Below are 144,179 nucleotides of genomic sequence, written 5' to 3'. Positions count from 1 at the left end.
CGCCCTAGTTAAAAAAGAGTGGGATCTGTTTTTCTCTTTCTTACTTCTAAAGGTGGTAAGATTCTATACTGGCTACAAAGAGGATTGCAAAATAATTCAGTTTCTTTTCCCTTGAGAAATTGCTAGATGTTCTATTCACCAAAGTATTTCATTCTGCCTATTTCTTGAAGATCTACTGGCCTCCTCATTGCTGCTCAAGTCTGCATTTTATTTCAAGACATTTTTCTATGTAATTATTCTTTATGGAGGATACATTTCAGTTGACCCAAATTCTTGCACCATGCCCTGGAGACACAAGAGTCAGGGGACTGGAACTGGATCTGACCTGAAGTTTTTCTGCCTAAGGGTGAGTTTGCTCAGTCCTGTAAGGTGCTTTGCAAGCTCCAAGGGAGGGAAACAATAAATAGTCCTGCTTAGCTGTTATGACTATGAACCACAACAATGACCAGTATGGCATGATATCTCTAAAGGTGCCACAGTGCGTCTTACATCTTGGCCTTAGCAGCAGCTGTTAATGGGACTTAGAGTAGACATGAGAACCTACATAATGCTTGGAAGTTGCCTCTGATGACTTGTTAGATCTTAAATCGTAGAGGAGAACATACTAATGCCACTAAACCATCATAATTCCTAATTGCACTCCAAGTACTTCTCCTTAGACCTACAGTGGAGTGTAGCTGTCACTGCTCATCAAAGGCGCTTCTTTCTGCAGCACAGAGAACATTCCAGAAAACTAAAACTTACAAAGTGCACAGAACTATTGTCTTGTGGTGCTTTGACCCAAAAGATACACTACAGCACAATTATTGCAGTATCTCCAGAGAGGGGGCATATTGATTATGAGAGCCAGAGGCCCAGGAAGTCTGATGTGAGGTTGTGCCTTCTGGAAAGTGAAGGGAAGCCACACCCATGATGCCCCAACAACATGGCTGCCTGAACAAGGACTGATCAATGACAGTGGCACAAGATCCCCTGCAGGGGGCAGTCTGCTGGGTAAGCATCCAAGTGTAGGCACCTGAGAACTGCTGAGAGAGGGAGAATTAGTGTTTCCAGGAGGAGAGCGCTCACTGTTCATGGAGTAACAAGTGGTCAGTCCTCAAACGTACACACAGTCAACAGTGAACAGAATCGGCCATTCATGTTTATACAGTTATGCATATATTTTCATATATGTATATTTATGTGCTCTGTGTGTGTGTGTACCAATAATAATTACAGAAGTATACACTATGTATTCGAATTGGAATCTTGGGGGACATGAGAGAAGTTGCAATGAGGAGATAGAGGGGAAAATGACATATATTTTAATTCAATAATTTTTTCAGAGAAAAATTACACTCTTGCCAATTGTGACAATAATGGTGAAACTAAGTTATTTTAGGCAGTAAAGATAACACATGATCTCATCAATATGTTAAATGTAATGAATTGAAACTTATGAAAGACAGAGATATGTTAAACGTAAAGAATCACAGCTAACAGAAGTTGGAGATATAATGGTATTTTCCATTGACCAGTGACCTCAGGAAGCCAAAACTTGGGGAATTTCTTGTTGTGGAAAATTTTACATAGTTTAACTATGTAGAAATGTTTTGCATTTGTTTATGTTGTGGAATATTAGTTTAACTGTGTAAAGATGTTCTGCATTTGTTTATCTTGCCTGCCTAAAGCCCCTGATTCATCCAATAAAATGGCCAATAACTAGCCAGGAGGTACAGGTGGGTCTTCAGTGCAAAGAAAGCAAGAAGAGGAATCTGGGAGACAAAGACAGAGGGAGATGTCAAGGGCCAGCTGGACAGACATGAGGAAGCAGGAAAGCAGGACATACAGAATGAAAGAAAAGTAAAAGCAACAAGGCAAAACTGATGACTAGAAACAGGAAAATGAAGTTATAAGAGTGAGTGGGACAAGCATAAGCTAAAGGCCAAGCTTTCCTAATTAATAAGAAGTCTCTGTGTCATTACTTGGGAGCTGGTTTGTGTCCCAAAGAAAAACGCCAGCTTCACTTCCTGAAGAATGAATGCTCTGGGCCAGTGTGATAGGAGGGAGAAGCCCCCGGTACTGTTGTCCCAAGCGCTGGGTGTCTGTAAGCATTATGTACGGTACATTTCAGAAATCCGGAAGATAGTGTTTGAGGAGCTGACCATACCATAACTAGGAAGAGGATCCAAAGGTTAACCATGAAGTTATTACAAAATACCTCATTACTATATAAAATATTTACTGATATTTCCTGTATTGATAAGAAGGAAAAATAATGTATGACTACTCCCATAGATCATTCAGGGACTTTGTAGCAGGAATTTTAAATGGTCTTATTCGTAAAATCAAACCCAGAGCCAAGTATTGGGGTGAACGCTGCAAGATCAGAGAGACAGAACAAGCCACAGCTACCTCACCTGGCCAACTTCTTAGCTGATCTGGTTTTTTCAGACTGGAAGCCCCTGTGTCCTTATATCTGAATGGCTCTCAGCTGAACTGTGCTGCTCAAAACCTAAAAGCTTAACAAGCCAAATGCTTAACCAGCCAAGTGCTTAACAAGGTCAAATGCTTCTAGGTTCTGGTCCTCATGCCTTATATACCTTTTCTGATTTCTACCATCACTCCCTGGGATTAAAGGCTTGCTTTCTGGGATTAAAGGTGTGAGTCACCATGCTTGTCTGTATCCTTGAACAGATGGATTTCTGCCTCTGGAATGCTAGGATTAAGGACATGTGCTACCACTGCCTATCCTAAGTATCTAGTGGCTTTTCTGTTCCCTGACCCCAGATAAGTTTATTAGGGTTCACAATATTTTGGGGAACATAATACCACCACAGGACTTTACTCAATAAAATATGCAAAATATTAATTCTCAAGTTAGGAACATTTGAAATACAAAAATAGCATGAGCAATTGTACTTCTCAGCTTCAGCACACTGATGCACAGGTGTCATATGTGCAAAACATGCTTTAGGAATACCGCAAACACCTCAATCAACACCTGTCAGAAAAAACGGAAAGGAAAATGGGAAAAAGTTCAAGTGATGTGTATTTTATGCTAAATTCTCAACAGAGTTGTTAGTCCTGTACTTGCCTGTTTTCTCACATGATCAGATACCTAAATGACATTCAGTCTGTGAGTTCCTCCCCTGCCTGCTCCTTCTCATGTCCCGTGTCACCATCATTTGCATCATTAGTGAATCTGTAGAAATCCTGAAACCCAGATGACGGCCCGAGCTGCTGCATCAGACTCTGTATTTTCATCTCACTTCACATTCATCATTGTGGATAACTGTTGAAGAAACTCCTTCTCCCTTACCATAACTTTCTTCTGTATGTGTATATATGTATGGTGTATAGTAGCATATGGTACTGAATCCATGTTCTGTGGATGCATTTATTTCTACATTCCATCTGTCTTAAATGGGTTATGTCCAACTTAGCTTATATGATCTCTGACCTTGTGTTTCCCTGAAGATGGGTGCAGTGTGAGATCATGTGACCACTTGAAACATGTCTGAGGACTATTACTCACCTATGTAAGAAACATTTCCAGCTCTCTCATCCTGGGAAAAACTTAGATTTGTGTCCACAGGCACATGATGCTTGTGTTAGGGTTTCTGTTGCTGTGATCAAGATGATGAAAGACATCTTGGAGAAGAAGGGGTTTATTTTACACTACAACTTCAAGTAACTGTCCATCACTGAGGGAAGTCAGCACAGGCATCTGAGGCAAGAACTGGAGCAGAGGCCACAGAAGAACACTGCTTACTGACTTGCCTAGCCTGCTTTCCTATACCACATAGAAAAGCATGCCCAGGGTGGGCACCACCCATAATGGGCTGTGCTATCTCATGTCAATCACTAATTAAGAAAATACCGTCTAGGATTAGCTACAGGAAGTCTCAGGTAGGCATTTTCTCTATTGTTTTTCTGTTCTCAAATGACCTTAGCTAGTGTCAAGTTGACAGGAGAACTCTCCAGCCCAATGCATCTTGGTATTTATATTATTAGTGGCTTTAATTAATTAAAAGTGTGATATCATTCATTGATCTTTATTTCAGGAAATGCTGTCCTTCTGGGATGTGGCCATTGAGTTCTCTGCAGAAGAGAGGGAATGCCTGGAGCCTGCTCAGTGGAATTTGTACAGGGATGTGATGTTGGAGAATTACAGCAACCTTGATTTCCTGGGTGAGGATCTCATCCACAGTGAATACTTTTTTCACCATCAACATGTGGCTTCCTCACTTTGTATGGTATCTCATGGGAGCATTTCAACAGCCATTTTCATATCCTTCATTTTTAGAAAAATTAGGGAGATTGCTGTATTAAAAATAATTTGGGGGCTGGTGAGATTGCTCAGTTGTAAAGTGTAGCATGAATTGTTGGAAGGTCTTGTTAATAAAAACAAACCTGGAGCCAGGTATTAGGGTGAACGCTGAAAGATTCAGAGAAACAGAACCAGCCACAGCTAGCCTCACCTTGCCATTCCTCAGCTGATCTCGTTTCCTCAGACTGAAACCTCTGAGCCCTCATCCAGATGGATCTCAGCTGAACTGCTGCTAAAAGCTAAAGGCTTAAAGAGGCTCTAGTTCCTGGTCCTCGTGCCTTATATACCTTTCTGCTTCCTGCCATCACTTTCTCCGATTAAAGGCATGTGTCAACATGCCTGACTGTTTCCAGTGTGGCTTTTGAACTCAGAGATCCACAGATAAGTTTTTTAGGGTGCACAATATTTTGAGGAACAAAATATTACCATAGTAAAGGGCACTGAATACTTCTCTAGAGGACTTGGATTCATTTCCCAGCACCAATATGCAGCTCACAGCTATTTGTAATCCCAATACCTGACACGTTCATGCCGTGTGATATTTTTTTGTGTTCTCACATATAAAGCTTGCTTTAGTCAGAGGACAGAGCTAGCCACTATCTGGCCATAGAGGTTTGGAGGACTGTAGAGAGAAGTACAAAAAGTGATAAGGAGCTGAGACAGGATCTCAGCCCTTTTGAATATAGGAATGGAAGAGGTAGAAAGTGCATGGTGGCTGCTTCCCAACTTCTCTGATCTTTCAGGTTCTTTTCCTGATATCTGACCTCCAATTTTTTATTCATAAAATTAATTAGATTAAAACTTCATCCTCACACAGACAAACATGCAGACAAAATACCAATGCATATGAAAAATAAAAATAAATTATTAAAAAAAGAATCATTTCACTGTTGTTCTTTTTTTTTGTTTAACTTTTCTATGTTGGATGTGTATTTCCCTCACTCTAGTGGGACTGTAAGAAATTCAGTGGCATGAGACTTGGAGTACACTTATGAATTAAAGTGTTTCATAATTCAGTTTTAATGTTCTTTTCCCTTTAAATGAAACTCAGAATCTAGATGTTATAAATTCTAGATTTTGTGTGGTGTAGTGATCCTGTCAGAAAACATTTAAGGAATGTATTGTCTTCAATCATTTACTACATCATCTCTTTCCTTATAAGTCATGTACTGGAAGGCACATGACAATTCCAAGTAAAAGAACAAAAAAAACAACTTCTCCCTGTTTCCTACAAACAGGTCTTGCTGTGTCTAAGCCACACCTAGTGACATTTTTGGAACAAAGACAAGAGCCTTCATATGTGAAGAGACAAGGAGCAGACAACACGCATCTAGGTATGTAGGAATGAGGGGTTTGGGTCCAAATATTTAACAGAAAGACAGGGTTTCACATGTGCCTTGATATATGATACTATGGGAAACATTCTCTAGGTCTCTCCTTCATGTTTTTCTTGTCAAAGAAAAATCTCTCATTTCTTTATGATGGTTAACCCTCTTAAGCTTTGTATTTCCCCAACAGAGAGCTGTTCGTCTATTTACAGCGACTTCCAAGGGTGTTGTTGTTGTTGTTTTTGAGTCTCCATTAAAGTGTAAGGTGCAGGGAACAAGAACTGCGTGCTGGCCACACTGGGAGCCATTTATTCGCAGAGGTTGAGAGTAGACTCATGCCAAAAAGATCGCTACACCAAAGTGAGCATGATTGTGTTTATTAAGCCAAACCCACAATTCCATCACTGAGAGGCAGGCAGAGACAGAAACAGCAACACTTTCAGTTCTACTGATTAGAACAATTTGGGGGAGGGGAGCAGTTGGATAAAACTCATACAAACCAGAGCCACTTTGTGCAGTCCATTCCACACTGATCTTAGGGAAGAGTCAAAGCATTAACATGTTGTATAAAGAGGTTGAAGTAGGCCATAAGTACACTAATTTAACAGAGGCTGTTTGGTATTTTCATCACTTTTACCACCAGTTGGTTTAGCAGGGTCTGACCATTCAACCTAGGAACAGTAGGACAGGATGAGCTAAAAGGCCTTACATTTTTGACTCAAGGGTGCCCAATAAACTAGTTTGGATACAGTGATTGTGTGTCTCTCTTTCATGACAGTTAGTAGATTTAGGGTTCAGTGTGCTCTAAGGCTCCATAGGATTTGGGGTTTGTTTTCTTTTTTCAAGTTAATATATTTATCATATATTAGGTATATCTGGTATTTGGATATATTCTAAGTCTCAGCTTGTTAGAGAAATTATAAACATTTATGTATATACCTGATATTCCCAGATACATAAGTGATAGTAAAATGTTTTGTTGGAGCTGCAGTCAGAGAAGCCCCTGTGGCTAGTCATATAGGAAGCATTCTTGGCTAACAATATCGTGACTCTAATGGTAGGAAGAGATCTTGTGGTCTCTTCTTCTCAAGGTCTCTTGCTGATTCTCAAATTTCCTCTAAGTGTGTACTTTCATTGGCTTCCACATTTGTAATGGGATCTGGACTATGGAGTGTAGGAGGTAGTTTTCATAGGACCATTATCAGCTCTGTCCCACAAACCACTCCCAAATAACCACTCGGAGACTTAATATTAATTTTTTTTTTTCTGAATGCCGTTTATTGAAAGAGGGAGGAGGTCTTAAATACAGGCTTATAGCACAATGGGAGAACCCCAGAGGGCAGAAGTTTGCTACCAATGTTTTACAATCTTGCATCTAAGCTGTTAATGCCCATTATGCAGGATAGATGGACAAGGAACTTCCCTTAAGCATTCAGGAGGGTGGAACCAGGCAGGGAATTAGCACAGGGAGACTCTCAAGGTCAAGGTCAGCAAGCAAGGCAACAGTTACCCAAAATGGGGGCCAGGACCCCACAGGTCCCCCTTTTACTAGAAAATGAGCTTCTGACTTAGGTTGCCTGGGACGTCAGCAGGTTACCTTACCCATCATGGAGATGCCTGCCCAGGCTACACAGGCGCTCTGTCTTAGGTTGGTGAGTGCCCCCCCCCCCCGAATTACCTGTCTCTGAATACTCATTATCATACAGGCTCAATTGTGTGTGAGCTGCAGAGTTAACTGCTGACAAAGATCTCAAAGTGGCGCTGGGCTTGCAATTTGTGTGTTTGACACAGAAAAGACCAACAGAAGTCCTAACCCACCCATAGCCAGTAGGCTAAAGGCAACTGAGCCATTCCCTTCCTTAACGAGCCTTATTGCAAATTGGAGTCCTTGTAAGATGGTATCCCCAAAGCAAATGGATCTTGAGTTTATAAATGTATAATTTTCAAAGCCAATCAAAATGTATATAACTATTGAATTAAATTTATCATACCCAATAGAATGAAAGATTAACTAACTGTGGTAGCTACTTTTGCTGCCAGGGTCTCCACTGTGCCTGCTGTAGTAAGCAATTATGAAATGGTAATCCCAGAAACAGTAGCAGCAGTGGCCGCCACTACTATAACAGCAACAATGGCAGCAGTGATGTCAAATTCTCTTCTGGAGCATGTGGGCATTCATTGGCATGGATACAACTCCAGGAACACAAACCTCCAAGGCCCATTTTTTTTTATCCCAGCACGACTTAAGCTGGTAGCTCTACAAAAGAACAACTAAGAACCATAAAGAAAAAACAGGCAGCTCACAGCATAACTAATGGTCTCATAATGGCTATATTCAGGCTCATAAATTTTAAGGTATCTTCAAAGGCGGCTAAATGAATTCCAGGAGGCCAATAAATGTTCCACAGAGTCACTCCTGAAAAGTAGGTACTACACCAGCTTGAAGAGGATTGTGAAAATGAAAAGGCTTACCTGGCATGCAACTGTTAACAAATGGAGGTCAGTGACCTTCAGGGTTATCCTTATTCTCTAAGGTATCTGGGTGATACATTCTCAAACATACTCGAAAAAGCAGTTACCATACATTACCATACATTACGCATGGCTACAGTTCTTAGGCTTACGTTAATGCTTGCCAAGGCTGGCCATATTGGGCTCTCAATCCCCATTGGCATCAGAAGGGGAGAGTTTTTCACAAAGGCCCATGCAGAGGCCATGTTGGGCTTCAGCAGCAGCCACAGGGCACACACAGAACTCAGGAATCCAAAGAGGGAACCTCATTGTCCTGAGGAAAGACATAAACAGAGCCCTGGGCCCACACCAACACCAGATTGGGTCTCCTCCAAGTGCCAGCAGAAAGATCCTTCCATCACTCCAGAGGGTGATTTGCAACAGGAGCCCTCCAGTGCTTATCTGCAGCAGATACTCCAGCAGAATCCACTGATAAAAAATTTAAAATATATAAAACAAGGGAAAGAATAGAATGTGGAGAGGAATAATGAGTCCATAGTTCCCCCCCTTTTATATTAATGCTCAGCTTGATAGCTTAGGCTTATTAATAACTAGCTCTTACATGTTGTATTAACCCATATGTCTTATTTACACTCTGTCACTTTGCAGTACCTTTTCTCTCTGTGGTATGTTTATTTCTTTCTCCTTTCCATCCTGGTGATTCCTTTGCTTCTGCCCTTCTTCTTCCCAATATTCTCTCTGCCCCAAAAATTCTTCCTAGACTTGGGTCAATCAGCTTTTTATTAACAACAAAAGCAATGCATCCTCACAGTGTGCAGAAAGATTATTTTACATTGTTTCCTCCTTTTTGTCTATTGAAAAGGAATGTTTTAATTTTAACAAAGTAAAACTATGTATAACAAAAAAAATTGCTGTGAAGCAGGTTATTCTGAAAGGCTGTCCTATCATTTCTTGGCACAGTTTGGCAGTTCTGTCTTTTGTGTCCTGCTTGTCCATTTTTGACAGCACACGGTCAGCAGTTGAGGCAAGGGCACTTTCTTTCCCAGTGTCTAACATTTGCCACAAGGAAAGGAAACTCCATATGGAGATTCTCCAATGCCCATCATCTTCTCTGAAGTAGATTGGTGCTGCCAGGATCACACATAGCTCATTATTATTTAAAAAAAAAAGGGGGGGAACCTATGTTATTAACACATCTTAAATACCACATTCTGTAGATGTATGAAGCATGTGAAGATGACCTGTCTATCTAAAATATATCTCTCTTTGACCTTGAAAACATACCTAACCTGACTACAAGTTTTTTTGCTACTGGTGACTAACTAATAACCTTCTATTTCTTTATTATCCTAAATAGTTTATAATAATAACTTTCAAGGACTAGCAATTTTCATTATGTTGTTAAATGAGTTGCATAGGTAGAATACCTTTCACAGGAGTAGAATTGTATGTACAGTATGTTCTAATAAAAATAACCTCAAATTTATATCAATATACAAAAATCCAAACAAATCTAAAGTATTTAAAGCTGGTAGATGCGTTTTTTGTTGAAAAGTAGATTCAACAATCTACCTCTTTATCCTATCCTATCATATCTATACCCCCTTTTTCTTTTCAGAGTAGATTCAATAATCTATATTTTTATCCTATCATATCTGTCCTCCCTTTTTTCAGAGTAGATTCAGTAATCTACACTTTTATTCTATTATATCTATATTCCCCTTTTTTATTTTCAAAACAAGATCCCTGAATCAAACCTCCTTTGCTCAACTCTTTTCCTAATCATTACCAATAACAACTTGTAACCAACCACCCTAAATGATGACAAACATCCACAATCCCTTGAATGACCAAAAACTACACACATCACCTCTTGGGAATATTGGTGTTTTTTTCTTAAATTTACTTCCTGCTGTCTGTGGGCAATGGAATCTTTAGGGTACCCTGAAAAAAATTGGGATAATTATCAAGTTCTTGGAGAGGTAGTTTTATTATTTGTTGTCCAGTTTCTGTGTAATAGGAAAATGCAGCACTTATCTCAATTCCTGACTAGATTAATCTGTGAGGCTGGATCATTTCAGCTAGTCATATTTAAATTTTCCTGACCAGGTTGTAGTCTAAAGCTGATCTTTAGATGGTGTTTGTCAGCTTAGTGTCATTACCATAGTCTGGGTGGAATCATCATTGTGGGTTCCAATCATCATTTTGGAAACTTTGGAAATCACTGTTAGAAAAGTTTATCCTTCACTATAAATAACTTAAACATTTTAAATGTCATATACAGTAGATCTCAAAGAGGTTAAAGGATCAATATTTGTTATGTACATCCAGAGTACAAAAACTTAATTCTCTAGTTATCTGAGAGAAATTCAAACTAAAAATCATGTACAAGAAGCTAGATGAAGCCTGTTTCTAGAATTAGATAATACTCTATATGATCATGACAAAAGTTTAATATATATATATATTTTTTTATCTTATAAATTTTGTGATAATAACAAAGTATTAAAGATTTATAATAAAACCAAATGATTAGAGATTAGTGGCTATAAAATAGTTCCCAAATTTGGTTTTTCTTTTGTCCCATATCAGGTGGCTCTTCTGATATGATACAGAAATTTTGGATTTTCTTTATCAAGCATGCTTGGGTTTACAGAAGGACAGAGTCATACTCCAACTCCAAACTCAGCTTTAGTTTTCCATTGAACAGGGAATACAAAATGACTATTTGCATTATCTGTCTGTGGAGAAAAGGAGAAACAAACATTTGGGAAGATTTGTGAAGATTTATTAAATTTTATTCTGTTGGAGATGTGAATACTAATATGCTCATTTACTCTCTTTCTTGGGACTTTTTTTTCTGGATATTTGTCCTTTTTCTTCACATGTCTCATTTGTCCAGTGCTCTTCAGATTCCTTAACTGGGTGTCTTCATTTTCCTGGAAAAGACAAAACCAAAATCCTTCCCCCAAGGCTAACTTCAGGGAGATTCCTTTTTTGAAAGTTATATCTGATCAAATGAAAAGCATTTGATAGTCTTAAAGTTAATTTAGATGGAACAGCCATGCTATTTGATGAACTATCATCTCTTTTAATTAAGAGGTTTCTCTTGTTCAAATCTAATCTTTTTCAATTTTGATGTTATCCATAGCTTTTCTACTCCTGATGAAACAAAAGCAAAACCTCTTCCTCAACGTAACACATATCCTGGTTTCCATTCTGAGGACAACAAATCGTTAAAATATGCAGGCTGTTTTAATTCATTAGTTTTAATAGTACGTAATCAATCTCTCCTAATTTGTACCTCTTGGGGTCGAATTTATTGTAGACATATTTTGTATCCTAAATAATAGAATCTCGCTTTTGAATTTTTTTCAGGAGCAATTTGTAGTTCTCAACAAAGCACAATTTTCTTTCTTTCTTCAAACATTCTTTCTAAAGTATTTACATTTGAATCAGCCAGTAAAATGTCATTCATATAATGGTAAACTATAGATTGATGAAATTGCTTATGTATCATTTTCAATGGCTGTTGTACAAAATATTGGTATGGGATGTTGCTATTTAACAGTCGCTGTGGAAGAAGCTTCCATTGATATCTCTTAAGAGGCTGAAAATTATAAGTAGGAAAGATGAAGGAAAAATATTTCTCTATCCTTTTTTAAAGGTGTAGTGAAGAAACAATCTTTTAAGTTAATATCTATAAGAGGTCCTCCTGTAGTTAACAGAGAAGACAAAGGAATTCAAGGCTTTAGAGAGCCAGTTGGCTGAATCATCTTATTAACAGCTCTTAGATCTCTTGCCATTCTCCATTTTCCAGATTTATTTATTTATTTATTTATTTATTTATTTATTTATTTATTTATTGTTTTTTTGAGGCAGAGTTTCTCTGTGTAGCTTTTGGAGTTTGTCCTGGAGCTCACTCTGTAGACCAGGCTGGCCTTGAACTCAATAGATTTATTTTTAATAACAGATATAAGAGAATTCCAATTCTTGCCTGGTTGATTCTTCAGTATGCTGATCATTTAGCTGCTTCTATACCAGTTGTTCTAAGGTCTGTAATTTCTCTGATGTTAAAGGCCATTCCTCAATCCATATAGGTTTGTTTACTATCCATTTTAAAGGTAGGGCTTTTGTTGCCTTTGAAAGATCAGCAGCTGTTGTGCCCTAATCTTGTACAACCTGAATGGTCAATGACTATACTCTATGATACCTTTTTATATTATTCCAAGAACTATATGATAGTTTTGGTTTGTTTCTGAGATTTGAGGGATGTTAATCTGAGTATACCATTGATGTCACAAATCAAATCCCCATAAATTCATTGCTATATTAGTCACATATGGCTTTAATATTCCTCTCTGTATTTCTGGCCATATACATTGGACTCATTTTGCACTCTTACTTGAGATAATGTTCTGTTCCCTAAAGGCTGAACATGTATCTCCTGAATAGGCTAATTTGGATGCCAAGATTCTGGTGCAATTATTGTTACATCTACACCTGTGTCTACAAGACCTTCAGTGACAATGTCATTTATTCACATTTTTAACTTTGGCCTCTGTTCATTTATAGAAGTTTGCCAAAATATTTGCTTTACTGTTTCTCTGAAATTTTTTGTTTTGTCTTCTAAAGGTGTTATATCATCCAGAGCAATATGATTTTTTTTTTTTTTTTTTTTTTTTTTTACAGCAGGCATTAAGTTCTTTCATTGCTCTGGGAATGAGTTTTCCCCACGGTCACAGGAAATGACTGAACCAAATTTGATACAGGGGCCTGTGAGAGGCCACCCCCCAGGGCATTTCTGGAAGACAAAAGGTTAAGTTGTCTGTCCCTTATTGATCTACATTCCTTGGTTGAATGTCATCCTTTGCTACACCTTGTACATACTCCAGAAGGGAGGGGCATTCTGTTTGGATTATTCTTAGCAATACTGTGTGCACAATCCTTTGTTAGGTGACCTTGTTTACCACAATTGAAACACCTAACATTTGATTTTTCTTCAAACTTCTGGAAACCATGTCTCCTATCCAGGCATCATTGTGGTTTTGAGATTCAATATTGACTGTATCTCAAATCCATTCCTCTGTAGGTGCTGATCTTGCCTTTAGTGGCCTAATTACTCTTCTGTATTGTGAATTAACATTTTCAAAAGGTAGAGATTCAATTATTATTAGTTTGGCTTCTGAATTTAGTATCATTCTATTTATTGCCAAAATCAATGTTTGTTAAAAAAAAATCATTGAAGGTTTCTTTTGGGCCCTGTATAACTGTAGTAAATAAGTCAATTTTCTTTCCTACTTCTTCAATTCTGTCCCAAGCATTCAGGGCTGCTGTGTGACATAAAGACAGGGTGTGTTGTTCATCATATAGAGATTGCCTTTTTACATTAGCATAATCTCCCTCTCCAAGAATGTGGTCTTGGTAGATTTCCATACCTCTAGCCCTACTTCATTGTTTAGTGTTCTTAGCCTCATCTTTCTACCAGGTCCTCCACTTGAGGACCAGCCTTCAAGACTGCTAGAACCCAGTCTTTCTAGACTTGAGGGATAACTCTATTACAAGTTGACCATGAGTTTAACATCTGCTTTACAAAAGGTGAATGCATGCCATATGAGACTATCACTTCTTTGAATGTCCTTAAATCTAACATTTGCACAGGAATACAGTCAGCTCTTACACAGTCTTGAGGATATCTGTCATTTGGCAGTTCCTGTAAGGTCACTGGATAAATTAAGGTTGACTGTTTGAAAACCTTAGGCTGTTCCTCTGTAACCTTATAATGCAATGCTGAGATTGGTTCTCCTTTAAGTTCCTCTGTCTGGATTTGAATATCTCTATGATCTGTTTTAATAGTTTTGTAAGACTTGTCACTTAACACTCATATTAACCAACATCTTTAGTGATAAAACAAAATGATCAGATAATATTTATAATTGACATTATGTAAACCCCATCTACCTTAATTATCCTTTCATTTAATTGTTCCATTTTCAAACTATCCAGTGTATTACCATATAGAGACCTTACTCCCTCTATTGTTATAGTATTTTCTATCTTTTAATGTGGGACAAAACTCTCTTTTAACTAATTTCCCCTTTTAAAAAATCCCAATCATCTCACCAAATCTGCTAACGATGATGTTGAAGATCTGATGCTGACTGCTCTGCATAGAACAGTAGAAGCCCAACCAGTGGTTAAGTCAGCTATGTAGTGTGGCACCTGAACTAGTAGCCCATCCAGGGAAAGCCCACATCTACCAGGAGAGGGAAGAAGCCAAAGAGCCAGCCATATTCATGGAGGAACATGCAAAAGCAGCTAACTACTTTGATTTTTGGAATCCAAAAGCCTGTGGAGTTTGTTGCCGATAGGCTGCAAGAGAAAAACCCCAGACTCCCTCAGAGGGCCTGGGGAAAAGAAAGGAAAATCGAGCCAACAGGGGCGTGACTCTGGCCATGTGCAGTCCTGTGCCGGGTATGCCAGCCTTATTTTATTGAAACATCTTAAATGCCATATCCTGTTGAACTATGAAGTGTTTGAACACTATCTATCTATCTATCTATCTATCTATCTATCTATCTATCTATCTATCATCTATCTATCTATCTATCCATCCATCTATCATCTATCTACCCATCCATCTATCTATCTACCCATCTATCTATCTATCTATCTATCTATCTATCTATCTATCTACCTACCCATCCATCTATCTATCTATCTACCCATCCATCTATCATCTATCTATCTATCCATCCATCTATCATCTATCTATCTATCTACCTATCTATCTATCTATCTATCTAAATTCATCTGTTTATGACCTTGAAGACATATCTAACATAAGTTTGATTATTATAGATGACTAACTACTAACCTGTATTTTTAATTACACATTACATTTTTTTTTTTTTTTGGTTTTTCGAGACAGGGTTTCTCTGTGTAGCTTTCCGCCTTTCCTGGAACTCGCTTTGGAGACCAGGCTGGCCTTGAACTCACAGAGATCCGCCTGCCTCTGCCTCCCGAGTGCTGGGATTAAAGGCGTGCGCCACCACCGCCTGGCACACATTACATTTTTAAATGAGCTGTGTAAACACAATACACCAAACAAGATTAGTAATATGCATATAGTATAGCAAAATAAACTTCAAATTTGTATCAATAAACCAAAATGCATGCCAATGTAAAATATATCGAAATTAGTGGTTGTCTTTTGGCTTAAAGTAGATTCAATAATCTACCCTTTTATCTCATCATTTCTATATCATATCCCCCTTTTTCCTTTAGAAAGAAATCTTTGACTTTAACTCTTTTGTTTTCCATTAAAAAAACAAATCTAATAAAAACATGTAACCAATCCCCATTAAATGATAATAAACATCTGTAATCCATATTTTGGGAATGTGGATGTTGTTCTTTGGACTACTTCCTGTTGTCTGTGGGTGCTGGTATCTTTGGAGAAGCCTTGAGAAAACCAGGATAATTGTTAGGTCTTGGCTGGAGTAGTCTGTGATATTGGATCATCTCAGTCAGCAGCCTTGAAACGTTTTGGCTGTAGAATTCTAAGGAAAGTGCAACAGAGGTGCACTGAGATGTTCCATCATCTGGCTATACATTTTTATTGTTGTCTGTTCTTCTTGCTCTGAAAAATACGTAAACTTTTAAAGATAATATAGATATCTGTATTAATACAAATATAGACTGTATGTTGTACTCAAGTTAGCCAAAGTTGATTTTTTTATGTTTAAGCATGTAAAATATACATTATGTATTTTGTAGTTTTTATAGGTTTATATTCTTTATGTTTGTAGCCGGTATTTTCAGGGTTTCTTCCTGGGTCAAACCTGATCCACATCAAGATGGAATGAATCCACAGCCTCTCATGTCCTGTGGAAATAAAAGCATAACCTATCTCCGAAAGTATCGTATTTTTGGATTTCTTTTTTAAAGTCATGATATTTTTTAAATATACAGGTTGGTTTAATCCAGCAGTTTTCATCCTCCAATGTGTCTTAGCAAGTGTTGTTCCTTCATTAGCAATCAGAAATCCAAAGATAAGACAATAACATACAGAATCCAGACACTCTGTGTATTTCCCACCTTTATGTGACTTTTTTGTATTATTTTACTCCCTCTTTAAGGACTTTTATTTTATTATTTTAAAAGTATGTATATATTTTTTTAGACTGTCTATACCCTCTTTGTTTTTCTCCCAATCCTATGCACACTTTTAAACATAGTGTATTACATTTAGAGATTTTTTTCCCCCAAATCTGAATCTGTCTTTCCTGAGCATCTGTAACCTTTTCTGTATGCATGAGCAAAACCCCAATCCCACCACACAGTGTGCTTGCAGAGCTCATATTGGTGGCTCTAATCTGTAGGCAGCTGCCAGGAGATGCATCTCTGTATTGCAGCCCACATGAAAGATAAAAGACTAGAAAGCCCTGTTTGGCTCAGTTTTTGCCTACTTAGAACATTTTTAAGGTTGCTTAGGTCTTATGTGGGTGTTGGTGTACCAGATTCAAATGCCATTTGTAGATGGAATTCTCCTGTCCCAAAAGGTACTCTGAAATAACCAAAATGGACACTTAATATTAATTATAAATGCTCAGCCAATACCTTAGGCTCATTTTTAGGTAGCTCTTACATTTTAAGTGAACCCATATTTCTTATCAACCTTGTGCCACCTGACACTACATTCTTTCAACACAGTACATTAATCTTGTTTTCTGTGCATTTGCTGGCAACTCCTTTCACTCCACCATTCTTAACATTCTCTCTGTCTAGAAAATCTTGCCTTTCATTGACCAATAAAATTTTCATTAGCACTGAGAGTAATACATATTCATATTGTACAAAAAGATTGTTACACATTAGTGGAGCTTGTCTCAGATGTCTCTGGAAGATAATTCATAATGACTGCTCTTGGTGAACTTTCACAGTCCACCTCACCTCCTCAGGCCATATTGCTTTCTTTACCTGATATAGTGGGTTCACACATCCCACAAGCCAGTTAGTTTAATTTAGTTCCCATAGTTCACCCTGCTGTACTGACTAGCTTTGTGGCAGAACCTCTGTCATATATTATCTACCACTTTGCTGAGGACTCCTTACACAGTCAGGCATTGACATCTCAGTTCTGGGATTAGCTTTGGTAAGAGGAGCAAATTCAAAGCCAGGGGACAAGACATACCAGTTGGGTGGTAAGCATAGGTATAAGGATCCCCTTGATATTCTCAACTATCAGAGGTAGGTAGATCTCTAAGTTTTAGGCCAGCCTGGTCCAGATAGACAGAGAGGTCTACACAGAGAAGCCTTGTCTTGAAAAAGCGAAAACAAACAAAAAAAGAAATCAGTCATTTTGTCATCTATTCACTGACAAATATGTTGTCTCTAGTAAGTGTTGTGTAATGCACAGGTGAATTTGAAGGGTTTTTTTTTAATCAGGACTTGATCTGTTTCAGATTTATATTTTCTTGTCATCCAAATAAAACATAAAATATTGTCCTGAATTTATGAGCTATAAATTCAGTATTTTTGTGGACCATCTACTTCTTGTGCAGCATATCTTTTGTACCTTTCAAAATAAAACTCTATGCAAATAATAATTTTGTATTTAGATGATACAAATTCGCACAGTCACAATTAACTTTCTCCTTTCCTGGCTTGGTTCATTTATAATTTCATGGGTTTCCAGCCATAGAACATATCTAATGGTTAATGGATTTATTTCTATTAGTAAAATTCCTTACAACTTACTTAGCTTTTAAATTTTGAATAATATGCCAAATGTCTATGTTCTATTTTGTTGTGCCCTTATTCTAATAGAAGTATAGATTATTTCTACCTCCAATATTTTATCATTTATGCATACTGCCTATAGGTTTTGAAGTGTACTGTAGTTTCTCACTGATGCTTCAATATATTTAAGTAAATGTTTCCTTTAAAAAGACAAACATTAAGTATGAAGAATATTTCCTAGCCTCTGATGATATCTTAACTTTTGCTCAACAGGAATAACCACCAATGATTATAACATTTACACAAAGACCATTGATTGTAAGTCACTGCATATTCAACGCCAGAGAATTCATAAAAGGGAGAAACTCTACAAGTGTGAAGAATGTGGTAAAGGTCTTAGTTCTCATAAAGCACTTTCCATACACAAGAGACTTCATACTGGAGAAAAACCCTATATGTGTATAGAATGTCATAAGACATTTAATACTCCTGAATCTCTTTTTATACACCAGAAAAATCATACTGATGAAAAGTCCTACAAGTGTGAGGAATGTGGCAAATCATTTTACTATCCTTCAATGCTGAAGCAACATCAAAGAATTCATTCTGGAGAGAAGCCCTACAAGTGTGAAGAATGTGGCAAATCCTTTTATACTTCTTCAGTGCTGAAACAACATCACAGGATTCATAGTGGAGAGAAACCATACAAGTGTATAGAATGTGGCAAAGTTTTTTATGAACCATCAATTCTTCAGGTACATAAGCGAATTCATACTGCAGAGAAACTCTACAAGTGTGAAGAGTGTGGCAAGTGTTTTTATTTATCTTCATACCTTAGACGACATCAAATAATCCATTCTGAAGATAATCCCTATACATGTGTACAATGTGGCAAACGGTTTCTCTATTCTAGGAGTCTTCAGGAACATCAAACAATTCATACTGGAGAGAAACTATACAAATGTGAGGAATGTCACAAAGGCTTCCGGTATCACTCAGGATTTATGAAACACAAGAGAATTCATTCTAGAGAGAAACCCTAAAAGTGTGAAGAGTGTAATGATGTTTTCCTTATCTTTAACCCTTAGACGTTATAAAAAAAATCATTCTGAAGACAATCCCTAAAAGTATGGGGAATGTGCCAAAGAATTTGCTAATTTTTATATCCTTACTCAACACATGATATAGTTCATACAGGAGAGAAATCCTTCAAATGTCTTAAATTTTTACTTCTTCAACCCTTAAAACACATCAAATGGTTCATTCTGACTACAAATTCTATGAGTGTGTGAAGTGTGGTAAAATCTTTGCTGATAATTCAGGTCTTATCCATCTCTAATGAATCCATAGTGGAGAATATTAAGTTAATTATGTTGGAATGTCCACATGAACAACTAACTTCCAAGAGCACAAATGCTAAGAATGTCATCAGAGAAGACTAGAGACTTCTCTTTGCTGTAACCCCCAACAGTGTGTTCAAGCAGTGTGTTTGAAACTTGCCTTGATTAATGAGTCTCTTTCTTCTGTAACTATAAATGTTTCCTGAAACCTATACCATGTCCTAACTTTGTCCATTGGGTTCCTGGAGTCTGAGATCTGGGCTGTGGCATAGTTACTCTTGTTTTTCCCAGTGGAGTCATCCAAGCTCCTGTAATATCTCCCCTTGGTGTGTAAGAAGCTCTGTCTCTGAGCTAGCAGGTTTTCACCCAGCATCTGGCTCCAGAATTCTTATTGATAAAATAAAAGGAGAGAGAGTTAGTTAAAACTACAGGAAGGCTCTTCCGGTCTTGGGCCTCAGCAGCAAGGTAGCAGCTGCAGAGACACAGTCATCAGCTGAGGCAGAGATGGCATCAGGTGCAGCTGCTGTGCATCAGATAAAAAACAACAGTGCCCATAGAGCAGTAATGACAGGAAAGTTATGAGAGGAACCAATTATTTTCTGATTGGATTTGAAGCTCATTCCACAAACAGGAACCGATATGATGTTAATTTCATGATATACTTTTGCCTGGCTAGGTGATAAGATCTAGTGAGATTTTAAAGCCTTTATTCTAATAAGTACATAATGACTAAATTAACCTAAGTTGTCATCTTTATATGCACAGAGTCAGGTACTTCTCAACACCCACCAGAAAATATTAATTTTGTGGTAGATGGAGAATAAAAGCAGACACAAATTGGTCAAAGTGTAGAGAAATTTAGCCTGTGGAGGACCTTAATCTAAAAGTTATACCTGTGTCACACATTGTAGATGAGGTCCCTTACACACATCTAAAGTCAAAAGTCATTGATTCCTAAGGGAAAAGCAGTAGAAAGAATGTCAGAGCCTGATATGAGATGATATGAACTGAGATGTCTGCAGTTCTTGTATAATATCAGAGGGACTGGTCTTAACATACATCCCGGGGGCTCAGGAGAGAGAACTACAAACGGCAAGGACTGTTTTCGGGAAACAGAATCTCAGCACACCGAGCTCTATAGTCCACTTGCTTTAATACCTCTGGCATAACATCCTATTTACACAGTTTCAGTTCGGTTCTCGTGCCTAGCTCCTTTCTTGCCTGATTTTTTTCTATATTTATCTACTGCTCCCTCTAAGTTCTATCTTAATTCTGCCTCATCTAGGTCTTCTCATCTCATTCTTACCCGGGTAGGACTTCCCCATCTGACTCTTCCTTATCTTCCATGTTGTCCACATGTACTCTCTGGTCAAAATCCTCCTTATTCCTCTCCTTTCTCCATCTCTCTGTTCTCCACAAGTCTTTCAGGAGTCCAGTTATAAACCCAAGCAGTAGCAAACCCCTGGTCAAACAAGGTCACCAGGCTTGAATTCTATGGGGTTATAAAGGTAAGTAAGAATTTTCCTCAGGCAGTGACCACCAGGCTTCCAGAGTCAAATGGAGGGGTGATAAGAATCATATAGAGGGGCAGTAATTGTTAATTATCATTTACAGCCCAAAATGGAAGTAGCTAATGGGGAAATGAATTAACTAAAAGCTAAATTCGGGTAATATCTAAGAAGAGGGATCTTATATAGTCTTAAATGTGATTGGTAGAAAATGTTAAGAATCTATAAGTTGCTAGGTCAATGGGAGAAAATAAAACTGCCTTCTTTTCTCCTGTGGCTCCTATCTGTCCAAGCTATCTGCTATTTTTCTGCATGGTGGGGACATGTGTGCTCGATCACTAGGCAACCTGTGTACAGCTAGATACCTCTGGTGATAGTTAAAGGGAGATCTGGAACTAGAGGTAAGATTTGGGAAAGGAGGATGTTAAGCTTAATTGGCACATCTGCCAGACCTTCTCAAATGGGTGGTCTGGATGCTTAAGTCTGTTCTTAGAGAGTACAGAGGTATCTCTGATAAGGTACTTTCCTCCATCTGGGGATGGACCTGGCCAGATGCTGCCAATGACAATAAATACAGGGAGGCTTGAACTGGGGTTCTGGCTGTGCATAGCGGTCAGCGCAGAAAGTTATCTAAATATTCCTTTAGTAGAGGGGAAATGGTGCCCAATAAATGATGGAAAAGCTACAATAGCACACAAGAAACTCATAGCAGAAAACGGCTGATAATCAAAAGCCAAATATCACCAAGGCTCCTTGAGCCTCAGCTTGACCTATGGAAGGCCCTTGGCTTCTTCCAGGTATTAGCTTTGTCATAATCAGCTGAAATCCTACTTTGTATATTTTTGCGGCTTGCAGCATGCAGTGAGACAGTAGAAATACTGAAACATTTCTAGAACAGTGAAACATTGCTAGAAATGTCAGTACCATTGCATGCATGAACATGCTGTGTCTATTACTACATGAACAACAATTATACAGGCTAAGCCCCATCATACAATAAGCATGGTTGCATAAGAGCTTCAATATGTTTCTTGCCTTATAGAGGAGATACTGGCAATTGATGGCTCCTGAGGGAGACAGTCAATCTGAGAGGCTTCCAGGTTCCAGTCAACCGTCCTACACCCCTAAACTTAGAGGGAGCACTAAGTGGAATGAAGAAATAACAAAGAAAAAGTCCACCAAGCTGGGACAGTAAAGTGTTTTTAAGGGTAAGGAGCAATAGGTGAAGGAACGTGGGGATTTAAATAAACATTTAACATACATGTATTAAATTCTCCCCAAATAAATATCATTTTAAACCTTGTTGGTTTTTAAACCTTGTTGGTTTTGGATATTTGACTTCTTTTGGAAACTTGACTTGTTTTAGCAGTGATTACAGCACACGAGTGTGGCCGTCATAAAGTTTCCAGAGGGTCAGCATCCTACTGGGAAGGCGTCGTGAGATCAAGTGAGTGGACGCGTAGAAGGGATCAGATGTGAGGACTAAGGAGCCCTGCATCAGTGTAACCTCAGGGAAGAGACAGGGATGGCTTTGCAGAGATGAGATTCAGCCAGACTCACCTTGTATCTTCCACTTGGCTTTGCCATGAGAACAACAGAGCAACGATGAACAGTGACCTCACCACCTTCCCTTACCTCCCTCCTACATCCATAGTGATCACAGCTGTTTTTGTTCCTGGTTATCCATCATTTTGAAAGTTAGGGAAGGATTGTAACAGTCATATGATCTAGGTGGGTAGGAAGTTACAAGACATCACATATCTTCTATCATTGACTTTTGTTAATATCAGTTTGTTAACCTGTAAAAGGCATATACATTATAGAAAACACAGAAAAATGAATAAGCCTCTAGATTACATAACAAAGGGAGTCTATGCTTCCAGCTTTAATTTCCATCATAGTTAATAACACAGAAAGGCTGGAGTGTGGAAAGGTTCTATTTTTTTAAAAAAAGTCTAAGAATTGGTTAGCAATACACTTTGAACCAAGGTCCTGTTTCCTATATGTTTTGAACCAATGTTTTCTTCTTGCTTGAAGTCTCTGTAGACCTAGTTATTAATTTCCTCAGAACACAGGAGGAGATTTCCTCATGAATGGAAATGTCCTTAATGGATATACAATTGTTCTAGAAGAGTATGATTCTTTAAGCTACAGTCCGTGGAGAAAGTTTTTCAGGGGACCAGTTTATATGAGAACTATGGCAGACACACACTCTCAGGAGTAATAGTTCAGCATAGATTCCCAAGCTCAGGAGTAAATAATATAGCAAAGGCTCACACTGTCAAGAGTAGATAGTATAGCAGAGACAGACACACTCAGGATAAATAATATAGCAAAGGCTCACACTGTCAAGAGTAGATTGTATAGCAGAGACAGACACACTCAGGAGTAAACAGTGCAGCAGAAACATATGCTCTCAGCAGTTAATAGTACAGCAGAGACACCATCCTCAGGAGTAAATAATATAGCAGAAATATGTACTCAGGATTAAGTAGTATAGCAGAGACTCATAATCTCAGCTGCCATTTCTCAATTCTCTCTTTAATTTTAAACATATTTTAAAAGTAAAAAAGTTCATATGTGAAAATTAATAATACCTGAAAACTACAGTGTTCTCAAATATTGTTTTAACTTGGTGCATTTAAAAGTGCATTTCATTTGTTTATGCTGTGGAATATTACTTTAACTGTGTAAAGTTGTATTACATTTGTTTCTGCTGCCTTCGTTAATGATATAAAGATATGTTGAATTTGCTTCACCTTGTCTGCCTAAGGCACCTGATTGGTTCAATAAAAAGCTGAATAGCCAGTTGCTAGAGAGGGATAGACAGAGCTTGCAGGCAGAAAGAAAAAATAGAAAGAGAAATCGAAGATGGAGGAAAAGGAGAAGAGAAGGCAGAGAGGGCCACAGCAGGGCCAGAAGCCAGGCAGCTTCCAGACAGCCATGGAGACAGCAGGGAAGCAAGATATACAGAGAAAAAAGAAGGGTAAAGAGCCCCGAGGCAAATGTAGATCAAAAAACAGGTTAAGTTATAAGAGCTAGCAAGAAACAAGCCTAAGCTAAGACCAAGCATTCATAACTAATAAGTCTCCATGTCATGATTTGGGAGCAGGTTGGTGTCCCAACAGAAAGCCTGTGAAATTACAGAGGTGATGAACTTCTTCTGTACAGTTAGAAAAGACATTCTGAACAGAATCTGAGGCATTCACATTGCATTTGACACTATCTGCACTGAATATATTTTATGCACTTATACACCATGAAAATTAAAGTCCATGACAGAGTTGGAACCTGACAATCCGTTATCATATGTCCTCTTTCACAACCCATGTTCATTACCTGCTTTAAATCCTTCCTCATCTTCAAATATTTAAACCTTATTCTCTTTTCTACTTTACGTAGTATACGCACATATACATTTCCTCACATATGCACATATATTACTGTTTATATTAACCATATGGGAGGGAAAATTCAATGTATTTCTTATATGATTAGATTACCTCAGCTGATATATATTCAATGTCCATCCATTTTTCTGTATATTTTGTGATTTTACTTTATTGATAATTAGCACCACGTCTCTGTGTGTATATATAATAAACATATACATTTATATTTACATACTTATTGTCCATTTTCTGTTCATGAGCACCTATGTTGATTCAGGTTCTTTACAATTGAGAATAAAGAAGCAATAAACATAGGGTACAAATATCTCTGTAGTAAGGTATGAGGTTCACTGAGCATAAGCCCAAGACTAAAATAGTGGGACAGTGCAGAAACAAGATCACTGGTTCCTGTGGTGTGAGGTCATAATGGATGTGAGGTGCTGACTTGTGAGGTTCCAGTTGTAACTGCAGCACCCAGAGTCTATGCTGTGGTGGTCTCAGAGGCTACTTTGGGTCTGTGGCTCTAACCACAGACTGCACTGCACCTGTCTCCAGCAGGCTCACAGGGTCCAAGAGGTAATCAAAGATTTGACTCCATGTGGTCACCTGGCTGCCTAGTGAGCAGCAGCCATATGAACCTGTACTGATTTCTGAGGGCACTGCAGTGAAATCCTGGTTGCTGGCTACATTCCTATGGCTGTGAGGGTAGGCACTGTTTTATAAATTTGGACACTGTACAATCTTGCTTCCACAGTAAACCTGAGGCCCCATGCATTTATGGATGAACTACATACTCCAAGCTGGGATAAATGATTGGATGCTTATCTGCTTTTAAAGACATGTTTATACCACAAGATAAACAGTGGCATTTTTCATACCATTTTCATTCTTATTCGATGACCCCGGTAACTTTAAATTTATAATCAATATGAAATCTGTTGTATTCATTAGAGAGATTAAGGTCAATATTGGCAATCCTGGTAATTTGAATCAACGAGAAATGTGCTCTGATCCAAGAGTACATCCATGGAAGTCTCTATCTTTTGGAAATGCAATTTCATTAGAAAGATGAGAGAGGCAGAAGCAGGTAGATGTCTGTGAGTTCAAGACTGGGCTACAGAGTGAGTTCCAGGAAAGGCGCAAAGCTACACAGAGAAACCCTGTCTCAAAACAAACAAACAAACAAACAAACAAACAAACAAACAAACAGATATTAGATTCAGGGTTCTTAAAAAAAAAGAAAAAAGGGGGGTATAGAAATGATAGGATAAAAGGGTAGATTATTGAATCTACTCTGAAAAGAAAAAAAGGAAGATATAGATATAGTAGGATAAAGGGGTAGATTATTGAATCTATTTCTATAAAGTAACTACTTTTTAAAAATATTTTTACATTGGTATGGATCTTTGTGAATTGATACAAATTTGAGATTATTTTTGTTAGAATATACTATACATACATTTCTACTCTTACTCAAGGTATTCTACCTATACAACTTATTGAACAATGTAATGCAAATTTCTAGTCCATGAAATTTATTATTACCTACTCATTTAGATATAAAGAAAAGCAAGTTAGTAGTCAGTACCATCAAACTTGTTGTCATATTAGGTATGTTTTCAAGGGCAAATTGAGATATATTTTAGATAGATCATCTTCAAACACTTCAGTGTGCTACAGAATATCATTTAAGATGTTTTAATAACATAGTTTTTTTTTTTATGACAATGAGACATGTATGGTCCCGGCAGCAACATTCTATTTCAGAGAGGATGATAGGCATTGAAGAAATTCCATATGGTGCTTGTATTCCTTGTGGCAAAGTTAGACATGGGGCAAGAAAGTATTCTTGCCTTGACTGCTGAGAGTGTGCTGTCCAAATTGGCCAAGCAAGACACAAAAGATAGCAACTGTCAGACTTTGCCAAGGCAAGGTAGGACAGCCCTTTAGAATATCCTGCTTCACAGGTAAATCTTTCAGATATGCTAGGCCTGTAGGCCAAAGAGATGGATTCCCCAACATTGCAGAGGAAACTTGGGTGACTATCCAGGCAACCAGCTATTTCTGTCATTTCTCACATTTTTTTGGAAGTCATTGGCTTGCACTTCCTTCTTACTCAGGGAACATTATTTCTTTCTCAGGTCTCTGATGAAATTGAAGACTCTATAGTTATAGTTAAAGTTTTCCATATTATTGGATTCAGAAAAGAAATTCACTAAAGAGGTGAAAAGTGTATTGGGCTGAGAGACATTAAAAGTTTTGGTAATGCAAATTAGGATAGGAGGTAAATTAGGTACAATCCTTTGGACTCAACAAGATAGGATAAATAATGGAGTATTTTCTCTGAATTTGTCAAATGTTAATGGACTAGATACTATTGATATAATTATTGTCTGTATATACTGTATATAGTTATTGTACTCATTGTATATAGTGTTTCTTATATTAGTTATAACCTTCTTTATTTTAGAAAAAAAGGGAGGAAATATGTGGTGGTATTGTGTTCCCCAAAATATTGTGCACCCTAATAAACTTATCTGGAGTCAGAGACAGAACAGCCACAATATTAAACATGAGGATAGGCAGTGGTAGCATACACCTTTAATCCTAGCATTCTAGAGGCAGAAATCCATGTGTTCAAGGATACAGCCAAGCATGGCGACTCACGCCTTTCATCCCAGAAAGTGAGCCTTTAATCCCAGGGAGTGGTGGTAGAAAGCAGAAAGGTATATAAGGCGTGAGGACCAGAAACTAGAAGCATTTGGCTGGTTAAGCATTTGGCCTGGTTAAGCATTTGGCTGTTTAAGCTTTCAGGCTTTGGAGCAGCACAGTTCAGCTGAGATCCATTCTGGATGAGGACTCAGAGGCATCCAGTCTGAGGAAACAAGATCAGCTGAGAAGTTGGCCAGGTGAGGTTAGCTGTGGCTTGTTCTGGTTCTCTGATCTTCCAGTTCACCCCAATACCTGGCTGAGGTTTGATTTTATTAATAAGAACTTTTAAGATTCCTACTACAGAAATGTGATGATATATTGTTTGTGCTGTAACTAATAAAGCTTGCCTGAAGATCAGAGGGTAGAGCTAGCCACTAGCTAATCATAGAAATCTGGAGGTCTGTACAGACAGGAATATGACTGGGTGGAGAGAGGAAGGGATAATGTAGGGCAGAGACAGGAGCTTGGCCCCTTTTCAGTCAGAGATTTCAGAGAGGTAAGAAGTCTCTGTTGGAAATCAGCTGGCTACAGTGTAAATATAGAGAATAATGAAAATGCCCTGAGCAAAGGGAAAGTGTTTCCGTCCTTAGAGAATGGATCCCCCTGCAGCCACGAAGGCTAGATTCATTCTTAGGTGCCTCTGAGTCTTCTTTCCATGGAACCACATGAACTCACACACCCCTGCCTTGACACTTCGAGACACACATCCATAGAAGTCTGTATCTAGTGGAAGTGCAATTTAATATGAAAGGTGAGAGATTTTAGGGGCTTTGTGCTCAAAACTACACATCTAAGGAAGTATCCCCAGGGCAGCACTCAGTGACAAATAGAACTGTGCTTTGGGATCTGGCACCATCCAAGATAGAAGCATAACTTGGCAGCATCTTCCCCATTTGACTGGTTTTGACAGCGTTTAAGATGCTCCATGTAGAGCAACTTGGAACTTTGTCACAAGGTTGAAAGGAACTGATTCACAATGAAACACGCAGATGACAGCTAATTTGTGTTGGAAACCCATCTTTTTTTTTTTTTTTTTTTTTTTTTTTTTGGTTTTTCGAGACAGGGTTTCTCTGTAGCTTTGCGCCTTTCCTGGAACTCACTTTGGAGACCAGGCTGGCCTCGAACTCACAGAGATCCGCCTGGCTCTGCCTCCCGAGTGCTGGGATTAAAGGCGTGCACCACCACCACCTGGCGGAAACCCATCTTATACTCATGACAATAACATGGCAAAGTCTAGACAAAGGCTATCTGTTCTTCAGAGCACAGAGATAGAAAGTTTGAGTTGACACAATTCTTTGGAGTCCACATAACTTCAATCAGGATCCTCAGATGCCATGTACATGATGTTGCGACACTTGGGATTTCCCACTGCATTTCTGTCTCACTTAGTCTCATCTTTACTTGCTAATGACTATTCCTCCCTTATGGAATGGCAGATGTCCAGTGTTACATGGCATGTTGAAGCCATAATCTTGTAAGAACTGTGGGATAAACAGTTGTTTAAATTACAAAGTCAAAAAACTTTGGGCTTTGACTATTAGAGTCTAAGGAAACAGAGAAATGGATTGCCTTTCCAAGTAAAAGATGAAAGTGAAACTCCCAGAGGCTATGGTGTATAGTAAAGTATTTAATTGTTAGATTCCAATAAGATTATTTGAAATATTTGTATTTTAGAAATAATGTCTGTGTCCTGATTTTGAGAAACTGAGGTAAATTCAAGGCAGAAGCCATGAATTTCAAGATACTGTCACATAGGAATCCTTTCAGCATCAGAGAAGAGGAAATTGAACACAGCAGATGAAACCTCTGCAGAGGGAATTCCAGCAATGGATAAGGGTGAGGTGTCGTTACACACCTGTGTTTGAGCCTGGAACTGAGTCCCTCCACCATGGGGAGGAGCAGGTTGTAAGCATGAGCTCACAGCACACCTGGAGCTGAATACACACCTGGAGTTGGGAATAAAACAAAGAACAAAAACCAGGGAACATAGTTAAAATTGTAGCAGAACCCTCCAAAAACTGAACTTTTTAACTTACATTAACAGTTGAGAGTTTCAGGGGACTAAGGACAGGTGACAAAGCCTGAGAGGGATCATGGAGTTCTTTATAAGGAATTGTCAGAGAGTTGAACTTTAACTTTCTTCAGTGATTATCTCTGTGTCCCTGAGGAATCTCCTACACTGTAGGGATTCCAATGTTCACAGGAAAACTGTTTTACAAGCTGTGGAGGCAGATCCATATCTGGAACCTTCAGAGTGTCAATACAGAGCAACATGGATTATTTATATAAAGGACTGCATATTAAGACAAAACAAATTGTGCTCAAACTGCTTTACCATGTATGTTTGATTCATTTACATTAACTTTTTTTTTTTTAGTTTTGGTTATTGGTGTTGTTCTTGTTTCTGGTTTTTTCTCTTTTGTTTTGTTTTGTTTTGTTTTGTTTTTTTTCTGTAGCTGGGAGATTTCCTGTGTCCCAGCCTGCCGGTGGCCAGGACAAATCTTTCTCACCTGCCAGTCCTGCAGCCGCTCGGACTCAAGTAAACACACAGAGGCTTATATTATTTACGAACTGCTTGGCCATTAGCCCAAGCTTATTACTGACTAGCTCTTACACTTAAATTAACCCATAATTCTTATTTGTGTTTAGCCACATGGCTTGGTATCTTTTCTCAGTTCTGCCTTCACATCTTGCTTTCTTTGTGTGGCTGGCGACTCCTGAATCAGTCTTTCTCTTCTCAGAATTCTCCTTGTCTGTTTATCCTGCCTATACTTCCTGCCTAGCTACTGGCCCATCAGCATTTTATTTATCAACTAATCAGAGCAACACATTCACAGCATACAGAGTGATATCCACAGCATTTTTCCTTTTTATTTATAGAGAAAGTCTCTAAATTATCCAATCCAGGTTTGGATTGGGTCCATTTGTAAGAAACCTCTAAGCACTTAGAAGCATATTTAGGCACACCAAGGTGTGGCAACATTCCCACTGGGCTACTCCTGGCCTGGCTCCAGAGAGTAGCACCTAACCCTAATCCATCTTCTGTTTAGCAGACACCTTTTGTTTCTCTTGTTGCCCTGTGTGAATCTTTTCTCAGCGTCTCCCAAAGATACAAAGGCCTATGGAAAACTTGTTCAGGAAATGGGGAAAACTGTGGTACCTGATGAATTGAGAAGTTTGTACTTGGCACTGTATTTTTGGAAGCTTCTTTCAGGTTGTTTTAAACATACGGAAATCAACTATCTAAAGTGTAAATATGGAGAAAAATAAAAATTCCCTGGGTGAAAGGAAAGGCCTTCAGTTCTTAGAGGCTGGGTCCCCCTGAAGCCAGGATAACGAATTCCCCCCAAGTACCTGCCTTGAGGGGATTTCTATCAGGGCCCAGAACAGATGCTACAATTGGCTAAGGATCCTAATCTGAGGGATATTCAATGAATCTAAGCCCACTGAGTTCTTTAGTCTATTCACGTCATTCTTCTAAGTCCATTCTATCTACACAGTTTCTTTTATGTTCTCTTACTTAGCTCCTCTCGGTCCCTCCTGCTCTCGGTCCCTCCTGCTGTTCTCTCATCATTCTACCTACTTCTTTCCATCTCCATCCTCATCTCTGATCTTTTCAATCAATTCCCTCTAGTGCTCTCAGAGAACCAGTGTATATATGCAGTAATTCTTTGGCAAAGCAATGCGAGGCTTGAAGTTTTCAGGGTTACAGAGAGAGGTGATAAGGATCCACACATAAATCAATAATTGTCACCTTCCAATTGCAACCCCCAAAGTGAGAGTGACTAAAGGGGAGTTCTCTGGTAGGGTCAACTAAAGCCTAAGATCAATTAGGGAATTTATGTGCTCAAACTATAGTCTAGAAATGGCTAGGTGGAATGTTAGGGGTCAATAAGTCACAAGAACGTAAACTGTCTTTAGTGCCACTTTCCCCCCTTATCCAGGCTGCAGCTGCTTTCTGATAGGAAGGGGGACATATGCTAGATGGCTAAGCAACCTATGTCAGAGCGTGTAGTATTCGGTTAGTAAAAGCACTTTTGCTCAGAGTAATTGCTGAGGAGAAAATCTAAGAATAGCACCTGGCTGAGGAGGAATTAAAACTTAATTTGCACAAGAAAGAAGCTTGGCACCTATCACCTGCCTGGCCTTGTAGGCAATCTCCTTGGGTCAGTGGGAAGTAAACTGCCTTAACTCAGTATCTAGCAAATGGCTAAATCATCCTCCCAGGAATGTGAGCAGTTAATCTCTTAAGTTAGGGTCTTGTGTAAATAACCCAGGGTGAAGGTAAGGGGTTGAGGATTTAATTGTTAGTGATTCTTTTCTCTATGAGTGAGTGAGATGAGCTAATGTTTATCTATGTGCAGTTTTGTCTTTGGAAAAAGGTATCTTTGCTGAAATACTTTTGTCTGGAGAATGGCCCTGGCCAGATATATGTTAATGAAAAATTGACACATCTGGGGGCAGTTATCTAATTACCCCAAATTGTAGATGAACAGTCTTATTAAATAAGAAACACAGAGCCAAATGCAGAGTTAAAAGAAGTCAGAGCAGTAGCTAGGAGCCGAGACTAAAAACCTCCTTCTTACCCTTCCTGCCGCTGCCGTTCTTCCCCTCAGCAAGAGACCTGCTTCCTGTGTGTCTGTCTTTTTATTGACTTTCTGTTCTGCCTTCTCATTGGTTGTAAACCCAACCACATGACCTCCTCATCACTGCCTGTCTATACAGACCTTCAGGTCTCTATGGTTGGTATTGAGATTAAAGGCGTGTGTCTCCATGCTGGCTGTATCCTTGAACACACAGAGATCTGCCTTCATGTGATCGGGATTAAAGGTGTGCGCCACCACTGCCTGGCTTCTGCTATGGCTTGTTATTAGCTCTGACCCCCAGGCAACTTTATTTATTAACATACAAATAAAATCACATTTCAGTACAAATAAAATATCACCATACCAAATGTATAGGGAAAGTTGTGCCCAAATTGAGATGCAATCGTGAGATTACATGTACATGTAACATGGAGATGCACGGTAAATGGGGAGAATCATAGCTGTTATTGCACAAGAAGTTTACAACAAGAGACAGCCAGTTCATTCAAAAGGCAGTAATTCCATAACGCCTTGTGTGATGGTTTCCTCTAACAGAACCCTTAGTTCCTATAGTTTGACCTTCTGAACTCTAGTTGTCATTGCTGTATACTCTCATGGATTTTTGCTATCAGCGGCTCTCAATACCAGGAAAGGCTACATTCATTCTTAAGGCACTTCTGAGTCTTCATTCAGTGGACATTTGTGAATCCACACACCAGAGCCTCAAACCAAGGGTGGTTTCAAAATCTGCCTTAAAGATACTTTTCATTTCCATGTTAGTGTATTATGCACGTTTTACTTACTTGTCTCAACTGCCAGCTTGCAAATAAAGACAGGGAGAGTTCCTTTTATTTTATTAACATTTTTTTCATTTATTTTAGATACCAATCACAGTTTACCCTCCCTCCTCTCCTCCCATCTCCCCACTCACACTCGCCTCTATCCCCCTCCCCATCCACTCCTCCTCTGTCTCCATTCAGAAAGGGGCAGGCTTCCCATGTGCTTGAACAAAGCATGACACATCAAGTTGAGGTAGGACCAAGCTCCTCCCCCTGCGTAAAGGATGGGCAAGGTAATCCAGCATGAGGAACAGGTTCAGGGAGACTTCTTAGTAATTATGAAAACTTGACCTTTAGTGTAGGCTTTTCCCCAACTAGCTTTTATAACTTAATTTAACCTGCTTTCATTAATTTCCATTCTGCCCCCATGGCTTTTCTTTAAATGTCTCCACCATTCTGTATGCCTGTCTTGGTCCTCAAGTAGCTGGCATCTCCTTGCAGCTGGATTCATCTCTTCTGCTCTATCCCATGAATCCTGCCTGTCCTCTCCTGCCTAGCTATTGGCTACTCAGCTCTATTAAACCAATCAGAAGGTGCCGTGCCAAACAGATCTTCACAGGGTACAAAAAGATTATCCCACACAGTGTTGCTTTATCATTTTACAGTACAACTGAGTCAACATGATTTTTTTTAATGCTGTAGTAAGAGTAAAATCAGAACCTATGGACCAGAAATGACCTGGAAGCCTAATGTTTCTGTCAAAGTCTTGACTCACATACACACATCTCCTGTTGTAGATCAGGTGGTGAACACCAGACTGACTCCCCATGGCTGTTTGAAACCAAAACAGTAGCCACACTGTTGTTAAGAAACCACGTTTTTACACACTCCTACTAAGTCTCCATACTTTACAAGAATAAGTTTCTGTTTCCTAAGCCTAATGACCCTCCAAAACATGTTTCAACCTATGCTGAACTTGTGGCCCCATGATGTCTGCCCATCGTTTGCCTTACAAAAATAACCTGTGATACGATTGCACTTTTGCCTTATGAACATGTTTTTCCAGATACCTTGATGATTCCCCTCCCACGTGATGTATTATTGAACTTCAACTTTTTTTATTTCATCCTTTCTAACGGCCAACTATCTCGACATCTGTTTTCTATTAACCTTAACTCTTCCCCTAGAATGGACCTCAAAAGGCAACGAGGGGCTGCTCTCTGAAATACCGACTTTGGGAGAGAAAGCCAACCGGCCAGTTCCTGGTGCTCCTGTAACATGAAGCTTGCTTTAATCAGACATTCGTGCAGTTGGTTTTTCTCAGGCCTAACAGCTGTCCACCGGACTCAATTTCTTCCTACCAACTCTTCTGCAGGCAGCCTAATTAATCCAGGAAGAGTAAACATCATCTCACTAGGAGTCCAGGAATTCCTTTGCTCAGACTTCTGGGAAATGTAGTCCATGCGACTGTGACATCACAGGGAGCCCTCCAGGAAATCCCCTTCTAGTGTTTAGTCCACACACATGAATCTTCCCCAAAGTTGGGCGAGTGTCCTGACCTGCTCTACATTCCTGTTGCGTCTCTGACATGGAGGTTGGTCCAGGGTGCAGCGCAGCCTCAGGCACTGTGCGGGGTGCGGGGATCCGTTTGGAGGGAGCAAGATCTGGGCTGAGTGGGAGGACCAAAAGAACTGCCTTGGTGCTGTACTGAACTGGCTGGGTCACCTGAGGTTGCAGGTCAGGGCTGGGGAGAGGGCGATGGGGACTGCATTCTGAGTGACAGTTTCTTTAGGACGGACGCGCGCAGCCCGAGTCCACCTTGGGCTTCCGGGACAGGAGAGCTGACTAGTAGCTCAGAGTAGACCTTAGTGCAAAGTCCAGGATTGCAAACTAATGATGGTCAGCTGACTGCCTGTTCCTGAGGTGGAGCTGGGAGCTCAGTGAGCAGCTTTGGTGGGGAAGCATGCTTCTCTAGATGAGTCATTCTCACATGGACGCTGTCAGATTTCTCAGTGTCTGTATGCAAACGGGGTCTGGTCCTTCCTGTACTCTGTAGCCGGCCTAGTGTAACGGTCTTGAGGTTATGATCGTGGTCATCTTATGTGCCAGTTAAAGAATTAAGAAAGGAAAAACCTAAGGCCCAACAGTTCACCTTTGGGAAATTCTGGAACACAGCAGACAGATCTACCAGAATCAGCTGCTATAGAAAAGCATTGACTAGGGTGAGCGAACACACATTCTGCAGACATATGGAGGCAAAGACCCAGTGCACAGCACAATGGGGACTAGGGAAGCTCAACCTTGCTTCACATTGAGGGCTGGGTTTTCTTAAATCTTTGAAAGATCCTCTATCTTTAATTTAGGCCCTAGTAATTGTAAGAAAGTGCTGATGTCTGATTGTCCCAAAATGGTTTTGTCAACATGTCTTCATCTGGCCTTGAAACTATTGAGTTTGTCTAACAGTAGGTCTCTAGGAACAGATGAAAAACTCATGGCCTTGGGTTCCAGCACCAGGCTTTTGTGTCAGGTCAGCAGGGTGAGGAAGAACTCACAGACTGTGTGTATTCATGTGATTTACAGTAAACAGACCTGTGATAGGAAAGAAACTCCAGTCTACTCTATTGCACATCCCTGTCATCCCTGCATTTGTGAAGGGGAGACAGGACCTCTGGTTCTCCCCTGCTTCAAAGCAAATTTCAAGGGTAGCCCACGATACCCAAGTCTGTGACAGAAAACACTTGAATGTATTTTATGGACATGATAAATACTTTCTATTGTTCATTTCATGTTTCTTACTTGTGCTTAACTTTTGTGGCCCATTAATGTGTAATTTTAACTTTTTCATTATCATGCTTTTGTTATAGGTATTACTTTTTTGTGATTACATACTTGTTTTCATTTACTCTGTGAGGAAGAATTTCTCTTTGCCTGGCTTGAATGTTCCTCCCTATATATAGTGAATATTCACTCTTTTTGGATATTAATCTCTGTTTGTCACTATCATGACCTGATGCTGATTTCTTCTGTTTTTATTTATTTCTTCCAGGTTGCTCCTTTCATATCTAATCCGAGACTCCATTATTTCTTCATTTCCATTCTGCAGTTCTTGACTGATGTGGCTGCTGTGGTTACATTCCTGGGTCTTTTTCTGCAGCTGCAGCTGCGATGCCTTCCCCTGTCCTTACACCAGAGGTTCCACTGTGTGCAGATGCTTCTTCCAGTGAGCCAGAACAAAACCACTTCCTCCCTGTCCTTCACATGGGCACTGCCATGTCCAACCAGTAAAACCAAGTGCTAATGCTGGTTCCTGCTCTTCACAGGTCCAGTCCAGTTCCCCTTGTTGAGCAGTCCTGTCTCTTTCCTCCCAGGCTTCTTTCATTGTGTTCTAATGTCAGTGTGAGGGAGGGAGTTCCTTGTGTTTACAATTCATGCATGAGCCTTGCTGTGTTAGACATGTTGTATCTGGAAAATTCTGGAGGGGAGGTGTGCTGGGTGATGACATTCAGTTTCTGCCCATCTATCTTTATGATTATGTCATAGGCCATGGAGAGACATTGCAGAAGATTTGAACAGGAATCAAATACATATGTAAGGAATAAACCTGAGCAGCACAGATATTCATCACATCATCAACTCTGGTTATATTTGTGTCTGTCCTAGTGTCCTCCAGAGTCACTATCAAATGCAGAAACATATTTTGAGTTGAAAGGTGTATGTGGTTCAATGACCAACTCTTTCAAAATCTGCATTCCATTGTTCTCTTCTTTGCAGCATCTGTGTGAATTTAAGTCTGATCTATGAGAGTGTATGTCCCAAATGCTTCTTGGACACACTCCACATACTGTTGCTTTAAGAAGACTAGAAACAACATATGGACTATAAAATCCAAAAGTATATCCAGACATCTAACGTACAGAGTAAGGAATGTGATACTTAATTTGAAACTAAAATGATAATTATATAAAGCAGATACTTTTTTATTTTTATTTTTTTATTGGTCTTTTCGAGACAGGGTTTCTTTGTGTAGCATTGAAGCCTGTTCTGGAAATCACTCTGTAGACCAGGGTGGCCTAGAACTCACAGAGATTCTACTGCTTCTACTTCCCAAGTGCTGGGATTAAAGGCCTGAGCCACCACTGCCCAGCCAAAGCCAATACTATATTTTGTCTCCTCTATTTTTTCACAGTTTAACCAACTTTCTGCATCATAAAATTGCATAACTTGGTGACTTGAAGCAAAAATTAGTGATTGTTTCGTGGGACAGTTGTGTGAGTGAAGCCCTGGAACAAAGATCCAGGCATTGCTTCTTCATGGTGTGTGTGCTGCGGATTGAAAGTAGTGTGTTATGTAATCAGTAGATCGGTGATTTTCAATGGAGGGTCACTGTGTTTTAGATTCTGACCAGATATCCAGTCTTCTCTTTGCATACCATTTTGACTTCCCACCAATATCCTGCTAGTCTTCAGTTTTGTGTGACTCTCTGTAAAGATATTTCTAAGGGACACCGTCAGAAGATTCAGGAGTTCTTATTACATCTATCCTGTCCATTTTGTTGTCCAAGGCTAGCCTCTAGAACCAGCCACCATTCAAGCGGAGTTCTCTATCTACTTCCTAATTATAGGAAGAATGTGTAACAATTTCTAATTAATGGCAATGTGCCCCTCAGACCAGACATAATTTGCATTTTTTTCTCCATTTAAAGTGAACTTTGCCAGTATCAAAGGCCCTTGACATGTTTGCTGTTAATTTTATTGGGTAAAATCTTTACTAAATGATATCCTGTTTACAGGCACACTGCCCTCCACCCAGAGCTTCTCACAGGAGATTGGCCCCAGGACAGCAGACACTTCCCCATGTAGAATGGTGCTATGCTGTGCTGGGCAATGTGGGGAGAGGTCCTTACCAGTTGATTCTGCTTTGGGGACTGCTCAAATTCTCTCAGGGGTTTATGTTTCCATCTTCATCTTCTCTGGGCTCTGGCCCTTCTCCAGTCTGGTCATTCAGGTCACAGTTCATCACCAAGGGAAGTCAAGGCAGGAACCTTTGGCAAGAACTGGAGCAGAGGCCACAGAAGAACACTGCTTACTGACTTGCCCAGCCTGCTTTCCTACACCATATAGAACTGCCTGCCCAGGACAAGTACCACCCATAATGGGCTGTGCTATCTCGTGTATCATTCACTAAGAAAATATACCCTAGGCTTGGCTACAGAGCAGTCCTAGGCAGGCATTTTCTCAATTATGCCTCTCTCTTCTCAAATGACCCTAACTAGTGTCACGATGACAGGAGAACTCTCCAGCCCAATGCATCTTGGTATTTATATTATTAGTGGCTTTAATTAATTAAAAGTGTGATATCATTCATTGATCTTTATTTCAGGAAATGCTGTCCTTCTGGGATGTGGCCATTGAGTTCTCTGCAGAAGAGAGGGACTGTCTGGAGCCTGCTCAGTGGAATTTGTACAGGGATGTGATGTTGGAGAATTACAGCCACCTTGTGTTCCTTGGTGAGGCTCTCATCCATAGTGAATTCTTATTCCACCATCAACTGTAGCTTCCTCACTTTGTATGGTATCTCATGGGAACATTTCAACAGCCATTTTCATATCCTTTGTTTTCAGAAAAATTAAGGAGATTGCTCTATTAAAAATCATTTCAGGACTGGTGAGATGGCTCAGTTGTTAAGTGCACTGAATGCTTCTCTAGAGGACCTGGATTCATTTCCCAGCACCCATATGCAGCTCACAACTGTCTGTGATCCCAAGACCTGTCGCCTCATGCTGTGTGATATTTTTTTATGTTCTGACAAATAAAGCCTGCTTTAGTCAGAGGGCAGAGCTACCCACTATCTGATCATAGAGGTTTGGAGGACTGTAGAGAGAGGGACAGGAAGTGGTAAGGTGGGGTGGAGACAGGATCTCATCCCTTTTGGATGGAGGAGTGGAAGAGGCAGCTAGTTAGTGATGGCTGCTCCCCTGCTTCTCCTATCTTTCAGGTTCTTTCCCTGATATCTGGCTCCTGATTTTTTTATTGATAAAGTTAATTAGATTAAAACTTCATCCTCACACAGACATACATGCAGACAAAACACCAATGCATATGAAAAATAAAAATAAATTGTCAATAATTAATCAGTTCCCTATTGTTCTCTTTTTGTGTTTAACCTTTCTATGTTGGAATTATGTTTCCTTCACTCTAGTGGGACTGTTAGAAATTCAGTGACATGACACATGGAGTACACTTATTAATTAAAGTGTTTCACAATTTAGTTTTAATGTTCTTTTCCCCTTTAAATGAAAATCAGAATGTGGAAGTTGTAAATTCCTTTGTGTAGTGTAGTGATCCTGTCAGAAAACATTTAAGGAACTGATTGTCTGCAATCATTTATTACATCATCTCTTTCCCTATAAGCATGTACTAGAAAGGACATGTCAATTCCAAGTAAAAGAACACATAAACAGCTGGGTGGTGGTGGTGCACGCCTTTAATCCCAGCACTAGGGAGGCAGAGGCAGGTGGATCTATGTGAGTTTGAGGCCAACCTAAGCTACAGAGTGAGTTCCAGGAAAGGTGCAAAGCTACACAGAGAAACCCTGTCTCAGGGAAGACAAAAAAAAAAAAAAAAAAGAACACATAAGCAATCTTCTCCCCTTTTCCTACAAACAGGTCTTACTGTGTCAAAGCCACACCTAGTGACGTTTTTGGAACAAAGACAAGAATCTTCATATGTGAAGAGACAAGCAGCAGCCAACGTGCATCCAGGTATGTAGGAATGAAGGATTTGGGGGCAGAGTTGAGGTCCAAATATTCAACAGAAAGGCAGGCTTTGCCATGTGCCTTGAAACATGATACTATGGTAATCATTCTTTAGGTCTCTCCTTCATGTCTTTGTTGTCAAATACATCTCTTAGTTGTTTATGTTGTTTGAGTCTCTTAAGCTTTGTATTTCCCCAACAGAGAGCTGTGCTTCTATTTGCAGTGACTTCCAAGGTTTTTGTTTGTTTGTTTGTTTTATTTTGTTTTGTTTTTGTTGTTGTTATTGTTGTTGTTGAGTCTCCATTATATTGTAAAACTCAGGGAAAGAGAACTCAGTGCTGGTCAGACTGAGTGCCATTTATTTGCAGACATTTTGTGAAAACTCATACCAAAAAGACTTCTACACCAAAGTAAGCATGATTGGGTTTATTAAGTCAAACCCACAATTCCATCACTGAGAGGCAGGCAGAGACAGAAACCTCAACACTTTCAGTTCTGTTGATTAGAACAATTTGGGGGAGGGAAGCAGTTGGATATAACTCATACAAAGGAGTCACTTTGGATAGTTCTTTCCAAAATGATCTTAGGGATGATACAAAACATTAACATGTTGTATAATGGGGTTATATTGGGCCATTAGGTACACTAATTTAACAGAGGTTGTTTGCTTTTTTGGGAAGAGGAGGACAGGATGAGCTACAGGGCCTTACACTGTTGATTCAGGGATGCCTAGCAAACCAGTTTTGGTATAGAGATTATGTGCCTCTCCTTCATGGCAGTTAGTAGTGTTAGGCTTTTCTTTTTTTTTTTTTTTTTTTGGTTTTTCGAGACGGGGTTTCTCTGTGTAGCTTTTGCGCCTCTCCTGGAACTCACTTGGTAGCCCAGGCTGGCCTCGAACTCACAGAGATCCGCCTGGCTCTGCCTCCCGAGTGCTGGGATTAAAGGCGTGCACCACCACCGCCCGGCAGTGTTAGGCTTTTCATTGTGTTGTGAGGCTGCATGCTTTTTTGAGGGTTTTTTTTTTTAAGTTAACATATTTGTCATATATTAGGTCTAACTCTTATTTGGATATATTCCAAGTCACAGCTTGTTTGAAAAATTATAATCTTTTATGTATAAACCTAATATTCCCAGATACATGAGAACTAGTAAAGTGTTTTGTTTCAGATCCAGTCAGGGTAGCCACTGTGGCTAGCCCTATAGGAAGCATTATAACTAACTTTAGCATAAGTCCAATGGTAGGAAGAGATCTGGTGGTCCCTTCTCCTCAGTGTCTCCTGCTGATTCTCAAACTTCTTTAAAGTGTACATTTTTATTGGCTTCCACATTGTAATGGTAGTAAGGCTAAGGAGTGTAGGTGATGTTTTTCATTGGGACCGTGATCAGCTCTATCCCACCAGCAATTCCCAAATAACCACTTGAAGAATTAATATTAATTATAAATGCTCAGCTGATAGTTCAGGCCTATTACTAACTAGCTCTTTTATTTTAAATTAACTCATACGTCTTATTAATACTCTGCCATATGGCTGTACCTTTTCTCCATATCACATGTTTATCTCCTTCTCCTCTGTATCCTGATGACTCCTCTGGCTCTGCCCTTTCTCTTCCCAACATTCTCTCTGCCCCTAAAATTCTGCAAGCAATACATCTTCACAGTGTGCAGAAGGATTATTCCACAGCTTTTCTCCCTTTTTGTCTAATTAAAAAGGAAGGTTTTAATTTTAACATAGTAAAACTATAACAAAAACAGTTGTCAAGTAAGCATTACAGTTGCAATAACGAGTTCATTTGTATTTGGCAAATTTAGAGAAAATATTTTATTATCTATCTTATCTTTGTGAGTCTAAAAACTTTTATATCTAATTTACCTTTTATCATAACTAAGGAAAACTTCAAGTCTAATTATTTAGTCTTTAACGCAATCAAAGACCCCAGAAGGGTGAAATGTTACCTAACAACAGGGACTTCTGGCTGCCTGGATAGTCAACCAAAGTTCTTCTGTAACACTGAGACATTCATCTTTGGTTTACAAGCCTAGAATATTCAGACAGACATTTTTGAGAAGCAGGGAGTTTTGAAGAACTGTTCTACCTTGTCTTGGCAAAGTTTGGTAGTCACTTTGTTTTGTATCCTGTTGGTCCAGTTTGGACAGTATACTGTTAGCAATTGAGGCAATAGCAGTTTCTTTGTCAATGGTTAGCTTTTGCCATAAAGAAAATAAACTCCATACAGATTTCTTTCAATGCCCATCATCTTCTTTGAAGTAAATTGGTGCTGCCAGGACCACACACATGCCATTGTTATTAAAAAAAGAAGAAGAATCTATGTTATTAAAACATCTTTAATGCCACATTCTATAGATCTATTAAGTGTTTGAACATGACTTGTGTATCTAAAATATATCTCTCGTTGAGCTTGAAAACATACCTAACCTACTACAAATTTGATTGTAATAGGTGACTAACTAATAACCTTGCATTTCTTTATTATCCTAAATAGTTTATAATAATAACTTTCAAGGACTAGTAATTTGCATTACATTGTTAAATTAGTTGCATAAGTACAATACCTTGAACAAGATTAGAAATGTATGTACAGTATGTTCTAGCAAATATAACCTCAAATTTGTATCAATATACAAAAATATGAACCAATGTCAGGTATTTAAAACTAGTAGTTGTTCTTTTTGTTTAAAAGTAGATTCAATAATCTACTTCTTTATCCTATCATATCTGTACCCCCTTTTTCTTTTCAGAGTAGATTGAGTAACCTACCCTTTTATCCTATCATATTTGTATCCATTTTTTCAGAGTAGATTCAATAATCTACCCTTTTATCCTATCATATCTATATCCCCATTTTTCTTTACAAAACAAGATCTCTGAATTGAATCTTCTTTGTTCAGCTTTTTTCTTGATCATTACCATAACAACTTGTAACCAACCACTCTAAATGGTGACAAATATACATAACACATTGAATGACCTAAAACTACCAACCCTACCTCTTGGGAATGTGGGTATCATGTTCTTAAATATACTTCCTGCTGTCTGAGGGTGATGGAATCTTTATGGTATGCTGAAAAAAGCTGGGATAATTATCAAGTCCTGATATCCAATGTCTCTTCGTAGCTGTTGTTCCTTTCTCCTTAGCATGTAGAAAATTCAAAGTTAATAAAGCATTATGCAATCTATTTCTGGGAATCTTTATTACCCCTTTATATTTATTTAGCATATCCTTTAGAGTTCAATTTCATATTTCTGAAACTGCTTGCCCTGTTGGTTTGTGTGGTGTTCCTGAATTATGCTTTGTATTGTAATAAGCAAAAAAGTATTTCATTTTACTAGAGACATATTCTAGAGCATTGTCAGTTTTAATTTGTACAGGTATACTCATGATGGCCATAACTTCTAACAAATCTGTGATTACAGAATCAGCCTTTTTGAAACTCAAAGCAGTTGCCCATTGAAATCCTGAATAGGTATCAATGGTATAGCATACATATTTTAATTTACTAAATTCTAGAAAATGAAATATCCATCTGCCAGATTTCATTACTTTGAGTACACTTTGGGTTCCTTCCAGCAGGCAGTGGAGTTTGGTTGTATTAAGAACAAGTAGGACATTTCCTTATAATTTCCTTGGCTTGTTGTCAAGTGACAGAAAAAAATCCCCTTTCAAAGCCTTGCTATTGACATAATGTTTTGTTTTTATTTTTATCAAATTCTGAGGCCTCCAGCACATTTCCTATCAATAGTTGCTCTGTTTCATCATTACCTTTTGCTAGAGGGCCTGGCAGACCCATATATGATTTGATGTGTGTTATATATAAGGGATGATTTCTATTCCTGATTATTTCCTGTAATTGTATAAGTTACAAAGTTAATTTGGAATCATCAGGAATAAATTCAGCAGTTTAAATGTGTAAAACAACTCTTTCTGCATACAAAGAGGCTATAACTATGTTAAAGGGTTCTGTAAAATCCATTAATATGATGAGAATAGCATATCATTCTGACTTTTGAACAGAATCATAAGGGATTTGGGATACTTAACTTAAATTTTATGATTTATAACATGCCTTTCCTGATTTGTTTGGATCAATATAAAATGTACTGCCTCCAGAAATTGATGTTCCCCGTACAATGTGAGGAAGAATTCAGTTAGTTTATTTTATAAATTTAATTCTCTTGCTTTTGGTATATTTGATGTTAATCTCCCCTCAAAAATTACTGAAAGCTCTTTGCCAGTCTTCATGTTCTGCCCCTAAAGAGAAAATTTCATTATTTGTAAAAGGTGATTTCCACTGGGTCTAATCCTGCTTATTGATGAAATCTTAATTTTCCTATTTTTGCTCTGTTTATGTGGTAAAATATCCATTCGAAGATAATATCTCCCCTCTGCATTAAAATTCATGTAGGAGAATGTGTAGAGGGTAAAATAAACAGAATGCAATCAAGCTCTGGATCCAAATGATCCACATGTGCATCCTGTAATTTTTTTTCCACCAAAGTCAATTCTCTCTCATCTTTAGCTGATAATTCTCTTGGACTATTTAAATTCTTGTCACCCTCTAAGGTTTTGAACAAATTACCTATTTTATATCCTACATTTTTTGTTCTCTCTGCTATAGCTGTTCCATCAACCCACCAGTATGGTTTTTTACAATAGACATTTGGTTATTTAATTGCTCTGGAAGGGGCTTCTTCTATGATGGCAGGAAAGGACTGACTTGAATTGCCATGGGGGCCTCTGGAAATCACCTCTCCTATCCAAGTATCATCATGGTCATGAGATTCAATATTAATTGTATCTCAGATCCGTTCCTCCAAGGGTGCTGATCTTGCCTTTAATGGCCTAATTATCATTTTGCATTGTACATTAGCATTTTCAAAAGCCAGACATTCAATTATTATCTATCTAGCATCTGAATTTGGTATCATTCTATTTATTGCTGAATATAGCCTTTGTAAAAAAAATCCATGAAGGTTTATTTAGGGGTCCGTATAACTTTAGTAAATGACTCAATTTTCTTTCCTACTTCTTCAATTCTGTCCCAAGCATTCAAGGGTGCCATGTGGCATAGAATTAGCATGTGGTCATCATATAAAGATTGTTTTTGTATATTAGCATAATCTCTTCTCTAAGAAGTTGATCTTGGGAAATTGCCATATCTCTAGCCCTGCATCATTGTTCTATAGTCTTATTCTCATCTTTCCACCAGGTTCTCCATTGTAACATAGACCAGCCTCTAGGACAGCTGTAACCAAATCTTTCCAGTCTTGAGGGATAATTCTATTACAAGTTGACCATGAGTTTAACATCTGGTTTACAAATGGAGAATGCATGCCATATAAGACTATAGCTTTTTTTTTGGGGGGGGGAGGTTTCGAGACAGGGTTTCTCTGTGTAGTTTTTGCACCTTTCCTAGAACTCACTTTGTAGACCAGTCTGGCCTTGAACTCACAGAGATCTGCCAGCCTCTGCCTCCCTAGTACTGGGATTAAAGGCATGCGCCACCACCGCCCGGCAGACTATAGCTTCTTTAAATCTCCTCAAATCTATCATTTCCACAGGAGCCCAGTTAGCTCATACACAGCCTTGAGCATTTGGCAGTTCCTGTAAGGTTACTGGATAGATTAAGGTGGGCTGTTTGAAAACTTTCAGCTGTTTCTTTGTAACCATATAATTCAATGCTGAGGTAGGTTCACCTTTAAATTCTTCTGTCTGGGTCTGAATTTCTCTATGATTTGTTTTAACAAGTTTTCTAAAACTTTTATCTTGGCACTGAAATTAACTAATGTTTTTAATGATAAAACAAAAATGACCAAACAAATAATGTTCATAATTGATGTTATGTAAATCCCAACAACATTAATTATCCTCTCATTTAATTGTTCCATTTTCAGACCACGTAATGTGTTATCAAACAGAGACCAAATTCCCTCCATTGTAAAAATGTTAAAAAATTCTCTTTTAACTAATTTCTCCCTTTAAGAAATCTTGACTCACAAAATTTGCTGACAATGATGACACAGAGGTGAGGCTTACTCATCTGCATAGAACTATAAAAGCCCAAGCAGGTTTCAAGACAGTTATTTAGTGTGGTATCAGCCCGAGATGGGAATCCAGAGAGAGCCCACAACCCACTAGGAGAAAAGAAGTGAAAGATCTACCCAACTGGATTCAGCTGGTTAGGGACTCTGGCCCACATGGAGTGGAGACTGGTTGTGTGCACCTCGGCTTGAGCAGGGCCTATAAAGTCACAGGCAAGTGGGTTTTTTCATGAATTACTATCACAAATGTTGGGGCACCAGATGTAACTTAACATTCATATTAACCAAGATTTTTAGTGATAAAACAATAATGATCAGATAATATTTAAAATTGACATTATGTAAATTTCATCTACCTTAATTATCCTCTCCTTTAATTGTTCCTTTTTCAAATTGTCTGGTATATTATCATGCAGAGACCTAACTCCCTCTATTCTAATAGTGTGTCCCATTTTTTAATGTGTGATAAGATTCTCTTTTAACTAATTTCCCTTTTTAAGACATCCCAATCGTCTCACCAAATCTGCTGCTGCTGATGGTAAAGATCTGATGTTGACTGCTCTGCATAGAACAATAGAAGCCCAATTGGTTTTCAAGGCAGCTACCTCACATGGCAGCCCCCCTAGTAGGGCACCCAGGGAAAACCCACAACCCACTGGGAGAGGGAAGAAGCCAAAGAGCCAGCCTTCTGCACAAAGGAACATGCAAAAGTGGTTAACTCCTGCAACTTTTGGAGACCCAAAGCCTGTGGAGTTTGCTGCCAAGACTCCCTCAGAAGGCTTGGGGAAAAGAAAGGAAAATCTAGCTGGTGGCATAGTGACTCTGGCCACATGCAGCTCCGGCCCTTGCCAGTGGCTGCAAAGCCACAAGCATGTGGCTTTTTCCTGAATTTGTGCTCCACAAGTTGGTTGCCAGATGTAGTGCAAATCCTAGTTGATCTTAATAATGAAATCCCGGAGTCATATATATACACACACACACACACACATATATATGTAAATGCTGAAAGATCAGAGAGATGAAGGAGCTAGCTCAGCCACTTCTTACTTCCTCACTCCTCTGCTGGAAAGGGACCAAGCATCTGTTTCTGCCTGCCTTATCACTTCCTCTCTCCACCCAGCCTTATCACTTCCTGTTTCCTCCTCACAAGTGCTAGGATTAAAGGTGTGTGGCACCAGGGCCTGGCCTCCATGGTTAACTAGTAGCTAGCTCTGCCCTCTGATCTCCAGGCAAGCTTCATTTGTTAGAGCACAAACAAAGTATCACCACAAGGGCAGTTTCTTTGTTCAAGTGGGTAGCTTTTGCCATAAAGAAAGCACACTCCATATGGAGATTCTTTAATGCCCATCATCTTCCTTGAAGTAAATGGGTGCTGCCAGAGGCAGACATGTTTTTCTGGCAAGAAAACCTTATGTATTAAAAAAATTTAAATGCCATATTCTGTAGTTCTTTGAAGTGTTTGATAGATCTGCTGACTCTGCTGACTGTACGTGTGGCAGAGCCTCTGTCATATGTTATCTACCACTTTGCTGAGGACTCCTTACACAATCAGACATGGACAGCTCAGCTCTGGGGTTAGCTTTGTTGAGAGGAGGAAATTCAAAGACAGGGACAGGGCATGGCCATTTGAACTAGCATGTAGTTCACGTAACAGTTGGGTGGCAGGTATAGGTATAAGGATCCCTTCGGTATCCTCCACTATCAGAGGTAGGTGGATCTCTAAGTTTGAGGCCAGCCTGGTCTAGATAGTGAGTTCTAGGACAGCAATGTTTATACAGAGAAACCTTGTTTTGAAAAAGCAAAAACAAACGAAAAAGGAGATAAGTAATTTTGTCATCTAGTCATTGACGAATATGTTGTCTCCGATAAAATTTGTGTAATGCACAGGTGATCCTGAAGATTTTTATCATGACTCAAAATGTTTCAGATATATATTTTCTTGTCATCCAAATAAAACATAACATATTGTCCTGAATTCAATATTTTTGTGTATCATCTACTTCTTGTGCAGCATATCTTTTGTACCTTCCAAAATAAAACTCTATATGAAGGATAATTATTTTGTATTTAGATGATGCAAATTCACCCAGTCACAATTATCTTTCTCCTTTTCTGGCTTACTTCCTTTATAATTTTATGGGTGTCTGGCCATAGACCATCTCTACTGGTTTATTTGTTAGTAAAATGCACTGACAACTTACTTAGCTATTGAACTTTGAATAATTTGCCATATATCTGGGTTCTATTTGGTTGTGCCTTTATTCTAGTAGATGTATAGATTATTTCTACCTAGAAGATTTTATCATTAATGCTTACTGCCTATAGGTTTTGAAGTGTACTGTAGTTTCTCACTGATGTTTCAATATGTATGAGTAAGTGTTTCCTTTTAAAAAGACAAACATTAAGTATAAAGAATATTTCCTAGCCTTTGTTTATATCTCAACTTTTACTCAACAGGAACAACACCCAATGATTATAACATGTACAACAAATCCATTGATTGTAACCCACTGCATATTCAACGCCAGAGAATTCATACAAGGGAGAAACTCTACAAGTGTGAAGAATGTGGAAAGGGCCTAAGTTCTCATAAAACACTTTCCATACACAAGAGACTTCATACTGGAGAAAAACCCTATATGTGTATAAAATGTCATAAAACTTTTAATACTCGCGCATCACTTTTTATACACCAGAAAAATCATACTGATGAAAAATCCTACAAGTGTGAGGAATGTGGCAAATTATTTTACTATCCTTCAATGCTGAAGCAACATCAAAGAATTCATTCTGGAGAGAAACCCTACAAGTGTGAAAAATGTGGCAAAGCTTTTTATGAGCTATCATTCCTTCAGGTGCATCAGCGAATTCATTCTGGAGAGAAACCCTACAAGTGTGAAGAATGTGGCAAAGCTTTTTATGAACCATCATTCCTTCAGGTACATCAGCAAATTCATACTGCAGAGAAATCCTACAAGTGTGAAGAGTGTGGCAAAAGGTTTTCTTACTTTGCACACCTTAAGCAGCATCAGACAGTCCACACTGGAGAGAAATCATACAAGTGTGAAGAGTGTGGTAAGTGTTTTTCCTTATCTTCATCCCTTAGACGACATCAAACAATTCACTGGGAAGACAATCCCTACAAGTGTGAAGAGTGTGGCAGATGCTTTTACTCATCTTTATCCCTTAGAGGACATAAAAAAATTCATTCTGAAGACAATCCTTATATGTGTGTAGAATGTGGCAAACGGTTTTCCTGTTCTAGGCATCTTCAGGAACATCGAACAGTTCATACTGGAGAGAAACCATACAAGTGTGAAGAGTGTGGTAAATGTTTTACCTTATCTTCATCCCTTAGACGACATCAAATAATTCACTGGGAAAACAACCCCTACAAGTGTGAAGAGTGTGGCAGATGTTTTTACTCATCTTTATCCCTTAGAGGACATAAAAAAATCCATTCTGAAGACAATCCTTATATGTGTGTACAATGTGGCAAACGATATTCCTCTTCTAGGGATCTTCAGGAACATCAAACACTTCATACTGGAGAGAAACTATACAAGTGTGAAGAGTGTGGCAAAGCCTTTCGGTATCACTCAGGCTTTATGAAACACAAGAGAGTTCATACAGGAGAGAAATCCTAAAACTGTCTTAAGTTTACTTCTTCAACACTTAAAACACATCAAATAATTCATTCTGACTACAAACTCCATGAGTGTGTGAAGTGTGGTAAAATCTTTGCTAACGATTCAGGTCTTATCTAACTCTAATGAATCCATAGTGGAGAATATTAAGTTAATTATTTTGGAATGTTAACATGAACATCTAACTTCCAAGAGCACAAATGCTAAGAATGTCACCAGAGAAAATTATAGGCGTCTCTTTGTTGTAACCCCCATCAGTTTGTTCAAGCAATATGTTTGAAATTTGCCTTGATTAATGAGTCTCTTTCTTCTGTAACTATAAATGTTCCACGAAACCTTTACCATGTCATAACTTTGTCCATTTGGTGCATGGAATCTGAGGACTAGGCTGTGTCATAGTTACTGTTGTTTTTCCCAGTGGAGTCATTCAAACTTCAAACACTTCAGAGATCTACAGAATATGTTGTAGCTAGAGTTTTTTTGCCTGGCCCACAGTCAGGACAAATCTCTCTCCCCACAGTCCCACAGCCGCTCAAACCCGACCAAGTAAACACAGAGACTTACATTGGTTACAAATTGTATGGCCATGGCAGGCTTCTTGCTAACTTTTTTTACAGCTTAAATTAATCCATTTCTATAAATCTATACCTTGTCACATGGCTCGTGGCTTACCGGCATCATCACATGCTGTTTCTCATCATGGCGGCTGGCAGTGTCTCTCTGACTCAGCCTTCCACTTCCCATCTTTATTCTCCTCCTTGTCCTGCCTATACTTCCTGCCTAGCCAATGGCCAATCAGTGTTTTATTTATTGACCAATCAGCAACACATTTGCCATACAGAACATCCCACAGCAATATGTCATTTAAGGTATTTCAATAACGTAGATTTTTTTTCTTTTTTTATGATAATGAGACATGTCTGCTCTTGGCAGCATGAATCTACTTCAGAGAAGATGATGAGCATAAAAGAAACTCCTTATGGAGCTCACTTTCTTTGTGGCAAAAATTAGCCACTGGGTAAGAAAGTGCCCTTGCCTTGACTGCTGACAATATATAAGCTCAGGACTAAGTACAGCAGAGACTCTGAAACTCAGCTGGCATTTCTCGTTTCTCTTTTTTTAATTTTAAAACCCATTATTTTGAAAGTAAAAAAAGTTCATATGTGAAAATTAACAAGACCTGAAAGCTACAGTGTTGTGGAATATTATTTTAACTAGGCAAAGATGGGTTTCATTTGTTTATGCTGTGGAATATTACTTTAACTGTGTGAAGATGTGTTACATTTGTTTCTGCTTCCTTGTTAACCATGTAAAGATGTGTTGCATTTGTTTCACCTTGCCTGCCTAAGGCACCTGATTGGTCTAATAAAAACCTGAATGGCCAATAGCTAGGCAGGAGAGGGATGGGTGAGGCTCACAGGCAGAGAGAAAAAAAGGCAAGAGAACTAGGATGGAGGAAAAGGAGAAGAGAACAAGGCAGAGAGGGCCACACCAGGACCGGAAGTCAGGAGGCTCCAGTAAACAATGGATACAGCAGCAAAGCAAGATATATAGAAAAAAAGAAGGGTAAAAAGCCCTGACACAAAATGTACACGAAGAGAAACAGGTTAAGTTATAAGAGCCAGCAGGAAATGAACCTAAGCTAAGCCTCAGTATTCATAACTAATAAGTCTCCATGTCATGATTTATGAGATGGTTGGTGGCTCAAGAGAAAGCCTGTTACATACAGAGATCTTGAACCTCTAACTTCTAAGAGCACAAATGCTGTAACCCCCAACAGTTTGTTAAAGCAGTGTGTTTGACACTTGCCTTGATTAATGAGTCTTTTTCTTCTGTAACTATATATATTCCATAAAACCTTTACATGTCATAACTTTCTCCATTGGGAGCCTGGAGTCTGAGATCTGGGCTGTGGCATAGTTACTGTTGTTTTTCCCAGTGGAGTCATCCAAGCTCCTCTAGTATCTCCCCTTGTGTGTAAGAATCTCTGTCTCTCTGAGCTAGCAGGTTTTCACCCAGCATCTGGCTCCAGAATTCTTATTGGTAAAATTAAAGGGTAGAGACTTAATTAAAATTACATGCAGGCTTTTCTGGTCTAAGGCCTCAGCAGCAAGGCAGCAGCTGCAGAGGTGCATTCATCAGCTGAGACAGAGATGGTATCAGGTGAGCTTCTGTGCCTCAAATAAAAAAACAACAGTGCCCGTAGAGCAATAATGGCAGGAAAGTTATCGGAGTAACCAATCATTTTCTGATAGGATTTAAAGCTCATTACACAAACTATAATTGATGCGATTAATTTGGTGATATACTTGAGCCTGGATAGATGAAAAGCCTTGGGGAGAATTTAATGTTGTTATTCTAACTTATTCTAAGAAGTGCATACTAACTAAATGAACCCAAGTTCTCATCTTTATATGCACAGAGTCAGGTACCTCTCAATACCCACTAGAAAATATTAATTGTGTTGTAGATGGAGAATAATACACAAATGCAAATTTGTCAAAGTATAGAGGATATTAGCCTGTGGACAACCCCAATCAAAAAGTGACACCTGTGTCACACATTGTAAAAGAGGTCCCTTACACACATCTAAAGCCAAAAGTCAGAGATTCCTGAGGGAAAAGAGAATGAATGACAGAGCCAGGTATAGTAAATGTCTGCAGGGAGACAGTAGAAATGTTAAAACATTTCTAGAACAGTGAAACATTGTTAGAAAAGTCAGCACCATTTCATGCTTGAACACACTGTGGCTATTAGTATGGGGAAAACACATACACAGACTAAACCCCACCATACAATAGGCATGGGTGCATAAGGGCCTCACTACGTCTCACCCTGTGGAGGAGCTATTGGCAATTGATGGCTCCTGAGGGAGACAGTCAATCTGAGAGGCTTCCATGTTCCAGTTAGTTGTCCTACACCCCTACACATTGGGGGAGCACTAAGTGGAATGAAGAAATAACAAAGAAAAAGCCCACCAAATTGGGACAGTAAAGTGTTTTTAAGGGTAAGATGCAATAGGTGAAGGAATGTGGAGATTTGAATAAAACATTTAACATTTGTGTAATAAATTCTCCCCAAATGAATATCATTTTACCTTGTTGGTTTTGTATATATCCAAACTTGACTTGTTTTAGCAGTGATTACAGCTCATGCATCTGGCCATTATAAAGATTACAGAGGGTCAGCTTCCTACTGGCAAGGCATAATAAGGGATCAAGTGAGTGGTCTCCCAGAAGGTCTCAGATGCTGAGGTCTAGGAAGCCCTGTATCAGTGTAACCTCAGGAAAGAGACAGGTTTTGCAGAGATAAGATGCAGCCAGACTTACCTTGTATCTTCCACTTGGCTTTGCCATGAGGTGAACAGTGGCCTCACCACCTTCCCTGACCTCCCTCCTACATCCATAGTGATCACAGCTGTTGTTGTTCCTGGTTATCCATCATTATGAAAGTTAGGAAAGGAGTGTAACAGTCAAATGAACTTGGCGGGTAGAAAGTTACAATACATCACATCCCTTCTATCACTGTGTTATTTAAAAATTTTTATTAACGTGTAAATGGCATATGCACATTGGAGAGAACACAGAGAAATGAATAAGCCTCTAGATTACATAGCAAAGAGAGTCTATACTTCTAGTTTTAATTTCCATCATAGATAATAACAAAGAAAGGCTGCTGTGTGGGAAGGTTTCTGTTTTTAAAAAATGCCTAAAATGTGATCAAGCAATATACCTTGAACAAAAGTCAGGTTTCTTATGTGTATGTAAGTCAATGTTTTCTTCCTGCTTGGAGTCTCTGTAGACCTAGTTATTAATTTCCTCTGAACATAGAGAGATATTTCCTTATGAATGGAAATGAATAATAAATAAATATGCATTTGTTCTACAAGAGAATGATTTTTTAAAGCTACAGTCTGTGGGAAAGCTTCTCAAGGGACCAGTTTAAGTGAGAAGTAGCAGAGACACACTCTTTGTAGTAAATACTGTAACAGAGACTCCCAAGCCCAGTAGTAAATAATACAGCAAAGGCTCACACTGTCAGGAGGAGATAGTATAACAGAGACAGACACACACTTAGGATTAATACTATAGCAGAAACATACACGCTCAGGAATAAATAATCTTAGCTGGCCTTTCTCATTTCTCTGTTTAATTTCAAACCCTATTATTTTGAAAGTAAAAAAAAAATTCTTATGTGAAAATTAACAAGACCTGAAAACTACAGTGTTGTGGAATGTTATTTTAACTAGGCAAAGGTGAATTACATTTTTTTATGCTGTGTAATATTACTTTACCTGTGTAAAGGTGTGTTACACTTGTTTCTGCTGCCTTTGTTAAAAATGTAAAGATGTGTTTCATTTGTTTCACCTTGTCTGCCTAAGGCACCTGATTTGTCTAATTAAAAGCTGAATGGCCAATAGCTAGGCAGGAGAGGGATATGTGAGGCTCTCAGGCAGAGAGAAAAAATAGGCAGAGAAATTTAGAATGGAGGAAAAGGTCAAGAGAATAAGAGAGAGGGGGCCACAATAGGACCAGAAGCCTGGCAGCATTCAGACAACCATGGAGACAGCAGGAAAGCAATATATACAAAAAATGAAGGATAAAGAGCCCCAGGCAAAACATACATGAAGAGAAACAGGTTAAGTTATAAGAGCCAGCAAGAAATGAGCCTAAGCTAAGCCTGATCATTCCTAACTAATAAATGTCCATGCCATGATTTAGTGATTTGTTGGTGGCCCAAGAAAAAGCCTGTTATACTACAGAAGTCATGAACTTCTCTACAGTTAGAACAGATATTCTGAACAGAATCTGAGGCATTCACATTGGATTTGACACTGTCTGCACTGAATATATTTTATGCACTTATACACTATGAAACTAAAATCCATATCAGAGTTGGAACCTGAAAATCAATTATCTTATATTTTTGGTTGTGAGCCTAGCCTTTAACGGCTGAGCCATCTCTCCAGCCCCAATTATCTTATGTCCTCTTACAAAACCCACATTCATTACCTGCTTTAAATCATTCCTCATCCCCTAATACTTCATGTTCATTCTCTTTTGTACTTTACATACTGTACACACATACACATCTCTTCACATATGTACTTAATTGCCGTCTAGATTAAATATATGAGGGAGAAATGCAGTGTATTTCTTTATATGATAGTGTGATGTCAACTTACATACATTCAACATCCATCCATTTTTCTGTAAATTTTGTAATTAGATTTTTTTACAGTTATATAGCATCCCCTTTGTGTGTGTACATAATATACATACACATTTGTATTTACCAACTTATTTTCTTTCTTTTTTATTAAAAATTTTATTCATTTTACATACAAAACACAGATCCCCCTCTCATCCCTCCTCAACTCCCCCGAAGCCATCCCTACCTCACCCACCTCTGATCCTTCCTGCAAAAGTTAAGACTTATTTTCTATTAATATCTTCATGAACATCTATTTTGATTTAGGTTCTTTAAAATTGAGAATTTACAAGCAATAAACATGGGGTAGAAATATCTCTGTATTAAGGTATAAAATGCCCTGAGCATAGCCCAGGACTGAAATAATGGGAACCGTACAGAGACTTAAAACCTGTTTCCCAGTGTTTTGAAGTCACTGTGGGTGTGAGGTGCTGATTTGGCAGTTTCCAGGGGTCACCTGACCACCCATACTCTATGCTGTGGTGGTCTGTGGCTCTAACCACAGCCTGTAGATAGTAGACTGCACTGCACCTGCAGTTTAGTACCTGCCTCCAAGAGGCTCATAAGGTCCAAGGAGTGACCAAAGATTTGACTCCATGTCGTCACCTGGTTGCCTAGTGAGCAGCCATATCAACCTGCACTGACTTCTGAGGTCACTGGAAGGAAATCTTAGTTGCAGAATGCTCTCCTTCGCTTTGAGGGTAGGCCCACTTTTGAATGTTTATACCCTGTGCAACCTTGCTTCCACAGTAAACATGAGGTCTCATGCATTCATGGCTGAACTATATACTCCAAGCTGGGAAAAAAAGACTGAATGCATTATTTGCATTTATGTAAACACCTTTTATACCAGGAGATAAACAGCAGTGATCTCAGTTGGACTTAGGCAGCCTTAGCTGTTCCTAATCACACAATGTCTTCTTTGGCTGTTTGTTGATCTCCATTTCCCTGTCTCAGAGTCAGGGGCACTGACTCAGGACGGTAGAGTTAGAGGACTTAGAGAAGCACATGCTTGAAGCTGATGGTGGGAAGCAAAATCCTAGCTTCAAGAGCATGTATTTACATATATGTAATATTAACAATACTCCAAAACTGATTGTTTCTATGTATTTGAAAAGTAGAAATATAAATAAGAGTAGCCATGTGTGGTGGGGTAGAAATCAAGGGAGATCACAGTCATTGGGCAAAGGAATTTCAAGACAGAGGGAATATTGCATCACAGAGGAAGCAGGCTTGGAGACTTATTATAAAGAGCTGGCTCTAGGACGCAGTATAGCTTCTCTAACTTGCAAGTCACACAGCTAAGGGGCCTTGCAGTACAGAAAAAGTGGTCCTACACCTTAGAGCCACTGTGAGTTGGGGTCTGGCCTCCATGGCTATGTAGGTTCCTGGTTGATTAGGGTTTCAGAAGGGTAAACATGTGCAGAGTGAATGCTGTACTTCCAACATGGTACCTCCTGCTCAGGAACCCCCTGCAGCCACCACAGGCAGTCCTCCCTGGCCTCCCTCACCTCAGGATGTGAGGACAACAAAGCAGCCTAAGTTCCAATCTGTGCATTTTGCACTAGGTTTCTTTAAGGTAACTGGACACTCAATAACAGTTCATCAAAGCCTTGTGACCTCAGGAGGAGAAGTATCTGAGATAACTAATTGCATACTGAGGATTATTCAGTAATAGGAGCTGTTATCAGGATAACATGATGGATAGTTAGTTTCAGTAGAGTATCAAATGTGCTAAAAGAGAAAGATGACTACGTATTGGACTGGATAAATATTTAAAAGTTTGTCAGTTTGGGACCCATTTTAGGATGAGAGATTAGTGTAAGAGAGGTGTTGGGGAATAATCTTTTTGTACACTGTGAAGATGTGTCTTTGTCAAGGCACTTTCTAATTGGTTTGTTTAAAAGCTAAACAGCAATTGGGTGGTGGTGGTGCATGCCTTTAATCCCAGCACTTGGGATGCAGAGTCAGGCAGATCCCTGTGAGTTTGAGGCCAGCCTGGACTACAGAGTGAGTTCCAGGAAAGGCTTCAAAGCTACACAGAGAAACCCTGTCCCAAAATAAAAGGCTAAACAGTCAATAGCCTGGACTTCTGTACAGAGAGAGCTCTGAGAAGAAGAAAGGCAGAGTCCTCAGAAAGATTCCAAGGGAGCAAGACATGCAGGAGGAGGGGAATAAACCAAAGTCACATGGCAATGTGTAGATGAAGAGTAATGGATTAATTAAAGTTATAATAGCTAGTGGGACAAGTCTTAGCTATAGGCTTAGCTTTTCAAATTAATAGTAAGTCTCCATGTTGGTTATTTGTGAGCTGCTGGCCCAAAGAAAAATCCATGTATAGAAAAGAGTCAGCACATTCTGAGTGAACATGACAACTGATGTCCATTGATAGGATCTCAAATGACATAGGAGACAAACTTCTGCTTATGTCTGTTGGGGAAATTTAGTAGTAGATTGTTGAGGAAAGAAGATACTCTCTAAATGTGCATAGCTCCAAACTTTGGAGGTTTACCTTGACAGTATAAGTAGTGCTCAACAAAAGTGTTCATTGTTCTCTACAATGGGACTGTGTATGCAATGTGGCCAGTACCAATATCCTCTGAAGGGAATCATTTCATCCTGGAGGGACCTCATTATCTCCTGGGAAGAATGCATGTGATAGGCCTTGGGGATTTTCCAGCATATACAAGATTCACATTAAGGACTTCTGGAGACAATATAAATAGTAAGGATTGTAAAGGAGGAGACTAATCATCAGTGGAGCTGCCTGCAAGTCATACACTGAGCTGTGGGCATGCAGCTAACCTGAGTTCAGATTTTTAGTATTGCTGATGTACCTGTATATGAGTTTTACCTGTTTCTGATCTAATCATTGTCCTGTTGGCAACCCCAATAAACTCACTGATTCATGAAGATAGGAACTTCTGTGTTTGTCATTAGAACCTGATCTGAAGTAAGTAGACATTCTTTCTCTTCTCCATTGTAAAATCTCAGAACTGAGTGACTTTTAATTGCTGTGAGACAATACATTAATAATTTGTGGTTCATTGTTTCATTGTGCAAATGTCCTCTGCTCGAGAGCATAGTATCAGGTGGGCAGACATGGTCCTGGAGCAGTAGCAGAGAGCTTACATATTTATCCACAATGGCAGGCAGGTAGAGCTAACTGGGAATGGCTTGGGATTCTGCACATTGAAATCCCACCCCAGTGACACATTCCTTGTGACAAGGCCACACCTCCTAGTCCTTCCCAAACAGTTCCTACTAACTGGGGCCCAAGCCTTCCATTGTATGAGCCTATAGGTGCCATTCTCGTTCTAAGACCACAGTGACTTTGAAGTTATAGACCATCTGAATTCTGCTCTAATTGTTAGAGAGATTAAGGTCAATCAATAATATTGACAATCCTGGTATGTTGAGCCAATAATAAATGTTCTCAATGTGCTCAAAAGCACATCCATGGAAGTCTCTATCTCGTGGAAGTGCAATTTCATTTGAAAGGTGAGAGACCTTTGTAGATGTTCAGGCTCAAAACTACACTTCCAGGAGAGTTTCTCCAGGGTCAGAACCCAGAGAAAAAGGAAACCTTGCTATGGGGTATTACACTATTCCAAGACTGAAGCAGAACTTGATGGCACTGTCCACATTGTACTACTTATGTAGACACCAAGGTGCAACATGTAGGTCAACATGGAGCTTTACAGAAGGGTTAAATAGACCCATTCATAATGAAACATGCAGATGACGGCTAAGTTGTGCTGGAAACCCATGCTATACTCATGACAGAAACATAACAAAGTCTAGACAAAGGCTGTCTGTTCTTCAGAGCACAGGGAAGGAAGTTGAAGTTGATGCAATTCTTTGGAGTCCCTATACTTCAGTCAGGTTTCTCAGGTGCCATGCACATGATGTTGCAGGATTTGCGATTTCCCACTCTATTTCTGTCTTACCTATTCATATCTTTTTTTTGCTTAAAATCTCTGACTGAGACTTGATAATCAACTCAAATTTTTCTATTTAGTATCCCCTAAAGATGCCATTTCCCACATAGAGCAGAAAGTAAGTTTAAGAATAAGACACCCACATTCTGAAGAGGTGGTGTGGTTTTTTATTTTTTCCATGGGTTATGGATATTTGTCATTGTTTAGGGTGGTTACTTACAAGATGTTATTGGTAATGGTTAAAAAAAACCTGAACAAAGGAAAATAGATTCAGGGTTCTTGTTTTGAAAAAAAAATGTGGATATAGAAATGATAGAATAAAAAGGGTAGATTATTGAATCTATTCTGAAAAGAAAAAAATAGAGATATAGATATAATAGGATAAAGGGGTAGATTATTGAATCTACTTTTAAAAAGCAATTCCTTGTTTTAAATATTTTACATTGCTATGGATCTTTGTATATTGATACAAATTTTAGATTATTTATGTTAGAATATACAATATATACTGCTCTACTCTTTTTAAAGGTATTGTACCTATACCACTTATTGAAAAGTGTAATGCAAATTTCTAGTCCTTGCAAGTTATTATTATTAATTAGGATATAAAGAAAAGCAAGTTAGCAGTAAGTCATGAAAATCAAACTTATAGTCATATTAGGTATGCTTTCAAGGTAAAACAGATATATTTTAGATAAACAGATCATCTTTAAACCCTTCAGAGATCTACAGAATATGACATTTAAAATGTTTTAATAACATAGATTTTTTTTCTTTTTTTATGACTATAAGACATGTCTGCTCCTGGCAGCACCAATCTACTTCAAAAAAGGTGATGGGCATTGAAGAAGCTGCATATGGAGTTAACTTTCATTGTGGCAAAAGTTAGCCACTGGACAAGAAAGTGCCATTGCCTTGACTGTTGACAGTATGCTGTCCAAATTAGACAAGCAAGACTCAAAAGAAAGGACTGCTGAACTTTGCAAAGACAAAGTAGAACAGCCCTTTAGAATATCCTGCTTCACAGATAACTCTGTCAGATATGCTAGGCCTGTGGGCTAAAGATAGATTCCCCAATTTTGCAGAAGAATCTTGGGTGACTGTCCAGGGAGCCAGCTGTTTCCATCATTTCTCACATTTTTTGGAAGTCACTTGCTTGTACTTCCTGCTTACTCAGGCAATATTATTTCCTTCTTGGGTCTCTGGTGGTGTTGGAGATTTTATAGTTAAAATTTTCCTTGTTGCCAGATTCAGAAAAGAAATTCACCAAAGAGTTGTAAAGTGTATAGGGTTGAGAGACATTAAAGGATAGTTTTGGTAATGCAAATTAGGACACGTGATTTGGGTATAATCCTTTGGTACAAACCAAGATAAGATAGATAATGGCATATTTTCTCTGCATTTGTCAAATGTTAATGGCATAGACATTGTAGATATAATTATTGTCTATACATATTTTGTATGGTTATTGTACTCATTGTATATAGTTTTTCTTATACTAGTTATAACTTTTTAATTTTAGCAGAAGAGGGAAATGTGGTAATATTTTGTTTTTACTGTGACAAATAAAGCTTGCCTGAAGTTCAGAGTGTAGAGCTAGCCACTACTTAACCATAAAGGTCTGGGGGTGTGTACAGGCAGGAGATAGGAAGTGATATGCCTGGGTGGCGAGAGAAAGTGATAAGGTGGGGCAGAGATAGGAGCTTGGCCCCTTTTCAGTCAGAGATTTCAGAGAGGTGAGAAGTCTCTGGTGGCTGGCTGCTTTTCTTCTCTGATCTTTCAGCTTTTATCCCAATATCTGACTCCAGGTTTTTATTCCTAAGACCAATTAGGATGTGAGCTATACTTGCTAGATGACTATTCTTCCCTTCTGGAATGGCCACTCTTCTATGTCATGCTGAAGCCATAATTTTGTAAGCACTTTGGGATAAGCAGCTGTTTGAATTACAAAGTCAAGAGACTTTGGACTTTGACTGTCTTCTGACTATTAGAATCTAAAGGGACATAGAGAAATGGATTGCCTTCCCTACTAAGAGATTGAAATAAAACTCCCAGAGGCTGCTAGGGTAGGGGTTATGGTGTATAGTAAGGTATTTGATTGTCACATTCCAATAAGATTCTTTGATATCTTTGCATTTTAGAAATAATAATTTCTGTGTCTTGATTTTGAGAAACTGAAGTAAATTCAAGGCAGATTCCATGGATTTCAAAATACTGTCCCACAGGGATCCTTTCAGCCTCAGAGAAGAGGAAATGGAGCACAACTGATGAAACCTCTGCAGAGGGACTTCCAGCAATGGATAAAGGTGAGGTGTCGTTACACACCCGTGTTTGAGCCAGGACCTGTGTCCCTGCACCATGGGGAGGAACAGGGGTGTAAGCACAAGCTTGTGGCATGCTGGGAGTCAAGTACACACCTGGAGTTGAGAAATGAACAACAACAACAAAAAAAAAAAAAAACCCCAAAACCAGGGGACATTGTTAAAATTCTAATAGAATGTGGGGGGCTCACCCCCACCTTTTTTCCCCAGGGTACTCTTGAAGCATGAGGGATAAGTGATTTAGATAGAAATATAGAGGGGAGACAGAGCCAGACAGAAACACGGGATAGCCTCGGGAGGTCCTGGACCCTAATCTACTGGCTCTTTCTGTCTCTTCTGAAGGACTATTTGTAGGAATGTCAAGGGGTGAAGCAAAAGACTTCCCCCTAGCACAGCGAAGTGCAGGCCCTTCTAGACACCTGGTAACCACACATGTGTTCAATCTATCCCCTTATGCAGCCCTGCTGGGTAAAGCAAGGTCAGATCTCACTAGGAAATCTCTGTGGGCTCCCACAGGTCTCTCCTCTTAATATTTTAACGAGTCCTTCAGGCCCCTCAGATAGACTGGGTCTGTCTTAGGTCATCCTCCTTGATTATTGTTCCATTACCCATCATGGAGATATGCTTTCCATCAACCATACTCTGGCTTATGTTTCAAGAAGAAAGTTGCGTGTCTCTGACCTCCAGCCTCTGGCAGGAGGGGGTACAGAGCTTAACTCAGACTTCTGACTCAGAAGCTTGCAAGTAGTTTGAACATCCACAGTGATCCATAGGCTGCCACACTCTCCAGTAAAGGAGTAGAAGATGACCAAGATAGAATGTTCTGTTTTGAATGGGTCTTAAGATATCTATAACAGCCTTCGCTTTTTAAATCAATAAACTCTTGATGTAAACCGCATCAAATAAACTGCATCAAACTTAAAGATTCCCTTAGGTTCACCAAACTCTGGTTCATTAATATCAACATAATTCTATTATGAATATTACTATATATATTCACAACTAGCATGACTATTTATTATACATGTTCACACTTTTTTTTTTTTTTTTTTTGGTTTTTTGAGACAGAGTTTCTCTGTGTAGTTTTTGGTGCCTGTCCTGGATCTTGCTCTGTAGACCAGGCTGGCCTTGAACTCACAGAGATCCACCTCTCTCTGCCTCCTGAGTGTATTTATACTTTTAACAAACTTATATTCTGTGGGACTACTTTATAAGCCTTAGCAAACATCTAGAAGAAATCTCTTAACTGAATTATTGTCACTATACATATTTACACTTTACAAACTTACATTAAACATTTAGACTTACATTCAACATTTATATTTTTCACAAACTCACATTTAACATATACTTATTTATAATTCTTACAAACATATTCAAAAGGAAACTCTAAAAAATTATTTTACTAACATATTTATAAGGAAACTCTATTTTACAAACTTTAGCACATATCTAGAAGAGATTTCTGAGAGGAACTATTTACCAAACTTATATTCAAGAGAAAACTCTATAGAATTATTTTTCAGACATCTATAAAGAATCTCTTAACAGAATTAACTTATATTCAAAAGCAAACTCAATTAGCAAACAACTAGAAGAGGTTTCTTAACTGAACTATTAACAAGACAGAAAGTACGCAAATCATTTCTAAAGTTCAGAGTTTATAGTCAGCTTTGATATCATCCTGAAAGTTTTCTTGAGAGTTTGAAGTCAGAGTCTAATTCATCTAAGCTTGACTGAGAGTAAAATTCCCTCTTCTTAATTTTTTAAAGCTACTTTTTAAGATTACCACGAGTGCTTTTAATGATGCCCATGTTTCCCTCTTGTAACTTAAGGACAACTCAATCCGGGAAGATTTTTTTTTTCACACCCAAAGCAACTTCCCAGTGTAGGGATAGTTTTCTCTTGTATTCTAAAAGATTGCAAAGTAGCTTGTAGACAAACAAATTTTAATTATCTCCTTAGAGGCAAGTTGTTTACCTGTTCTTAGTTCTCAAGAGGTAAGATTAAGCTATCTAACATTGCTTTGGAAAGAAACTGCATTTGGAGCTGAAAACTAAATTTGGGGGCTGTATCACCATTTTGAGCTGAAAAACTACATTTCCCATACTGCTTTTTCTCTTTATCATCCTGTGGTTATGAATGATGTTACAGACTACATTTCCCAAGATGCATTTTGGGTATGCCATACCTGTTTCCATTTTCGTGCTTTTGCTTTTACCACAGGAGGTTTTTGAATCAAGATTTCGCTCTTTTACCATGGGAGATTTATGTTCTCCTTGAGATGGTATTAATAGGTGTATTTCCTTAGCCTGACATTGTCCCCAGAGCAGTCATGCCCACCTGCTCACACTCATTCAGATAGGCATTTTGGTGCCAGAAGCAAAAACGCCTAGAGGCTTGCTCTTCCACCTTACTGAGTTAGTGAAAGAAAATGAAAGTACTTAGTCTTTTCAGCCTTTTCAGGGAGATTTTTGGGAACTCAAGCCCTGCCTCTCTCATTGCAGGGAGGAATTCAAAGGCTCCAATGCTTCCTCCATGCTAGCAGACCTCTCCCAGGTCCCACATTGCCTCTGTGGTGGCTCCATGCTTGGGGAAGGAAGCCCTACTCAGCTTTCCATCTGCACTCTCTTGGGTGTAGGCTCTGGCCTACACAGGGGATTCTGGCTGCTATTTTTCTAATACTGGCTGGAATAAGAGACAACACTAGCAAAGAGGATCTGCCATGTTTCAAGAGGTTTTTGGTTTTTTCTGAGTAATTAGAGGTGATTTTTCTCATACTGATAGATGTTCTTTCCAGGTGAGTTAATTTTTTTCCCTTACAGAAAGAGAAAAAAAATCTGAGAAAGAAAAAATCTGAACAGCTTTTAGTTTTTAGAGAAAGATTACTAAGATTTTCCTAAGACCTTTGTTCTCCTTGGCTTCATGGCCAAATGGAAACTAACTCTTATGGCACGATGTTCTCATATAGAGGCAGTGTCAGCAGAGTGAAAAGTTTTATTTCACTAGCACACACCTCAGGGAAAAATTTTTCCTCTGTCACTCAGGACTCAGAATTTAAGCTGCTCGCAAGCCAAAAGCTTCTATAGGAATCTTTTCCTGCCCTTTTGTATCATATTTGATATATTTTTCTGATTCTTCCCCAGGATTTTGTGTTTATAGCCCCATAGTTGGAAAATCAAGGACATAGTTTCTCTGTCTTGTGGCTCATCTTGTTCTAATTTTTTTCTTAAACTATAATCCTAACCCAATATTTCTATATTCTACCTTGCTCTAAATTTTTTCCTACACTATTTTCCTATAGATGGAAATTAAGAGATAGAGAAAAAAAAAAAAGAAACCTAGATAGAGAGAAATATACACTGCAGTCATACTTTTCAACATTGGCATTCCACTGCCTAACTTGACTATTGAGAATAAAATTCTGTTGCCTTTATCAATTCCTTTTCAGCATGCTTTACACCAGAGACACCCCCTTGTACCCCTTTCACCAAGTCCCTGGGTCCCTATTTCTGGAGCCATTTGTGGGGGACCTGCCCCCACCATTTTTCCAAGGGTAATCTTGAGGAGTGAGGGATAAATGATTTAGATAGAAATATAGAGGGGAGACAGAGACAGATAGAAACACAGGATAGCCTTGGGAGGGCCTGGATCCTAAACCACCAGCCCCTTCTGTCTCTCCTAAAGGGCTTTTTAAAGGAAGGCCAAGGGGTAGAGCAAAAGACCTCCCCCTAGCACAGCCAAATGCAGACTCTTGCAAACACCTGGTAACCATGCAAATCATCAGTCCATCCCCTTATGCAGCCCTGCTAGGTAAAGCAAGCTCAGATCTCACTAGGAAACCTCTGTGAGCTCTGACAGTAGTGCCCTCTAAAAACTAAGGTTGTTTTTTTGTTGGGTTTTTCGGGGTTTTTTTTGTTTGTTTGTTTTTTGTTTTTGTTTTTAACATAGATTAACAATCGAAAGTTTCAAGGGACTAAGGACTGGTGACAAATCCTGAGATTGATTATGGAGTTCTTTGCAAGTGAATGTCAGAGAGTTGAACTTTAACGTTCTTCAGTGATTATACCATCTGTATCCCTGAGGAACCTTGTAGCATGAATCTTAAAGGGTCTTATTAATGAAAACAAACTCAGGAGCCAGGTATTGGGGTGAACACTGAAAGATCAGAGAACCAGAACCAGCCACAGCTAACCTCACCTCGCCAATTCCTCAGCTGATCCTGTTTCCTCAGACTGGAAGCTTCTGTGTCCTCATCCAAATGGATCTCAACTGAACTGCCGCTAAAAGCCTAAAAGCTTAATAGTCCCTACCTAGTTCCTGGTCCTCACGCCATATGTACCTTTCTGCTTCCTGCCATCACTTCCTGGGATTAAAGGCATGTGTCACCATGTCTGACTGTTTCCAGTGTGTCTTTGAATTTACAGAGACCCAGATGGATCTCTGCCTCCCAAGTGATAGGATTAAAGGCATGTATGCCACCATTTGCTGGCCTCTATGTCTAATACAGTGGCTGTTCTGTTCTCTGACCCCAGATAAGTTTATTAGATTGCATAATACATTGAACACAATATCACCACAGAACCTCCTGTACTATAGGGATTCCAGTGTACATAGGAAAACTGTTTAACAAGCTGTGGAGTTGGATCCATGTCTGGATCATGTGAGTACAGAGGAACATGAATTATTTTTTCAATGATAATTTTTTTTATTCATCTTACATACCAACCATAGATTCTCCTCTCTTCCCTCCTTTCCCCCACCAGCCTTCCTCCCCAACCCAACCCCCATTCCCTCCTCTGACAAGGTAAAGCCTCCCATGGGGAGTCAGCAAAGCCTGGTACATTCAGTTGGGGCAGGTCCAAGACCCTCCCCTCTGTGTCAAGGCTGTGTAAGGTGTCTCACCATAGGTAGTGGGCTCCAAAAAGCCAGCTCATGCACCAGGGATGGATCCTGATCCTACTGCCAGGGGGCCCCTTAAGCAGATCAAACTACACAACTGTCTCTCTTACGCAGAGGGCCTAGTCCAGTCCCATGCAGGCTCCACAGCTGTTGGTCTAAAGTTCATGAGTTCCCACTAGTTTGGTTCAGTTGTCTCTGTAGTTTCCCCATCATGATCTTGATGCTCCTTGCTCATAGAATCTCTCTTCTTCCTCTTCTACTGGACTCCTGGAGCTAGACCTAGTGCTTGGCTGTGGGTCTCTGCATCTGCTTCCATCAGTTACTGGATGAAGGCTCTATGATGACAGGGTATTCACTGATCTGATTACTGGGGTAAGTCACTTCAGACACCCTCTCCACTATTGCTGGTAGTCTAAGCTGGGGTCATCCTTGTGGATTCCTGAAAACTTCCCTAGCACCCGGTTTCTCCCTATCCCCATGATGTCTCCCTCTATCATGGTATCTCTTTCATTGATTTCCCACTCCATTCTTGTTCCAGCTTGACCATCCCACTCCCTCATGTTCTCATCCCCCGTCCCCTACCCTCGATTGCCCCCCCATCCTCACTTTACTCATGATATCCTCTATTTCCCCTTCCCAAGATATCCATGCATCATATCATCTACAAATAGCAAAAGTTTGACTTCTTCCTTTCCAATTTGTATCCCCTCGATCTCCTTTTGTTGTCTTGTTGCTCTAGCTAGAACTTCCAGTATTATATTGAATAGATATGAGGAGAGTGGACAGCCTTGTCTTATTCCTGATTTTAGTGGAATCGCTTTGAGTTTCTTTCCATTTAATTTGATGTTGGCTGTTGACTTACTGTAAATTGCCTTTATTATGTTTAGGTGTGTCCTTTGCATTCCTGATCTTTCCAAGACATTTATCATGAAGGGATGTTGGATTTTGTCGAAGACTTTTTTAGCATCTAATCATGTGGGTTTTTTTCTTTCAGTTTGTTAATATGGTGTATTACATTGATAGATTTTCGTATGTTGAACCATCCATGCATCTCTGGGATGAAGCATCCCAGAGTGACTCTTCTCCCACCTAGAGAGTCATGGTATATTTATATGTAGGACTTCATATTAAGAAAAAGCCTAAAGTATACTCAACTGCTCTACCATGTATGTTTTATTTATTTATATTGTTGATTATTTTTGGGTTTTTTTTTTGCTGTTATTTTTTGTTTCTGTTTTTTTTCTTTTCTTTTACTTTCTGTTTTGTTTTGTATTTTCCCTTTTATTTACAGAGAAGGTCTCTAAATTTTCCAGTCCAGGTTTGGATTGGATCCATTTGTCAGAAGCCTCTGAGCACTTAGAAGCACATTCAGACACACCAAGGCTGGTTTGGAAATCATCTTTAAGAGATACTTTTCATTCTCAAGTTAGTGTATTGTGCAGTCTTACTTCCTTGTCTGGACCACCAGCCTGAAAATAATGACAGAGAGATATCTCTTTTTTATTTTATTTCATTTACTTAACATTTTTTTCATTTATTTTACATACCAACCACAGTTTACCCATCCTCATCTCCTCCCATCTCCCAACACACACTCCCCTCTCTCCCCCTCCCCATCCACTCCTCCTCTGTCTCCATTCAGAAAGAAGCAGGCTTCCTATGTGCTTGACAAAGCATGACATATCAAGTTGAGGTAGGACTGAGTTCCTCCCTCTGCATAAAAGCTGGGCAAGGTAACCCAGCATGAGAAACAGGTTCAGGGAGACTTCTTAGTAATTATGAAAGCTTGGACTTTAGTGTAGGCTTTTCTCCAGCTAGCTCTTATAAGTTAATTTAACCTGCCTTCATTAGTCTCCAATCTGCCCCATGGCTTTTCTTTAAATGTCTCCACCATTCTGTATGCCTGACTTGGTCCTGTAGCTAGAGTTTTCCTGCCTGGCCCACAGTCAGGACAAATCTCTCTCACTTGCCAGTCCCACAACCACTCAAACCCGACCAAGTAAATACAGAGACTTATATTGGTTACAAACTGTATGGCCGAGGCAGGCTTCTTGCTAACTGTTCTTACAGCTTAAATTAATCCATTTCCATTAATCTATACCTTGCCACATGGCTCATGGCTTACCGGCATCTTCACATGCTGTTTGTCATCGTGGTGGCTGGCAGTGTCTCTCTGCCTCAGCCTTCCACTTCCCAGCTTTATTCTCCTCCTTGTCCCGCCTATACTTCCTGCCTGGCCACTGGCCAATCAGTGATTTATTTATTGACCAATCAGAGCAACACACTTGCCATACAGACCATCCCACAACATGGTCCTCATGTAGCTGGTGTCTCCCTGCAGCTGGGTTCATCTCTTCTCCTCTATTCCCATGAATCCTGTTCTCTCCTGCCTAGCTTTTTAGTGGTATTAAACCAATCAGAAGGTGCCTTGGCAAAGACTGATCTTCACAGGGTACAAAAAGATTATCCCACACAGTATTGCTTTACCATTTTAAAATACAATTTAGTCAACATGACTTTTAAAGCTTATTTTCTAATTCAGAACAAATGGACCAAAAATGACCTATAAGCCTGAAAATCTTGACTCACATACACACATCTCATATTGTGGATCTGGAGGTGAACACCAAACTGACTCCCCATGGCTGTTTGAAACCAAAACGGTAGCCACACTGTTATTAAGAAACTACATTTTTATACATTGTTAACAAGTCTCCATACCTTACAAGAACAAGTTTCTGTTTCCTAAGCCTACCCTGCAAAACATGTTTCAACCTATGCTGAACTTGTGACCCCATGATGTATGCTCACCATTTGCCTTACAAAAATAACCTGTGATAAGATTGCACTTTTGCCTTACGAAAATGTTTTTCCAGATACCTTGATGACTTTCTCCCACATGATGTATTTATTGAACTTCAGGTTTTTTTTAATTTCATCATTTCTAACTGCCAATTATCTCAATATCTGTTTTCTATAACCCTAACCCTTCTCCATTAAGGGACCTCTGCTGTGGGATGTTCTGTATGGCAAATAAATAAAACACTGATTGGCCAGTAGCCAGGCAGGAAGTATAGGCTGGACAAAGAAAAGAGAATTCTGGGAAGTTGAAGGCTGAGTCAGAGAGATGCTGCCAGCTGCCGTGAGGAGAAACAACATGTTAAGATACCAGTAAACCACGAGCCACGTGCAACTTATAGACTAATAAAAATGGGTTAATTTAAGATGTAAGAATTAGATAACAAGAAGCCTGAGCCATTAGGCCAAACAGTTTAAATAATATAAGCACCTGTGTGTTTATTTTATGAGTGGGCTGTTGGACTGCCGGGTTTGGCGGGACCTGGAGTGAAAACTCTAGCTACAGACCTCAAAAGGCAATGAGGGGCTGCCCTCTGAAATACCGACTTTGGGAGAGAAAGCCAACAGGCCAGTTCCTGGTGCTCCTGTAACATGAAGCTTGCTTTAGTCAGACATTTGTGCAGTTGGTTTTTCTCAGGCCTAACCACTGTCCACTGCTGTGGGATGTTCTGTATGACAAATGTGTTGCTCTGATTGGTTAATAAATAAAACACTGATTGGCCAGTAGCCAGGCAGGAAGTATAGGCAGGACAAGGAGAGAGGAGAATTCTGGGAAGTGGAAGGGTGAGGCAGACAGACACTGGGAGCCACCGCCATGACTAGGGAGATGTAAGGTACTGGTAAGCCATGAGCCACGTGGCAAGGTATAGATTAATAGAAATGGGTTAATTTAAGATATAAGAACAGTTAACCTGAAGCCTGAGCCATTAGGCCAAACAGTTTAAATAGTATAAGCATCAGTGTGTTTGTTTTATAAGTGGGCTGTCAGACTGCCAGGGCTTGGTGGGAACCGGAGAGAAAACTCTCCAGCTACAGTCCACTTAACTAGTTTGTTCCTCCCATACTCTACTGCAGGCAGGCAGGCACAAATCCACAAAGAGTAAACATCATCACACAAGAAGTCCAGGAATTCTTTTTGCCCACACTTTTAGAAAATGAAGCTCATATCATTGTGACATCACAGAAAAATGTACAAGAAATCACCTTCCAGCTTTTGGTAGACACATGTGCATCTTCCCCCAAGTTGGGCAAGAGTCCTGCCCTGCTCTACATTCCTGTTTCATCTCTAATATGGAACAGCCTGAGGCATTGTGCAAGGTTGTGGGGGTTATTCTTGGAGGGAGCGGACCTGGGTTGTGTGAGAGAGCAGAAGAAGCTGCCTTGGAGGTGCTGTGCTAAACTGGCTGGATCATGTGAGGTTGCAGGTCAAGGATGGGGTGAGGGCGATAGGGATTGTGCCTTGAGTGATGGTTTCTTTAGGGCGCTGCACGCACCCCAAGTCTGCCTTGGACTTCTGGGACAAGAGAGCTGCCTGGTACCATGGAGTAGATGATAGTACAAAGTCCAGGATTGAAGGCTAATGATGGTCAGCTGACTATCTGTTCCTGAGGCAGAGCTGGGAGCTCAGTGAGCAGCTTTGGTGGGGAAGCATGCTTCTCTAGCTGAGTCTTTCTCACATGGATGCTGTCAGATTTCTCAGAATCTGTAGAGTAACCAGAAATTCTGACCACCTCCTGTACTCTATAGCCGGCCTAGTGTAATGATTTTGAGGTCTTGATTGTGTTCATTTCCTCTGCCAATTAAAATATTCAGGAAGGAAAACCCAAGGCCCAACAGTTCACTGATGGGAAATTCTGAAATATGGCAGATCTGCCCAAATCAGCTGCTATAGAAAAGCTTTGACTAGGGTGAGAGAACACACATTCTGCAGACATATGGAGGGAAAGACCCAGTGCAAAGCAGAATGGGGACTAGAGAAGCTGAACCCAGCTTCACCTTGAAGGCTGGGTTTTCTTAAGTCTTTGAAAGGTCCTCCATCCCTAATGTAGGGATGAGTAATTACAAAACAGTGCTAGTGTCTTGCTTGTCCCAAAATGATTGTGTCAACATGTCCTGATCTGGCCTAGAGCATGTTGAGATAGTCCAGAAGCAGGATGTCTAGGAACAGGTGAAAAACTATCATGGCCTTGGGTTCCAGTGCCAGGCTTTTGTGTTAGGTCAGCAGGGTGAGGAAGAACTCACACACCTGTGTGTATTCATGTGATTTAAAGTAAACAGACCTGTGATAAAAAAGGAAACTTCAGTCTACTCTATTGTACATCCCTATCATCTCTGAATTTGGGAGGGGGAGGCAGGATCCTTTGGTCATTCCCTGCTTCATTGGAAATTCATGGGCAGCCTAGGCTACCCAATCTGTGACAGAAAACACTTGACCATACTTTATGGACATAAGAAATACTTCCTAAGGTTCATTTCATGTGTCTGAAACTGAGCACTATGTTACAAATCCATGCAATCAACACTTTACTGACATAAGAACTACAAGTGCTTAACATCTGGGGCCCATTCCAGGAGTAATTTAAACTTTTTTCACTATCATGCTTTTATTACAGACATATATTTTGGTCAAGAAGAATTCCTCTTTGCATTGCTTAAATATTCCTCCCTATATGCAGCAAATATTTATTTTCTTGGATATTAATGTATTAGTTACTGTCATGACCTGATGCTGATTTCTTCTGCTTTCACTGATTTCTTCCAGTTTGCTCCTTTCATATCTAATCTGAGACTCCATTATTTCTTCATTTCCATTCTGCAGTTCTTGACTGATGTGGCTACTGTGGTTCCATTCCCGGGTCTTTTTCTGCAACTGCAGCTGGGATGCCTTCCCCTGTCCTTACTCCAGAGGTTTCACTGTGTGCAGATGCTTCTTACAGTGAGCCAGGACAAAACCACTTCCTCCCTGTCCTTCACATGGGCACTGCCATGTCCAACCAGTAAAGCCAAGTGCTAATGCTGGTTCCTGCTCTTCACAGGTCCAGTCCAGTTCCCCTTGTTGAGCAGTCCTGTCTCTTTCCTCCAAGGCTTCTTTCATTGTGTTCTAATGTCAGTGTGAGGGAGGGAGTTCCTTGTGTTTACAACTCATGCATGAGCCTTGCTGTGTTAGACATGTCATATCTGGAAAACTTTGGAGGGGAGGTGTGCTGAGTGAGGAAATTCAGTTCCTGCTGATTGATCAATATGATTATGTCAGAGGCTATGGAGAGACATTGTAAAAGATTTGAACAGAGGTCAAACACATGCAAGGAATAAACCTGAGCAGCACAGATTTTCATTACATTGTCATTTTCGGTTATATTGATGCATGTCATAGTGCCCCCATTGCCATTATCACATGCAGTAACATAACAGTTACATATTTTGAGTTCAGAGGTGTGTCTGCTTGCCCTGCCTATTCTCTTAAAACTGCATTCCATTGTTCTCTTCTCTGCAGGATCTATTTTAATAGAAGTCAGTCAGACCTATGTCAGTGTGTGTCCCAACCCTTGACTGGAGACACTCCACTTGCTGCTTCAAGAAACTCAGAAACATTATATAGACGATTAAAATTCACAAATACACCTAGACATCTAATGGACACAGCAAGTGATATTTACTTTGAAACTAAATTCTCATTATATAATCTATGTTTCCCAAAAGGGACATTACACTTGGTCTCCTTTGTTTTTTTCATGGTTCCAATTCCATTATCTGAATCATAGTATTTCAAAATGTGGTAAGTTTAAACCAAAAGAATTAATGATTGCTGCATGCCACATTTATTGGGTAAAGAGCCAAGATATCGATCTAGGAGTTGCTACTTGATGATGTGTTTTAAGCACTAGGCCATTTAATCAGTACATTGGCAGTTTTGAATGGGGGGGGTCACTACTGTTAAGTGATATTTGTGGAGCAAACACAAGGGCATGGGAGTGGGAAGATACAAGCAATGCTCAGGTAACATTAACATCACAACATATGGACCAGAAAACTTGCAAGGCTAATATATCTGTCAAAGGCTCCACTCACACTAATACATCTCATGCTGTGGATCTGGAGGTGAACACCAGCTTCACTCCCCAGGTCTGTCCTGCTCTCTCTGCTTCTTCCTCCCATACTTCACTGCAGGCAGCCAGACACAAATCCACAAGAGGAGGAAACTCCATGCCTGGGTTCCGGGAATTCTTTCGCCTAGACTTCTGGGAAATGTAGTATGTGGCACTGTGACATCACGGGGAGCCATCCAGGAAATCCCAATCAGGCTTTCTGTCTACACACGTGCTTCTTCTTCAAAGTTCGGCTAGAGTTCTGCCCTGCTGTGCATTCCTGTTGCGTCTCTGACATGGAGGTTGGTCCAGGGTGCAGCTCAGCCTGAGGCACTGTGCGGGGTGCGGGGGTCCGTCTTGGAGGAAGTGGAACTGGGCTGGGTGGGAGGGCGGAAGAAACTGCCTTGGAGGTGCTGTGCTGAACTGACTGGGTCACGTGAGGTTGCAGGTCAGGGCTGGGGAGAGGGCGGTAGGGACTGTGCCTTGAGTGACAGTTTCCTTAGGATGTCCCCTGCAGCCCGAGTCAGGCTTGGTCTTCTGGGACAGGAGAGCTGCCTGGTAGCGCGGAGTAGATGATAGTACAAAGTCCAGGATTGCAAACTAATGATGGTCAGCTGACTGCCTGCTCCTGAGGTGGAGCTGGGAGCTCAGTGAGCAGCTTTGGTGGGGAAGCATGTTTCTCTAGCTGAGCCGTTCTCACATGGACGCTGTCAGATTTCTCAGAATCTGTAGAGCAAACGGGGTCTGGTCCTTCCTGTACTCTGTAGCCGGCCTAGTGTAATGGTCTTGAGGTTTTGATCGTGCTCATTGTCTCTGCCAGTTAAATAAGTAAGAGGAAAATTTTGAGGCGAAACCAAGGTCTCAGGTGGGAAATTCTGGAAGCAGCCGACAGATCTGCCAGAATCAGCTGCTATAGAAAAGCTTTGACTGGGACTGAGAGAATACACATACCCTCCCCCGACACACACAAAGGGACCTTCTGCAGGAAAAAGGAACTGAAGAAGCTGACTCCAGGCCTCACCTTAAGGGCTGTGTTTTCTTAACCTTGGAAAGGTCTTCCATCCCTTCTGTAGGGTGGACCACAGTGGTTGTGTCAACAGGTCTTGATCTTGTCTTGAAGTGTTGAGCTAGTCCATAAGCAGGATGTCTAGGAACAGATGAAAAACTCTCATGGCTTTGGGTTCCAGTGCCAGGCTTTTTTGTCAAGTCAGCAGGGTGAGGAAGAACTCACAGACCTGTGTGTATTCATGTGACAATAAACAGACCTGTGATAGAAAAGAAACTTAAGTCTGTTGTACTCAGAATGCCCCAAATACCACCAAGAGACCAAATCCAATGCAAAAGCAAGGTGGTCTTGGGGTCTACAAACTACATAAGAACAGACTCAGGATTGGTTTGTGTGAGTGGCCATCATGTTAGTAACTTTTTATTGGCTAGGATTAGTTGGGGGTTACAGTTACCCATTTTTGGACAGGCCTGGACAAGTCCCAAGCTTTGTCCTTTAGCAGACATGGAGGTTGACTGGCCTAGCAAGAACTGACTGTGGGACCTGATTCAAGTGCGTCCTATCTCCCTGTCCTTGCTGGCAGGGGCATCAGTGATTAATTGTCTTTTGTTCATGACCCTCTCAGAACCTGCTTGCTCAAGTCTCGGGAAACTGAAACTGAGGCCTGATCTCTGAGAAAAGACTGAGCAGCCTGCTATAGCACATGCTTGGTCCTATCAGGTCTGCTCTATGGCACATCCCTGTCATCTCTGCATTTGTGAGGGGGAGGCAGGACCTCTGGTCATCCTCTGCTTTATAGCAAATTCAAAGCCAGAGTAAGTCAGAAAACATTTAGACATGCTTCAAGGTCATGAGAAATACTTTCTGTGGTTCACTTCATGTTTCTTACAGTGAGCGCCATGACAAATCCATGCAATCAGCACTTTACTGACTTAAAAACTACTTGTGCTTAACATCTGTTCACACATTCCATGTATAATTTAAACTTTTTTCAATATAATGCTTTTGTTATAGATATTAAATTTTGGTGATTACATACTTGCTCTCATTTACTCTGTGAGGAAGAATTCCTCTTTGCCTGGCTTGAATATTCCTTCCTATATGCAGTGATTGTTCATTCCTTTTGGTTATTAATCTGTGTTAGTTACTGTCGTGACCTGATGCTGATTTCTTCTGGTTTCACTGATTTCTTCCAGGTTGCTCCTTTCATATCTAATCTGAGACTCCATTATTTCTTCATTTCCATTCTGCAGTTCTTGACTGATGTGGCTACTGTGGTTCCATTCCCGGGTCTTTTTCTGCAACTGCAGCTGGGATGCCTTCCCCTGTCCTTACACCAGAGGTTCCACTGTGTGCAGATGCTTCTTACAGTGAGCCAGGACAAAACCACTTCCTCCCTGTCCTTCACATGGGCACTGCCATATCCAACCAGTAAAGCCAAGTGCTAATGCTGGTTCCTGCTCTTCACAGGTCCAGTCCAGTTCCCCTTGTTGAGCAGTCCTGTCTCTTTCCTCCCAGGCTCCTTTCATTGTGTTCTAATGTCAATGTGAGGGAGGGAGTTCCTTGTGTTTACAACTCATGCATGAGCCTTGCTGTGTTAGACATGTCATATCTGGAAACCTCTGGAGGGGAGGTGTGCTGGGTGAGGACATTCAGTTCCTGTTGATCGATCTATATGATTATATAGAGTCCATGGAGAGATAGTGCATAAGATTTGAACAGGGTCAAACACATGCAAGGAATAAACCTGAGCAGCACAGATTTTCATTACATTGTCATTTTTGTCATAGTGTCCTCCGTAGTCATTATTAAACACAGGAACATATTTTGAGTTATAAGGTGTGTGTGAATGCATGCCCATCTTCTTGAAAATCTACATTCCATTGTTCTCTGTGGCAGGGTCCTGTGCTCTTGTTCCCTTTGGGGGAGGGGGCCAAGTAGGCTCAGAGTCAAACCACACAGACTCTGGAAGGATGTCCAAACAAGCTCAGTTTATTCAGGAAGAGGTAAGCCTCATATACCCTCCACCCTACCCTGGGGGGAGGTCTGATGAATATGCATCTGCTGGTGTGGCATGGCTGCCTCTCATTGGTCCAGGTCATCTCCAGATCATGTTTCACTGCTGTTGCTGAGGTCCTTAGGCAGACCTGGTTGACTCTCAGAAAGTTTCTTTTTTACTTGTTTGGGCCTGCTGGCCCTCAAGCCTGTTAGGAAGGAGTCATCCCACAGTTCTCTTCTTTGCGTTATCTATATGAAGTCAGATGTATGAGAGTGCATGTCCCAAAACTATTGGCTACAATCCACTTACTGGTCCTTCAAGGAGACTTAGAAGAAATAGGTGGACTATTAAAATCCACACACCCATCTAGAAATCTAATGTAAAATGCCAAGTTTGGGATAATTGTAGCTGGAGAGTTTTTCTCCAGCTCCTGCCAATCCCCGCCAGTCCTGGAGCCCACTTATAAAATAAACACACCGACCCTTATATAATTTAAACTGCTCGGCCATTAGCTTAGGCCCACCATTGTCTAGCTCTTACTCTTATACTCATCCCATTTCTGTTAATCTATATGTCACCACATGTTCTGTGGCTTTACCTGTTGCCTCTACATTGATGCTCCCTGGACGGCAGCTGGTGTCTCCTCCCCTCTGCCTTCCTGTCCTTTCCTCTCTCCTCTCTCCTCTCTCCTTGTCCCGCCTATACTTCCTGCCTAGCTACTGGCCAATCAGTGTTTTATGTATCAAACAATCATCCACAGCAGATAATATTTTGAAATTTATATTATAATTATGTAATTCATGTTTCCAAAGGAGATACTACAATTGGTCTCCCATATTTTTCATGATTTATTCCACTTCCTGAATCATATAATTGCAAGACATGTTGGCTTAATTAATAGCAAATATTAATGAGTCATGCCACACATATGCAAGTATAGAGCCTGGATGGAGACCTAGGAGTTGGTACTTGATGATGTGTGTAATGTGTATTTTAAGCACTATGTCCTTTGATCAGGACATAGACTGCTTTGAATGGAAGGTCACTACTGTTAGGAACTGACCAGGAATCCAGTCCTCCCTTTGCATCTGGATTGGCCTTCCCACCAATCTTCAGTTTTGTTTGATTCTCTGAAAAGGTGTCTCTGAGGAATACTGACAGGAGATGCAGGAGTTCCTAATGTATCTACTCTGTCCATTCTGTTGTTCTAGGCTTGACTCTAGGGTCAGTCTCTATTCAAGTGGACTACAGATTTCTGCCTCAAAATTATGCTGAGAATTGTAGCATGAATCTTAAAAAGTCTTATTAATAAAACAAATTCAGGGCCTGGTATTGGGGTGAATGCTGGAAGATCAGAGAAGCAGAACAAGCCACAGCTACCTCACCTCGACAGTTCCTCAGCTGGTCCTGTTTCCTCAGACTGGAAGCCTCTGAGTCCTCATCTAGAATGAATCTCAGCTGAACTGCTGCTAGAAGCCTGAAAGCTTAACCAGCCAAAAGCTTCTCATTTCTGGTCTTCACGCCTTATATATCTTTCTGTTTTTGCCATCACTCCCTGTGATTAAAGGCTCACTTCTTGGGATTAAAGCCACCATGCCTGGCTGTTTCCAATATGGCCTTGAACTCACGGAGATCCAGAGGAATTTCTACCTCTGGAATGCTAGGATTAAAGGTGTGAGTGCCACCATTTTCTAGCCTTTGTATCTAGTGTTATGTCTCTGACCCCAGATAAAGTTATTAGGGTGCACAATATTTTGGGGAACACAATACTACCACAGAGAATGTTAGCAATTTTTAATGAACGACACTTTTGCCCACCTCAGACCAGACATTATTTGCATTTCTTCTTCATAGAAAGTGAATTTTGCCAGGCTCAAATTCCCTTCATATGGTTGCCATTAGTTGTATTGGATAAAATTCCTGCTAAATGCTCTCCTGTTTACAGGTGCACTGTCCTCCACCCACAGCATCTCATAGAGGATTGACCTCAAGACAGCAGACGCTTCCTCATGGAATGGTGTTAGACAGTGCTGGGCAACACAGGCAGTGATCCTTGCAGTTAGTTCTCCATTGGAGACCTATAATATTTCTCTCACAAAAGTATGTTTCCATCTTCACTGTGCTCAGAGCTCTTTCCATTCTCCACAGTGACTATTTTCCCCTGCTCTTTGTGATCATATAAATAAGAAGAGTCATATCTGAGGTTTTTTTCCCCTTCCTTGTGAAGGTAGGAATGTGCTTTACTAGCTACGAAGAAGCTTTCACACAGTTCAGTTGTTTTTTTCTTTGAGAAATTACTGGGTGTTCTAGTCACCGATTTTCTTCAGTTAGCTGGTGACTTGGAGATGTGTTGTCCCAGTTGCTAATTAACTCTACCCTTTATTTAAGGACATTGTTTACGTGGTCATTCTACAGAGTATATATTTCTGCTGTGTAGCAGGAATCTTAAAAGTTCTTATTAATAAAATCAAACCTGAGGCCAGTTATTGGGTTGAACACTGGAAAATCAAAGAGCCAGAACAAGCCACAGCTACCTCACCTCGCTGGATCCTCAGCTGATCTTGTTTCCTCAGACTGGAGGCTTCTGAGTCCTCATCCAGAATGGGTCTCAGATGAATTGCTGCTCAAAAGCCTGAATGCCTAACCAGGCCAAATGCTTCTAGTTTCTGGTCTTCACGCCTTATATACCTTTCTGCTTTCTACCACCACTCCCTGGGATTAAAGGCTCGCTTTCTGGGATTAAAGGCATGAGTCACCATGCTTGGCTGTATCCTTGAACACATGAATTTCTGCCTCTGGAATGCTAGGATTAAAGGTGTGTGCTACCACTGCTTATCCTCTATGTTTAATATTGTGGCTGTTCTCTCTCTGACCCCAGATAAGTTTACTAGGGTGCACAATATTTTGGGGAACACAATACCACCACATTTCCCCTCTTTTTGTCTTAAATTTAAAAAAAGCTTATAAATAATACAAGAAAAATTGTATCCAATAAGTATATACAATGTACACAGTCAAGATTATTTTAACGATGTCTAGTCCATTAACATTTGATAGATTCAGACAAAAAACTCCATTATATATATTAACAATGTCCAATCCAGTAACATTTGAACCTATTTAAAACAAGTAGTTCCTTTTTAAAAGTAGATTCAAAAATTGACCTTTTTATCTTACCATATTCATATTTTCATAAAAGTTTCAATAATCTACCTTTTGTCATTTTTATATCTTCCCCTTTTTCTTTTTACAGTAGATTCAGTGATCTACCCATTTATCCTATTATTACTTTATCTTTTTTTAAACAAAAACTCTGAATCTAATCTTCTTGTTCGGCTTTTTTCCTGACCATTAGCAATTAACAACCTGTAACCAACCATCATAAACAATGACAATATCCATAACTCAAACGACCAAAAACCTCCCATCCTACCTCTTGGGAATGTGGGCATCGTTTTCTTAAAATTACTTCCTGCTTTCTAGGGGTGAAGACTTCTTTAGGGGATCCTGAAAAGAGAATTTTGGGTTAATTGTCAAGTCCTGTATCATTTGTCCAGTCTCTGTATAATAGGAAATTTCAGGACTTGTCACAAGTCCTTGTTCGAGTAGTCTGTCAGGCTGGATCATCTCAGCTAGCCATCTCGAAATTGTTCTAAACAATTTGTAGTCCAGAGTTGATCTTTCCGTGGTGTTAATCAGCTTAATGGCTTTATCATAGTCCATGTGGAATCATCATTGTGGGATCCTGTCATCCTTTTGAAGATTCCAAAGTCACTGTTAGGCATGGACATGGTTCCCTTTAGACTGCTGTACCAAAGGTCTTGTGACAATAGCTACTCCCTCCTCCCAATGCTGACACAAGACTCAGGGGATTAAAGCTCGATCTTACCTGAAGGTCTCCTGCCTAACGGTGAGTTTTCTTAGTGCTGGAGGATGCTTTGCAAGTTCCAAGGGAGAGAAGCAACAAATAGTCCTGCTTAGCTGTTACGACCATGAACCACAGCAATGACCAGTATGGCAGGATATTTCTAAAGGTGTCACAGTGCCTCTCACATCTTGGCCTTAGCAGCAGCTGTCAAAGGGACTTAGAGTGGACAGGAGACCTACAGAATGCTTGGAGCTGCCTCTGATGACTTGTTAGGTCTTAAATCATAGAGGAGAACATTCTAATCCCACTATACTGTCATAATCCCTAACTGCACTCCAAATACTTCTCTTAGACCTACAGTGGAGTGTAGGTGTCACTGCACATCAAAGGTGCCTCTTTCTGCAGCACAGAGAACATTCCAGAAAACTAAAACTTACAAAGTGCACAGAACTATTGTCTGTGGTGCCGTGACCCAAAAGATACCCTGCACCACAGTTCCTGCACACAAGGCTCAGGGAATATCTCCAGAGAGGGGGCATATTGATTATGACAGCCAGAGGTCCAGGAAGTCTGCTGTGAGGTTGTGCCTTCTGGAAAGTGAAGGGAAGCCGCACCCATGATACCCCAACAACATGGCTGCCTGAACAAGCCCTGAAGAGTGACAGTGGCACAAGATCCCCTGCAGGGGGCAGTCTGCTGGGTAAGCATCCAAGTGTAAGCACCTGAGAACTGCTGAGAGAGGGAGAATAGTGTTTCCAGGAGGAGAGCGCTCACTGTTCATGGAGTAACAAGTGGTCAGTCCTCAAACATACACACAGTCAACAGTGAACAGAATCGGCCAGTCATGTTTATACAGTTATGTATATATGCTCTCTGTGTGTAAAACAATAATAATTAGAGAAGAATAAGCTTCATATTTGAAATGGACTATAGGGGGACATGAGAGAAGTTGCAGTGAGAAGTTAGAGGGGAAATGACATACTTACATTTTAATTCAGTAACTTTTCAGAGAAAAAGTACATTCTTGCCAATTGTGACAATATTGGTGAAACTGGAAGTTATTTCAGGCAGATAAAGGTAAATAACACATGATCTCAGTATGTTAAATGTAATGAATTGTAACTCATATAAGATAGAGCTATGTTCAACATACAGAATCGTAACGGACAGAAGTTGGAGATGCAATGATTTTTCTATTGACCAGTGACCTCAGGAAGCCAACACTTAGGGACTTACTTCCTTGTTGTGGAGTATTAGTTGAACATTGCAAAGAGGTTTTGCATTTGTATACAGAATATATCTTTAACTATGTGAAGATGTGTTGCATTTGTTTACCTTGCCTGCCTAAGGTACCTGATTCCTCTAATAAAACCTAGATAGGCAATAGCTATGCAGGAGGTAGAGGTGGGACTTCAGGGCAAAGAGTAAGAGGAGAAATGTAGGAGACAGAGACAGAGGGAGTTGCCAGGGGCCAGCCAGACTCAGAGGAAACAGGAAAGCAGGACATACAGAATGAAAGAAAAGTAAAGGCCCAAAGGCAAAACGTAGATGACTAGAAACAGGAAAATGAAGTTATAAGAGTGAGTGGGACAAGCATAAGCTAAAGGCCAAGCTTTCCTAATTAATAAGAAGTCTCTGTGTCATTACTTGGGAGCTGGTTGGTTTCCTAAAGAAAAATGCCAGCTTCACTTCCTGAAGAATGAATGCTCTGGGCCAGTGTGATAGGAGGGAGAAGCCCCCGGTACTGTTGTCCCGAGCGCTGGGTGTCTGTAAGCATTATGTAGGGTACATTTCAGAAATCCAGAAGATAGTGTTTGAGGAGGTGACCATACCATAACTGAGAAAGAGGATCCAAAGGTTAACCATGAAGTTATTACAAAATACCTCATTACTATATAAGTACCTGTTATTCCCTGTATTGATACAAAGAAAAATTAATTTGTGACTTTTCCGATAGGTCATTCTGGACTTTATTCAATAAAATACGAAAAACATAAATTTTAAAATTAGAAAAATTTGAAATAAAAAATAGCATGAGCAATTGTACTTCTCAGCTTCAGCACAGAGATGCACAGGTGTCGTATGTGCAAAACATGCTCTAGGAATACCGCAAACACCTCAATCAACACCTGTCAGAGCAAAGATAGGAAGGAAAATGGGTAAAAGATCAAGTGATGTCTAATCTATTTTAAATTCTCAACAGCATTGTACTTGCCTGTTTTCTCACGTGATCAGATACTTAAATGACATTCAGTCTGTGAGTTCCTCCCCTGCCTGCTCCTTCTCATGTCCCGTGTCACCATCATTTGCACCATTAGTGAATCTGTAGAAATCCTGAAACCCAGATGACAGCCCGAGCTGCTGCATCAGACTCTGTATGTTCATTTCACTTCACATTCATGCCTGTGCTTATCAACTGTTGAAAAATTCCTTCTCCCCCACCATGACTTCCTCCTGTGGGAAATGTGTGTATGTGTGGTGTATAGTATCATATGGCACTAAATGCATGTTCCATGTGTGTGTTCATTTTACATTTCTGTCTTAAATAGATCATGTCCAACTTGGCTTATTGGATGTTTTACCCTGTCTTTCTTGAAGATGGGTTCAGTGTGAGATCATGTGACCACTTCAGTCATATTACTCACCTATTTAAGAAACATTTCCAGCTCTCTATCATCCTGGGCAAAATCTAGATTTGTGTCCACAAGCACATGATGCCTGTGTTAGGGTTTCTCTTGCTGTGATAAAGACCATGATTATAGACAGTTTGGAGAAAAAAAGGTTTATTTTAGACCACAACTTCAGGTAACTGTCCATCACTGAGGGAAGTCAAGGCAGGAACCTGAGGCAAGAACTGGAGCAGAGGCCACAGAAGAACACTGCTTCCTGACTTGCCCAGCCTGCTTTCCTACACCATATAGAACTGCCTACCCAGGACAAGTACCACCCATAATGGGCTGTGCTGTGTCATATCAATCAGTAATTAAGAAATGCCCATTAGGCTTGGCTACAGGACTGTCCTAGGGAGGCCTTTTCTGAATTATGTTTCTTCTGAAATGACCCTAACTAGTGTCAAACTGACAGGAGAACTCTCCAGCCCAATGCATTTTGGTATTTATATTATTCGTGGTTTTAATTAATTAAAAGTGTGATATCATTCTTTGATCTTTGTTTCAGGAAATGCTGTCCTTCTGGGATGTGGCCATTGAGTTCTCTGCAGAAGAGAGGGACTGCCTGGAGCCTGTTCAGTGGAATTTGTACAGGGATGTGATGTTGGAGAATTACAGCCACCTTGTGTTCCTTGGTGAGGCTCTCATCCATAGTGAATTCTTATTTCACCATCAACATGTAGCTTCCTCACTTTGTATGGTATCTCATGGGAGCATTTCAACAGCCTTTTTCATATCCTTTGTTTTCAGAAAAATTAAGGAGGTTGCTGTATTAAGAACCATTTCAGGACTGGTGAGATGGCTCAGTTGTTAAGAGCACTCATTGCTCGTCTAGAGGATTAGGGTTCAATTTCCAGCATGCATATGGCAGCTTACAACTAACTGTAATCCCAAGATCTCACACCCTCATGTGTTCTATTTTGATTGTGTTCTGACAAATAAAGCCTGGAGTCAGGGGGTGATGCTAGCCACTGGCTGGTCATAGAGGCTCAGAGGCTTGTAGAAAGATGGACCAGAAGTGGTAAGTCAGGACTGAGACAGCATTTGAGCCCTTTTGGATCAAGGAACAGAATATGTAGGAAGTAACTGTGTCTGCTCCTCTGCTTGTCTGATCTTTCAGGTTTTTCTCGCAATATCTTACTTCCATTTTTTTTATTAATAAAGATTAACTTGTTTAACACTTTCCACATAAGACAAAAGTGCAGGTAAAACACCAATGTGTATATAAAATTAAAATTAAAAAAAATATCATTACACTGTTTTTCTCTTTGTGTTTAACATTTCTGTGTTGGGTATATGTTTCCTTCACTCTAGTGGGACTTAGAAATTCAATGGCATGAGACCTCAAGTACACTTGTTAATTAAAGTGTTTCACTATTCAGTTTTAATGTTTTTTTTTCCTTTAAATGAAACTCGGAATCTAGATATTGTAAATTCCTTTATGTAGTGTAGTAATTCTGTCAGAAAACATTTAAGGAACTGATTGTCTGCAATCATTTATTTCATCATCTCTTTCCTTATAAGCCATGTACTGGAAGGCACATGTCAATTCCAAGTAAAAGAACACACAAACAATCTTGTTCCTTCTTTTTTCTACAAACAGGTCTTGCTGTGTCTAAGCCACACCTGGTGACATTTTTGGAGCAAAGACAAGAATCTTCAGATGTGAAGAGACAAGCAGCAGCCAACATACAGCCAGGTGTGTAGGAATGAGGGGTTTGGGGTCAGCGTTGAGGTCCAAATATCCCACAGAAAGGCAGGCTTTCCCATTACCCTGGAACATGACACTGTGGGAATCATTCTTTAGGTCTCTCCTTCATGTCTTTGTTGTCAAAGCTCATCTCTGAGAAGTTTATGATGGTTTAAGTCTTTTTTTATTTCTTTTCTTCTTTACTAAGAAATTTCCTATTCATTTTACGTACCAGCCACAGATTCCCCTCACCTCCCTCCTCCCCTTCTCCAGCCTTTCCCCTCATACCAACTCCCGTTCCCACCTCCTCCAAGGTAAGGCCTCCTGTGAGGAGTCAGCAGAGCCTGGTACACTCAGTTCAGGCAGGTCCACGCCCCTCCCTCCTGGACCAAGGCTGTGTAAAGTGTCCCACCGTAGGCACTGGGCTCCCAGCTTAACTCTCTTAAGCTTTGTGATTCCGCAACTACTACTCAATCGCTGTGCTTCTATTTAAAGTGACTTCCAAGGTTTTTCTTTTTGTTGATTCTTTTTTTTTTGTAGTATAAGACTCAGAGAAAGAGAACTCAGTGCTGGTCAGACTAAGAGTTATTTATTAGCAGAGGTTAAGAGTAGATTTTGCCAGAAAGATCTCTGCACCAAAGTGAGTGTGATTGGGTTTATTAAGCCAGACCAACAGTTCCATCACAGAGAGGCAGGAGGGGCAGAAGGCTCAACAGTTCTGTTGAGTAGAACAATTTGGGGGTAGGGAGCAGTTGGAGAAAACTCAGACAATCTGAGTCACTTTGGACAGTGTATTCCCCACTGATCTTAGGGAAGAGTCAAAGCATTAGTAGTGTAGAAGGGGATGGGTTAGGCCATTAGAAGCTGTTTGGTTTTTTTTCAATACTTTTACCACCAGTAGGTTCAGCAGGGCCTGACCATCAGACCTAGGAAGACAAGGACAGGATGAGTTACAGGGACTTACACTTGATTCAGGGATGCCCATGAAACTAGTTCTGGGTACAGTGATTGTGTGCCTCTCTCTCATGCCTCTCTTTCACTGTGTTGTAAGGCTCCATGGTTTTTTGAAGTTTTTTTGTTGTTTTTTCAAGTTAATATATTTTTTTGGTATATTAGGTCTAACTGTTATTTGGACATAGTCCCAGTCACAGCTTGTTAGAGAAATTAGAAACTTTTATATATAAATCTGATGTTCCAAGATACATCAGAGCTAGTAACATGTTTTGTTTCAGATCCAGTCAGGATAGCCACTGTGGCTAGTCCTATAGCAAGCATTATGGCTATTATTACCATAAGTACAATGGGATGAAGAGATCTTGTAGTCCCTTCTTCTCCAGGTCCTCTGTTGATTCTCAGACTTCCTCCAACTGTATATTTTCATTTACCCCCAGATTTGTAATGGGAGCATGGCTTAGGAGTGTAGGTGTTTTTTTTTTGTCAGGACTATGATCAGCTATGTCCACCAGCCATTCTCAATAACAACTCAGAGACTTAATATTAATTATAAATGCTCAGATGATTGCTTAGGCTTATTAATAATTAGCTCTTACATTTGAAATTAACTCATATGTCTTATTTATACTCTGCCATGTGATGGTACCTTTTCTTCATATGACCTATTTATTTCTTTCTCCTCTGCATCCTGGTGACTCCTCTGACTCTCCCCTTCCACTTCCCATCATTCTCTCTGCCCTGAAAATCCTGCCAAGCCATGGGCCAATCAGTTTTTTATTAACAATGAGAGTTTTATTAACATCTTCACAGTGTGCAGAAGGATTATTCCACAGCATTTCCCCCTTTTTGTCTAATTAAAGGGGATTTTAATTTTAACATAGTAAAACTATGTATAACAATAACAGTTGTCAAGTAAGACAGTTACAATATCCAGTCCATTTGTATTTGGCAAATTTAGAGAAAATATTTTATTATCTGCCTTATCTTTGTGAGTCGAAAAAGTTTTATATCTAATTTACCTTTTATCATAACTAAGAAAAAATTTAAGTCTAATTATTTAGTTTTTAACTCAATCAAAGACTCTAGAAGGGTGAAATGTTGCCTAATGACAGGGACATCTGGCTGCCTGGACAGTCACTCAAAGTTTTTCTGTAATGTTGGGCATTTATTTTTGGCCTACAGGCCTAGGATATCTGACAGACAGTTTTGAGAAGCAGGGAGTTTTGAAGGACTGTGCTAATTTGTCTTGGCAAAGGTTGGCAGTCACTTTCTTTATGTCCTGCTGGCCTAGTTTGGACAGTATACTGTCAGTAATTGGGGCAAGGGCAATTCATTTGTCCAAATGAGTAGCTTTTGCCATAAAGAAAGTAAACTCCATATGGAGTTTCCTCAATGTCCACCATCTTCTTTGAAGTAAATTGGTGCTGTCAGGAACAGACATGTTTTTCTGTCTAGAAAACCTATGTTATTAAAATATCTTAAATGACATATACTGTAGGTCTTTGAAGTGTTTGAAGATAGTCTGTCTATCCAAATACATCTGTTTATGACCTTGAAAATATACCTAACATGACTATAAGTTTGATTATTATAGATGACTAACTACTAACCTGTATTTTTAATTATACATTACATTTTTAAATGAACTGCATAAACACAATACCCCAAACAAGAGTAGAAACGTACATATAGTATAAAAAATTAACTTTCGCCGGGCGGTGGTGGCGCACGCCTTTAATCCCAGCACTCGGGAGGCAGAGCCAGGCGGATCTCTGTGAGTTCGAGGCCAGCCTGGGCTACCAAGTGAGTTCCAGGAAAGGCACAAAGCTACACAGAGAAACCCTGTCTCGAAAAAAACCAAAAAAAAAAAAAAAAAAAAATTAACTTTCAATTTGTATCAATAAACTAAAATTCATACCAATGTAAAATATTTTGAGATTAATGCTTGTCTTTTGGCTTAAAGTAGATTCAATAATCTACCCTTTTATCTTATCATTTCTATATCATATCAGGTTCTTTCCTTTAGAAGAGATCTTTGAATTTAACTCTTTTGTTTAGACTTTTTTTCCCACTAAGACCAATCACATCTTGTAACCAGTCCCCCTTAAATGATAATAAACATCCATAACCCATATTTTGGAAATGTGGGTGTTGTCTTTGGACTACTTCCTGTTGTCTGTGGGCACTGGTATCTTTGGGGAAACATTGAGAAAATCATGATAATTGTTAGGTCTTCGCTGGAGTAGTCTGTAACGCTGGATCATCTCAGCCAGCAGCCTTGAAACTGTTTTTGATTCAGAATTCTAAGCAAACTGCAACAGAGGTTTGCTGAGATGTCAGATCATCTGGGCCATTCATTTTTATTGGTGTCTGGTCTCCTTGTTCTGAAAATACATAAACTTTTAAAAGTAACATACATATCTGTATTAATACAAGTATAGACTGTGTGGTGTTCACAAGTTAGCTAAAGATGACTTTTTTTTGTTTTATGTTTGAGCAGGTAAAATATATGTCATATATTTTGTAGTTTTTCCAGGTTTATTTCTTTATGTTTGTAGCCAAGATTTTCATGGGGGTTCTTCCTTGATCAAACCTGATCCATATCTACCTGGAATAAATCCACAGCCTCTCATTTCCTGTGGAAATAAAAGCATAACCTCTCTCCCAAAAATAACATAGTTTTTTTTTTACTTCTTTTTAAAGTCAAGATATTTTTAAAATATACAGTTAATCCAGCAGTTTTCATAGTCCAATACATCTTAATAGCTGTTGTTCCTTCATTAGCAATCAGAACATCCAAAGACAACATACAGAATCCAGACACTCTGTGTATTCCCCATCTTTATGTGGCTTTTTTCTTTTATATTACTTTACTCTCTTTCCAAGGGCTTTTACTTTATTATTTTAAACATAGTTATATATATATAAATTTATGACTGTCTATACTCATTTTCTTTTTTCTCCCTATCTTTTATACTATAACCCATTTAGAGGTTTTTTTTTTCCCCATCTAGATCTGTTCTTCCTGAGCATCTGTAATCTTTTATGTCTACATGAGCAAAACCCCAAACCGACCACACATTGCACCAGTGGAGCTCTTGCTGGCTGCTCAAATCTGTAGGCATCTGCCAATAGATGTGTCTCTATATTGTGGTCCACATGAGAAACAGGAGACTCGACAGATGGGTGTGGCTCTGTTTTTGCATGTTTAGAACCATTTTTAAGCTTGCTCAGGCCTTATGGGGATGTGGGTGCACCAGGGTGGAACACCATTTGTAGGTGGAGTTTTCCTGTCTCAGTAGCTGCTCCAAAATGACCAACACAGGGACTTAATGTTAATTATCAATGCTCAGGCATTAGCTTACGCTCATTTTTAGCTAGCTCTTACATTTTAAATAAATTCATATTTCTTATCTACTGTCTTTCATGTGGTGATACTGTCTTTCAACACAGTATGTTCATCTTGTTTCTCTCTGCATCTGCTGGCATTCTGCACATCTCACTCCGCCCTTCTTCCCAGCATTCTCTCTGCCCAGAAAAATCCTGCCTAGCCATCAGCCAATCAGCTATTAACCATAAAAGTAATACATATTCCTATTGTACAAAAAAGATTGTTCCACAGCAGAAGAGCTAGTCCAGATGTCTCTGGAAGGTAATTCAGAATGACTGCTCTGGGTGAATTGTCACAGTCCACCTCACCTCCTCCTCAGGCTGTATTGCTTTCTTTACCTGATGCGGTGGGTCCACACATGGCACAAGCAGCTTAGTTTAAGTGAGTGCCACAGTTCATCCTGCTGTGCTGACTGGCCCTGTGACAGAGCCTCTGTCATATATTATCTACCACTTTGCTGAGGACTCCTTACACAATCAGACATGGACAGCTCAGCTCTGGGGTTAGCTTTGTTAGGAAGAGCAAATTCAGAGCCAGGAGACAGGGCATGGCCGTTTGAACTAGCATGTAGTTCACATACCATTTGGGTAGCAGGCATAGGTATCAGGTTCTCCTGTACATAAGATCCTCAACTATCAGTTCAGGAGACATGGAGTACAGAAAAATTACAATGAGTGTTTCCATTGCTTGGCATATTTAGAATGTAGTGCAGAATCTAAGGTCCTCCTCAGCATGAGAGAATCCACCCACTGTCTTGTGTGACCTGAGTGAGGAGTGATTCATCTTTCCTACAGATAAGGAATAGGATTTCCTGGTCTGGCTAACAGGCCAGAGGGAGACAGGAACAGCAGACACTGACAAGTCCTATTCCCCATGCATCCTTATCCTGTGTCGAAATTACAATGCCATTAATTCCAGTAGGACTCTGTTCCATTGAGGGTAAATGTGCTCATCTTATCCTGGTTGTGCCCTGCTATGCAAGTGTAGTCTAGATTGAACTCTTTGCTCAAGCATTCACGCATTCAATTTCAATAACCAGTTTTCTATATTTTTGTTTTGCTGTTCTTGTTTTTTTTTTTTTCTAAGGGTGTTTCTCTTTAGCTCTGGCTGTCCTAGAGCTGGCTTTGTAGACCAGGTAGGCACTGAACTTAAAAAGATCTTTCTGCCTCTGCTCCTGAGTGCTAGGATTAAAGGTGTATGTCACCATGTATGGCCCAATAACCACTTACTTTAAGTACATCTGTAACACACACAAGAAAAATTTCAGCTACATACATCTGATTTTAATATTATTCCATAGTAAGGAAAAAAGAAGTTGAACTTAAATTTGTTTCAGTTACCTGCTTTAGGCATAACTTTGATGACATGTACAGAGGACTGGATAATGGAAGGTAGAAAATTTTCTCTCCCTCTAATATTGTGTCTGTAAATGAATTATATTTGTATTTAGCATGAATATAAATACAACTTTGGGCACACTAAGTATATTCCACCATTCATTAGGTGACTCATCATTAGCTATTCTGTCTTAATTACCTTTGTTGTAACAGCTTACAATTAAATAGTGACCCTCACCAGAAAGACTTGATAAATGAAAGTAATTCATCTCTGATAAAAATTTCACACTCTAAAATTATGGTTGTTGAATTGAAATCCTTTTATACCAAAACAAAATTTAAACACAAATACATTACCATGACTTTTGCCTTACAGAAGCTTCCCAGTTTCAGCAGGTCCTATTTATTAATTGTTGCTCTCATTGTCTGTGCTACTGGTGTTATATTTAGGAGGTGGTCTCCTGTGCCAGTGCATTCTAGGCTACTTCCTACTTTCTCTTCTATCAGGTTCAGTGTAACTGGATTTATGTTGAGATCTTTTATCCACTTGGACTTGAGTTTCATACATGGCGATAGATATGGATCTATTTGCAATCTTCTACATGTTGACATCCAGTTATGCCAGCACCATTTGCTGAAGATGCTTTCTTTTTTCATTGGTGTAGTTTTGGCTTCTTTGTCAAAAATCAGGTGTTCATAGCTGTGTGGATTAATGTGAGAGTCTTCAATTCTATTCCATTGGTCTGCATGTTAGTTTTTTGCCCATACCAAGCTGTTTTTATTACTATAGCTCTATAATAGAGCTTGAGGTCAGGGATGGTGATACCTTCAGAAGTTGCTTTATGGTATAGGATTGTTTTAGCTATCCTGGGCTTTTTGATTTTCCTAATGGAGTATTGTTCTTTCAAGATCTGTGAAGAATTGTGTTGGGATTGCATTGAATCTATAGATTGCTTTTGGTAAGATTGCCATTTTTATTATGTTGGTTCTATCTATCCATGAGCATGGGCAATCTTTCCATGTTCTGATATCTTTTTCAATGTCTTTCTTCAGGGACTTAAAGTTCTTGTCATACAGGTTTTTCAGTTGCTTAGTTAGAGTTACCCCAAGGTATTTTGTATTATTTGTGGCTATTGTAAAGGGTGATGTTTCTCTGATTTCTTTCTTGCCCTGTTTATCATTTGTTTATAGGAGAGTTACTGATTGTTTTGAGGTAATCTTATATCCTGCCACATTACTGAAAGTGTTTATCAGCTGTAGGAGTTCCCTGGTAGGATTTTTGTGGTCACTTATGTATATTATCATATCATCTGCAAATGGGGAAAGTTTGACTTCTTCCTTTCCAATTTGTATCCCCTTGATCTCCTTTTGTTGTCTTATTGATCTAGCTAGAACTTCGAGTACTATATTAAATAGATATGGGGAAAGTGGACAGCCTTGTCTTGTTCCTGATTTTTGTAAAATCCCTTTGAGTTTCTCCATTTAGTTTGATGTTGGCTGTTGGCTTGCTGTAAATTGCTTTTATTATGTTTACGTGTTCCTTGTATTCCTAATCTTTCCAAGACCTTTATCATGAAGAGATGTGGAATTTTGTCAAAGTCTTTAGGGTTTTTCTTTTTTTTCTTTCAGCATTACATTGACAGATTTTTCTATATTCAGCCATCCATTCTGGGATGAAGCATACTTGATCATGGTGGATGATTTTTTTTTTTGAAGTGTGTTGCATTTGGTTTGCCAGTATTTCACTGAGGATTTCTTGGATCAATGTTCATGAGGGAGAATGGTCTGTAATTCTTTTTCTTTGCTGCGTCTTTGTGTGGTTTGGGTATCAGGGTATCTATAGCCTCATAAAAAGTTTGGCAATGTTCCTTCTGTTTCTATTGTGTGGAACAATTTAAAGAGTATTGGTATTAGCTCTTGGAAATTCTGCTAGAATTCAGTGCTGAAATCATCTCGTCTTGAGCTTTTTTGGTTTAGAGACTTTTAATGACTGTTTCTATTTCCTTAGTGGTTATACATTTTACTTAAATTGTTTATCTGGTATTGATTTAATTTTGGTATGTTGTACCTATCTAGAAAATGGTCCATTTCTTTTAGATTTCTCAATTTTGTGGAGTACAGATTGTTGAAGTATGACCTGATGATTTTCTGGATTTCCTCATTGTCTGTTGTTATATCCCCCTTTTCAATTCTGATTTTGTTAATTTGGATGTTCTCTCTCTGCCTTTTGGTTAGTTTGGATAAGGGTTTGTCTATCTTGTTGATTTTCACAAAGAACCATTGTAGCAGGAATCTTAAAGGGTCTTGTTAATAAAAGCAAACCTGGAGCCAGTTATTGGGGTGAATGCTGGAAGATCAGAGAAGCAGAACAAGCCACAGCTACCTCACCTTGCCAATTCCTCAGCTGATCCTGTTTCTTCAGACTGCAAGCTTCTTAGTCCTCATCTGAATGGCTGTCAGCTGAACTGTTGCTCAAAAACCTAAAAGCTTAACCAGCCAAATGCTTCTAGTTTCTGGTCTCCACGCCTTGTATATCTTTCTGTTTCTGCCATCACTCCCTCGGATTAAAGGCTCACTTCTTGGGATTAAAGGCATGTGTCACCACGCCTGGCTGTTTCCAATGTGGCCTTGAACTCACAGAGATCCACAGGGATTTCTGTCTCTGGAATGCTAGGATTAAAGGTGTGAGTGCCACCATTTTCTAGCCTCTGTATCTAGTGGCTGTTCTGTCTCTGATGCCAGATAAGTTTATTAGCGTGCACAATATTTTGGGGAACACAATACCATCACAAACCATCTCTTTGTTTCATTGATTCGTTGTATTCTCTTTGTTTCTACTTTATTGATTTTAGCCTTCAATTTAATTATTTCCTGGTGTCGATTCCTCCTAGGTGACTTTGCTTCTTTTTGTTCTAGAATTTTCAGGTGTGCTGTTAAGTTGCTAGTGTGAGATTTCTTCAACTTCTTTATGTAGGCATTTAATGCTATGAATTTTCCTCTTAGCATTGCTTTCATAGTGTCTCATAAGTTTGGGTATGTTGTACATTCATTTTCATCGAATTCTAGGAAGTCTTTAATTTCTTTATTTCTTCCTTGACCCATTGGTAATTCAGCTGGACATCATTCAGATTCCATGAGTTTATAGACTTTATATAAATTATGTTGTTGTTGAATTCTAACTTTAAGCCATGGTGGTCCAATAAAATAAAGGAGGTTACTCCATTTTTTTATATCTGTTGAGATTTGCTTTGTTACTGAGTATGTGGTAAATTTTAGAGATGGTTCCATGGGGTGCTGAGAAGAAAATATATTGTTTTTTGTTTGGGTGGAATGTTCTATAGATGTCTATTAAGTTCATTTGACTCATAACAACTGTTAGTTCCCTTATTTCTCAGTTAAGTTTCTGTCTGGTAGATCTGTTCATTTGTGAGAATAGGGTGTTGAAGTCTCCCACTAGTAGTGTGTGGGCTTTGATGTGCAAATTAAGCTTTAGTAATGTTTCTTTTAAATATATGGGTGCCCTTGTATCTGGGCCATATATGTTCAGAATTGAGCCTTCATCTTGATGGATTTCTCCTGTGATGAACATGTAATGTTCTTCCCAATCTCTTTTGATTGATTTTAGTTTGAAGTCTATTTGGTTAGACATTACAAGAGCTACACCAGCCTGCTTCTTAAGACCATTTGATTGGAAAGACTTTTCCCAGCCTTTTACTCTGCAGTAGTGTCTGTCTTTGAATTTGAGCTGTGTTTCTTGTATGCAGCAGAAGGATAGATCCTGTTTTTGTATCCATTCTGTTAGCCTGTGTCTTTTTATAGGAAAAATGAGTCCATTGATATTAAGGGATATTAATGACCAGTGATTTTTAATTTCTGTTATTTTTTGATGGTATTTCCCTTCTTTGGGATTTGCTGCTGTGGGATTATCTATTGCCTGTGTTTTCATGGGTGCATCTAACTTTCTTAGGTTGGAATTTTCCTTCTAGTGCTTTCTGTAGGGCTGGATTTGTGGATAAGTATTGTTTAAATCTGGTTTTGCCTTACAGTATCTGGTGTACTCTGTCTTTGGTGATTGAAATTTTTGCATGGTATAGTAGTCTGGGCTGGCATCTGTGATCTTAGTGTCTGCATTACATCTGTCCAGGACCTTCTGACTTTCAGAGTCTCCATTGAGAAGCTGGGTGTTATTCTGATGTGTCTGCCTGTATAAGTCACTTGGCCTTTTTCCTTTGCTGCTCTTAATATTCTTGTTTTTTTCTTTATTTATTCTGTATGTTTAGTGGTTTGATTATTATGTGGTGAGGGGATTTGGGGGGGGGGGGGCGGGGGGAGGGCCCAGTCTATTTGGTGTTCTGTAAGCTTATTGTATCTTCATAGGCATTTCCTTCTTTAGGTTAGGAAAATTTTCTTGTATGATTTTGTTAAATATATTTTCTGTGCATTTGAGCTGGTATTCTTCTCCTTCTTCTATCCCTACTATTCTTAGGTTTGGTCTTTTCATGGTGTCCCAGATTTCCTGGACATTTTGTGTTATGACTTTTTTGGCTTTAATGTTTTCTTTTACCGATGAATCTATTTCCTCTACCATATCTTCAACACCAGAGATTCTCTCTTCCATCTCTGGCATTCTGTTGGTTATGCTTGTGTCTGTAGTTCCTGTTCATTTACCCAGATTTTCCATTTCCAGCATTGCCTTGGTTTGTGTTTTGTTTATTGCCTCTATTTCAATGTTCAAGTCTCGAACTGTTCCCTTCACCTGTTTGATTGCTTTTTCTTGGTTTTCTTGGCTTTCTTTAAGGGATTTATTGATTTCTTCTAATTTTTTGTTTGCCTTTTCCTCAATTTCTTTAAGGGAATTTTTCATTTCCTCTTTAAAGGCCTGTATCACCTTCACAAAATTATTTTTAAGGTTCTTTCCTTCTGCTTCTTCAATGTTGTGATTTTCATGTCTTGCTGTTGTACAACCACTAGGTTCTGGTGGTGCCATATGGCTCTTTATGCTGTATTCTTGCACTGGTGTCTACCAGTCTCCTCCTCCAGTTGGTGCAAGAGGTGTCTGTGTCTGAAGGAACTGCCCTTGATCCAATCTGTGCTGGCTGTGTCTGTGTCTCAGGGGGTCATTCTTCGTCCAGTCTGCACTCTTGGTCCAATCGGAATTCTTGGTGCAATCAAGCTGGTAGATTCTGTGTCTCAGGGAGCTGCTGAGGTCACAGGGAGATGGGTGAGTTTGAGGGGAAGGAGTTGTTCTTGTAGATTGCAGAGTCCCCTGGGGGATATAGGTAGGGAGATCTGCCCACTGGAGTCTTCCCTAGTGGCCTGCAATGAGTGGGGTTGGGGGTGGAGTCATGATTGTTCCCTGGGGCCTAGGTCCTAGAGACAGGACTTTCTGACTGGGAGAAGAGTCACTCACCTCTTGGTCCAATCAGAGCTGGTGGATTCTATGTCTCAGGGAGTCAATGAGGTTGAAGGGAGATGGCTGGGTTTGTGGGAGGGAGTGGTGTTGTAGAATACAGGGTCTGATGGGGGGTGTTGGTGGGGAGATGTGCCTGCCTGGGTCTTCCCTGCTGGCAGGCAACTGGGGCAGCAATGGATGGGGATGAGGGGAGTGGGCAAAAGTTGTGCTGCAGAGCCTAGGTGCTAGAGATAGGACTGTCAAGCAGGGAGAAGAGTCTCTTGGTCCAATCAGAGCTGGGGGATTCTATTTTATATTTTTTTTCTCATCAATGTAAAACATACTACTCTAAATTTTTCAGTTAATACTGAAATAATGCTCTGTGTAGAGGATAAAAATGTTCTATTTAAACAATGGCTCAAATCCATACAGTCACAATTACCTTTCTCTTTTTCACAGCTTGATTACTTTATAATTTTAGGGTTGTCTGGCCATATAACATCTCTATTGTTTAATGGGTTTATTTCTCTTAGTAAAATGCCCTTACAACTTCCTTAGGTATTAAACTTTGAATAATATGCCATTATGCCTAGGTTCTTTTTGGTCATGCCCTTATTCTAGGAGAAGTTTTGATTATTTCTACCTATAATATTTTACCATTTATTCTTAGTGCCTATAGATTTTGAAATGCTTCAATATGTATGAGTAAATGTTTCCTTTTAAAAAGATAAGCATTGTAAGTATGAGGAATATTTCCTAGCCTTTGTTCATATTTCAACTTTTGTTCAACAGGAACAAAACCCAATGATTATAACATTTACAAGGCCATTGACTGTAACTCACTAATTATGCAACGCCAGAGAATTCATACAAGGGAGAAACCCTACAAGTGTGAAGAATGTGGTAAGGGCCTAAGTTCTCATAAAGCACTTTCCATACACAAGAGACTTCATACTGGAGAAAAATCCTACATGTGTATAGAATGTCATAAGACCTTCAATACTCACGCATCACTTTTTATACACCAGAAAAATCATACTGATGAAAAAACCTACAAGTGTGAAGAATGTGGCAAATTATTTTATTATCCTTCAATGCTGAAGCAACATCAAAGAATTCATTCTGGAGAGAAACCCTACAAGTGTGAAAAATGTGGCAAAGCTTTTTATGATCCTTCATTCCTGAAGCATCATCAAAGAATTCATTCTGAAGAGAAACCATGCAAGTGTGAAGAGTGTGGCAAATGTTTTTACTCACTTTCATACCTTAAACAACATCAAACAGTTCACTCGAAAGACAATTTCTGCAAGTGTGAGGAGTGTGGCAAAAGGTTTTCCCATTATGCAACCCTTCAGAAACATCGTACAATTCATAATGGAAAGAGACCATACAAGTGTGAGGAATGTCACAAAACCTTTCTTTATCACTCAGGACTTAAGAACCACAAGGTATTTCATACGGGAGAGAAACCATACAAGTGTGAAAAGTGTGGCAAATGTGTTTGCTCAGCTTCATCCCTTAGACGACATCAAATAATTCACTATGAAGATAACCCTTACAAGTGTGAAGAGTGTGGCAGATGTTTTTACTCATATTTATCACTTAGAGGACATCAAATTATCCATTCTGAAGTCAATCCTTATACCTGTGTACAATGTGGCAAACGATATTCCTGTTCTAGGGATCTTCAGGAACATCAAACACTTCATACTGGAGAGAAACTATACAAGTGTGAAGAATGTGGTAAAGCCTTTCATTATCACTCAGGCTTTAGGAGACACAAGAGAGTTCATACAGGAGAGAAACCCTTTAAGTGTGAAGAATGTCACAAAGCCTTTTGGTATCACTCAGGCCTTAAGAGACACAAGAGAGTTCATACTGGTGAGAAACCCTGAAAGTGTGAAGAGTGTGAGAGGTGGTTCTTTTCATCTTCATCCCTTAGACAACATAAAAAAGAAAAAGAAATTGATTCTGAAGATAATCCCTAAAATTGTGGGAAATGTGACAAAGACTTTGTTAATCTTTATATCCTTTCTCAGCACATAATATAGTTCATAGGGGAGAGAAATCCTACAAATGCCTTAAAAAGTTTACTTCAACCCTTAAAACACATCAAATGGTTCATTCTGACTACAAACTCCATGAGTGTGTGAAGTGTGGTAAATCTTTACTAACAATTCTCATCTTATCCAACTCAAATGAATCCGTAATAGAGAATATTAAGTTAATTATTTTGAATGTTAACATGAACATTAACTTCCAAGAGCAAAAATGCTAAGCATGTCATCCGAGAAGAGTAGAGACTTCTCTTTGCTGTAACATCCAACAGTTTGTTCAAGCAATATGTTTGAAACTTGCCTTGATTAATGAGCCTCTTCTCTAACTATAAATGCTCCATAAAACCTTTACCATGCCCTAACATTGTCCATTGAGTGCATGGAGTCTGAGATCTGGGCTGTGGCATAGTTACTGTTGTTTTTCCCAGTGGAGTCATCCAAGCTCCTGTAATATCTCCCCTTGTGTGTAAGAATCTCCGTCTCTCTGAGCTAGCAGGTTTTCACCCAGCATCTGGCTCCAGAATCCTTATTGGTAAAATAGAAGGACAATGACTTAGTGAAAACTACAGGAAGGCTCTTAGTTAAAACTACAGGAAGGCTCTTCCAGTCTAAGGCCTCAGCAGCAAGGCAGCAGCTACAGCTGAAGAGATAAAATCATCAGCTGAAGCAGAGATAGTCTCAGGTGCAGATGCTGTGCCTCAGATAAAAAACAACAGTGCCCATAGAGCAATAATGGCAGGAAAGTCATGAGAAGAACCAATCATTTACTGATTGGATTTAATGCTTATTCCACAAACAGTAACTAATGTGATATTAATTTGGTGATATATTTTTGCCTGGCTAGGTGGTAAGCCCTGGGGAAAATTTAATGCTGTTATTGTAATAAGTAGATAATAACTAAATGAACTCTAGTTCTCATCTTTATTTCAGAGAGTCAGGATCCCACATTCTCATATTTATCCCACAGAGTCAGGAACCCAAGTTCTCATCTTTATACCAGAGTCAAGAACCCAAGTTCTCATCTTATCCCAGAGTCAGGCATCTCTCAACACCCACCAGAAAATATTAATTGTGTAGTAGATGGAGACTAATACAAAAACACACATTGGTCAAAATGTAGAGAATATTAGCCTGTGGAGGACCTAAATCTAAAAGTGTCATACATGTCACACATTTTAAAAGAGGTCCCGTACACACATCTAAAGCCAAAAGTCAGAGAATACTGAGGGAAAAGAGTTAGAAACAATGTCAGAGGCAGATATAGTAGATGTGTGCAGTGAGACAGTAGGAATGTTAAAACATGTCTAGAGGCTGGAGTTGGCTCAGAGATTAAGAGCACTGACTGCTCTTCCAGAGGTCCCCAGTTCAATTCCCAGTAACCATGTGGTATCTCACCACCATCTATAATGAGATATGGTGCCCTCTTCTGGCATGCAGACAGACAGACAGAACACTGTATACATAAAAAATGAATCTTTAAAAAATTATAGAACAGTGAAACATTGCTAGAAAAGTCAGTACCATTTCATGCTTGAGCACACTGTGGCTATTATTTCCTGGAGAACACGTACACAGGCTAAACCCCACCGTACAATAAGCATGGGTGCCTAAGGGCCTCACTGTGTGTCACTCATACTGTGGAGGAGCCATCAATTGTCAGTAGAGAGACAGTCAATCTGATAGGCTTCCAGGTTCTAGTCAACTGTCCTACACCCCTCCACATGGAGGGAGCACTTAGGAGAATGAAGAAACAATAAATAAAAAGCCCACCAAGGTGGGAGAGTAAAGTGTTTTTAAGTAAGGGTAAGAAGCAATAGGTGAAGGAATGTGTAGATTTGAATAGAACATGTAGCAGGAATCTTACTAGGTTCTTATTAATAAAATCAAACCTCAGCCAGGTATTGGGGTGAACACTGGAAGATCAGAGAAACAGAACAAGCCACAGCTAACCTCACCTGGCCAACTTCTCAGCTGATCTTGTTTCCTCAGACTGGAAGCCTCTCAGTCCTCATCCCAAATGAATCTCAGCTGAACTGTGCTGCTCCAAAGCCTGAAAGCTTAACCAGCCAAATGCTTAACCAACCAAATGCTTAACCAGCCAAATGCTTCTAGTTTCTGGTCCTCACGCCTTATATACCTTTCTGCTTTCTACCATCACTCCCCGGGATTAAAGGCTCACTTTCTGGGATTAAAGGCGTGAGTCACCATGCTTGGCTGTATCCTCGAACACATGGATTTCTGCCTCTGGAACGCTAGGATTAAAGGCGTGCGCTACCACTGCCTACCCTCTATGTTTAATATTGTGGCTGTTCTGTCTCTGACTCCAGATAAGTTTATTAGGGTGCACAATATTTTGGTGAACACAATACCACCTCAAAAACATTTAACATTCATGTATTAAATTCTCTCTAAATATCATTTTAAACCTTGTTGGTTTGGGATATGTCCAAACTTGACCTGTTTTAGCAGTGATTACAACACACGAGTGTGGCCATCATAAAGTTTCCAGAGGGTCAGCATCCTACTGGGAAGGCGTCGTGAGGTCAAGTGAGTGGACGCGTAGAAGGGCTCAGATGTGAGGACTAAGGAGCCCTATGTCCTAGCCCTCCCCATGATTCTATGGGTTGCAGTCTGATTGTTTGATGACTGTAGCTTATAATAAGTTTTGGTTTTACTCAATGACTGAGCAAGCCTCAACGAAACATTTCACTATTTAGATAAAATTTTATACTGTATCAAGTTGATAATAGAAAAATAAATGAATTAATTAATAAAAAAAAAAGAGCCCTATATCAATGTAACCTCAGGAAAGAGACAGGGATCGCTTTGAAGAGATGAGATACAGCCAGACTCACCTTGTATCTTCCACTTGGCTTTGCCATGAGTACTGTGGGAGCCCATTTTCAGGTTCCTCGTGGCTTTACCCAGCAGGTCTGCATAGAGAGGATGATTAGGATGACGGGCCTCAGTGCAGGTGTCTGAGATGGTCTGCACTTGGCTGTGCTGGGGGGGAGGTCTTTTGCTCTACCCCTTGGCGTCTCTATAAATACCCTAGGGCAGAGATGATCCTGGCCTGTTGAAATAGGTTCCAGGCCTTCTCGAGACTATCCTATATTTTCTATCTGTTTATCTCTACACTCTAAATCCTTCTATTTAATATTTCTTTCTGCTTTCACTCAAGAAAACTCTGGGGAACTGTGGGGTTGGGGGTAGCCACCCCACAGAGTACAACAGAGTGATGATGAACAGTGGCCTCACCACCTTCCCTTATCTCCCTCCTACATGCATAGTGGTCACAGTTATTCGTCATTATGAAAGTTAGGGAAGGAATGTAACTGTCAAATGAACTTGGTGGATAGAAAGTTACAACATATCACATACCTTCTATCATTGTATTATTCTAAGAAGTTTATTAATATGTAAATGCCATATGCTCATTAGAGAAAACAAATGAATAACCCTCTAGATTGCATGGCAAAGATAGTCTATGCTTCCAGCTTTAAATTTCATCATAGATAATAACAAAGAAAGGTTGCTGTGTGGGAAGGTTCTGTTTTTTAAAATGTCTAAGATGTAGTCAGCAACACACCTTGAACAAAAGTCAGGTTTGCTATGTGTATGTGAGTCAATGTTTTCTTCCTGCTTGGAGTCTCTGGAGACCTAGTTATTAATTTCTTCAGAACACAGAGGGAGATTTCCTTATGAATGGAAATGACCTTAATGGATATACATTTGTTCTACAAGAGAATGATTTTTTAGAGTTACAGTCTGTGGGGAAAGCTTCTCAAGGTACGAGTTCATGTGAGAAATATAACAAAGACACACTGTCAGGAGTAAATAGTTTAGCAGAGACATGCACAGGAGTTAATAATACAGCAAAGGCTCACACACTTAGGAGTAGATAGAATAGCAGAGACAGACACACTCAGGAGTAAATATAGCAGAAACCTACAATCTCAGGATTAAATAGTACAGCAGGGACTCATAATCTCTGCTAGTATTTCTCATTTCTCTCTTTAATTTTAAACCCCATTATTTTGAAAGTAAAAAATATTCATATATGAAAATTAACAATACCTGAAAACTACAGTGTTGTGGAATATTATTTTAACTAGGCAAAGATGTGTTACATCTGCTTCTGGTGTGGACTCTTACTTTAGCTGAGTAAAGGTATGTTACATTTGTTTCTGCTTCCTTGTTAACCATGTAAAAATGTGTTGCATTTGTTTCACCTTGCCTGCCTAAGGCACCTGATTGGTCTAATAAAAAGCTGAATGGCCAATTCCTAGGTAGGAGAGGGATAGGTGAGACTCACAGGCAGGGAGTATAAATAAGAAGAGAAATCTAAGATGGAGGAAAAGGAGAAGAGAACAAGGAAGAGGGGAACACCCCAGGGCCAGAAGCCAGGCAGCTTCCAGACAGCCATGGAGACAGCAGGAAAGCAAGATATACAGAAAAATGGGTAAAGAGCTGCGAGGCAAAATGTACATGAAAAGAAACAGGTTAAGTTATAAGAGCTAGCAAGAAATGAGCCTAAGCTAAGGCCAAGCATTTATAACTAGTAAGTCTCCATGTTATGATTTGGGAGCTGGTTGGTGGCCCGAGAGACAGCCTGTTACACTACACAGATCATGAGCTTCTGTGCAGTTAGGAGGTACATTCAGAACAAACTCTTTGAGGCATTCACATTGGATTTGACACTGTCTTCACTGAATGTATTTTATGCACTTATACACCCTGAAAACTAAAATCCACAACAGAGTTGGAAATTGAAAATCAGTTATCTTATGTTCTCTTTGACAACCCATGTTCATTACCTGCTTTAAATCTTCCTCATCCCCTAATATTTAATGCTTATTCTCTTTTCTACTTAGTATACCCACATACACATTTCTTCACATATATACATATATTACTGTCTATACTAACCATATCAGGGAGAACAAGCAGTGTATTTCTTCATATGACTGTGTGATCTCAACTTACATACATTACATGTCCATTGATTTTTCTGTAAATTTTGTGATTCTCCATTTATAGAGTTAAATAGTATCCTCTTTCTGTGTGTATAATAAACATATACATTTATATTTAGCAATTTATGTTTTTTTATTAAAATTTTTTTATTCATTTCAAAAACCAAGCACAGATCCCCCTCTCATCCCTCCTCCCACTGCCCTACTCCATGCCTCCCCCACCCTCCCATCCTGTCCTCCAAAATGATAAAGCCTTTAACCAACTTATTTTCTATTGATATGTTCATGGACATGTACATTGATTCAGGTTCTTTACAATTGAGAATTTACAAGCAATAAACAAGAGGTACAAATATCTCTATAGTAAGGTGTGAGGTCCCCTGAGCATAGCCCAGTACTGAAATAGTGGGGACAGTGCAGGGACTTGGGCCCTGGTTCCTGTGATGTGAGATCATAATGGATGTGAGGTGCTGACTTGTGAGGTTCCAGGTGTCACTGCAGCACTCATAGTCTATGCTGTGGTAGTCACAGAAGCTACTTTGGGTCTGTGGCTCTAACCACAGACTGCACTGCATCTGAAGTTTGTACCTGTCTCCAGCAGGCTCATAGGCTCCAAGATGTGACCAAAGATTTGACTCCATGTGGTTACCTGGCTGCCTAGTGAGCAGCAGCCATATAAACCTGGACTGATTTCTGGGGTCACTCTAAGGAAATCTTGGTTGCAGATGCTTTCCTATGGCTTTGATGGTGACCATCCTTTTAAATGTTTATGCCCGGTACAACCTTGCTTCCACAGTAAACCTGAGGCTTCACGCACTTATGGCTGAACTACATATTCCAAGCTGGGATAAAATGACTCAATTTGTCATTTGCATTTATATAATCACCTTTTATACCAGGAGATAAACAATAGTAAACTCAGTTGGACCTAGGCAGCCTGTTAGCTGTTCTTAATCACACAATGTCTTCTATGGCTGTTTGTTGATCTTTTTCTTGTCTCAAAGTCAGGGGCACTGACTCAGGACAGGAGAGTTAGAGGACCCTTAGAGATGTACATGCTTGGGGCTGATGTATGGACACCAGATATTACCTTTAACAGCATATGTTCATATATATGTAATATTAGTAATATGTAACACAGGTCTTAAAAGGTCTTATTAATAAAAATAAAAAATAAAAAAAAAACAGAGCCAAATATTGGGGCAAAAGCTGAAAGATCAGAGGAACAGCATAAGCCAGCCATGTTCTTACTTCTACAAAATCCTCAGCCTCAAGAAAGTGAGTTCCTATTTCCTCACACCCTATATTCCTTTCTCTGCCAAGAAATCACTTCCTGGGATTCTGTGATGTGTGCTTCCCAACAAAGGCATGAGATCTCAAGTACGGGTTTAAAGGTGTGTGCCACCACTGCCTGGCTCTGTTTCCAGTGTGGCGTTGAACTCACAGAGATCCTGACAGACCTCTGCCTCCTGAGTGATAGGATTAACTGTGTTTGACACTACTGTCTTGCCTCTATTTCTAATCTAGTGGCTGGTCCTGTCCTCTGATCCGCAGATAAGTTTTATTGGGGTATACAATATCTCACCACATCAATACTCCAAAAGCAATTGTTTCTATGTATTGAAAAGTAGAAATAGAAATAAGAGTAGCCAGGTGTGTTGAGGTAGAAATCAAGGCAGATCACAGTCGTACAGCAAAGAAATTTCAAGGACAGAGGAAACATCCAATCACAGAGGAAGCTGGCTTCGAGACGTACAAAGAGCTAGACCTGGGACCCAGTATAGCTTTTCTAACTTAAGAACCACACAGCTAAGGGACCTTCCAGCAGAGAAAAAGTGGTCCTACACCTTAGAGCCACTGTGAGTTGGGGTCTGGCCTCCCAGGCTTCTAGGCTATGGGATGATTAGGGTTTCAGAAGGGTAAAGAGGTGCAGAATGAATGCTCTCCTACTTCCAACATGGTACCTCCTGCTCAGGAACCCCCTGCAGCCACCCCAGGCAGTCCTCCCTGGTCTCCCTCACCTCAGGACGTGAGGACAACAAAGCAGCCCAGGTTCCAGTCTGTGCATTTGCACTGGGTTCCTTTAAGGTAACTGGACACTCAATAATGGTTCATCAAAGCCTTGTGACCTCAGGAGGAGAAGTATCTGAGATAACTAATTGCATCCCTCAAACTGTTCAGTAATACCTGTTATCAGAATAGCTTAATGGATAGTGAGTTTCATGGGAGTATCACATGTGCTAAAGGGAAGGATGACTAGGTATTGGACTGGATAAGTATTTAAAAGTTTGTCACTTTGGGGCCCATTTCAGGCTGAGAGATTACTGTAGGAGAGGTGTTGTGGAATAATCTTTTTGTACACTGTGAGGATGTGTCTTTGACAAGGCACCTTCTGATTGGTTTATTAAAAGCTAAACAGTCAATAGCCTGGACTTCTGGACAGAGAGTGCTGAGAAGAAGAAAGGCAGAGTCCCCAGGAAGATTCCAAGGAAGCAAGACATGGAGGAGGATAGGTAAACACTACAAGTCACGTGAAACGTGTAGATGATGAGAAATAGATTAATTAATGTTATGAGAGATAGTAGACAAGCCTTAGCTATAGGCTGAGCTGTCCTAATTAATAATAAGTTTCCATGTTGGTTTTGGTGAAGTGGTGGCCCAAAAGGAAAATGCATGTACAGAGAAGAGTCAGCACATTCTGAGTGAACATGACAACTGAAAGAGGCATGGAATGCCACTCTGAGGACCCTGGAGTTAGAACAAGTTAAAGAACACATGGATTTCTCCCACACCCACTTAGATACATTACAAACTAAAGACCCATTTGGGTCTCTACATTTTTGATAGACTGGTGTCTTACATATGGCTAAGGAAATAATTTGTCTTTAAACAAATCAGACACTAACATGATGTTCTAGGGCTTAGGCCAAGTTACAGCCTCATGCATAACAATGAGACATATGCAAATACCAAAACAAGATTTCCACAAGAAATGACTGATATTGCAGAAAGTAGGAAACTATAGTGAGGCTACTAAACAATATATTTCTCTATAATAGGATAAACCACTTATAAAATGCATAGAGGAATTAAGACTGCGAACGAGATGTCAAAGGACAGGCACAGGCTGATATGGAAATGTGCTTGTCCCACAAACTTAATAGATGGTTTATGAACACAAGAATTCTTGTAAATGTGAAAGAAGGGTAGAGGACTGAGAAGTGGTTAAGCAAACACAAAGGGAATCAGGACAAGTTGGATGTTAGTCATTTAAGTATCACCTCATGTCCAGATTGATCTGTGAGGACTCTCCAGATTCCTATCCATCATGTTCATGTAACCTCCATGTTCCAAGGTAAGGTATGGTAAAAAAGATAAGTACATCTCTAACTCACTCCCAGGACACTTATCGCTGATGAAGTCACCTGTGCTTTACCCGGCTTCAAACTCAGTCATTCCAATGGCATGACAGTCCATTGATGAGATCTCAAATGACCTAGGAGACAAACTTCTGCTAATGTCTGTTGGGGAAATATAGTAGTTGCTTCTTGAGGAAAGAAGATACAATCTGAATGTATATATCTCCAAACTTTGGAGGTTTACCTTGACAGTATAAGTAGTGCTCAATAGAAGTGTTCATTATTCTCTCTGTTGGGACTGTGTATGCAATGTGGCCAGTAGCAATATCCTCTGAAGGGAATCATTTCATTCTGGAGGGGTCTCATTATCTCCTGGGAAGGATGCATGTGATAGGCCTTGGGGATTTCCCAACCTCTACAAGATTCACAAAAAGACCTGCTGGAGGCAATATAAACAGTAAGGATTGTAAAGGAGGAGACAGATCATCAATGGAGCTACCTGCAAGTCATACACTGAGCTGTAGGCATGCAGGTAACCTGAGTTCCGATTTTTAGTACTGCTGATGCACGTGTATATGAGTTTTCCCTGTTTCTGTTTTAATCCCTCAATCATTCTCCTGCTGGCAACCCCAATAAACTCACTGATTCTTGAAGATAGGGACTACAATGGAATCTTTGCTATGTCAGTCATTAGAGTCTGATCTGAGATGAGTACATGTTCTTTCTCTTTTCCATTAGAAAACCACAGAACTGGGTGTCTTTTTAATTGCTGTGAGACAGTGCATTAATAATTCATGACTCACTGTTTCATTGTGCAAAGTCCTCTGCTAGGCAGCATAGTATCAGGAAGGTAGGCATGGTCCTTCAGCAGTAGCAGAGAGCTTACATATTTATCCACAATAGGAGGTAGATAAAGATAACTGGGAATAGCTCACAATTTTCTATATAAAAAGCCCAGTCCCAATGACACAGCTCTTACGATAAGGCCACACATTCTAATCCTTCCCAAACAGTTCCTACCAAGTGGTGCCTAAACCTTCCATTTTTATGAGCCTATAGGTGCCATTCTCATTCTAAGACCACAGTGACCTTAAATTTATAGACTACATGAAATCTGCTGTAATTGTCAGAGAGATTAAGGTCAATATTGGCAATCCTGGTACATTGAGCCAACAATAAATGTGCTCTGAGCCAAGACCATATCCAAGGAAATCTCTATCTTGTGGATGTGAAATTTCATTTGAATGGTGAGAGACCATTGTAGATGTTCATGTCAAAACTACACTTCTAGGAACCTTTGTCTAATGCCAGAACCAAGAGAAAAAGGAAACCTTACTATTGGGTCATGCCATATCCCAAGATTGAAGCAGAACTTGATGGCATTGTCCACATTGTACTACCTTTGTAGACACTGAGATGCAACATGTAGGTCAACATGGAGCTTTGCAGCAGAGTTAAAGAGAACTGATTCACAATGAAACATGGAGATGACAGCTAAGTTGTACTGGAAACCCATCCTATACTCTTGACAGAAATATAGCAAAGACTAGACAAAGACTATCTGTTCTTCAGAACACAGAGATAGAAAGTTTGAGTTGACACAATTCTTTGGAGTCCACATAACTTCAATCACGATCCACAGATGCCATGTACATGATGTAGCAAGATGTGGGATTTCCCACTCCATTTCTGTCTCATTTATTCTTATCTTTCCTTGCCAGTAGATGATTCCTTCATTCTGGAATGACAAGTGACCACAGTCCCAAGGCATGTTGAAGCCATGATCTAATAAGCACTGTGGGATAAGCAGTTGTTTGAATTACAAAGTCAAGAGACTTTGGACTTTGACTGTCATCTGATTATTAGAGTCTAAACGGACATAGAGAAATAGATTTCCTCTCCTAGAAAGAGATGAAAGTGAAACTCTCAGAGGCTGCCAGGGTAGAGGTTATGGTGTATAGTAGGGTATTTGATTGTCAAATTCCAATAAGTTATTTGATATCTTTGTATTTTAGAAATAATAAGTTTTGTGTCCTGATTTTGAGAAACTGAGGTAAATTCAAGGTAGAAGCCACAAATTTCAAAATACTGTCACATAGGAATCCTTTCAGCATCAGAGAAGAGGAAATTGAACACAGCAGATGAAACCTCTGCAGAGGGAATTCCAGCAATGGATAAGGTGAGGTGTCATTACACACCCGTGTTTGAGCCAGGACCTGTGTCCCTGCACTTGGGGAGGAGCAGGTTGTAAGCACGAGCTCACAGCACACCTGGAGACAAATACACAGCCATTAGGTAACTTGACACTTAAGAGAGATTCAGCAAAGCCTTGTGACCTCATGAGTATGTGAGATAACTACATACTAGGTATTGTTCAGCAATAGGAGCTGTTATCAAGATAACATGATGAATAATGCATTTCAGAAAGTATCAAATGTGCAAAAACTAAAAGGCCACTAAGTCTCAGGGTTGGCAAATATTTTGTAAGTTTGGAACATGTTTTGGTTCCATGTGAACCTAAGAGATTATAGCAAGAGGGAGGCAGCACATTCTGAGTGATCAGAACAACTGAAAGAGAGATCAGTGTCACTCTGAGTACACTGGGAGTTAGAACAAATTAATGAACAAATGGACTTGTGTAGCAGGAATCTTAAAAGGTCTTATTAATAAAATCAAACCCAGGGCAGGTTATTGGGGTGAAATGCTGGATGGTCACAGAGACAGAACAAGCCATAGCTAACCTCACTTGGCCAGCTTCTCAGCTGATCTTGTTTCCTCAGATTGGAGGCCTCTGAGTCTTCATCCAGAATGGATCTCAGCTGAACTGCTGCTCCAAAGCCTGAAAGCTCAACCAGCCAAATGCTTCTAGTTTCTGGTCCTCACGCCTTATATATCTTTCTGCTTTCTGCCTCACTCCCTGGGATTAAAGGCGTGAGTCACCATGCTTGGCTGTATCCTTGAACACATGAATTTCTGCCTCTGGAATGCTAGGATTAAAGGTGTGTGCTACCAATGCCTGTCCTCTATGTTTAATATTGTGGCTGTTCTGTCTCTGACCCCAGATAAGTTTATTAGGGTGCACAATATTTTGGTGAACACAATACCACCTCATTTACCCTTTTTTTGTCTAAAATTTAAAAAAGCTTATAACTAACACAAGAAAAACTATCCAATAAGTATATACAATATATACAGTCAAGAATTACATTAATGATGTTGAGTCCATTAACATTTGACAGGTTCAGATAAAAACTCCATTATATATATTAATACTGTCCAGTCCAATAACATTTGCTAAAATCAGACAAAAAATTCATTACTTACCTTATTTAAAACAAGTAGTTCCTTTTTAAATGTAGATTCCATAATCTCCTTTTTATCTTATCATATCCATATTCTCTCTTTTTTCTTTTCATAATAGATTCAGTCGTCTACCTTTTGTCATTTTTATATCTTCCCCTTTTTCTTTTCAGTGTAGATTCAGTGATCTACCCATTTATCCTATTATTTATCTTTTTTCTCAGAGTAGATTCAATTATCTACCTCAAATCTATATTCCCTTTTTTCTTTTTCTTTCTTTTTTTTCAAACAAAAACTCTGAATCTAATCTCCTTGTTCAGCTTTTTTCTTGACCATTAACAATTAACAACTTGTAGCCAACCATCATAAACAATAACAATATCCATAACTCATTAAATGACCAAAAAAATTCCCACCCCACACCTTGGGAATGTGGGCATCGTTTTCTTAAGATTACTTCCTGCTTTCTAGGAGCAAAGACATCTTTAGGGAATCTTGAAAAGAAAATTTTGGGGTTAATTGTCAAGTCCTGTATCATTTGTCCAATCTCTGTATAATAGGAAAGTGCAGGGCTTGTTTCAAGTCCTTGTTCAAGTAGTCTGTCAGGCTGGATCATCTCAGCTCTAGCCATCTTGAAATTGTCCTGAACAGTTTGGTTTGTAGTCCAAAGTTGATCTTTCCGTGGTGTTAATAATCTTAATGGCTTTACCATAGTTCATGTGGAACCATCATTGTGGGATCCTGTCATCTTTTTGAAGATTTCAAAGTCACTGTTAGGTGTGGTCATGGTTCACTGCAGACTTTTTTTTTTTTTTTTTTTGTGCCTCCTCTGTGATTTGGAGCAATCACAGTCTGATAAATGTCTGTCTCTCGGAACCATGAACATACTTCCCTAGAAGAGAAAATCTTCACAGCAATTTCTCCCCACTATTGGTCTTGCCAAACTTTTCCAAACTGACGTTTGTTGATGCTTTCTTGTAACATGATGGTCCTGACAATTCTTCTCTGAACCAGCAGTAGTAAGCCCTTTGTCCCAGGTAGCAGCATCACCACAGTCACCAACACGATGAGAAAGAAGCCAGCAACTCAGAGCAGCAGCCGCTGCCTCCATGGTCCCACCACTGTTTGTGGCTCGGCCCAGGCCACAACTTCTCCTAGGTTGGCCTCAAAGTCCGGATCCTCCTGCCTCTACCTTCTTCAGTAAATCCTATGGGTGTGCACCACCACAACCGACTGAGTGTAGCTGGGGCCCACAAGGCCACAGGCAAGCAGCTTTTTCATGAATTTGTACCATGAACATTGGGCGCTAGATTTAGCAGGAATCTTAAAAGGTCTTATTAATAAAATCAAACCTGAGGCCAGTTATTGGGGTGAAATGCTGGATGGTCAGAGAGACAGAACAAGCCACAGCTAACCTCACCTGGCCAACTTCTCAGCTGGTCTTGTTTCCTCAGACTGGATGCCTCTGAGTCCTCATCCAGAATGGATCTCAGCTGAACTGTGCTGCTCCAGAGCCTAAAAGCTTAACCAACCAAATGCTTCTAGTTTCTGGTCCTCACGCCTTATATATCTTTCTGCTTTCTGCCTCACTCCCTGGGATTAAAGGCGTGAGTCACCATGCTTGGCTATATCCTTGAACACATGAATTTCTGCCTCTGGAATGCTAGGATTAAAGGCGTGTGCTACCACTGCTTATCCTCTATGTTTAATATTGTGGCTGTTCTGTCTCTGACTCCAGATAAGTTTATTAGGGTGCACAATATTTTGGGGAACACAATACTGCTGTGGGATGGTCTGTATGACAAATGTGTTGCTCGGATTGGTCAATAAATAAATCACTGATTGGCCATTGGCTAGGCAGGAAGTGTAGGTGGGACAAGGAGGAGAATAAAGCTGGGAAGTGGAAGGCTGAGTGAGAGAGACACGGACAGCCGCCATGATGACAAACAGCATGTGAAGATGCTGGTAAGCCACGAGCCATGTGGCAAGGTATAGATTAATGGAAATGGATTAATTTAAGCTGTAAGAACAGTTAGCAAGAAGCCTGCCACGGTCATACAGTTTGTAACCAATATAAGTCTCTGTGTTTACTTGATTGGGTCTGAGTGGCTGTGGGACTGGCGGGTGTCAGAGATTTGTCCTGACTGACTGTGGGCCAGTCAGGAAAACTCAAGCTACACAATACCACCTCATTTGTGCAGCACAAATCTTAAAAGGTCTCTTTAATGAAAATAAACCTGGAGCCAGGTATTGGGGGTGAATGCTGAAAGATCAGAGAAACAGAGCAAGCCACAGCTACCTCACTTTTCCACTTCCTCAGCTGATCCTGTTTCCTCAGACTGGATGCCTCTCAGCTGAACTGTGCTGGTCAAAAGCCTAAAAGCTTAACCAGCTCCAGTTCCTGGTCCTCTCGCCTTAAACACCTTTCTGCTTTCTGCCATTACTTCATGGAATTAAAAGCGTGAGTCACCATGCCTGGCTGTTTCCAGTGTGGCTTTGAACTCACAGAGGTCCTGATGGATCTCTGCCTCCAGAAGGCTAGGATTAAAGGTGTGAGTGCTAACATTTTCTGGCCTCTATGTCTGTCTAGTGGCTGTTCTGTTCTTGGACCCCAGATAAATTTATTAGGGTGCATGATATCTTGGGGAACACAATATCACCACAGACTTGCCCCACACCTACTTAGTCACATTACACATTGAAGAGGAGTCATTGTCATGTGGCCCACTTGTGTCCCTAAGGTTTGGATAGGCAGGTCTCTTATGAGTGGTTATGGAAATGACTGTTTTGTCTTAAACAAATTAGAATCTGACACTATATTACAGAAATACACTTCAAGTTACAGCCTTATTTATAAGAGTAATACATGCACAAGTACCCAAACTGAAAAAACTTACACAGGAAATGACTGATATTGCAGAAAGTGGGAACTATATTGAGGCTACTGAACAATGCATTTCTATGTAACAGGATAAACAATACATAGAGTGCAGACAGAAATTGAGAGTGCAAACAACATGGAGGGGTAATATGGAAAATTGTTTGTCCCACAGGCATTAAGACATGGTTGATGAACAGCAGAATCCATGTACATGGAAGAAGTTTATAGGGCTGAGAAGTATTCAAGAGAACATAAATGGAATCAGGACAAGATGGACCAACTGGGGCCCAAGCATTCTATTGTATGAACCTATAGGTGCCTTTCTCATTCTAAACCACAGTGACTTTAAAGTTATAAACCATGTGAAATCAGCTGTAATTGTCAGAGAGATTAACTCCAATATGGACAAACCTGGTACTTCGTACTGACCGCACCTAAATGTGCTCTGAACCAAGAGCACATCCATGGAAGTCTCTGTCTTGTGGAAGTGCAATTTCATTTGCATGCTGAGAGACCACTGCAGGGGCTGATGCTCAAAACTGTACTTCTAGGAAAGTTTCTCCAGGGTCAGCACCCAAAGAAGAAGGAAACTGTGCTATGGGGCTGACACTGTCCCAAGACAGTAGAACATGACAGCACTGTCTACATTGTACTGGATGTGTAGACAGGAAGTGCACCCTGGAGGTCACCATGACTCTCTTCAGCACTATTAAAGAGAACAGCCTCACCATATGACTGGTCAGATGTTCAGTGCCATCCTAACAATCCCTGTGTGGTCACTCTCCATGGAACATGGTGATCGCTAAGTGGAATTGGAACTGCACCATATACTCATGACAGAACTATAGGAAACTGGACTGTTTAGATAGTTTGAGCTATCTGTGCTTCAGTCCTGAGTGAATGACCCAGGACCGGTGACCCTTCACTAGGGAGGTAAGCATGAGCTCCTAGCACACAGGTGGTGAATATGGACCTGAGTTTGTGAAAAACCATGGGGACACTGGTAAAATTCTGGTAGAGCTCTCACAAAAACTAAATGGCTTACAGAGATTACTAGTTGAAAGTTTTCAAGGGAAAGAAGTACAGGTGGAAAAATCCAGAGATGGATTATGGGAGATCTTTGCAAGTAAGTGTCAGAGAGGTGGACATTTCACTTTGTTCATTGATTATACTGTCTCTGTGTTCCTCATCAATACACTGTAGAGATTCCAATGTTCTCACAAAACTGTTTTACAAGCTGTGGAGTCAGACTCATGTATGGCTCACACAGAGTGTCAGTACAGAGGAACAGGATTATTTTTTATTGATTTATTATTTATTCGTAGGACAGCATATTCAGACAAAGCCCACATTATACTCAACTGCTTTCACACGTGTTTGTTTTGTTTTGACTTTCCCGTTTTGCTTAGATACAGGGTCTCTTTAAATTTCCCTGTGCAGACTTTCACCTCTGGTCCATTTGTCAAGGAAACCGCAGAGCAGTTAGGAGCAAGGTCTGACAGATGGTTTCAAAACCATCTTTGAAAGTACTTCTCATTCCCACATTAGTGTAATCTGTGGTGATATTGTGTTCCCCAAAATAGTGTGCACCCTAATAAACTTATCTGGGGTCAGAGAACAGGACAGCCACAGTATTAAACATAGAGGATAGGCAGTGGTAGCACACGCCTTTAATCCTAGCATTCCAGAGGTAGAAATTCCTCTGGATGTCAAGGAATTCAAGGCCACATTGGAAACGGCCAGGCATGGTGACTCACGCCTTTAATCCCAGGTGGTAGCAGAAAGGTATATAAGGTTTGAGGACCAGGAACTAGAAGCTTTTGGCTGGTTAAGCTTTCAGGCTTTCCAGCAGCAGTTCAGCTGAGATTCATTCTGGATGAGGACTCAGAGGATTCCAGTCTGAGGAAACAGGATCAGCTGAGGAACTGGCAAGGTAAGGAAGCTGTGGCCTGTTCTGTCTCTCTGATCGTCCAGCATTGACCCCAGTACCTGGCTCAGGTTTGACTTTATTAATAAGACTCTTTAAGATTGCTGCTACAGTATTGCTTCCTTAGTTTAAAGTAAAACAGAGTCAACGAGATTTTTAAATGCTGTAGTAAGATTCAAATTACAAAATATGGGCCAGAAATTTTACTGGGCTAATCTTCCCATCAAAGGCTCGACTCACACTCATACTTCTCATGTTGTGGATCTGGAGGTGAACACCAGGCTCATGCCCCAGGAATGTCTTGCTGACTGGGCTTCTTCCTCCAATACTCTCCTGCAGGCAGCCAGAATCGAATCCACAATAGGAGAAAACTCCATGCCTGGGTTCCAAGACTTCTTGCGCATAGACTTCTGGGAAATGTAGTCTGCGGCACTGTGACGTCAGGGTGAGCCATCCAGGAAATTCCCTCCTGGACTTCAGCCCTCACGTGAGCAGTTTACCCAAAGTTGGACGAGAGTCCTGCCTGCTGTACGTTCTTGTTTCGTCTCTGACATGGAGGTTGGTCCAGGGTGCAGCGCAGCCTGACGCACTTTGCGGGGTTCGGGGGTCCGACTTGGAGGGAGCTGAACTGGGCTGGGTGGGAGGGCAGAAGAAGCTGCCTTGGAGGTGCTGTGCTGAACTGGCTGGGTCACGTGAGGTTGCAGGTCTGGGCTGGGGAGAGGGCGACAGGGATTGCATTCTGAGTGATTTCTTTAGGTCGTCGCTTGCCACCCGAGTCTGCCTCGCGCTTCTGGGACAGGAGAGCTGCCTGGTAGCGCGGAGTAGATGATAGTGCAAAGTCCAGGATTGCAAACTAATGATGGTCAGCTGACTGCCTGCTCCTGAGATGGAGCTGGGAGCTCACTGAGCAGCTTTAGTGGGGAAGCATGCTTCTCTAGCTGAGCCTTTCTCACATGGACACTGTCAGATTTCTCAGAATCTGTAGAGCAAACGGGGTCTGGTCCTTCCTGAACTCTGTAGCCGGCCTAGTGTAACGGTCTTGAGGTTATGATTGTGATCTCTGCCAGTTAGAGAATTAAGAGAGAAAAATTTCGAGGTGAAACAAAAGTCATATGTGGGAAATTCAGGAACCAGTCAACAGATCTGTCAGAATCCGCTGCAATAGAGAAGCTTTGACTCGGGGTGAGAGAACACACATACACCCCCCACACACAGAGACCCTCTGCAGGAAGAATGGGAACTGGAGAAGCTGACTTGGGGCTTCACATTAAGGACTGGGTTTTCTTAACTTTGAAAGGTCTTCCATCCCTTCTGTAGGGTGGAGCACACTGGTTGTGTCAACACGTCTTGATCTGGCCTTGAGCTTGTTGAGCTAGTCCATAAGCAGGATGTCTAGGAACAGATGAAAAACTCTCATGGCCTTGGGTTCCAGTGCCAGGCTTTTGTGTCAGGTCGGCAGGGTGAGGAAGAACTCACAGAGTGTGTGTATTCATGTGATTTAAAGTAAACAGACCTTTGATAGAAAAGAAACTTCAGTCTACTCTATTGCACATCCCTGTCATCTCTGCATTTGTGAAGGGGAGACAGGACATTCTGATCCTCCCATGCTTCACCAAAAATTCAAGGGCACCTGGGATACCTGAGTCTCTGTCAGAAAACATTTATAAATAATTCAAGGTCATGAGAAACACTTTCTATGTTCATTTCATGTTTCTTACAGTGAGCGCTTTGACAAATCCATGCAATCAGCACATTGCTGACTTAAGAAGTATTTGTGATTAACTTCTGTTGACACATTTCACATGTAATTTAATGTGTTTTCACTAACATACTTTTTTTTGTTGAAGACATTAACTTTTGGAGATTAGATAATTGTTTGCATTTACTATGTGAGGAAGAAATCTCATTGCCTTGCTTAAACATTCTTGTGTGTAGCGATTGTTCATTCTTTTTGGAATTTAATCTGTTTCTCACTGTTATGACCTGATGCTTATTTCTTCTGGTTTCACTGATTATTTCCAGGTTGCTCCTTTCATATCTAATCTGAGACTCCATTATTTCTTCATTTCCATTCTGCAATTCTTGACTGATGTGGCTGCTGTGGTTACATTCCTGGGTCTTTTTCTGCAGCTGCAGCTGCGATGGCTTCCCCTGTCCTTACACCAGAGGTTCCTCTGTGTGCAGATGCTTCTTACAGTGAGCCAGAACAAAACCACTTCCTCCCTGTCCTTCACATGGGCACTGCCATGTCCAACCAGTAAAGCCAAGTGCTAATGCTGGTTCCTGCTCTTCACAGGTCCAGTCCAGTTCCCCTTGTTGAGCAGTCCTGTCTCTTTCCTCCCAGGCTCCTTTCATTGTATTCTAATGTCAGTGTGAGGGAGGGAGTTCCTTGTGTTTACAACTCATGCATGAGCCTTGCTGTGTTAGACATGTCATATCTGGAAAACTCTGGAGGGGAGGTGTGCTGGGTGAGGACATTCAGTTCCTGTTAATCCATATATATGACTATGTCAGAGGCCACGGAGAGACATTGCAAGGTTTGAACAGGGGTCAAACACATATCCAAGGAATAAGCCTAAGCAGCACAGATTTTCATTACATTGTCAATTCAGGTTATAAAAGTGGCTGCCATAGTGTCCTCCATAGTCATTATCAAATGCATCAGCATGTTTAGTTTGAAAGGTGTATGTTGTTTCATGACCATCCTTTTGAAAATCTGCATTCCATTGTGTTCTTCTTTGCACTATCTATATGAAATTAAGTCAAATGTATGAGTGTGCATGTCCCAAATCTTTATGGGTTACACTCCACCACTGGTACTTTAAGAAGACTCAGAAGCAATAGATGGACTGCTAAAATCCACTAATACAGCTTGACTTCTAATGTAAAAGGCAAAGCTTGTGATAGTATTTTGAAATTTCAATTGTAAATATGTAATTCATGTTTTCAAAGCAGATACTACATTTGGTCTCCACAGTTTTCATTGTTTATTCCACTTCTTGAGACAATATATGGTAGATTAAGGCAAAAATCAATGAGTCTTTCATGCCACACATATACAAGTATAGAGCCTGGATGGAGACCTAGGAGTTGCTACTTGATGATGTGTATAGTGTATATTTTAAACACTACGTCCTTTGATCAGGACATAGGCTGCTCTGAATGGAAGGTCACTACTGTTAGGAACCTGATCAGGAATCCAGTCCTCCCTTTGCATCAGGCTTGGATTTCCCACCAATCTTCAGTTTTGTCTGATTCTCTGAAAAGGTATCTCTGAGGAATACTGACAGGAGATGCAGCCGTTCTTAATGTATCAACTCTGTCCATTCTGTTGTTTTAGCCTTGACTCTAGGACCAGTCTCTATTCTCTTTATATTATATATATTTACATTAATATATCATTGCTGTTAGTATCTTAATATTGTTAATGGTTTTAATTAAACTAAAGTGCAGTATCATTCATTGATCTTTATTTCAGGAAATGCTGTCCTTCTGGGATGTGGCCATTGAGTTCTCTGCAGAAGAGAGGGACTGCCTGGAGCCTGCTCAGTGGAATTTGTACAGGGATGTGATGTTGGAGAATTACAGCAACCTTGTGTTCCTTGGTGAGGCTCTCATCCATAGTGAATTCTTATTTCACCATCAACATATAGCTTCCTCACTTTGTATGGTATCTCATGGGAGCATTTCAACAGCCTTTTTCATATCCTTTGTTTTCAGAAAAATTAGGCAGATTGCTCTATTAAAAATCATTTCAGGACTGGGGAGATGGCTCAGTTGTTCAGAACGTTGACTGCTCTTGTAGAGGATCGGGGTTCAATTCCTATCACCCATATGGCAGCTCACAGCTGTCTGTAATCCCAAGGTCTGACACTGTCATGTTGATTGTGTTCTGACAAATAAAGCTTGCCTGGAGTCAGAGGGTGATGCTAGCCACTGGCTGACCATAGACGTTCAGAGGCTGTGGAAAGATGGACCGGAAGTGGTAAGTCAGGGCTGAGACAGAATCTGAGCCCTTTAGGATCAAGGAACCGAAGATGTAGGAAGTCACTGTGTCTGCTCCCCTGCGTCTCTGATCTTTCAGGTTTTTCACCCCAATGCCTGACTCTAATTTTTTTGTTTGTAGAGATTAATTTGATTAACACTTCATCCTCACACAGACATTCCTGCAAGTAAAGCACCAATGCACATGTAAAATTAAAATAACATGTTCAAAAAGAACCATTTCACTGTTTGTCTCTTTTTGTGTTTTGCATTTCTGTGTTGGGTGTGTATTTCCTTCACTCCAGTGGGACTCCTAGAAATTCAATGACATGAGACTTCAAGTACACTTGTTAATTAGAGTGTTTCAAAATTCAGGGGTTTTTTTTGTTTGTGTTTGTTTGGTTGTTTGGTTTGTTTTTTGTTGTTGTTTTTTGTGTTTTTGCCTCCCCTTTGTGACTCTGGAGAGTCCCGGCTGACAGAGATGAGTGCTTCCATGTAGGTCAACTTGATACATGTAGAACAGCCACTTTAAAGACATGAGCCTCCGAGGCCAGCTATGTTTTAAAACAGTTTCTCACTGAACCTGCAGATACCATTTAGCTGGACTTGTCAGCTGACAAGCCCCGAGGACCTACCTGTCCTGCCCACCTAGTCTCGGGTTTCAGGTGCATGCCACTGGCCAACTTTTTATTTTTTATTAAGAGATTTTCTATTTATTTTACATATCAACCACAGATTCCCCTGTCTTCCCTCCTGCCACCCACCAGACTCCCCTCCCCCCAATCCACCCTCCATTCCCACCTTCTCCAAGGCAAGGTCTCCCCTGTGGAGTCAGCAGAATATGGTAGATTCTGATGAGGCAGGTCCAATCCCCTCCTCCCTGTACCTAGGCTGGCCTAAGTGTCTCAGCATAGGCCCCAGGTTCCAAAAAGCTGGGTTGAGGAACTAAGGACAGGTCCCAGTCTCTCTGCCTGGGGCCCCCCTAAACAGTTCAAGCTAAACAACTGTCTTGCTCATTCGGAGGGCCTAGTCCCGGTACCATGTGGGCTCCTTAGCTATTGGTCCACAGTTCATGTGTTTCCACTAGTTTGTCTAGTTGTCTCTGTACTTTTTCCAATCATGGTGTGGATATCACTTGCTCATATAATCCCTCCTCTTTCTTGTCGAATGGACTCCTGGAGCTCCGCCTGGGGCTTGGTCGTGGATCTCTGCATCTGCTTCCATCAGTCACTGGATGAGGGTTCTATCATGACAGTTAGGGTGTTCAGCCATCTGATCACCAGAGTAGATCAGCTCAGGCACCCTCTCAACCATTGCCAGTAGTCTATTGTGGAGGTATCTTTGTAGATTCCTGGGGACCTCTCTAGCATTCTGCTTCTTCCTATTCCCATGGCGTCTTCATTTATCATGGTATCTCTTTCCTTTTTCTCCCACTCTGTTCCTAATCCAGCTAGGACCTCCTGCTCCCCTAAGCTCTCTTTCCTCCGACCCTTGCCCTCTATTACCCCCCGTCACCCCCAGCTTGCTCATGTAGATCTCATCCATTTCTCCGTCACTGTGCGATCCTTGTGTCTTTTCTAGGGTCCTCTTTACAAGCTAGCTTCCCTGGAGCTGTGAGTTGCAGTCTGGTTATCCTTTGCTTTACATCTAGTATCCACTTATGAGCACATATCATGTTTGTCTTTCTGAGTCTGGGTTACCTCACTTAGGATGATTTTTTCTAGTTCCATCCATTTACCTGCAAACCTCATGATGTCATTGTTTTTCTCTGCTGAGTAGTACTCCAGTGTGTATATGTACCACATTTTGTTTATTCATTCTTCAGTTGAGGGGCATCTAGGTTGTTTCCAGGTTCTGGCTATTACAAATAATGCTTCTATGAGCATAGTTGAACATGTGTCCTTGTGCTGTGATTGAGCATTCCTTGGGTATATGCCCAAGAGTGGTATAGCTGGGTCTTGAGGGAGATTGAGTCCCAATTTTCTGAGAAAGCCCCTTACTGATTTCAAAAGTGGCTGTACAAGTTTGCATTTCAACCAACAGTGTAGGAGTGTTCCCCTTGCTCCACATCCTCTCCAACATAAGCTGTCCTTAGTGTTTTTGATCTTAGCCCTTCTGACAGGTGTAAGATGATATCTCAGAGTCGTTTTGATTTGCATTTCCCTGATGACTAAAGATGTTGAGCAATTCCTTAAATGTCTTTCAACCATTTGAGCTTCTTTTGAGAATTCTCTGTTTAACTCTATAGCCCATTTTTTAATAGGACTGTTAAGTATTTTGATGTCTAGTTTATTGAGTTCTTTACATATTCTGGATATCAGCCCTCTGTCAGATGTGGGGTTGGTGAAGATCTTTTCCCATTCTGTAGGCTGTCGTTTTGTCTTATTGAACGTGTCCTTTGCCCTACAAAAGCTTTTCAGTTTCAAGAGTTTCCATTTATTAATTGTTTCTCTCAGTGTCTGTGCTCCTGGTGGTATATTTAGGAAGTGATCTCCAGTGCCAATGGGTTGAAGACTACTTCCTACATTCTCTTCTATCAGGTTCAGAGTGACTAGATTTATGTTGAGGTCTTTGATCCACTTGGACTTAAGTTTTGTGCATGGTGACAGATATAGATCTATTTGCAATCTTCTACATGTTGACATCCAGTTATACCAGCACCATTTGTTGAAGATGCTTTCTTTTTTCCATTTTACAGTTTTGACTTCTTTGTCAAAAATTAGGTGTTCATACATGTGTGTATTAATGTCAGGGTCTTCAGTTCAATTCCATTGGTCCACATGTCGGTTTTTATGCCAGTACCAAGCTGTTTTTTATTACTGTAGCTCTATAGTAGAGCTTGACATCAAGGAATGTGATGCCTCCAGAGGTTGTTTAATTGTCCAGGATTCTTTTGGCTATCCTGGGTTTTTTGTTTTTCCAAGTGAAGTTGAGTATTGTTCTTTCCAGGTTGATGAAGAATTGTGTTGGGATTTTGATGGGGATTGCATTGAATCTGTAGATTGCTTTTGGTAAGATTCCCATTTTTACTATGTTAATCCTACCTATCCATGAGCATGGGAGATCTTTCCATTTTCTAATATCTTCTTCAATGTCTTTCTTCAGGGTCTTAAAGTTGTTGTCATACAGGTTCTTCACTTGCTTAGTTAGAGTTACCTCAAGGTATTTTATATTATTTGTGGCTGTTGTAAAGGGTGATGTTTCTCTGATTTCTTTCTCAGCCCATTTGTCATTTGTATATAGGGGGGCTACTGATTTTTTTGAGTTAATCTTGTTTCCTGCCACACTACTGAAGGTGTTTATCAGCTGTAAGAGTTCCTTGGTCAAATTTTGGGGGTCAGTTATGTATACTATATGTCATCTGCAAATAGTGAAAGTTTGATTTCTTCCTTTCCAATTTGTATCCCCGTGATCTCCTTTTGTTCTCTTATTGCTCTAGCTAGAACTTCAAGTACTGTATTGAATAAATATGAGGAGAGTGGACAGCCTTGTCTTGTTCCTGATTTTAGTGGAATTGCTTTGAGTTTCTCTCCATTTTCTTTGATGTTGGCTGTTGGCTTGCTGTTAATTGCCTTTATTATGTTTAGGTATGTTCCCTGTATTCCTGATCTCTCCAAGACCTTTATCATGAAGGGGTGTTGGATTTTTGTCAAAGGTCTTTTCAGCATCTAATGAAATGATCATGTGATTTTTTTCTTTGAGTTTGTTTAAATGGTGTATTACGTTGACAGACTTTCGTATGTTGAACCACCCTTGCATCCCTGGGATGAAGCCTACTTGATCATGGTGGATAATTGTTTTGATGTGTTCTTGGAGTCTGTTTGCCAATATTTTATTGAGTATTTTACATCAGTGTTCATGAGGGAGGTTGGTCTGTAATTCTCTTTCTTTGTTGCATCTTTGTTTAGCGTGGGAGTCAGAGCAACTGTAGACTCATAGAAGGAGTTTGGTAATGTTCCTTCTGTTTCTATTGTGTGGAACACTTTAAAGAGTATTGGTATTAACTCTTCTTTGAAGATCTGGTAGAATTCTGCATTGAAACCATCTGGTCCTGGGCTCTTTTTTTGGGCGCGGGGGGGGGGGGGGGGGGGCAGGATTGGGAAACTGTTAATGACAGTTTCTATTTCCTTAGGGGTTATTGGTCTATTTAAATAGTTTATCTGGTCTTGATTTAACTTAGGTATGAGGTATCTATCCAGAAAACTGTCCATTTCTTTTAGATTTTGCATTTTTGTGGAGTACAGGTGTTTGAAGTATGACCTGGTCATTCTCTGGATTTCCTCATTGTCAGTTATGTCTCCCATTCATTTCTGATTTTGTTAATTTGGATGCTCTCTCTCTGCCTTTTGGTTAGTCTGGTTAAGGGCTTGTCTGTCTTGTTGATTTTCTCCAAGAACCAACTCTTTGTTTCATTGATTCTTTGTATTGTTCTCTTTGTTTCTATTTTTGATTTCAGCTCTCAATTTGATTATTTCCTGGTGTCTATTCCTCCTGGGTGACTTTGCTTCTTCTTGTTCTAGAGCTTTCAGGTGTGCTGTTAAGTCATTAGTATGAGATTTCTCTACTTCTTTATATGGGCATTTAGTGCTATGAATTTTCCTCTTAGCACTGCTTTCATAATGTCCCATAAGTTTGGGTATGTAGTATATTCATTTTCATTGATCTCTAGGAAGTCTTTAATTTCTTTATTTCTTCCTTGACCCATTGGTGATTCAGTTGAGCATTATTCAGTTTCCATGAGATTGTAGGCTTTCTGTAATTCTTGTTGTTGTTGAAATCTAACTTTAAGCCATGGTGGTCTGATAGAATATAGGAGGTTATTCCAATTTTTTTGTATCTATTGAAATTTGCTTTGTGACCGAGTATGTGTTCAATTTTAGAGAAGGTTCCATGGGTTGCTGAGAAGGTATATTCTTTTTTGTTAGGGTAAAATTTTCTGTAGATATCATTAAGTCCATTTGAGTCATAACATCAATTAAGTCCCTTATTTCTCTGTTAAATTTCAATTTGGCAGATCTGTCCAGTGGTGAGAGTAGGGTGTTGAAGTCTCCCACTATTAATGTGTAGGGTTTAATGTGTGATTTAAGCTTTAGTAATGTTTCTTTTACATATGTGGGTGCCCTTGTGTTTGGGGCATAAATGTTCAGAATTGAAACTTCAATCTTGGTGGATCTTTCCTGTGATGAGTATGTAATGTCCTTCTTGATCTCTTTTGATTGATTTTAGTTTGAAGTCTATTTTGTTGGATATTAGGATAGCTATACCAGCTTGCTTCTTAAGACCGTTTGATTGGAAAGACCTTTCCCAGCCTTTTATTCTGAAATAGTGTCTATCTTTGAAATTGAGGTGTATTTCTTGTATGCAGTGGAAAGATGGGTCCTGTTTTCATATCCATTCTGTTAGCCTGTGCCTTTTTATAGGTGAATTAAGTCCATTGACATTAAGGGTTATTAATGACCTGTGATTGTTAGTTCCTGTTATCTTTTGGTGGTAGTGTGTGTGTGTATTTCTCTTCTTTGGGATTTACTGCTGTGTGGTTATCTATTGCCTGTGTTTTTGTGGGTGTATCTGACTTACTTTGGTTGGAATTTTCCTTCTAGTGCTTTCTGTGGGGCTGGATTTGTGGATAAGATTGTTTAAATCTGGTTTTGTCTTGGAATGTCTTATTCACACCGTCTATGGTGATTGAAAATTTTGCTAGGTATATTAATCTAGGCTGGCATCCATGGTCTCTTAGTGTCTGCATTACATCTGTCCAGGACCTTCTGACTTTCAAAGTCTCCATTGAGAAGTCAGGTGTTATTCTGATGGGTTTGCCTTTATAAGTCACTTGGCCTTTTTCCTTTGCTGCTCTTAATATTCTTTCTTTATTCTGTACATTTAGTTGTTAAATTATTATGTTGCGAGGGGACTTTTTGGGGGATCTACTCTGTTTGGTGTTCTATAGGCTTCTTACATCTTCATAGGCATTTTTTTCTTTAAATTGGGAAAGTTTTCTTCTATGATCTTGTTGAATATATTTTCTGTGCCCTTGAGTTGGTATTCTTCTCCTTCTTCTATCCCTATTATTTGTAGGTTTGGCCTTTTCATGGTGTTCCAGATTTCCTGGATGTTTTGTGTTATGACTTTTTTGGCTTTGGTATTTCTTTGACTGACAGCAATCTGTTTCCTCTATTGTATCCTCTACACCAGAGATCCTCTCTTCCATCTCTTGTATTCTGTTGGTTATGCTTGCATCTGTGTTTCCTGTTCATTTACTCAGAATTTCTATTTCCAGCATTTTCTCTCTTTGTGTCTTCTTCATTGAATCTATTTCCCTTTTTAGGTCTTGAACTGTATTCCTCACATGTTTAATTGCCTTTTCATGGATTTCTTGGCTTTCTTTAAGGGATTTATTGATTTCTTCCAATTTTTTTTTTTGGTTTTTCGAGACAGGGTTTCTCTTCGTAGCTTTGCGCCTTTCCTGGAACTTGGTTTGGAGACCAGGCTGGCCTCGAACTCACAGAGATCTGCCTGGCTCTGCCTCCCGAGTGCTGGGATTAAAGGAGTATACCACCACTGCCCAGCTCAACTTTTTATTTATCTTTTCCTCTATTTCTTTATTGATTTCTTCCAATTTTTTGTTTGTCTTTTCCTCAATTTCATTTTTCATTTTTTCTTGAAAGGCCTCTAGCATCTTCATGATGCTATTCTTAAGGTCAGTTTCTTCTGCTTCTTCTACCTTGTGAGGTTCTGCTATTGCTGTTGGAGGAGGGCTAGATTCTAGTGATGCCGTATTGCTCTTTATGTTGTATGTATTTTTGCCTTGACATCTGCCCATCTCCTCCTCTCTTGGTCCAATGAGAGCTGGCAATTTGGTTTCCATGCCTCAGGAAGTTGCTGGGGTCTTAGGCAATGGGTATGGGGGCAGGGCATGTAGATTGCAGGGTCCAGTGTGGAGTTTTGGTGAGGTGGTTCTTCCGGTAGGAGTTTTGCCTGCTGTCTGGCAACAGGGACAGATTTGGTTGGTGGTAACCCGGGGACTGACAATTCAGTTTTAATGAGTTTTTCTTTCCATTAAATGAAACTCAGAATCTGGTTATCATAAATTCCTTTATGTAGTGTAGTGATTCTGTCAGAAAACATTTAAGGAACTGATTGTCTGCAATCATTTATTATATCATCTCTTTCCTTATAAGCCATGTACTGGAAGGCACATGTAAATTCCCAGTAAAAGAACACATAAACAATCTTGTTCCTTCTTTTTTCTACAAACAGGTCTTGCTGTGTCTAAGCCACACCTGGTCACATTTTTGGAGCAAAGACAAGACTCTTCAGATGTGAAGAGACAAGCAGCAGCCAACATGTATCCAGGTGTGTAGGAATGAGGGGTTTGGGGCCAGGGTTGAAGTCCAAATATCCCACAGAAAGGCAGGCTTTCCCATTACCCTGGAACATGACACTGTGGGAATCATTCTTTAGGTCTCTCCTTTATGTCTTTGTTGTTGAAACTCATCTCTCAAAAGTTTCTGATGCTTTAAGTCTTTTAAGCTTTGTATTTCTCCAAGAGTAACTCACTAGCCGGCTCCTATTGCAGTGACTTCCAAGATTTTTCTTTTTGTTGATTCTCCATTGTAGTGTAAGACTCAGGGAAAGAGAACTCAGTGCTGGTCAGACTGGGAGTCATTTAGTTTTAGAATTTGAGAGCAGACTCTAGCCGAAAGATCTCAATACCAAAGTGAGCATCATGTCTTGCGTTATGACTTTCTTGGGTTAAGTGTTTTCTTTGACTGATGGATCTATTTCCTCTAGCATATCCTCCATGCCCCAAATTCTGTCTTCCGTATCATGCATTTGTTTCCTTTTGCTCGCTTCTTTACTTCCTGCTCATTTCCTCAGATTTTTATTTCCAGCATTCCTTCGCTCTGTGTCTTCTTCATTGCTTCAGTTTCAATTTTTAGATCTTGAACTGTTCCCTTCCCCTGTTTAATTGCTTTTTCTTGGTTTTCTTGGCTTTCTTTAAGGGATTTATTGATTTCTTCTAATTTTTGTTTGTCTGTTCCTCAATTTCTTTAAGGGAGTTTTTCATTTCCTCTTTAAAGGCCTCTATCACCTCCACAAAGTTATTTTTTAGGTTCTTTCCTTCTGCTTCTTCAATGTTGTGATTTTCATGTCTTGCTGTTGTGCAACCACTAGGTTCTGGTGGTGCCATATGGCTCTTTATGTTGTATGTATTCCTGCACTGGTGTCTACCAGTCTCTTCCATAATCAGTCCAAGATGTGTTTTTGTCTGAAGGAACTGCTCTTGCTCCAGTCTGTGCGGGCTCTGTCTGTGTCTCAGGGGGCCATTCTTGATCCAGTCTGCACTCTTGGGTCCAATCAGAACTCTTGGTGCAATCAAGCTGGTAGATTCTGTGTCTCAGGGAGCTGCTGAGGTCACAGGCATATGCGTGGTTTTGGGCAGAGGGAGTTGGTCTCATAGATTGCAAGATCCCTTGGGAGATATTGGTAGGGAGATCTGCCCACTGGAGTCTTCCCTAGTGGCCTGCAATGGTGGGGCTAGGGGGAGGCCAAGGGTTGTGCTTTGGGTCTTAGGTCCTAGAGTCAGGTCTTTCTGGCTAGGAGAAGAGTCACTCACCTCTTGATCCAATCAGAGCTGGTGGAACCTGTGCCTTAGGGAGCCACTTAGGTCAAAGGAAGATGGGTGGGTTTGGGTAGGGAGTGGTGTTGTAGATTGCAGTGTTTAATGGGCGGGTGTTTGACAAGAGGCCTGCCCACAGCAGACTTCCCTACTGGCCTGCAACTTGGGCAGCAGTGAATGAGGGTGGGTAGGCATGAGTTGTGCCCCAGGGCCTAGGTCCTAGAGAAAGGACTCTCTGGCTGGGAGAAGAGTCAGTCATTCACCTCTTGGTACAATCAGAACTGGCAGATTGTGTGTCTCAGGTTGCCCCTGAGGTCACAGGGGGGTGGTTGGGTTTTGGGGAGCAAGTGGGTCTTACAGATTGCAGGGTCCCTAGGGGGTATTGGTGGGGAGATCTGCATGCCAGAGTCTTCCCTACTGGGCTGCAACTGGGGAAACAATGGGTGGGAATAGTAGAGCATGGATTCTGCCTTGGAGCTAGGACTTAGGCAGGGAGAAGAGTCACTCACCTCTTGGTCCAATCAGAGCTGGAGGATTCTGTTTTATATATTTTTCTCATCAAAATAAAGCATAAAATACTGTCCTAAACTTTTGAGCGATAAATTTAATCTTTTTGTGGACCATCTACTTCTTATGCAGCATATCTTTTGTACCTGCCAAAATAATACTCTATGTGGAGGATTAAAATGTTCTATTTAGATGATGGCTGAAATTCATATAGTCACAATTAACTTTCTCTTTTCTCAGCTTGGTTACCTTATAATTTCAGGGTTGTCTGGCCATATAACATATCCTGTTTAATGGGCTTACTTCTGTTGTAAAATGCCCTTACAACTTTCTTAGCTATTAAACTTTGAATACTATGCCATTATGTCTAGGTTCTTTTTGGTCATGCCCTTATTCTAGTAGAAGTATAGATTATTTCTGCCTGCAATATTTTATCATTTATGCTTAGTCCCTGTAGGTTTTGAAATGTACTGTAGTTTCTCACTGATGCTTCAATATACTTGAGTAGATATTTCCTTTGAAAAAGATAAGCATTATAAGAATGAAGTTATTTCCAAGCCTTTGTTCATTTCTCAACTTTTGCTCAACAGGAACAACATTCATTGATTATAACGATTACAACAAGGGTATTGACTGCAACTCATTAAGTATTCAATGCCAGAGAATTCATACAAGGGAGAAACCCTACCAGTGTAAAGAATGTGGTAAGGGCCTTAGTTCTTATAAAACACTTTCCATACACCAGAGACTTCATACTGGAGAAAAGTCTTACACATGTAAAGAATGTCATAAGGCCTTCAATACTCGCTCATCACTTTTTATACACCAGAAAAATCATACTGATGAAAAAACCCACAAGTGTGAAGAATGTGGCAAATTATTTTACTATCCTTCAATGCTGAAGCAACATCAAAGAATTCATTCTGGAGAGAAACCCCACAAGTGTGAAAAATGTGGCAAAGCTTTTTATGATCCTTCATTCCTGAAGCAACATCAAAGAATTCATTCTGGAGAGAAACCATATAAGTGTCAAAATTGTGGCAAAACTTTTTATAATTTTTCATTCCTGAAGCAGCATCAAAGAATTCATTCTGGAGAGAAACCCTACAAGTGTAAAGTATGTGACAAATCTTTTAACACTCCTTCAGTGCTAAAGCAACATCAAAAAATTCATTCTGGAAAGAAACCCTACAAGTGTGAAGAATGTGGCAAATCCTTTTATAAACCTTCAGTGCTGAAGCAACATCAAAGAATTCATTCTGGAGAGAAACCATGCAAGTGTGAAGAGTGTGGCAAATCCTTTTACACTCCTTCAGTGCTGAAGCAACATCAAAGAATTCATTCTAGAGAGAAACCATGCAAGTGTGAAGAGTGTGGCTGTTTTTTTTCTTCATTTTCATACCTTACTCAGCATCAAACAGTTCCCTGCAAAGACAATCCCTACAAGTGTGAGGAGTGTGGCAAAAGGTTTTCCCATTCTGCAATCCTTCAGAAACATAGTAAAATTCATAGAGACAGACCATACAAGTGTGAAGAATGTCACAAAACCTTTCTTTATCACTCATCACTTAAGAACCACAAGGTGGTTCATACTAGACAGAAACTGTACAAGTGTGAAGAGTGTGGCAAATATTTTTCCTCAGCTTCATGCCTTAGACGACATCAAATAATTCACTTTGAAGACAACCCTTACAAGTGTGAAGAGTGTGGCAGATGTTTTTCCTCAGATTCATGCCTTAGAGGACATCAAATAGTCCATTCTGAAGACAATCCTTATACCTGTGCACAATGTGGCAAACGATATTCCTGTTCTAGGGATCTTCAGGAACATCAAACACTTCATACTGGAGAGAAATTGTACAAGTGTGAAGAATGTCACAAAGCCTTTTTTTATCTCTCATCCCTTAGGAGACACAAGACAGTTCATACTGGAGAGAAACCATACAAGTGTGAAGAATGTCACAAAGCCTTTCATTATATCTCATCCCTTATGAGACACAAGACAGTTCATACTGAAGAGAATCCCTAAAACTGGGAATATATGACAGAAGGTTCTCTTCACCTTCATCCTTTAAACAATATAAAAAAGAAAAGGAAATTCATTCTGAAGACAGTCCCTGAAATTGTGGGGAATGTGACAAAAACTTTGTTAATCTTTATGTGCTTACTCAACAGATGCTATAGTTCACATGGGAGAAATATCCTACAAATGTCTTAAAATGTTTACTTTTTCAACCCTTAAAATACATCAAATGATTCATTCTGACTACAAACTCCATGAGTGTGTGAAGTGTGATAAAATATTTGCTAACTATTCAGATCTTACCCACCTCTAATGAATCCATAGTGGAGAATATTAGGTTAATTATTTTGGAACGTCAACAGGAACCTCTAACTTCCAATAGCAAAAATGCTAAGAATGCCATCAGAGAGCTGTAGAGATTTCTCTTTGCTATAACCCACAACAATTTGTTCAAGCAGTGTATTTGAAACTTGCCTTGATTAATGAGTCTCTTTCTTCTGTAACTATAAATATTCCATGAAACCTTTACATGTCCTAACTTTGGCCACAGGGTTCCTGGAGTCTGAGATCTGGGCTGTGGCATAGTTACTGATGTTTTTCCCAGTGGAGTCATCCAAGCTCCTGTAATATCTCCCCTTGTGTGTAAGAATCTCCGTCTCTCTGAGCTAGCAGGTTTTCACCCAGCATCTGGCTCCAGAATCCTTATTGGTAAAATAAAAGGACAATGACTTAGTGAAAACTACAGGAAGGCTCTTCTAGTCTAAGGCCTCAGCGTCAAGGCAGTAGCTGCAGCTGAAGAGGTTAAGTCATTAGCTGTGGTATCGATAGTATGAGGTGCAGTTGCTGTACCCCAGATAAAAACAACAGTGCCCATAGAGCAATAATGGCAGGAAAGTCATGAGAAGAACCAATCATTTTCTGATTGGATTAATGCTTATTCCACAAATTGTAACTGATGTGATATTAATTTGGTAATATACTTTTGCTTGGCTTGGTGATAAGCCCTAGGGAGAATTGAATGCTGTTATTCTAATAAGTGGATAATAACTAAATGAGCCCAAGTTCTCATCTTTATCCCACAGAGTCAGGAACCCAAGTCCTCATCATATAACACAGTGTCAGGAACCCAATTCTCATCTTCATGCCACAGAGTTAGGAACCCAAGTTCTTATCTTTATCCCATAGAGTCAGGCACCTCTCAACACCCACCAGAAAATATTAGTTGTGTTGTAGATAGAGAATAATACACAGATGCACATTGGTTGAAGTATAGAGAATATTAGCCTGTGGAGGGCCCTGATCTAAAAGTGATACCTCTGTCACACATTGTGAAAAGAGGTTTCTTACACATATCTAAAGCCAAAAGTCAGGGAATCCTGAGGGAATAGAGGTAGAAAGAATGTCAGAGGAAGAAATAGATGTCTGCAGTGAAACAGTAGAAATGTTGACTCATTTTTAGAACAGTGAAACGTTGCTAGAAATGTCAGTACCATTCATGCTTGAATGTGGTTGATATATTGTGCAACCCAATAAGCTTATCTGGGGGTCAAAGAACAGAACAGCCACCGGCTTAGACATAGAAGCCAGAAAATGTTGGTACACATGCCCTTAATCCTATCACTTGGGAGGCAGAGATCCATGAGGATCTTTGTGAGTTCAAGGTCACACTGGAAATAGCCAGACATGGTGACGCACACCTTTAATCCCAGACAGTGATAGCTGGAAGCAGAAAGGTATGCAAGACATGAGGACCAGGAACTAGACGCTTTTAAGCTTTTAGGCTTTTGAGCAGGAGTTCAGCTGAGATCCATTTGGGTGAAGACTCAGAACCCTGCCATCTGAGGAGACAAGATCATCTGAGGAGTTGGCATGGTGAAGTTGGCTGTGGCTTGTTCCGTCTCTCTGATCTTTCAGAATTTACCCCACTATCTGGCTCCATATTTTTTTATTAATAAGACTGTTTTTCAATTAGTCTACACTTGAACATACTGTGCTTATTGCTACCTGTATAACACTTACACAGGCTATCCCCCAGCATACAATAAGCATGGTTGCATAAGGGACTCACAATGTCTCACCCTGTGGAGGAGCTATTTGGCAATTGATGGCTCCTGAGGGAGACAGTCATTCTTAGAGTATTCCAGGTTCCAGTCAACCGTCCTACACCCCTACACATGGAGGGAGCACTAAGTGGAATGAAGAAATAACACAGAAAAACCCCACCAAATTGGGAGAGTAAAGTGTTTTTAAGGGTAAGAAACAACAGGTGAAAGAATGTGGGATTAAATAAAACATTTAACATACATGTATTAAATTCTCCCCAAGTAAATTAATCCTTTTTGGTTTTAGACATATTTATACTGAAATGTTTTAACCATGATTACAGCACATGCATCTGGCCATCATACTGTTTCCAGAGGGTCAGCATCCTACTGGGAAGGCGTCATGAGGGATCAAGTGAGTGGACTCCTGTAATATCATAGCCTTCTGACAGTCAGGTGGGGAGCTGGATAGAGGTGTGAGGATTGTAGAGACAATGAAGAAGACAGAAAAGAGTCGAGAGGTCTGCTGGTCAATGCTGCACAGCCCCCAGTTTACTTCACAGCCAGCTGATATACAGTCTTGAAGGACAGAGGTAGAACAATGCACAGCACAGGCACTCAGTCATTGCATCCAGGAACAGGCAGTTTCATTTTCTATCTCAATGTACCACTGAAGGCATCAGCAGCCTGCATCTAGCTAGATAGTATATTCCCTCATATGGGCTTATCAGGACTTTCTCACAGCCCTTCAAGGAGACTCTGTGGGCTAATCAGAACTTTCTCACAGCCTTGGAGCAGACAATCTTGAACTCTGTTGACTCAGAATAGACTTCAGATTCAAACTGGGAAACTGAGCCAGTTGTGGGCTCCCACAATTCCTCCTTTTTTATTTATTTTAAGACTCTTTTGAGTCTCTAATGATCATGCCTGTCTTAGGTGTTTTCTTATCACATTCCAATCTTACCCATCATGGCAGCATGAATTTCATCATTCACAGCCTGTCTTAGGTTGAAAGGAGGCAAAGAAAACTTACCTGTCCTTGGCTACCAGCTTCTGGTGTTGAGTCAGAGGAATGTGCAGAGTTTTACTCTGGAGTTATGAGCCCAACCTCCGTAATGAGTTCAAAATCAACTTGAGAATTATAGGCAAACAAATTATGTCTACTAAGATACATGCTCCAATAGCTATAACACTACTTAAGAGCGAAATAAATGATGACGATGATGCGATATCCATTTTAAATTGTTCTAGAATATCTTTAGCTGTCTTAACTGCATCAAAATCCAATTTAGCCTTTCTCATTTCTATAATCTCTTGATGTAATTTAGCCAAATCTAAGGATTCATTAGAATCATGCCAAATTCCTTTAAGATGTGCCTTAACCTTTTCCCATCCAATTGCACTTTCATTGTACACAGAAGATGTAACATAAATCCATTCATAATTAGCATGACATTTCAAATGCACTCTAGCTTTCAGACTTTGGAGTTTATCTCCCAAACATTGTACCATATCATATAAAGCATTCAATTTATGTTCCATTTTTACATCAATATATTTTTGTGTCTCTAATGTCATAGAGACATTCCTAGACAATTGATTCACAAACTGTGCTGTCTGAATGGATTGAGACAAAGCCACTGAAGCCACTGTAGTAGTAGAAAGCATAGTGACAAGAGCTGTAATTCCTGCTATAACTAATCCAGCAACATGTTTCTGCCTGCTTAAAGCTTTCTTAATTTCTTCAATTACTTATAGCCCTTTATCATCAAACCATGGATCATTCACATATACTGGCAATATAACAAATAAAGGTTGTTTTAACACTATTACACGAATGTGATTATCCATTTGGGAAATGCAATTGGTCAAAATACAATTAAGACATGATACATTAAACACAGAACCATTCATAGAAATATTTGTTTCACCAACTAAAAGAACATAGGGCATTTTAACACAAGTTAAAACAGTTTCTTTCAAAGGGCAAACAGGTTTCAAATGACTGGAATGTCCTCTGACTGTTCCCATAGCAGCAGCAAGTTTCCAAACATAAGTTTGTGGAGATCCAGTACTGGAATACCAAATTCCAGCTGACATTCCTTGGCCCCAAGATTCTGCTGTAGACACAGCATAAGAGTCACTTTAGTCTTCCTGATTTCTGGATCAGTCAAGAATATACTATGGTATCCCTGTGATGTTGTACCTTAAAGGAACAATACCAGTGCATCATCTCCAAAACAAAGTTCTGTTAGACTCTCGCAGTTCTTTTGTGCATGAAGGAAATTGTTGAGGTAGTGAAGTATTACTTGTCCAATTACCTTGAGGAAGCAATAACTTTGTATAACTGGCACATTTTTTATCATGTTCCAACACTTGTTTTGGAAACATTCCAAGACATCCCTCTAAAGTAATATCTTTTGTAAAACATATAGGGATCCCTTTACCATATGCAATATAAGAAAAATTGTGAGTAATCTGGAACTCTTGGGTGATAGGTCTCTCTAAAAGCCTAGTATCATTAACCACAACCACAATTTCTTTTCCTTCCCAAGTTGCAGGATGTAAAATTGGTGCATCAGGAACATAGGCCCAATAGGTCTCACTTTGGCATCTCTGGATGGTCATCAGCAACATCAGGGTCAGCATCTCTCTACTCCATACACCGCACCAATCTTTTAGGCAACCAACGAGCTTTATTTTCTTCCTGAGAAAAAGCACAAACATGCCCTAGTCCCCATATCAATATAGGGTTGGGGCCCTTCCATAAGCCAGTACAGGGATCTTTCCATTTAACTAGATCAAATTTAGTAGTGGTGTCTTCATGTCAAAATTGATCAGCTGCAGATTTTCTAGCAGCATGCACATTTTAAAAATTTAAAACAAATAAGGCCTGATTTAAAGCATTGTGTGGTGACTGGGGATATAACTCCCCCTTCCTTAATTTTTTAAGATGTATCTTGAGGCTGCTCTAAGCTCTCTCAACAATACCTTTTCCTTGAGGATTATAAGGAGTGCCTGTTTTATGTTCAATTTGCCATTGAAAACAAAATTGATAAAAAGCTTTACTAACATATCCAGATCCATTATCAGTTTCAATAACTTTTGGTATCCCCATATAGGAGAAACATTTTAGGCAATGATCAGTTACATGCTTAATAGCCTCACCAATTTGAGAAGTAGCCATTAAAAATCCTGAATAAAGCCGGGCGGTGGTGGCGCACGCCTTTAATCTCAGCACTCAGGAGGCAGAGCCAGGCGGATCTCTGTGAGTTCGAGGCCAGCCTGGACTACCAAGTGAGTTCCAGGAAAAGGCGCAAAGCTACACAGAGAAACCCTGTCTCGAAAAACCAAAAAAAAAAAAAAAAAAAAAAAAAAATCCTGAATAAGTATCTATAGTTACATGTACATGTTTCAGTTTTCCAAATTCTATAATATGAGTGACATCCATTTGTCATAAATGATTAGGAAGAAGACATCGAGGATTTACTCCAAAATGAGGTACAGTTGGATATTGAGGACATGTAGCACATTTTTTAACAATTTGGTGAGCAGTTTCTCTTGTTAAGTCAAATTTTTTTTAAGCTTTTACTATTTTGATGATGTAATGCATGTGATTGCTGAGCAAGTTCAACTTGAGATAAAGTGATCAACTGAGTAAATTTATCAGTTAAAGCATTACCTTCAGCCCATGGACCACGATTTGAATGTGTTCTTATATGTCCCACAAAATATGGCAATTTTCTTAAATGAATGGCATCCTGAATTTGTTAAAATAACTTCCATATTTGTTCATTAATAATTTTAATATAAGAAACAGTTTTTATAACTTGAAGAGCTCTATAAGTGTATTGACTATCTGTATATAAATTAAATGAATTATCTTTCAGAATTTGAAAGATCATTGTGACAGCTCTTAATTCAACCACTTGAGCTGAGGCAGGAGTAGTTTGAACTATATATCCTTTGATATATGATCATATGAGCTGATTTCCCATTACATGAACCGTCAGTAAAGACCAAAGCAGCATCTTCTACTGGAGTATGCATTACTACTTTAGGAAAGATAAAGGAATGTATCCGAGAAAACTGTAATAATTGATCAGCAGGATAATGATTATCAATTTGACCTAGAAATTGAGCAAAAGCAATTGCCCAAGAATCATTATTTTGAAATAGCCAATCAATCTGTTGTTGAGTGAATGGCATAGCAATAGTTTTTGGCTCTTTGCCAAAACACCTTTTGGATTTAACTTGACTTTGTACTAGACATGCTACAGCTTCACAATATGGATATAATACCTTAACAAGTGAAGCGAGAAGATGTAACCATAAAAGAGGACCATCTTGCCATAATACTGCTATAGAAGTAAGTCTAGTGGGCAGGATATATGCTTGTCAAGGTTGATCATAATTAATATAATGTATCTGTTGGTATTGAATAGCATTCTCAACCTGCGCAAGAACCTGTCTTCTTTAGTTAACTGTCGAGGTGAATTGGGATCACTATATCCTTTTAAAATATCATATAAAGGTTCTAAATCACCAGTAGGTAATTTTAAATAAGATCGTAACCATTGAATGTCTCCTAATAACTTTTGAAAATCATTCAATGTTTTTAACTCATCTTTTTTTACTTCTAATTTTTGAGGCTTTAATTCCTTAGGATATAATATATATCCTAAATTCTAGAAAGGTGGCTCTCTTTGAACCTTTTCAGGGACTATAATTAATTCTGTTTGGGCCCAATCTTGTTGTATTTGGCCATAGGTACCTAATAAAATTTCCTCATCCTTATAAGCAAGTGAAATATCATCCATATAATGGATAATATAAACTTGTGGAAACTGAGCCCTAACTTGTTGTATAGCTTGAGCTACAAACTTTTGACATAATGTTGGGCTATTAGCCATTCCTTGAGGCAAAAACTTCCAATGAAATCTTTTCATTGGTTTCTTAAGATTCACAGAGGGATTACTAAAAGCGAATCTTTAACAATCCTGAGGAGCTAAAGGAATAGTATAAAAACAATCTTTTAAATCCAATATAATTGTATATATATATATATTACTATGTATTGCTATAGGGGAGGGCAATCCAGGTTGCAAAGCACCCATCAACAGCATAGTTTTATTTTCTAAGATCTTGTAATTTGCCTCCATTTGCCTGATTTCTTTTTTTATAACAAAAATAGGAGAATTCCAAGGAGAATTAGAAGGCTCTATATGGCCATTGTCCAGCTGTTCCTGTACTAACTGCTGGGCTGCTATTATCTTATCTTCTGTTAGGAGCCATTGATCCACCCATACAGGCTCATTAGATTTCCAAATCACAGGGTCTGCATGGGGTACAGACTGTCCAATGACCCCTTCTAAAAATACTCTAATCCAGCTCTATCAGGCCTTTGCTGTGGAAGCAAAGGAGATACACATCCATCATTCCTTTTTCCTAAGCCTTGATCTGGCAATAACCCTTGTTGAAACATTTGATTGGTGACTACTTCATTAGGACTATGCAAATAAACTCCCATTCGACTCATAACATCTCTTACCCAAAAATTTACAGGCAGTCGAGGAACAGTGTAAGGTCAGAAGTTTCCTTCATGCCCCTCCTCATCTTTCCATATTAATTAATCACTACTCTGTTCAGGACTCTGAGACTGACCAACTCCTTGTACTTGTGTCATGGTCTGTTGTTTCGGCCAGGCAGATGGCCATTGATTAGCAGTAATTACAGACATATCTGCACCTGTGTCCAGAAGACCAGAAAACCTTTTTCCATTTACAAATAAAATTAGTTCTGGACATTGTGGGCCTATAGCTTGTAATAAATAAGCATCAGAAGAGTCAAATCCTGCTTTTCCCCTTTTGTTTGGTATAGCTTGATTTTTTTGTTTGCACTTGTGGAAGTAAAATCAGTTGAGCAAGTCTCTGCCCTGTCTTTATAACAGAAATTCCATTAGGTGAATGAGTCATAACCTTAATCTCTTCTTCATAATCAGTATCTATGACACCTGGAGCAACAAAGATCCCCTGCGTAGTTTTACTACTTCTCCCAAGCAAAGACCAATTGTGCCTTCTAGTGGAGGCCCTTAACTGCCTGTGGGCAGGGTCTGGACTCCCATTTCAGGAGTCAATACTGTGTAGGAGGAGGAACTGAGGTCCAATTCTTCACTGCCTGGGGTTGCTCTGTAGAGGTATTGAATGTATTTCTTTGCTGAGTAACGAATGGTTGGAGTGCCCCATAACATTGTTTTGGGGCCTGAGGCTAGCCCCTTTGCTCATTTCCAGACAGAGGGTTTCCATGCACTTCTTTTATTGACTTACATTCATTTACCCAATGTTTCCCTTTTTTACATCTAGGGCATAATCCAGGTTCCTTCTGGTTTCCCTTATTGGGGCATTGCCTAATCTGATGTCCCATCTGACCACACCCAAAACACTTTCCAGGTGGTCCAACAATCCTCCTTTTTTCTGGAACCTGTCAACTTTGCTGAAAAAAGCACATCTTTAATTGTCTTTCCCTGCATTGCAGCAGCCATAGTCAGCCCTTGAGTATAAGAAGGGCCAATATCAGAGCATAACCGAATATAATCAGAAATATCTCCTTTCTTTTTAAATGGTCTAATGGCAGCTTGACAAGCTGTATTAGCATTCTCATAAGCCAACTGTTTTACAAGCAAAAGTCCAGCTTTATTATCCTTCAATAGCCTTCCTGTTGCTGTCATTAGTCTGGAAACAAAATCTTGAAACAATTCATCAGGTCCTTGTCTTATTTTTGGTAAATCCTCTGTTTGCTTTCCAGTGCCAGGAAATTTATTCCAAGATTTCTTTGCTGCAGAGCTAACTTGAGCATACATTGCCACATTAAAATTTAACTGATTATCCACATCTCTATAATCATCTTTACCTGCTAACATCTCAAAAGTAACAGGAATCTGTTGAACTCTGTTAACATTAGCCATACTTTCACACTGCTCATGAAATTCTGTTTTTCATAATAAATAATTTCCTCCAGACAAACAAGCTTTAGCTAATTGTTTCCAATCTTCAGGAGGCAAGGCTTCAATTGCCATAGCTTCAAAGATGGCTTGAGTGAAGGGCACTGTTGGGCCATATTGAGAACAAGCAGACTTTAACTCCTTCAGTTGTTTAAAAGGAATAGGTGTATATACTCTGACTACATTTCCTCAAACATCCTGCTGTTCCATAACTGGAAACATCTTAAATCCATTAATATTCTCTCATTTATTAGCCACTTCCCTTAAGCTAGCTTGCAATGGACTAATAAAGTTTGCCAAGAGCCTGGAGGCTTCTGAACCATTGCAATCACAGGAGGTTTCTTTACCTTAACAGTTGAGTCTTTAGGAGGGTCTAAACCTGCTATCACTGTATGGAGAGGAATGCTTCTTTTCAAGGTAGAAATTTGAAGCATTTCCAACTTTTTACTCTGTGGGAGCCCGTTCTAGGGGGGCTTTACCCACCAGGTCTGCATAGAGGATGATTAGGACCATAGGCCTGAGTGCAGGTGTCTGAGATGGTCTGCACTTGGCTGTGCTGGGGGAGGAGGTCATTTGCTCCACCCCTTGGCATCTCTATAAAAACCCTGGGGCAGAGACAGTCAGGGCCCATTGGAAAAGGTTCCAGGCCCTCTCGAGGCTATCCTTTATTTTCTATCTGTTTATCTCTGCAATATTCTCTGCAATAAATCCTTCTATCTAATATTTCCTGCTGCTCACACTCAAGAAAACTCTGGGGAGCTGTGGGGTTGGTGGGTAAATGCCCCACATTACTCAAAGGAGCTTTCAATTTTATCAGTTCTCCCTCCTCCTTAATTCTTTACTTGGCTGCTGTTCAACATTCATAGTCAGAAGCAGAGAGGAAATTTTTGCAGCCTTTACTCTTAATTCTATTTCATCATCAGAATCTCACTGATTATTCTCTTCAGAGGGCTTCATAGAGGCATTTGTATTAAATGATTCCTCTGCTGGAGCAGAAGGTTTATTTTTTCTTGATTTAGGTAACATCTTCTGTCTGTCAGGATGAAGATCTAGACTGTCCTGAATGAGTATCCAGAGACTAAAAATATCTATTGGAAGTTTTCCTGGACCATGCTTATCATAATATTGCTGTATTTTAACTCCAATATGCATCCACATATCTGGGTCCAAAGTGCCTTGTTTAGGGACCAAGGACAAATCTTCTTTACAAATTCTAAAAATTTACACAACTGCTTACATTTTATTCTAGCACCTCTAGCCTTTAAAGTTTCTTTAAGTAAATATACAAACCTCTGTTTTCTATTTGCTTGGCCCATATTTATACTTTACTTTTTTTTTTTGGAGCTGAGGATCAAACCCAGGGGCTTGTGCTTACTAGGCAAGCACTCTACCACTGAGCTAAATCCCCAACCCCTATACTTTACTCTTATTCACAAAATATTTACACCGGGTTTACTTTTTTATTTACACTTATGACTTTTACTCTCGAATTAACTCACCACAGCTTCCACTTTTCTTGAGTACATTCCTTTTTCTTCTGTGGTGTCTGTCACAAATTCCTCCATACCTGCCCCACGTTGGTCGCCACCTGTAGGAGCCTGCCAACAGTCAGGTAGAGAGCTGGGTAGAGGCATGAGGATTGTAGAGACAATGAAGAAGACAGAAAAGAGTCGAGAGGTCTGCTGGTCAATGCTGCACAGCCCCCAGTTTACTTCACAGCCAGCTGATATACAGTCTTGAAGGACAGAGTTAGAACAATGCGCAGCACAGGCACTCAGTCATTGTATCCTGCCTTGCATCCAGGAACAGGCAGTTTCATTTTCTATCTCAATGTACACTGAAGGCAGCAGCAGCCTGCATCTAGCTAGATAGTATATTCCCTCATATGGGCTTATCAGGACTTTCTCATAGCCCTTCAAGGAGACTCTGTGGGCTAATCAGAACTTTCTCACATCCTTGGAGCAGACAATCTTGAACTCTGTTGACTCAGAATAGACTTCAGATTCAAACCGGGAAACTGAGTCAGTTGTGGGCTCCCACACCAGAAGTGCTCAGATACTGAGGACTAAGGACCCCTGTATCAGTGTAACCTAAAAGAAGAGACAGAGATGGCTTTGCAGAGATGAGATGCAGCCAGATTCACCTTGTATCTTTCACTTGGCTTTGCCATGAGCACAACAGAGGGATGGTGAACAGTGGTCTTTCCACCTTTCCTTACCTCCCTCCCACATCTACAGCGATCACAGATGTTGTTGTTCCTGGTTATCCATCATTATGAAAGTTAGGGAGGGAATGTAACAGTCAAATGATCTTGGATAGACAGTTACAACACAGCACATCACAAACCTTCTATCATTGAGTTTTGTTAAAAACAGTTTATTAACATGTAAATGCCATATGCACATTAGAGAAAACACAGAGAAATGAATAAACCTCTAGATTGCATGGCAAAGAGTCTATGCTTCTGTGGGGCATTTACCCACCAACCCCACAGTTCCCCAGAGTTTTCTTGAGTGCAAGCAGCAGGAAATATTAGATAGAAGGATTTAGATTGTGGAGATGAGCAGATAGAAAATACAGGATAGTCTCAAGAGGGCCTGGAACCTATTTCAATTGGCCCTGACTGTCTCTGCCCCAGGGTATTTATAAAGACACCAAGGGGTGGAGCAAAAGACCTCCCCCCAGCACACCCAAGTGCAAGCCATCTCAGACACCTGCACTCAGGCCCGTGGTCCAATCATCCTCTCTATGCAGACCTGCTGGGTAAAGCCACGAGGAACCTGAAAACGGGCTACCACAGGTACCCCTTTCTTAATATATAAAAAAATAACTCGTTATTAAGAGTTCACAACAATCTCCATAGCTGTTACACCTCCCAGTATGGGAGTAGAGGATAATAAAGATGGCATTTCTCTTTTGGATTAGGTCCAAAGTGACTAGAGCAGTCTTTAGCTGCATCAAGCCCTATCTAAACCAAAAACTTAATGCAATTGCAAACATAAAGAATCCCTTAGCTTCATCATTACCATTAACAGGTTAACATAAATATTGCTATACATAGTCACAATTCTCCCAATCTTACATCTTTAACTCTTAATAAAATCATTTGAATTTTCTTGCTAACAGAACATAGGGAAAAACTTCTGATGTATTCTCAAACTTAAATATTTCCTTAACTCCACAAACCCAGGGTGCATTAATATCAATAGGTTAAACATAATTTCTGCAAACATACATTCAACCTCAATTCACTCATAACTCCTCCTTTTCTTTATAATTTTTTAAAACAAAATCTCGAACCTAGTTAGAAAAATCAAAACTTACACAGTTCCTACAAACCCATATTGAAAAGCAATATTCTCAATCTAACCATTAACACTTTGAAAACTTTTAGCAAAATATCCAAACACAGTTTCTTAACATAACTCTTTACACTTTAAAAGTAGTCTCTTAGTATACCCCATTTGCATTTCTTACTAACAAAACATGGCATTAATCCACTCAAACAATTTTTTAAATTAAATAAACTAAGGAATATTAACTCTCCCTTTTCTTTTTAATTTTTTAAAGAAAAATCTCAAGCCTAGTTAGAAAACCCACACTTTTCTGTTTAAACAGTTCCATTTGTGACAAAACTAGTTCCATAAGTAATTCCATTTTTACACATACAGTTCCATAAAAATTCATGAATCGCCAGTTAATAAAGCATATATGCATATACAAAATTGCATCTTGACTCTAGGTAGAAACAATAAATTTCTTCATTTAAACAGTTCCATTTTTAACACAACGAATTCTAGAAAACAGTTCCCAGGTCATTACTACAAGTAAACTCAAAATTGTCCCATTGCAATGAAATCTCTTATTCATTTCATTAAGTCCCAAAATTCAAATGATAAATTCTGGTACTAGCCTTCCAAATATGAAGAAATACATAACCAAAATCTTTTTGTAGTTTTATCTCATTATTTTAAGTTCAAAAAGTTCAAAAAAGTAAATTCTGGTATCAGGCTTTCACTTCCAAATATGAGGAGATGTTTTACAACCAAAACTTTTTGCAGTTAATAATTTTAGTTCAAATAAGCATCTCTGCAATTTTTATTCTCAAGCCAGAGACCTTTTGAGGTACAGTAGTATTCTAAACTGTACCATTTTTGACGTTAGCTCAGGTTTTTCTGTGTTGCGTTGATTTCCCACAGATCTCAGCTGCGGATGCCTTGTTGTGCTGGTCCTGGCATCTGCCATTCTTAGCTTCTTAGCGACTTCTGGAGTTTTTGAAACCATTCAGACTGCTTACTTTGCAGTCTACTAGGACACTACCTTCTGTGTCTCAGGTTCTTTCACCATATACATTAAGCATAGATTCACAATCAACATTTACACTTTTTCACAAACTCACATATAATATGTACTTAAGCATAAACACACTCTCAACATTTACACATTTTTACAAACTCGCATATAACATATTAACATCTACATATTTATACTCCTTAAGGAAACTGTAGAACTACATTAGCATATATATTTCTTTTTCACTACTTATATTCATGTTATATTCATTCTATCTTCTTATTTAAACTTACATTTACAACTAGCATCTTTACTTCTTACAAGCTTATTACTACATGTTTAAGGACTACCTGAGATTTACAACTAGCGTCTTTTATTTCTTATTTACTTCTTATTTCATCTTATATTCTTATTTAAACTTAGATTTACAACTAGCATCTTTACTTCTTACAAGCTTATTCTTTTATATGTCTATCACATTTATATTACTTATACTTATTTACTTATTGATCTATTTTACACATTTATATTCATAAGAACTATTAAGCAAACTCTACAGGGCTACCATTAGCATATATCTAACTTAGCAAACACCTAAAGATTTCTTAACACAGATCTAACAAGACAGAATAATTTCTACAAACTCATATCTTATTTTCATCTTTTTCTACTTCTTACTCTTATTTATCACTATCTCTATTAGAAAGATTCTCTTAACTAGACAGGAAGTACATACATCATTTCTAAAGTTTAGAGTTTATAGTCAGCTTTGCTATACAACAATGGGATTTAGTGAGTGTTGTTGTTACAGAGTTGTGATATTTGTTGCGAGGGGACTGTAACATTCTCAGGACAAAGCCACACCCCAAAGTTGCCCAGTTCTCTCAACTGTTCTGGAACTGGCAGAGATGTACTGTCAGCGGTAAATGGTTTTTAACTAGAGGCTGTTCCTTCACCCAAATTCATAATAGCTCCCCCTAAGTGCTTCAATTCAGAGAAATATTTCTATTACAGCAGTACTTTTGGTTTGTTCTACTGAAAAACTTCTCTTCATGCTGAGGGTGAAATTACCATATTTAGCTGCTGTAAAGGTTTTCACAAAATATTGCACAGCTATTAGGAGATATAAGGTATTTTTCTAAAGGAGCTAGTAAAGCCAAAAGTGGCACAGCTCAGAACTCTATTTCTTCACTGTTTGCATTAACTAGTGACAAAACCTCAGAAACACTAATTGACCCACTTTCATTCTAGTTCCTTTATAGCAACGTCATTGGAGCTGACCTTCCTTAGTTCCACACTCCTTACCAAATGCTCTGGTAATCACCGAGCTTCATTCTCCTCTTGTGAAGAAACACAAACATGTCCTCGACCCCATATTAACACAGGATCGGGACTCTTCCATAATCCGGAGCAGAGATCTTTCCATTTCACTTGAGCAAAAGTTGCTTGGGTGCCACTGTGCCAAAATCTATCTGTGGCACACTGCTCACAGACATCCATATTCAAAAACTTCAGAACAAAAAGAGCATGATTTAATGCATTATGTGGTGATTGAGGGTAAATTTCTTCCTTTTTATTTTTACTTTTTAAGTTGTATTTTAAGACTGCTATGAGCCCTTTCTACAATACCTTGTCCATGAGGATTATAAGGAATACCTGTTTTATGTACGATTTCCCATTGGATATAAAATTGTTGAAATGCCTTACTATACCCAGAAACATTATCAGTTTTATTTTTTGGTATACCCATATACAAAAAACACTTCAAGCAGTGCATAATTACATGTTTTGTAGCTTCCCCAGGTTGTGCACTAGCCATTAAAAATCCTGAATAAGTGTCAACGGTCACATGTACATATCTTAATTTGCCAAATTCTGCAATATAAGTAACATCCATTTGCCATAGATGATTAGGAAGACCTCGAGGGTTTACCACTAAGTGAGGAACAGGAAAATATTTTGGACATACCCCATATCATTTAACTATGACGAGCTGCTTCTTTGGTAAGATTGAATTGCTTTCTTAAGCTTTTGCTATTTTGATGATGAAGAGCATGTGACTGTTAAGCCATTTCCACTTGGGATAATGCTACTAATCTTTATTAACTTATCAGCCACTGCATTACCCTCAGCTAAAGGACCAGGAAGATTGGAGTGAGCTCTAATATGGCCCACAAAGCATGGCAGCTTTCTTTTGTGAACAGCATCTTGAATTTGTTGAAACATTTTGACTTGGTTGTTGTTAGTTCCAATATTTTCACCAAAACTGTTACTATTCAAAGGAGTCAAGAACATAGATGTACTTTCATGAAACATATCCTTCATTAGCTTATTCTGAGAAAAAGCATTTTCAGGATTTAGTATTTTCACTTCATTAGCTTTAACTCCTGATATTATTAGCAGCTGTGATATTTAGCATTGATTCCTTATAAGGAACTTTCAGGGGAAGCAACTCCATTTTTTACGACAGCTAGATTTTCTGAAGTTTGTTTCCCATCTATAAAGCAGTCATTTCTTTTTGAATGCCTGTTTCCTTGTCTCCTTATTAGATCTGCAAAGTAATCACTCATTGCAGGCTGTTTGTTCAAAAGGCAAAGAACTTTTTAAATTTCACATGTTTCTTCATATCTAAGACAACGTTCAGTGTATAAACTGCTTTCCCTTGTTTTAAGGATTTTAAAGTGGCTTGTTTGCCCTTATAGGTAGCTTTTTGTCTGATCTGAGTTCTCAAGAGGTAAGATTGAGCTTTCTAGTATTGCTTTGAGAAGAAACTTCATTCTGAGCTGAAAAGTTTTTGGACAGTATCGCCATCTTTAGCTGAAAAACTACATTTCCCAGAATGCATTTCTCTTCATCAGCTCGCTTATGAACTCCATTTTCCCATAGTTCTTTTTGGGTCTGAGAGTCAACTTCTAAGTTTTTACCGGGCTTGCTTTGAAATTCTTGCCCGGG

At 39.7% G+C, this 144,179-nt stretch overlaps 4 protein-coding genes across 6 annotated transcripts in view; all 4 read left to right on the top strand.

The window, feature by feature from the left end:
• Positions 1 to 18,814, top strand: part of LOC128113350 (zinc finger protein 58-like) — a 24,084-nt gene extending 5,270 nt beyond the window's left edge. Inside the window, 5 exon segments of the mRNA XM_052742953.1 lie at positions 171 to 346; positions 4,047 to 4,173; positions 5,551 to 5,646; positions 18,130 to 18,596; positions 18,598 to 18,814. Of these exon segments, the coding sequence (XP_052598913.1) occupies positions 281 to 346; positions 4,047 to 4,173; positions 5,551 to 5,646; positions 18,130 to 18,596; positions 18,598 to 18,708 (867 nt within the window). The 5' untranslated portion in view covers positions 171 to 280 and the 3' untranslated portion in view covers positions 18,709 to 18,814.
• Positions 4,160 to 48,974, top strand: LOC128113348 (zinc finger protein 58-like). Of its 2 annotated transcripts, XM_052742951.1 has the most exons (5): positions 4,160 to 4,173; positions 5,551 to 5,646; positions 37,553 to 37,679; positions 38,838 to 38,933; positions 47,444 to 48,974. In XM_052742951.1, the coding sequence occupies exons 3-5, from the start codon at positions 37,556 to 37,558 to the stop codon at positions 48,631 to 48,633; spliced, it is 1,410 nt and encodes a 469-aa protein (XP_052598911.1). In that variant the 5' UTR covers positions 4,160 to 4,173; positions 5,551 to 5,646; positions 37,553 to 37,555; the 3' UTR covers positions 48,634 to 48,974. The 2 variants fall into 2 exon arrangements, with proteins under 2 accessions (XP_052598911.1, XP_052598910.1); XM_052742950.1 differs by lacking the exons at positions 4,160 to 4,173; positions 5,551 to 5,646 and adding an exon at positions 33,650 to 33,767.
• Positions 48,975 to 71,835: 22,861 nt separating this feature from the next.
• On the top strand, positions 71,836 to 105,303 carry LOC128113347 (zinc finger protein 728-like). Its single transcript, XM_052742949.1, has 4 exons — positions 71,836 to 72,254; positions 82,003 to 82,129; positions 83,098 to 83,193; positions 95,051 to 105,303. The coding sequence occupies exons 1-4, from the start codon at positions 72,120 to 72,122 to the stop codon at positions 96,151 to 96,153; spliced, it is 1,461 nt and encodes a 486-aa protein (XP_052598909.1). The 5' UTR covers positions 71,836 to 72,119; the 3' UTR covers positions 96,154 to 105,303.
• A 7,135-nt stretch (positions 105,304 to 112,438) lies between these two features.
• LOC128113346 (zinc finger protein 58-like) lies at positions 112,439 to 131,763 on the top strand. 2 transcript variants are annotated; one of them, XM_052742948.1, is made up of 4 exons: positions 112,439 to 113,286; positions 116,237 to 116,363; positions 124,000 to 124,095; positions 126,460 to 131,763. In XM_052742948.1, the coding sequence occupies exons 2-4, from the start codon at positions 116,240 to 116,242 to the stop codon at positions 127,896 to 127,898; spliced, it is 1,659 nt and encodes a 552-aa protein (XP_052598908.1). In that variant the 5' UTR covers positions 112,439 to 113,286; positions 116,237 to 116,239; the 3' UTR covers positions 127,899 to 131,763. The 2 variants fall into 2 exon arrangements, with proteins under 2 accessions (XP_052598908.1, XP_052598907.1); XM_052742947.1 differs by having other exon boundaries at positions 112,442 to 113,316.
• Positions 131,764 to 144,179: the final 12,416 nt, after the last annotated feature.

Source organism: Peromyscus californicus, unplaced genomic scaffold (assembly GCF_007827085.1).
Source record: "Peromyscus californicus insignis strain IS unplaced genomic scaffold, ASM782708v3 Scaffold_18__1_contigs__length_77618521, whole genome shotgun sequence".
In the NCBI taxonomy this organism is placed as follows: Eukaryota; Metazoa; Chordata; class Mammalia; order Rodentia; family Cricetidae; genus Peromyscus; species Peromyscus californicus.
This window is presented reverse-complemented; position numbering and strand designations above follow the sequence as displayed.

Bases quoted from the DNA above. Each gene is read 5' to 3' on its own strand.
- LOC128113348 (XM_052742950.1), top strand. The intron at 37,680-38,837 runs GTGAGGCTCTCA...TCCTACAAACAG, and splicing joins CAGCCACCTTGTGTTCCTTG to GTCTTACTGTGTCAAAGCCA. The intron at 38,934-47,443 runs GTATGTAGGAAT...TTTACTCAACAG, and splicing joins AGCAGCCAACGTGCATCCAG to GAACAACACCCAATGATTAT.
- LOC128113346 (XM_052742947.1), top strand. The intron at 116,364-123,999 runs GTGAGGCTCTCA...TTCTACAAACAG, and splicing joins CAGCAACCTTGTGTTCCTTG to GTCTTGCTGTGTCTAAGCCA. The intron at 124,096-126,459 runs GTGTGTAGGAAT...TTTGCTCAACAG, and splicing joins AGCAGCCAACATGTATCCAG to GAACAACATTCATTGATTAT.
- LOC128113347 (XM_052742949.1), top strand. From the start codon at position 72,120: ATGTGGCACTGTGACATCACGGGGAGCCATCCAGGAAATCCCAATCAG. The intron at 82,130-83,097 runs GTGAGGCTCTCA...TTCTACAAACAG, and splicing joins CAGCCACCTTGTGTTCCTTG to GTCTTGCTGTGTCTAAGCCA. The intron at 83,194-95,050 runs GTGTGTAGGAAT...TTTGTTCAACAG, and splicing joins AGCAGCCAACATACAGCCAG to GAACAAAACCCAATGATTAT.